Here is a 107,654-nt window from a genome sequence, read left to right as displayed (position 1 = left end):
CACTCACCTCAGCCTCCCAAAGGCGCGGGATTACAGGCTGAGCCACCGGGCCCGGCTAATGTCAATTTTTAAATGTCTTATTACTATCGTTTATTTTTTAAATAAATTTTAAAGTAGAGTAACATAGGAGACCTGTGTCCTGAAAGTTGTGTGGCCATAAGCAAGTCACTGAGCCCTTCTAGATCTCTTTTCCTCATTTGTAAACTGATACAGTTGTGCTGGGTAATCCATAATTTTGTGGATGCAGTGTTCGGTGACTTCTTCCAATTAAAGGGAGCACAGAAAAGAATAATTGCAAAAAGAGGTATGGATAAGACTAAAGTTTGGACATAAAATGAGTCTCAAAAGAATCTGCTTTTTGTGTTGGTGGTCTCTCTTCCCTCCTGTCTACTTTGTTGCCCTCCTTTGGCCCTTGGTCAATCTCATTTGACTTATTTACTGTTGTGAATTGTCCATCTTCTTCTTACTTTCCCCAGTTCCTTTTCTGGACTCTTTCAAACCATGAAACGTAATTTTTTTAGAATTAATGACTGATTTTTATGATACGTGCCTTTCCCCCAAAAATGCAGTGTCCTGTGCTTATTTTAAAATAATTAAGCCATGATTTATTTGTGTTAAGACTTTTTCTATAGTATTGATACAGAAAACTTAAGATACCTTCTGTAGCTAAGCCAAAGTTGGTCTCTTATAGAAAGATCCCATTTGGTCTCATGGTTTCACTCATTAATATTTTTTAATTCACTCAACGAATTTTTGAGTGCCTTCCATATGCCAAACTCTGTGCTGGGCCCTGCAGATTATGTTGAACAAGATAGGGGATCTCACCATGAGAGATGCAGATACATGGACAGATAATGATACTAAGTTATGGTAAGTACATTGAGTATCATTGTTAAGGAATTTTGCACAGAGGAAGAGGCCAGTAGATAATGTAGACTTCAAGTCAGTTGCAAACTTAAAAGCTTCCTTAGATGTTACTTCCTAAGTAACCCCTAAGCTGACTTTTAAAGAATAAATTTAAAAGGTAAACAAGTGAATAGTCAGAGACAAGTCAGAATAAATAGAAACCACTCTAAATATTTCAAACAAGTGGCAGAGCTCCTTTTCCGAAGGCCCTGTGTAAAGTGGGTGGAGAGACCAGGGCCCTAGTGGTTGAGTTTGCCTCAACCACTAATGCTGAAAAGGCTGAGACACCAAACTAAGCAAGATAACGCAATCCTTAGATTAGCAAAAGCAGGGAAGCTACTACCACCCTAGGGCTGAAAGGACAAAGGAAAGAAGTTCATTATCACCCACAAGTTAGGGCCTCCTAGCAAGACTAGGATGATGCAACAGCTGCCTTATAGGAACTGATGACATATTCCTATAAAAGACACTACCTGTGGCAGATTAAGAATGTGTTTATGTGTGTGCATGTGTGTATGTGTGTGTGGGTGGGAGAGAGACAGAGACGGAGACAGAGACTGTCTTCTCCATATCCATGCCCTTCGGTCTTCTGCCTGAGTCTGCTCTTGGCCAGATCTACCTGGAAGACAGTCAGTTGGCAATGGAGCTTAGGAAATATCGTTTCCTGAGAGAGGAGAGCTACAAATAAATAAGCAAAGGATTGCGCTATTTATTGGCAAGTGAAAAGCCAAAGGTCGGGGATTGGATGGCTGGTTGTAATCATGAAAAGAAGATGTATTCAGGGGTATCAACATAAGCCAAAACACCAGGACAGGAAACAGCAAGAAATATGCACAAAATCTCAGTCAGTGTCATAAAAGCTTCCACTGTGAGTCAGAGATTGATAAGGAGCTGAAAAATAGGCGGGTACCCAATGTGGGAGGTTTCAGCTGACTATGGAGTAGCTGGCCATCCTCCCTATCGACAGTGGGAAAATACTGAAGGGTTTTTAGTAGAGAAATAGCAAGGTCATATTTGTATCTTAGGTCACTTTAACAGTTGTGTAGGCTCAGAGAATGATTCCGAAAAAGCAAAAATCTACTAATGAATTTCTTTGCCTTTGGTGTTGTCCTCAGATTCATTCACGGAAGAAACAATGAGAAGCAGCAGTAAGAAAATGGTGGGAATGATAGAAAGAATAAAATTTTAATTGACAAGATGATTTAGCATGCAGGTGAGGGAGAGGGAGAGGGAAGGGTCAGAGATCGTATCCACATTTCTAACCTTAGCTGAGCAGAAGATAGTGATGTTGCCAGGTAAGGTTAGGCTGAGTTGGGGAGCCTATGGTACATCAAGTGGAGATAGCCAGAAACAGAATCTATATCACAACTGTCAGTGGTTGAATGAGAAGAGCAGTGGATCAACATTTTTGACCATAAAGAACAAAGAAAAATTTAGAGCCTTAAAGGAAAAAAGAGAAAAAATGTCAGGTCCAGTTGTGATTGGATTTAGTGGCAGGAGATTATCTTGTACTAGTTCATTTTCAGAGGAAAAAGTAGTAGGAACTAAATTGTGTTGGGTTAGAAAGTAAAAGGAGAACAAGAAATTGGCAATGGTAAATGTAGATGCCACTTTGAGAGTTTGCATGAGAGGAAAGAAAAGATGGGATGGAATCCAAAATGCGGGGGGGGGTTCATTCATAGGTTGGAAGTGCATGGTCAGGTGTGAAAAGCCAGAGATGAGTTTGGTTTTAGAAGACGGAGATAGAAACCAAGGGACTCGGGGCTGGAGTTAGGCCTGGAGAAGCTTAGGAGAATTTTCTGCAACTGATTGCCAAGGAATTGAGCTTATGCTGCAAACCCGGTGGATTCAGAATTCCAGTTTTTGGCAAAAAGCCCATGTAACACCTTTTGATTACAAATAGAAAGCACTTCTGTTACTGTGTGTGTGATTTTAGGAGATAAACAGTAGCAAAAACTAGCAATTATATAGCACTCTACAACCTTCAAAGTGGGTTGGTTCATTTGAGTCCCATGAACATCTCATAACTGTGTGTGTAACTATATACATATATAAACACACACACATATAAATACAGGTGTACACATATATACACATATGCCTATATATATTTTATTGTCTCTGAGAAACTCCTTATTAGAAACTTGAGACACAGAGCAGCTAGGACTCGCCAAACCTCTCACAATTCATTCATGATTTAACTCAGCTCTTCTGGCTTCATTTTAGGGCCATCCTTAACAGACTTTGTCATTCTGATAGATTGGGTATATAGACACTGTTTCCTCTACTTTAGTCCCTGGTTCATCAGGCCTTTTAGCCTCAGACAATCTGGGGGCCTCTTTCCCACATCTCTAGTATTCCAAGCAGTAAGTGATGTCAGGGGAGTACCATAGCATCAATCTGCTTATAGTCGAAGCTCCTCCCCTCCCAGTCTACTGTGTTCTGACACAAGTCTTCCCCGATTCGACCCACAAAGCTTTCCCTATCTGAGGCTCTTCATTTCTGATGCCTGGTGGAGGTGGGGTATAGTTGTACCAGGGGTGCTTGACTCAACCACAGAAATGAATTTCAGAGTGAGTCCAAAGTATCATTTAAGACAGAATTTATTCAAAAGAAAAAGATACACTCAAGAGAGAACATGAGTGCCTGAAGAAAAAGGACTCCTTTACCTGGGGTGCAGTGGCATGAATATGATTTACTGTAGCCTCTACCTCCTGAACTCAAGCAATCTTTCTGCCTCAGTCTCCCGAGTGGCTGGGACTACAGGTGTGCACCACCACGCCCAGCTAATATACATATTTTTATGTTTTTGAAGAGACACATTCTCGCTATATTATCTAGGCTGGTCTCAAACTCTTGGGTTCAAGCAATTCTCTTACCTCAGCCTCCATAAGTGCTGGGATTATAGGTATGAGCCACCACACCCAGTGAACTATTTCTTAAAGTAGGATTTGTGTGCAAAGTGGTGGGCCATAATCTGTTGATTACAAGTTCCTATCCTTGTCATCTACCTCTGAGTTTACTTGCATCCTGTGAAAAATCTCAAAATTTTAGTGAAAGTTACTGGTTTACTATTTTAATATATATTTTCTTCCTGAAACACCATCCCCCTGTTCCTCCAGTGCCTGGTTCAACACAGGTATTGTTCTAGGGAGTTATGTCCTGATGAGACGGTACCCAACTAGATGCTTGCCCATCTGGCTTTCTAATTATCTGAGCTATGCCTGCCTGCAAGAAACCCATCTATCTATAAGCTATGCTTGCTACCCTGCCTCACTTTTCACACACAAGGAAAAGTGCTTCTGGGGTCTTCATACTTGCAGAATGTTTCATCATGGCCTAGTTTTCAAATTCTCTCATCTTTCTCTGCTATCACATTTTTTAAAATCCAGCATATCCAGAAATCAACAAATTTTTCCCCACTTCTACTCAGGGCTCTGCCAAACACTGCTTTTTGGAGCCACACAAAGCTGATGGGACTCCAGACTCAGTCACGTACCAGTTGGAACTAACTTAGCAAGTTACTCAGCCTTATTGAATCTAATAATCCGTCGTAGAGTTATTGTAAGGATTTCAGGACATAATGTCTGTGAAGGATCCAGCTCAGTGCCAGGCTTAATAAATCTTAGCTCCCCTCTCCCATCAGAGTGGCCTGGAGCTCTTATCTACATTTTCCAGCACTTAGCACAGTAATGTAATTAGCAACATTAGTATATCTAAAAGGCAATTACCATTTAATTGCTCTGGCACCAGCCAGCCTGAAGTTACTCTCCATTCACTTCCAATTGGGGTTAGGGGTTTTTAGTCCTACCCTGGCTGGTCAAAACATCACTGCCTCAGAGAGAACTGAAAATAACTTTAGGCAGCCATTGATTACACAGTAAGAGATTCGGTAATTCCTTCCATTTTGTTCTATATAAAAATGCAGATATCAATTTGCTTCTGACCAGTGAACAAATCAATTTCAAGCAGCATCTTTCTGAGGGTTAGTGAATTATCCTTGTCGGTCAGACCAGCTCTGCTCCAAGAAGACAAGCGCTCTACAAATGCCTGATACTGATCTTCATTAAAATAAATCCATGCCTTGTATAGATTCAGACTCAGAATCAAGTTTCAGGCATCCCTTCTTAGAAGACATTTATTTATATTACATACTCAATTTAAAGGAGTAAATGCCCTTTCCTCAGCCTGCAAAGTTTGTTTATCTTAGCGCTACTGTGAGAACATAATGCCCAAATGAAGGCAGTGTGTTTTATTTCTCCTCCTCTGACCCAGGGTCGTGTAAAGTAACAGCAGTCTCTAATCAAGAGGAACCCCACGTACTATGAGATTTCCAATCGAAATCTTTAATATTCGAACTGCACATGTACATTTGAGGAACCCTAGATTGCCTTAAGCCACACGGAAAGCATTTACATCTGAACCACTTTACATGTGATTGTGAGTTAAAGTAAATTCTAAATAACTTTTAGCAGTTTGCGATTTGGAAAACAGCCTGGGTCATATAAATTCCCCCTTAGTTCTTTTTCTGTTAAATCTTGTGCCAGAGCAAATGGAAGCTGTAGAGAACCTTTGAACTCCTCAGTTCTCAAGGGACTTTGGTGAAGTTGGATTGGCAGAGCCAATGTTTGGCTTCCAAATGATTTTTTTTGGTTCCCCCTTGAAGTGCCCACATCACAGTCACCTTCCTTGGTGAAGACCGTTTTGCTTCCTGGGCCCTCCTGGCTCTGGCCATGTGTTTGCCTCTGAGAAAAGGGCTTTCTGCTATAATGAACTCATCAGCAGGGCTCTCCGGGATACTTGAGGTTGGCACCCAGCCTTCCTAGCACCTCTACTTCAGAATTTAATCAACTTTGCTTTTCCCTTCCCATTCCCTTTACAAAAGAGCTGTCTGGAGTTCAATGCCACCTCTTTCTGCTGATTAGGGCAGATGGTTTGACTCCTCTGAGCTTCAGTTTCCTTTTCTGTGAACTGGAAATTAATAATAGTACGGTGTCTCGAAATAGCTAGAAGATGAGAATTGTAATGTCCCCCAACACAAAGAAAAGAGGAATGTTTGCAGTGATGGACATCTCAGTTACCCTGATTTGATCATTATATAGTGTATACAGTATCAAAATATCACATGTACCCCCATAACACATACAACTGTTATATATCAATTTTAAAAACTATGTGCTTAAACAAAAAGTACAGCCTACATGGATCTTTCTTTTCTCTGAACATTTTGTTCTTGTAGTCATGACCATGCAGTTTATTACAGTGTATTATTTATTTTATTGATTATTAATAAATATTGTTAAGATATAAATTTCATATTATATTATACAAAATATATGTAATATGCAATATATATGATACATATACATTAGCATTTATTTTTATTTTTATTTTATTTTGGAATCAAGAGGTTCATGTGAAGACTTGTCATGTAAGAATATTGCATGAAGGTGAGGTTTGGGCTTCTGATGAGCCTGCCTCCCCCTCATCTCTGTGGTGAGATGGTACTGATGGGTGGTTTTACATCCCTTATCCCTCCTCCCTTCACCCTTTGGCAGTACCCCGTGTCTTTTGGCCCCATCCTTGTACCTGTGTGTGCCCCGTGTTTAGCTCCCACTTATGAATAAGAACATGCAACATTCGCTTTTCTGTTTCTGTGGTAATTCACTTAGAATGATGCCCTTCAGCTGTAGCCACATTGCTGCAAATGTCATAATTTTGTTCTTGTTTATGACTACATACTATTCCACAGTGTATGTGCATGTATACCATATATGTGTATGTATGTACCATATTTTCTTTATCCAGTCCACCTGCTGTCAATGGGTACATGGGTTCCATGTTTTTGCTATTGTGAATAGTGTTGCAATAAACATACAAGTGCAGGTGTCTTTTTGGTGGAATGATTTATGCTCCTTTGAATATATACCCAGAAGTGAGATTGCATCAGCATGTTCCTACTGTTAGATTGAATGCTTCTAGAAGGCCAGGACAGCATCTTATACCTCATGTACTATCCTTAAAGTCAAGGTCAGACTGAGCACACGATAGGTTCTCAGCAAACAATTAATTGAATGTAGTCTTTTGAGGGTATCACTTTATCCTACTGTCTCATAGTTAACAAAGGAAAGAATTATTCATCAGTCAAGCAAATATTGACAAAATTTAATTTTATTGTCCTTAATATGTGGTGTTTCTCTAGTATTAGTTATAACCCTGATGGGAAAAAACAGCCCATAATGTTTGCACTTTTGCCCTAATACAAAAGAACATATTACATGTTTGCTAATAATTTGAAAAACAAATGTTTGTATAAGTTTTTTTTTTATTATTATTTGGTTTTGCAAAATATGTCTTTACAATAGCCCTCCTATCGTGCAATTGAAAAGACAGTATTATTTGCCATAAGCTGTTACTGTTTGGGCATTTTTGAGAAATAGCATCACTTAGACAATTTCCCAATTTGTTATGCCAAAATTAAATCTCAAATTAAGGTGGACTGTATGTTGTCTGCTGTTTAGGATTGTTCATCACTGCTCTCCAGATTTACTTTAGGCAGTCATCATGCCTCTGCACAAACACTGCCAGTTCATGGGCTCACCACTACTAGAAACAGTCTTTTTCTCTTTCAAATGAGTCATCCTGAGCTGGTATACAGAATGCTTGAGATCTTTATGAGGTACAGAGATGTAAATACCCTTATCTATTACTATTACAGAAAGAGCAGGGAGAAGACTAATTGCCATTCAAAAATCTACTTGCCTTGTATATTATAAACTCAGGAAACTCTTCTCTAAAGAGTGAATTTTTAGGCTCCATATGTTGGATGTACCAGGTATAAATTCATTAGGGGGAGATAGAGAAAAATCAACAGAAAATCTACAATCTGACAATATAGAAGCAGTGACTAAAAATCAGTGGTTTTAGAATCAATCCTACCTGGCTTTGATTCTTGTCACCATTAGTCAGTAGCTTTGAGCAATTTACTTTACTCTCTGGTCTTCTGTTCCCTCATCAGTGAAATTAGAGTGATATTAAGGATTAAATCAGATTAAATTTATAAAGCAAAACACCAACACAGTGTCTGGCTCAAGCTGGTGTTAAATAGATAGTAGTCAACATGAGCATTATTATATCATTAGAAACACAGATGTGCCTACTTGACTGATAATGGATGTTTGTGAGAGAAGAAAACTTTGTAGGCCCTCTGAGTTGGCTAACTATCTTAGCATCCAATTAGGGAAAGGAGATTTAATGGGAACTGTTAGCTCCCAATCCCCACCTCTTTTTAGTGGAGGTATGGGTCCCAACTTTCCTGCCTGCTTGCACCATCCTAAGCTTCTTATCTAACATGCAGCACTAGGAATTTTCCATTCCCTTCCTAAAAGAGCTGACTGATACCAAATATTAACCTTATCTTTATCTAGATCATCCATCTGCTAATTTCTTATCACTCTAATCTGTATTTTCTGGTCATATTAATGTTGTGCTTGTAAAATATCTTTCCTCCAGAAAAGCCCTGATTTGTAGTATTTGCCTATTTCTATGGTGTAAATATACCCAGCATGGCCAATTGCAAGCTCTCAACGTGAAGTCACTGAACAGAGTTTGGAAGAGATTTACTCAGTTGCTGACGTCGGTGCAAGTTGGCTTCATTTCACCACTGGATCAACGAACTCATGTGCTTTGACAGTGTAGGATAGGATGATTGATGACAGCAAAACTTACAAGCAACTGCAGTAGAGGGAATGTCATTTGTCTCAGAGTGAATCATTATAATATACTTGGCAAACAGGACTCATCCAGAAAGCGAATTAATGCCAGGTTACTTGAGCAATATATTTCAGTGTCATCTTCCTTTCCTTGTTCTGTGCTCTCCAGTCATATTTGGAAGAGAAATGTTTTCTTAGACTCTTGTGCTCTAGGAGGGAAATCTTCCTAATCACTATCCAATTGTTAGAATAGTTCCTTAACCAGTAGTTCAGAGATTTGCTCATGGACATAGTGCCCATGTTTATAAAAGTATCTTATTTCTCTTTCTCCCTCTTTTCTGCCCTTCTTCTCTCTCTTCCTTTCCCTTTCCTTCTTTTTTCTCATCCCTACTTCCTTCATAAGTATCTTCTATCTTTTTTTTGTATTTCTAATAACCCATGAGATCATCAGAACAGGTAATAATATTTCAGCTTTACAAAAAGGGGAGAGAAACTAGAAAACCATTCCATTTGCATAAATCTGTCATGTTATGCCTTCATTATTAATTTGTCATTTTGTTACTTTGGAATCTCTATCTTTTTAATGCTCTTGACTCTGAATTCCAAGGAATCTTCATTGTTATTTAGTCATTCCATACTTCTTTAACTTATGTCCATGAGAGGAGTAGAGTTTCTTCAACCCCTGGCCACCTTTCTTTTGCTGTCATGAATGTAACTTTATTCTCCTCCTCATGGTTATTGAAAACTGTATCATGCTGTATCTAGGAAATTGTACTACAGTCCTATAAATATATTTCTGAGAACTTTTAATTAAGTGATGATACCTAGAACTTTCTCATCATAGTTAAGTCCCTGGAGATGACAAAACAGAATCCTCTTGGGAAGCAGTTCTGTTTTCAACTGCTAATTAGTTACTGGAACAAGTAGAATTCTGTTACAGACTTTGAACTGATAGCATGATACCACTTGATGATTTTGTCAATACTGTGGATTAAAAAAATACAACCCAGATATTCTCACCAAAGACCGCTTAAAAGTTTACTAAGAGCCTAAGGACTTACACTGAAGAGAAAAAGAATTTGAGATGATCGATTTGACATTTACCATGAAGCCCTCTGCAGATGTGCTTGAGATCATTGCTTGTACCATCCTAATCTTCGTGAGCGTTGTTGGAAACACTTGTTTGTTTTATTCTACAAAGTATATCACTGGACGTTTGCAGACATCCTTTCTTCTGATTTTCAGTATTATATTTGTCCACCTTATTAAAAATTTGGTGGTGAATGTTCTGAAAATTGTTTACTCTTCTGGTATCATGTTGGATTCAGCTGGCTGCAAAGCTGTGCACTTCACAGCAGCCCTGACAACCTCACTGACCATCTGGTTCATGTTACACTTTGCATTGCTCTACCACCGGAAGCTTTACCAAATTGTCCACCCTTTGGGTGAGGATCCGAGCCTGGACCAGGAGAAACATACCTTGAAGATAGTGTTTGCACTTTGGGTGGCTGGTGTGACTGCATACATCCCGGTTTTAATTTATACTAGAAAACCAGAACACCTGAGTGCACGAAATGATACAGACCCCTTGTCTACTAACAAGATTTATGTGAATTGCCTCATTGTCTTTGGAAACAAGCAGGTAGAGTTTTACTATGGGAAAATATTTCTAGTTCTGATTGATATTCTTCCTTTAGCCGTCTTAGTCTTTGTCTGTTTCTGGATGGCTTTCCTCCTTTCAGAGAAAAAGAAGATGACATATGGTGACATCTGGATTGGAGATGATGATTCAGAAATTGAAATCCTTAGAGGGGCCAAGTTCAGTATTTTATTAATGTGGATAATCACTCCACTTTGGATTTCTCACTTTATCTTAGTCTGTTTCTTGAAAGACTTGGCAGCCTATGTCTTTCTTCCAGCTGTTCTCACAGTCCTCTCTTCGAGCTTCTCTGCTTTCAGTCCTTTTCTCCTTATGTTGGTCAATTATAAAATGGAGTTGGTATCCTTCTGTGGTGACAAAGAGAAAGAACCCACACCACAGCCTACAAATGTGATTCTTTCTCCATACTCTTAATGGCAAAGAACTCCATTTTAATCTTTGGGACACAGATACTGTTATTGGAGGCTATGGCTAAAGTTTTGTAGACCTCATCAACAGTATCTGAAAGAGTGTCTAGAAAGTTGACTCGACTCCAAAAAGAGACTTCTGAGGAAACTGTACAAGAAGAGGATATATGAGCACTGTTACTATAAGTTGAAGAAAAATAGTCATGACACTTGTTATTTTGGACAATACCAAGATTTTTAAGGTAGAAAGTCTAAAGTGGCTCAACAGTGATCACAGTCTGGAAATGAACTCAATATAAGCAATATATTAACTATTTACTTTGTGCAAGATGTTGTGTTAAAAAACAACATATTGTTGAAACTGAAGATAATACTTCCTAGCTGAATTTTTAAAGGTACACATGAGTAATCTCATGTTTTCATCTTATGTTTGTCTTGAAATGTTTCCATACATATTGGAAGTGCATTGGGTAGGTGTGTAGTGTTCTGTTTTTGCACATCTAATAATAGTACCTCATCTAAAGTGGAAGCAGATTTTTACCCTAAGTGTCTTTAGTAAATTAAGGCTAGATAAAAGCATTGGGTTTAAGAATTAATACTTGCTAAGTCATACTCAGTTTGTATGTATAGATGTGCAAATATTGGTTGTTCAGACATTTAGCCCACTCTCCTTGCTTAATCATCTAAATATATATAATATACATATTCATTTTCTTTAGGAAAAGGACATTTATTTTATAGATAATTTATCTTCTCTTTGTTTATTAAATTGGTAAATTTACAAAATGGAAGAATTATAAAACCCTAATTCTGGATTTGGATTCAATAAACATAAGCACATTATAGTTCTAATTAAAAATACATTTCAGGTTTTTATTTTTCTTAGCCATTTCACCACTTGGACTTATTCTGGACTATTCTGATAGAATTAAAATTATTTTTAAAAATCTGAGCATGGATTTGCATAGGTATTGAATTTTAAGTTAATTCTGATTAGAGTCTTATATTTTGTCATTTTTATTCTGCATCAATAGACCTGAGATTTATTATATTGTAGTTCAAGTGAATTGATATCCCCAAATTGAGATTCCTGATATAAGAAAGCTGCATCAAAAATTATAAACCTGAATCTCATTAACAGAAGAGACTTAAAACATGAAGTGATATAGAGAAAGGAAATTTTAAAGTAACCAAGGCCCAAATTCTACAAAATAGTATGGGCCAATGTCTGTCCCTTGAATAGCAGAGGGAATTTTTAAAAAAGGAAAGGAAAAGAAAAAAACAGCCTAATACCTTCTGAGATTTCTGGGTGGTCTTCATGGGAAATGCTTAGTTGAGTCCACTGAGGCAGTTTAATCAGAAGGGCATTAGGCATGGATCCTGTATAATGAGGTTAACATCTGGGGAGATGGGGAATGTGGGGAAGAGGTCACCATTTTTTAATTAAGTGCAGATGTAGCCAGAGCTGGGAATAGCCATTGATTTCAGGTAGTGGTTCTCAAATGTAGTTCTGGAACCAGCAGAATCAGCATCACCTGGGAACTTGTTAGAAATGCAGATTCTTGGGCCCCACCCCAAACTTACTGAATCAGAAACTCTGGGAGTTGGACCTAGCAATCTGTTATTTAATAAGCCTTCTGGGTGACTCTCATGCAGGCTAAAGTTTGAGAACCACTCATCTAGGATTGCTCCAAAGTTTAATTCTCACAAATGGTCAGAATGAAGCCAAGATAACTGACTCAAGATGTAGTCTTCAGTGTTCCCATGCATGTTGCTATCATGTCTACTTCTTTCTAAAATTGTAATCAGAATTGTTAACTGTATTCCATACACTCTCAATAACAATTGCCAAACAAATCTACTATAGAAAATAAGTAATCTTTGCAAAAATGAAAAATAAAGCATGACCACTTCAGGTGCGCCAAGAATTTGGAACTTGGATCTGGATAGTTTCCTGTACATAACTGAGTAAGGGATCCAGTTCCCAGACTATTCCCTTAGTTCCTTTCCAGAAGCCGGTGTAAGACACGGTTGGCTTAAACCAATGCTTAACTTCCCAGTACTAGAAATGTTTTCTTTCTCTTCCCAGATACTTTCTTTTAGTTTGGACTTCATTAGGCCATAGTTTTGTCCTTGTGGAATCGATAAGTTTTCATCTACAACAAAGAATAAATCATATGTTCACTGAACGAACAACATTCAAGTTCTCTTTTTAAAATTATTTTTACTTTAACTCTCCTGCTGTCTCTTCTCTTTCCTCTCATTTAATCTCCATATTTCATTTGAGTTCCTGGTGGGATCAGGATGGCAGATGAATGAGGGTAAGGGAGGTTCGACTGAGATGTTCATGGCAGCACCCTAAAGAGGGGCAAAAGTTGCTCAGGACTGTCCCAAGGTCTTGGTTTGGTTTCAGAGGTGTTTCCCAGTGCCATCTCAGACCATACAGAATCTTTTGAGTTGGAAGGTCATCTATTCTTCCTTCACAAGACAGGATTCTTATCTTCTTGTCTCAGAGGATCCCTCCAAATTTCTGTTTGAACAATGTCTTGCTGGGGTGGTTGTCATCTCACATAGCAGCCCATTTCATCAAAGTCCATTCAAAATGCCATTAATAGGAAGTCTTTCCTGAGACTGATATCTCTGATACTTCCTCCAAGATTCCCCCTTGAAGTCAAGTCCTCCTTTTACCTGCTTAATCTTTAGATTCTTAGGGAAGAGAGTCTGCCAAATTAGATATTTCCTTATCTGTGCTGCAAAAGGCAGAGTGTGCCAACCACTGAACATCTTGGCTTCTTTACTCTGTCTTGGCACAATTCGGTTCACTTATGGCCTTTTTAAGAAGTGGTACCCAGAACTGAGCATAAAATGTTTTTTCTTTCTGTGTGTGTCTGTGTGCATTTTTTCTATTATGTGTTCTTTTATCTTCCTTTGTACAGCTGCTATGAGTGTGGATTCTTTCCTTCTTCCAAAAAGAATTTTAAATGTTAAAGTCATTTCAAATCACACACATGCACCCCCCACATGCATAGAGCTACAGATTTAAAATATATATAAAATATAAATACACATGCGCCCATGCGCACGCGCGCGCATACACACACACACACACACACACACACATTTATAACTTTAGAGCTTGGAGAAACCTTAGTTTTTAAGTCTAGGGTGTGTGTGTATACTAAGGTCTTTCCAAGCTCTAAAGTTCAAGTAGAACTTAGTTCATTCTCAGTATTCTGATTTCAGAAATCATGAAACTACCCTCAAATTATCTGCAAAAATTTTAAACTATAAATTAGGGTTCAAAACTGTAAAAAGACCAAGCCTTATTTTATTTGTCAGAGAGACCCTTATCTCTAGAATGAAGTATTCTAGAAAAGTGTCATCGTACTTGCCTTTTCAATAAGACATAACAGGATGGTTTCCAACCAATTTTCTTTGAAGATGAAATTTAAGTATTAAACCAACTGGCTATGGAATATAACATCTTATAATTAGGGATACTGTGGATACGGTATGTTAGGTATACAAAAGTCTCTATGTTTTTATTGATGATGATCATGTCTCCATTTCTACGTAGACTCTGCTGGAAAGAAAAGTAACTCATTTGGAGTTATGGCTCATGAACACCCAAGCTATACAATTCAGGGGTAAGGACATCTATGAAATTCTGACCTAAATGGTTTAAAGGCATGCCCATGATTCAGAGTGGGCTGGGACAAATAAGAGGAGCTCTAGACCCATTGGCAGAAAGTGACTTGTGTTAGCTGGCACTGCCTCTACTTAGTGCATAACCTTGGCCAGAATATTCCTGAGTTTTGCCATCTGTAAAATTTTTAAAAAGATCTGATTGCAAATCACAAATCATGATGCATGCCCTCTGCCTCCCTCACAGTTGTAATAAATAAAATTCAGATTTTAAAAAATTGACGGTGATTTTAAAAGATAAAATGTTTGTCACAGATGATGCAGTATTTTTTTACCGTTGCAGTTTTGGCGAATTGAAATAAGGGAGAAAAGAATACACTTAAAATCAGAAGCCCTGGCTGTGTGTCTATGAGGCAATTAAACAACCTTTCAGAGCCTTGGTTTCCCTATTTCTATAAAGGAGACTGTAAAGATGTTTGTCTCCCAACATCTTTGTGAGACAGAGTATGTGAGAGAGTATGTGTAATAGCACCCAGTTCTAAAACTGTGACGGAGTTTTCCTCACAGATTTTTCTGTGGGTATTGACCTCAGGACAGCAAGGAAGACATACAGGTTCCCCTGCAGGAACAGGCTCCGTATAGTACATCGAAGTCTCATTTGATATCAAACATTCACTAGTAGTTTACAAACATACCAAAAATTTGATATGCCAAGAGGTGCTCTGTTCACACTCTGGCTTTGGAAATACTCCCCTGACTACCTGTATCTGTCACCCCACCCTCTCCCTTTCCCTTTAAAACCTCATTCTAGAAGCACAACTACAAGGATAGATATTAAGTCAGTATTGCCCATCTTTCAGGACATGCTGCTTCAGAATTCCCACCCCTAGGCCTTTGCCCATGCCGAGAGCACTACTGGAGCTCTCCCACCTGCCCTTCAGCTTTCAGCTTCACCAGGCAGACTCCCCTCATCTCCAAGGTCTAGAGTAGGTGTCTCAGGCCACTATGTACTTGTTTGTCTCAGCCAGTATCACATATATTGTAATCACTTGCTTTCTTGCTCATCTCCCCTGTATTATATACTCCATCCTGGTGTGGAGAGTAGTGTAAGTCTTTTCCAGCTTGTACATCTAGAATATTTCACAAATGGAGACGTGGATAAAATCTACAAGGCTTGCAAGCTCCCTCTTTTTTCCCTCATGTGTACTTCTTGGCTCTCCCTCAGTTGCCTCTTTCCAGTAGAAATTTCTTGCCTCTATCATTTTTCTGCTTCAAGATTAGGCATTTAGCGACTGCCATGCTTCTGGCCACTGTTGAATCAGAGAGTGAAAGAAACTGAATCCAACATTTGGAATGAGTTGCTTCCTTGCCAGCCAAGCTACTGAGCCAACTGGGGACATTTCTACCCAGACCTTTCAGTACTTAGTTTGTGATTACTTTGAGCTCTTATATTGAAGAAAGTAAGCCCAATATCTATTGCAGACTTTCAAATTGAAAATGTATCCCAGTACAAATTTGGCAGGCATGCGTGTGTGTGTGTGTATGTGTGTGTGTGCGCGCGTGCATGTGTGTATAGGGGTGTAAGGAGCGGCTGTGTTTTCCCAAGTGCTGATGGATTAAAGAGTGAAGGAATAAGTTGCAATGCAAATCCATTGAAGTTACCTCATCACCGAATGCACTCTGCTCATTTATTTTGACAAGTCCATCTTATTTTTAATTACCAGACCTCATAGTATACTGGTAAATGTAGCAATAGTGACTTTGGCAGAAGAGGAGAAATCTGTGTAACATGAGCCTTCAGAATGAGTCCATGCTGACTCCTTGTAAAAGGGAGTGAGGCAATACATTTAAAAGAATTTTTTTCAGTAGAGCAATTTATGTGATATGTGACTATAGTCACAAATCAATGAGCCTTTATGAGTCAAGCACACCAGAATGTGTACATTAAAATGAGTGTAGTTTCTCAGAGAAATTTTGTTGGCCACTCCAAGCTTTTTCCAGTGATGATGCCATTACACAACAGATTTTTGGAAGTCTACATTTGGAATTATTTTCAAAGTCAGTTTTCAAGTCACAACAAAGAAATTTAAAACATCACCTGAAAAATCATAGTACTGGGGTGGAGAGAAGCTATTTTTAAAAATTGCTTGTCTACGTTTTATTATCCAATCTGACTCTCAGTTACTTTGAGCTATTTCCCAAGTTGAATCTCCCCTTGAAGGAAGCTTTGGACCATCACCGAGGTCACTCAAGAGAAGGTGACATGGTGTTGATAGACCCATTAGGGGCATAAGCCCCTCAAACACACTTTAATAGGCACTGGAGAGACTTCCGTTCTTGGCAGTTTATCAAAAACTCTGTGAGAATAGGAAAAGTCCTACAAACATTGCGGAGAGTGGATGTTGTTTATGTAGTTCTTTATTTCTGAAAGCTGGGCATTAGTTTGGAGTTTGAATAAGGTTTCTCCCAGTGGTACAGACGCATCCAGAGAAGAATGACAAGGTGCCATCTGAAGCTTCTGCACAGCACACAGGTCCCAGCAACCTGGCCCTGTGTCCTCGTATTCTAATATTTTTCTTTTTCCCCTCTCCATCAATTTTCCTACCCAATTGAGCTAGATATGAGCTGATTTCAATTAGTGGGTAGACAGACCTTGAGAGAGGTGTGCTGGAGGAAGAGGGACTTAAATACAAAAGAAAGTCCTCAGAAGACCTCCGAGAACCTGGGACAAGTGACTGCAGCTTTCAAGGTGAAGGCTAATGGCATGAGAGTGCAGTGCAGATTTACAAATGACTAGGTCCTGAGATCCAAAAGGGGCCCAGAGCCAACTATGATGCATCACAATAAAAATCACATGTAAAAGATTTTAAGCTGAAACTGACCTTTCTGGAGAACCTGAAAAATATTTTTCATTCAGGCGTAAATTCACTCTTGTTGGCCTGAGTAGGGTTGGCCCTCTTGCCTTCAAGCTGCTGGCCTGGGCCAGTTGGAGGATGGCTTCAGGTCTTTTTCTGGACTTGGACTTAGCACAGATTCCTCCCTTGTCCTGGAGTCACAGCAGAGAAGTGTCACCATGTAAATCCACACCAATCACAGCAAAGCAAAAACCTTTTCTTCCTCCTGTTGTAAAGTGAAGGAAACATAATCCCCACCTCGTAACACTTTATTATGTTTGTGAAGATTTTCTTTTTCTAGTACTAGAAAACGAAACGAAGACTCTCTGAAAGCACAAGTTGTGACATGCTGGTTGTTTATTTGTAAGAAATTTTATTTTGTTGCTGTTGTGGTATGAGAATTTAAAACAATCTTAGAATACAAATTTAATCTTAGAATACAAATGAAGTCAACATTTTTGGCAGGAGGCACCAATAAAAATGGGAGAGAGGTGGCACTTATTGTTTAATACCGATTCCTTTGAAGGGTCACACACTCACAATGCCCTCAAGCCACGTCCATGAGTAAAGCAGCCTGGAAGGGGTCCTGGGAGGTGGGGCTGGGGATCCCACGCCCCATGGACAAGCAGGAGCAGCTGTTGCTCAGTTCTAGCCTGTTGTTGCAATGGGGAATGTGAACTCATGTTGCCAGAGCTTCAGATATTTTTTCAGTGAAGCCAGAAAACCAGAATTTTATTTGAAATCGTTCAAGGTCTGCAAGTTGGCAACTGATTTTATTTTTTAAAACACTGCTAGAGCCAAACAAATCACATCTGTAGGCCAGATTCGGCTCACAGTCCTGCGATGTGTGCCCTCTGGTGTGTGCCCTCTATGGCTGTGTCTGCTAGAGCATGTGTGTCATCAGTCTGAAAGGGGACTTATCGGTTTATTGGTGTGTGGGGTGGGAGGTGGCAGAAGAGCCAGATGAGAAAAGCAGCCACAGTCCAGCTCAGTTTCCTTACCATGCTTGAGCACTTGCAGCAACAGCTCTAACCTGACCTTAGCACTTCCCATCTCCTCCCCAATCCTCAGAAGAGAGGGCCTGAGGGTACCAGATGCTCTGTGGAAGGGCAGAGGAGAGAGGAGGAGGCATTGTCTTGACCACTGGAACAACAGCGACCTACCATTGTTCATAAAGGAGCAGTTAATGTTGAGAATGTAGTGACCCATGGGAATTTCTGCACATGATAAGTGATAATGTAAATGCTCTCAAAGTGGCACCTTGAAAGAGAGAAGCATTGAAACAAGACAAAAGGAATTGGGTCACAGACAGAATAAGCCACCTTAAGCTGCATGTGGAGGCCTGCTAGGAAGTAAAGGCAAGCTCCAGATGGCTCCAAGCCCTTAGTCTAAGGCGAGGTCATCCAACCCACAGCAATAAACATGAGGCCTGACAATTAAGTTTGTGAACTCATCCTAGAAAATGTGTTACATGCTTCATTGCTGAATATCACTATGGTCACCCTCAAAGTACCCCCTTGGGAAGCTATGCACTGATACCAGTGCCTAGTTGATTCGTCAAAGCAATTTTGGAACTCTGTTTCTGAAATGGCCATCAGAGCTGTGGCCATATTACTCTCAATGTCATGAAGGTCATCAAAATGGTCTCCTTTTGTTATTTCCTTTATCTTTGGGTAAAGAAAAAAGTAGTTGAGGGCCAGATCATGTGAGTAGAGAGAGTGTTCCAATACAGTCATTTGTTTACTGACTTAAAAACTCCCTCACAGACAGTGCCGTGTGAGCTGGTGCATTGTCCTGATGCAAAAGCTCCTTTGGGACCGTTTTTGCACACACCTTTCTCATGACAAGATTTTTAGTTAAGATTTTCCTGACTGTCTCTCTTTCAGTGTTTATTTGGTCTGCTATGCTTCTCACAGTCCACCAATGATTTTGATGCACATTTCAGTGAATTTTTGCAGTGTTTTCATTAGTTCTGCTCATTACTGGCCATCCTGACCTCTCTTCATCAGTGATGCTTTCTGTCCTCTCAGAAAAATGTTTACTCCATCTGTACACTGCCATTTTCTTCATTATGGTATTATCCCCATAAACATGTCCCTGATTTCACTTCCAGTCTTGCCAAGTTTAACAAGAAATTTAATGCTTGTTCATTGCTATAATTCAAGCTCTGACATTCTCATAAGAGCACACAAAACATGCAACAACAATAATGAACACCACTCAGCAAGACACCACAACACTTGGACACGAATACAGCTTTGACACTCTGATATGCCAAGGTTATGAAACCTCATCAAGTTGTCTGTACAGTGCTGCCAATGTAAGTGCATGGTGGAGAGTTTGCAATCTTAATTATCAGACCACGTATGAGAAGTGGCCCATCTCTTCCTATAATGGGCTGCAACTGTTGTAACTTCTATGTTCTGGCCTGTAGAATCAAGAGTTTCACTACCATCCTCCTAGTGCTAATACAGAGGGTGCCAAAAAATGTATACACATTTTAAGAAAGGAAAAAACTGTATTAATAAATTATAATACTCAATATATGCCAATAACAAAAGATGAATGCAAGTCAACAATGCAGGACTTGTAGCTGTGTGAGGCCTCCCAGATCTTCCCTTGTGCACATCATACACAGTACCATGAGTCGCAAACTTACCACAGATGCATGCAATTGTTAGACATGTTGGAGGTTCTGTTGCATACTCATACCTCCATCTTTGTTGTACTTCCATAAAGTTCTTGAATTTCAAATATCACTTCAAAGTGGTCTTGTGCTCCTCCACAGACAACCGTGCTTCTGCCCCTTTGACTGTCCTTCCTGCCTCAAGATGACACTAGCATTCATTTAACTAATGCTATCTTTTGAGTGAACATCATACTACATATTGCTACTGTAAGTCAATTCAACCTCGAAAAGTAATACATAGATAACATCTCTTAAAATGTGTATACATTTTTGACACCCCCAGTGTAAATATTTTTCTGCTTTAATGTCATGATTTATATTATTCACTGATTATGTTCTATTAGAATGAATACACCCAACTGGATATTGCTCTCTGTAGAGTCAGAGCACCTCAAACAGGTGTTCAGTGATTATGTGCTACTTTGCTTAGTTAAGATGTGTTCACCCATATTTTGTATATTCCCTTGGGTCCCCAGCTCTGATGTATGTTTTTCTGCCTCATCTCCCCATATTTCCATGTTCCTGCTGATATTGTGTTTGTCAGTACCACATCCTGACACATGGCATCACCTTTTATTATTGACCAAGACCATGGGAATAGTTTGTAAATCAACAGTTCATTGTGAAGCACAGATTTAGTGAACAGAAAGTGAATTGGAAGTCTGTTAGCTGATGAGCTGGAATCCAAAAAGTCTGGATGATCTCAGAATCCATCAGAGTGGAAGAGCAGATTATTTGGAGTAATTTGCAAGTATGAGTATGTGTGTTTTCCTCTGAAAAGTTCTATGCAGATTAGAGGGAAAATGGCGTATTCTTATACCAAGAAATTTGAGTAAGAACCTATTTTTAGATCTCCATAAATAATAAGAGTCTTGGTTTTAATTTTTTTTACAAATACAAAATTGATTTTCCTTTTATTCAAAACCTTACTATGTTTTAGGAAAATTTTTAATGTTTATTGTAAGTGGATAATTGCATTTGAGCATGGAAGTAACATCCTAATCTCTTCTTGGATGGACTCTGTATCTGCTGTAATTAGCACTATAAAAATGATACATCCATATGGGAAAGGAAGGAGAGGAACCATGGAAAATTAAATCAGGTGGTGGTTTTAAGGTATGGGATGGCAAGTGATTTTTTTTTTTCCTGTTTATCATAAATATACCATTTGTGTGGCTTAAGAAAAAGGTAGGGGAGGTAGCTCAAAATGAGAAAACAGTGCCTTCAGAATAAGAGGGTTTTTTTAAAAAATAGTTCTTTTTACACTCTTGATCTTATAATGGGAAGCCCATTTTCATCAGCCTTGATGTATTTTCACTTTCCAGTAACGTGTCCCTAACTGTTCAGCAAGGCACACCTTGATTAGAGATGAAAGAGGGCAAAATGAATGATTTTAGCCATTCAAGTCTGGGTGCGTAAGACAATTTTTATGATAAGAAAGACAAGTTGCAGGAAACAGAATCTCATTTCGATATCTGAGAGTTGGCTCGGTGGAGGATAACTGTACACCAAGGCACTGTCAGGAGATCTATATTTCTGTTCTTGACATCTGTAGGTGCCGCTGTCACTGCCGATGGAGATGATGATAAGTGATGGGAAAATGAAGTGGGAGGCAATGTATCTTCCTTGACAGATTTAAAGGATTTCCCCAGGCAGCCCTGAGGCAATGCTGACTGAGGACGGTCTGGGACCCATGTCGGGTCACTCTGGCACAGTCAGGCAAAGCTGTTTGAAGCAGAGGGCAATGCAGTGACTCTGTGGTTTCAATCTGCACTTAGATTCTCTTTCTTTCTTTGTTGTTTTTTGTTTGTGTATTGGGCGGGAGGGTAAACTGGAGGTTGTGCAACAAATTCTAAAATATTCATTACTCTGGGTTAGCTGGAATCTGCCCCATACTTGTATTACTCCTATTAGAGTTCCAGTATTCATTGCTCCATGCACAGTATCTAAGGAAATGCCCACAGGAGACATTTGAATATGGTTTTCCTAAGATTTTCAGGCTAGCTCCCCATCCCCAAGGGTCCTACTTTCACTCAGGGTATGGTGAAAGTTGTGTCTGAATCCAAATATTGATCATAGGGGAAATTCTGACCCAAGTTACTACCCTGCCAAAGACCAATTGGCACAAATCACGGAAAGCAAAGGACTATGGGTACTCTCTGGAGAGCCATGCTGGAAACCATGGGGATGTTGTACTTGCTGTTCCTGGTACGCCAGGATGGGGACATCAGAAGGCAGGAAATGTGCTCTGAAACAACACTAGCACCTAATAACATCTCTCATTTTATTTGTTTAAATATAGATATTATTTCTGGTTATAAAACAGCTAATGGGTAACTTTCTTTTCTGCTTCTGTCTTGTCCAGGAATTTATAAGTATTTAACCTTGCTCAAAATGAGCAAAGAAGAATAATGGAAGCCCCTGAATACCTTGATTTGGATGAAATTGACTTTAGTGATGACATTTCTGTAAGTATTACTACTTGCAAGCAATGCTTTCAATATATTCTGCCTTCAGCTTCATGGGCTTTTCTCTCCATTATAGATTGTATAGCCTCAATGCTTCCAACTACATCTGGAAATTGACAGCAGAAATCCTGTGTGACAGACTAAGTGTGGCTTGGGGTTGTCTCTTGGACCAAGAAGTGAATCCCATCTAAGTGTGTGAATTTGGAAAGCAAGGCATTTAACCTCCCTGAACCTTTCATTCCTAATGTGTTCCAATGTTGTCAAAATTATTGACGGAGTTTACTTAGAAAGTGCCTGCACATAGTAGACCCTTTCATAGGGTTAATTCCCAATTCCCTTGTACAGCTGGCTGTTCCACTGCCAGCATTCTCTAGAGTTCACAAGGACACAGACCAAAGAGCAGCCAAGTTGGTGTTTATTCATGGATGAGTAATAAAGGGAATCCTTTCTATCACTGTAGGTATAAAAAGCACAGATTGGATGCCTATTGGGGTTATTGAGGAAGATTCATGCACTGATAAGGACTAGTCCAGCAGCTAACTTCTGAGGTCCTGCTTAATCCTGGAATGTTGTGGGCTGATGAGTCCCTTAGTCCCCATAACACCCACAAACTTCCTGTTGCCTAACTCAGGGCTGCTCTGAGTGGATTGTCTATGTACACCTTGCTTAGAGCTGCATGTAACCTCTCCTGGGCCACACATTCAATTCTACCACACCAGCAAACATGTTGGCCTCTATTGCCCCAGCAGAATTGGCCAAATCTCACCCTATGTGGTAAGAAGACTACTTTTTCTGAGCTAGTTGTATAACTTTCCTTCCCAGGACCTTCAAGCTCACAAGTTCTGACCTTACCCTCTAGAGTTGTGGGTCACAACTCAAAGTCATCACTTCAAAATTGGCTCAAAATGATGAGTCTACTTTAACATGTCTCTGGCAGCAGTTTTATTCCTCTACTCTACTCCTTCCTTGGAGCAAAATATATGTACTGTACACAAGAATTGGATTACTGGAACCAGTCTGATAAATCACCTGTTTTATACAACCTTAGGTGTATCTTTTGTACCAGAGAAAAGTGAACCCAACATTTCTCTATTTCTACTCGCAGAACACTTTTATTAGTCTTTGTTAAGACCAGTAGAAGTAAGCTTCTTCCTTTCCCATAATATATTCCTGTCGATTTCTTCCTTTCCCATAATATATTCCTGTCTATTTTCCCCCCTCCCCCCCATGTCTCTCTATTTCTTTCTAAATCACTATGCTTAACTTGAATGTGTTCAGAGTATGGTTCTTTTATGACCACTCCCTCAAGGTATTTTCAGTAAAGTGGAGAAAAGCAAAGAAAGTGATAGCGTGTGTGTGTGTGTGTGTGTGTGTGTGTGTGTGTGTGTGTGTGTGTGTATAGAATGGAAGGTGTTATAGAAAGGGAATCTGTGAGGCTGGGCATGGTGACTTACACCTATAATTCCAGCACTTTGGGAGACTGTGGCGGGAGGATCACTTGAGATCAGGAATTTAAGACCAGCCTGGGCAGCATAGTGAGATATTGTCTCTACAATCCATTCATCCATCCTTCCACCCAAAGCCAGGCATGGTAGTGGACACTTGTAGTCCCAGCTATTTGAGAGGTTGAGGTGGGAGGTAGGAGGATCACTTGAACCGAGAAGTTCAAGGCTGCAGTGAGCTATGATCATGCCACTGCACCTCAGCCTGGATGACAGAACAAGACACTGTATTTAAAAAATAAAATAAAATTATATATATATATATATATATATATATATATATAGAGAGAGAGAGAGAGAGAGAGAGAGAGAGAGAGAAAGGAAGAAAACTATGTTACAGTTAGGAGTTGGGAGGTAGCTCTCTGAGCTTTGATATTAAAGTTATGTTCTGAAAGCGTAAGCTTTTGAGGACAGCTAGCTTGGGCTCCTACCTTGTCCTGACCTTTGCTGACTGGATGGCACATTAATTTCGCCTCTCTGAGATACACATCTAACTTTTAAGACTGTTTTGAGGATTGAGTGAAATAATAATATATTTGAAGCACTTAGCTTGGCACATAGTAAGTTATTCTTAAAAATGGTAGCTTTTGTTATTATTTCAGTGAATAATACAATAATATTTATATAACCAATGGTGAAGAAAGAACTCTGGGGAAAAGACCAGGCCTGATGTCAAGATTTTTTTTTTTTAATACAACAGAGCAGTTGTATTTACAGAAGAATCATCTGGCAGCAACCCATAATTTTGATGAATTAGGAATCTCCACTTGAAAGATAATAAAATATGTTAAGCAATAACTGAAGCTGTTTAGCAAATTAGGGTACAGGATTATGCAATAGTTGAGCTGCTGTAGCTTGACCACTCTGAAACATAAATAAAAATATCCATCTGTAATTGCAGAACTGTACCCCAACGCCCCCTCAAAAGTGTCTATTTTTTTGGATTTTTAACCTACATTTAAACTTAAATCAGGCTTTGAAATTGCATGCAATTGAAATTCTATGAAATTGCATCGAACTGATGAAACAATAATAATAATGGCTTACATTTATCAAGAACTTACTATGGGTCAGGCATTATCTTGATTAATCCTCATAATAGTCTTACAAAGGTACTGTTATTATCTGCATTCTACAGATGAGGAAGCTGAAGCATGAAGATCTGACATAACTTGTCCAGAGTCACTCAGCTAGTTAGGAGCACTGTGTCTTTGGTATATCCACTTTTAGCTGCAACTCTTGACTGTCTCTCCACAATGAATATACCGTAGCTTATTGCAGTGGGTTCACATCAGGAGTGATTTTACCTGCCCCACCTCTACCCCAGACATTGAGTAAATACCTGGAGATTTTTTGTTGTTGTCACACTAGGGAGGTGCTACTAGCATCTAGTGGGTAGAGACCAGGGATGTTTCTAAACAACCTACAATGCACAGGACAGTTCCCTATGACAAAGAATTTTCTGACCCAGAATGTCAGTACTGAGGATGAGAAATCAATCCTGGTATACTTTAGTCTACTTGAAACTGAAGAAGATCTACTTTGACTGGCAACCCCTACAACACAGATTATTTTGTCATAATTCAGTATAACCCAAGTTTAATACTTTATGCCAGAGTCGTAGTGTTCTTAATGATTTCATAGAGAAAGAAGTGGAGATAACCTCTTAAATACTGAAGTGATTGTTCTCAGCCTGTTGAGGTAAATTAGGAGCAGTGAATGTTACAGCTGCTTTAGGGGCTAAATGGAGATTATTCAAATGCTAAAATTGAAAAAGGAAGATGTTTTCAATGTGCTGATTCACTGGTGTAAAAAGAAATGTAGTTTCCCATGAACATGTTTTTAAGATTCCCGTAAATCTTCATCTCTGGCAGCCCTTAAGCCTCTTTCCCAATTAAGTGGCAGGAGCGGGGAGAAAAGCTCACATTATAGCTGAAAAAGATGTTTACAAAAACCACGCCCGACTTTCAAACTCCTCTTCTTACTCTGCAGCCATAGCCCTATTACACAGTCTAGGCTTTCTGTTTCATGGTTTTTCCCTCTGGTCATGAGCCTGGTTCTTGTTTTAATTAAAACACAGACTGTAGATTGGTAGAAAAAAAGCAACTATAACTTTTTTGTCTTTATCTAATGTGACAAAACACGGCAACTAAATTATTTTGAGGTTTCCCAGGCTCGAAAATAATGCACACGCTTTGCAAAATGCAAAGTTTAAACCATACATTCTTGTAATCCTGCCATCTAGAAAGACAGAACTTTGTGCAAGACCTGCAGGTCTGCGAGGGAGAGATGACAACACACAAACACGAGAGTCCAAGCAGGGCTTTCTGTCACTGCAAATGGGTTTACAGGTTTCCCTCTTTATTCCTGTGGGAGCCAGAAGCCTCTATCTTAAGAACAAAACCCCAAATCCTCTGGAATTCTGAAGCGCTGTGGTGTATATATTTTATTAAGAGAGACCAATTTGTCGTTCTGAGAAACAGTATCTTATGCAGGACTGAATAAAACAAAGGCTGCTGTGCCCCACACTGAGCTGAACTCCTTAAGTCAGTTATCTTGTCCAAGCCTCGCATCAGCTCTACAAGGCAGCTCTATTTTTATTCCATTTGGCAGATGAGAAAATTGAGGCTTAGAGAGGTTGTGTGGCTTTCACAAGGTTGCAGATAGATAAGTGGCATGGTCAAGACTTCAATTCAGAGCAGTGTGACCACATTAGTTTTCCCTTTCTGAGCACATGAGTTGAGTAGAAGTGTCCCTAGACCAGTCACTGTACCCATCACCATCCCCAGTTGGCACTGAAGGGATTACAAATTGCTTTTTGGAAGTAAGGAAAGCTGGGCACAATAGCACATGCCTGTAATCCCAGCACTTTGGGAGACAGAAGCGAGAAGATTGCCTGAGCCCAGAGGTTCAAGACTAACCTGGGCAAATTGGAAGACCTTGTCTCTACAATTAAAAAAAAAATTAGCCCAGTGTAGTAGTGCATGCTTGTAATTCCAGCTCCTTGGAAAACTGAGGCGAAAGGATCCCCTGAGCCCAGCAGTTTGAGGCTGCAGTGGCCCTGAGCATGTCACTGCACTCCAGCCTGGGCGACAGAGTGAGACTCTGACTCAAAAAAAAAAGGAAGTTGGTATACATTATAGGATAAGACCAGCAAATGAAAATTTAAGAAAATCTCTTAATTTTACTTTACCTCAACTTTCCCATCTGTAAAATGATAATTATCTCTACTTATTACCATGGATTTTATGGAGAAAGCATGAAAATTTATACATGTATTGCATAAACACATATATACATAAACACATATGTCTACTTACATACAATACACATTCACATTTACACATGGCTACGTATATACATTTATACATATACATGTAAATATATATATATGTATACACACATGTGCACACACACATAAGTATAAGTGAAATATTCTATCCCTCTGCAGAGGAATTTTTCTTGCCTTTCTGTATCACTCTGATTGCAACTTTGATGAAAGTTGACCTTTTCTGGCAATTGCATAACCTATATTTTATCCATGTCAGATGAGATAAATAAGTGTCCCTCCATGTTACTATCCCCTTTGATCCAAACCCTTGCAACCCATAGTAATAGCATAGTAATTTTCCTAAGTTCTTAAACTACTGTCTGGTAGAACAAATTAATTCTTATGGCAAACTAATCACATTTTCAGTGAATGTTTCCATTTTTCCATCCCATAGACTATGCTTTCACTAAAATACCTGCCCCTCTTCTGTTTTGTGTGCACCACCTTTTACTCAATTCAGTCCACTGATGCTCCCCAAGATTTTGTTACATTTTGACAAAGACCCATTTCAGGTAGTAGGATACCTTGAGAAGGGAATGTTGAGCTTATCAGGTAGACTTAGGCAATGAGTCGAGAGGTGGGTAAAGAATACAGCTTTGCTCTGACTTTAGGTGAGAAAAAGGCTATAAAGATATTCAGGGCACAAAGATTCTGGCTTGGCCTTCCTCCCTAGCAAGGAATCCACCAGAGTAAGATGGACCTTATTACACTTTCTTCTGCTCCTCTTAGAAGGTGACCAAGATGTTTGCGTGGCTTCTGGGTACCTGTCAATCGCTTCTTCATTGTCCCTATCAACCCTGCCCTTACTAGCAGTTGCCCTATGCTTATCTATATTAAAACTTTTATTCAGTACTTCTCGATATGATCTAGTTTCAGCAACTGTTCATAATGCCCTACCTTTTTTGCAGTGTTCTGTTTTTAATATCCTGCATTTGAGTCTAAATGGCCTCTTATTCTTCCTTTTTCCAACTCTGCAATCTCAGAATCCTCATACCTTGTTCTAACATCATATGCTATATATGTTATCTTGTTTTCTTAACATCTGCCAAGTAACAAATTAAGAATCATCTAATCCAGAAAAGATGAATTATGTGTTGATGTCCCATAGCTAGTGTTAGACCTCAGGACTAGAACCCAGGTTCCCAGACTCAAAATTTCTCTGCCAGAAAAAGTAGAGAGCAGTCTTGTACATAGAGGAGTTTCCAAGAAGAATAAGCAACTGCCAGATTTTTTTTTTTAATTTACTCTTCTCTTACTCTTCAGATAGCCCTATGAAGTTCTTATCTTGCCTGATAATAAATAGGATTTATCAGTCTGACTTTGCACGTTATTTACACAAACTGTTTACCTTTTCATCACAATTATTTCTTGCGCCAGTTTACTCAAGAAGCACTTATTAGCCGGGCTCGGTGGCTCAGCCTGTAATCCCGCGCCTTGGGAGGCTGAGGTGAGTGAATTACCTGAGCCTGTGGGTTTGAGACCCGCCTGGGCAACTTGGTGAGACCTCATCTCCACAATAAATAAAAAAACTAGCCGGGTGTGGTAGTGCGTGCCTGTAGTTCCAGCTACTTGGAAAACCGAGGTGGAAGGATCGCCAGAGCCCAGCAGGTCGAGGCTTCGGTGGCCGGGAGTGACCACTGCACTCCAGTCTGGGCGACAGAGTGAGACTCCAAGTCAAAAAAAAAAAAAGAAGAAGCACTTATTAAACATTAGCAGAGCACCAGGCAAGGTTCCAGGCTTGGAGTGAATAACACAGGCTTGATCTGTGCTCTCATAGAGTTTATAGTATGCTGTATTAACAATTAAACACATTATGAAATGTCAGGTCAGCATGTTAGGTCACATTTACAATATCAAAGTCCATTCTTCACAGTCAGTACCCATATTTTGATGGTGATTGATTATTGGCTTATAATTAAAATTTGGCTGGGTGCAGTGGCTCACATCTATAATTCCAGCACTTTGGGAGGCCAAGGCAGAAGGATCTCTTGAACCCAGGAGTTTGAAACCAGCCTGGGCAACATAGCAAGACCCCATCTCTACCAAAAAATATTAGCCAGGCATAGTGGTGCACATCTGTAGTCTTAACTAGGGATGGTTTGAGCCCAAGAGTCCAAGTCTGCAGTAAGCTATAATCATGCCACTGTACTCTGGTTTGGGCAACATAGTGAGACCCTATCCCTACAAATAAAAAATAAATAAACCATGATTGAGGTTGAGCAAGTTTTATGACTGGCCAACTGTCTTGTAATTCTTTTGTAATTTGTAATTCTTGTTTCAATAGTTATTATTACTTTGGTTTCATTTTTCAGTGTTCATTTGGTATTTTTAAATGTAAATAATAATGTTTAACATTTATTGAACACTTACTGTGCCTCAGGTACTATTCCCTGTGTTTTATATTACTAGCTCATAATCATCACGGCCCCGCTCTGAGGTAGGTATAGTCATAACTCTACTTTGCCAATGAAGAAACTGATGTACAAAGGTTAAGTAAGTAAGATGAATTAGCTATCAAGTGTGAAGGTAGCATACAATGCAGGCAGTCTGGCTGTAGAATCCACATTTGTAATCACTGCATTGAAAATGATATATGCTGGGCTCCACAGTCGCCTCTGGCCTTCCCATTTCACCTCGGTCTCTTCCCCACCCCTTTCCACTTCTCACAGTAGAAGGAGGTCATTCAGTACTGTAATCTCACTACCTTTACAACACAGACCCTCATCTTTTGCCTGACTTCACATTGCATTGATTACATTAGCATTGTGATAGAGTAGTTCCTATTGCACTGTTAAAATGATTAAAAAGAGCTACTGAGTTTTCCCAAATACCAATCACAAACAATGTCTGAGCAAGAATAATTTTATGATTAATGTTTAAAAATCTATTGGAACATATGATTTAAAAACAGTGAACCAGGACAAAATTCAAATGCATTTGAAAATAGGACTAGCTATAATAATTTTCATCAGTGGAACCTAAATGTTGGAAGGAAATGTATACAAAGCAGAGTAAGCTAGACACAGGAAAGTGGGGCTCTTCGGTATCTGTGCTATGTAGAGATGGTGGTTGAAACTGTGGGGGTAGTTAAGGTCACCTGTGAACGCATGCAATGTAGAAAGAGAAGAACGTTTCAAAGAAGGAATATGCAGAAGTATAACCCATGTGGATGGGGATAGGGGAGGGAAAAGAATCCTACCACAGAGACTGGAAAGTTTTCAGACATATAGGAAGAAAACAGAGGGAGCTAAAAGGCAGTGAGGGGAGTTTAAGGAAATGGAAGAAGAGAATAATTAATTGTGCCATATAGGTCATTATAAAGATAAAGGTTGAAAAAAGTACCCACTCATCAAAGCTTTTGCAAAGTCAAAGAAACCATCAAGAGAGCAAGGAGACAGCGCACAGAATGGGAAAAATATTTGCCAACTGTATATCTGACAAGGGCCTAATATCCAGGATCTACAAGAAACTCAAACATGCCGAAAGGAAAAAAACAAGCAGCCCCATTAAAAGCGGGCAAAAAATATAATTAGATACTTCTGAAAAGAAGACATACGAGCAACCAACAGATACATGAAAAAATGCTCAGCCTCACTAGTCATCAAAGAAATGCAAATTAAAACCACACTGAGATACCACCTAACTCCAGTCAGAATGGCCATCATCAATAACTCAAAAAACACAGATGCTGGAGAGGATGTGGAGAAAAGAGAACGCTTCCACACTGGTGGGAGTGTAAACTAGTACAACCTCTGTGGAAAACAGTGTGGCGATTCCTAAAAAATCTAAAAATCAACCTTCCACACGACCCAGCAATGCCCCTTCTGGAAATACACCTGGAGGAACTCAAATCAGTCTATAAAAAAGATACCTGCACACACATGTTTTCTGCAGCACTATTCACAATAGCAAAAAACATGGAACCAACCATGCTGCCCATCAAGATATGGTACATATACATGATGGAATATTATGCAGCCATAAAAAGGGACAAAATTATGGACTTTGCAGCAACTTGAATGGATTTAGAGTCTACCATACTTAGTGAGCTATCACAGAAACAAAGAACTGAGTACCACATGTTCTCACTCATAAGCAGACACTGAACATTTATCATAATACTACATGAAAGGGGCTGGCATAAGGGGGACACTGCCTGGGAAGGGGGAGGACACAGAACATCAGTAAGAGTACCTGATATCAAACTAAGCAAAGCAGAGACCAGAGGGAGGCCCAAACTTGACCTGTACGATGACCACTGTGGTACCTAATCCTGAATTGTACCCCACATCTTTAAAATAAATAAATAAATAAATAAATAAGTAAGAAAAGTGCCCACTGGATTTTCTGGTAAAGACCCATTGGTGCCGTGATAAACATACTGCCTGTGGGGTGGTGGGCAGACCCACATCGGGAGGCTGGAGGAGCGAATACAGAGATGAGGGAATGGACCCAACAACAGAGACAATTCTTTCCGAAAAGATGACTGGTGAACCCAAGAGCAGGAAAGCTCACGCTCAGTGAGGGAGGGAGAGGGTCTTGAGGTGGTGGGGGTGCTTGTTTGTTTGTGTAGGATCAGAGGAGAAAGGCGATATCGAGAGGATGGATGAGGAGGAGGAGGGAGTAAAGAGTGATGGCAGGGCAGGAGTCCTGAGGAGAAGGGAAGGGAGGAAACCTGAGCACAAGGAAAGGGCTAGCACCACAGGGGTGTTGCCACATCCTCAAAGAAGGGCCAGTGGAACATGATTTGTTATGGAGGGCGTGAAGTTAGGACATCCCTTCCTGAATTGGAAGTGTAGGCCTTGGGACAGGAGTTAAAACTTGAAAAATATATATCCTGAAAATCCCTTCAGTTGTGTGTTTTAACTTCTGCTTTTGCTTGTACACATCCTTGTCATCATTTTTATTGTGTGCCTGTTGAGATACCTGCCTAAAATTAGGAAACGTATGTGAGAAATTGTGAATTTCATGATAGTTGCTGTTTTAATTGTTACTGTTGGAAACTTATTGAAACCTTAGTTGTGTACAAGTGTCTGACTTGAAAAGATGCTAGGGTGATAGTTCTTTCATTTTCTGTGGCTCATTACCATTTGAGTCATGTTTGCATGTTCATCTGATTGGCTTCAGTTTTCAGGAATAAGGGCCAAAGCTGTTCAGACCTGAACGATATCTAGGGCGGTCAGAGATCCCCACAGCCCAGTGTAGAAATCATGTACTGTCAGTATGAATCCCATGCATGTTCCAGCTGTGTTTCCTTGGCAGGGTAACAAAACTGGCTGGCATAAGTTGAGATGTGTAGGATGGTCTTGCACCATATCTGTGTAGTAAGGCGAAGCTAAGTGTTCAGTGTCAGCCCTTGGCCTCGGACTCTCCTGGGGGAGGAAAGAACAAAGAGAAGCCAAATAATATGCTGGGATAAGCTGAGCTATTTTCCTTTCTAGTCCCAGTTCCACTCCTCTCTTCCCACCTCATGCATTCTTATACCTTATATCTTTTATCTTCGTCTACTTAGCTTACAGTCATGGCAGGAATGAAGATGAAAAGGGAAGGGCTATGGGACATACATAGAAAACAGTTTCAAGAGAGGAGACAAAAACATTGACTAGCACTTTACAGTTCACAGAATTACTTCACCTATGTTATCTCTCATATAATTATCTGTGTTTTACACATAAGGAATCTGAGCCCTCAGAGACATGAAATGAATTATCTGTTTAGAACCACAGAGTTAATAAATGTCAGAGCTGGGACTTCAGATCTTCTGGCTCCAAATCCATTGTCCTTTATACAAAAGGCAAAGGATCAGCCAGTGCTCATACTATTAATATGTTAAGAATTTTTTTAATATACCATGATTGCATTGCTAGACTTATAATTATGAGTTTTCCTAAAAAGATTCATGCTATATAAATATTAACTGTTATTATTATTATTGTCACCAAAATCATGGACTACCTCCTAGAGGAATTCATTGAATTCAGTTCAATAAGTGCCTAGTGTCTTAGGTAAATAAAATATTTTTCACACCCTCTAGAAGCAGAGGAAGCAGTTATGTAAACATATAGATGAAACATCATGTGCTGGGCTCTATAATGGATGTGTGCCTAAGATCAAGAAATAACATAGAGCGGTTTTCCAGTTTCACTGAGCATCAGAGTCACCCATATGGCTTATAAAAAAAACCAGACTGTTTTTAACTCTGACCCCATGCTCAGAGTTCCTGCCTGCTTCAGTCAGTCTGGGATGGGACCCAAGAATTAGGACAAGTGCCTAGATGGTGCTGATGCTGCTGTTCCAGAGACCACACTTTGGAAACCAGTGTTTCTTCTGGGAGGATCAGAGAAAATATTGTAGACAGGATATTCCTGGCTCATGCCTGTAATTCCAATACTTTGAGAGGCCAAGGCAGGAGGATTACTTAAACCCAGGAGTTTATGACCAGCCTGGGCAACATAGCAAGACCTCGTCTCTACAAAAATAAAAAAAATAAGACAGGTGAGGTGGCACGCTCCTGTAGTACCTGCTACTCAGGAGACTGAGGCAGAAGGATCACCTGAGCCCAGGAGGTCAAACCTGTAGTGAGCTGTGATTGTGCCATTGCACTCCAGCTAGAGTAACAGAGTAAGACCCTGAATCAAAAAAAAAAAAAAAGAAAGAAGAGAAGAAAAAGAAATGATACCCAGACAAAGCTTGAAGAATTAAAAGGAGTTTGCCTCGTGAACAGAGTATTAATAGAATGGCATTTCAGCTAGATAGAATAGCATATGTAGAGGTATAGACAGGTAAAACAGCAGGTAGGGGAACCACAAGGCATTTATTATTACCACAATCAAAAAAGAAGTAGACAGTGGTGAGAGTTAAAGCTGAGCTCATGAGAGGCTTCATGTGCTGTGCTAGGGCACATGATTTTGCCCTACAGGTTGTGCAGAGTGACTGAAGGATTTGAAACAGAGACTCAGATAGTCAAATTTACATTTCAGAAAGCTAGTGAATTCTAGTGCCAGTGTGAACTCTTGGAGAAAAGTCCCACATACTACCTAAATATGAAAGAGCTCCTTTGAATGTCTATAATATTATGTCCAGGGATTAGTCAGATATGTGTACATCTTGGTTCACCCATCAAACAGTTTATCAGCCTCTGTGGGCCATATACATATACAAGACATCAGACATCATTCTTTCCCTCAAGTGCTTACGGGAGCCAACACTCACACATAGGCAACAACAGAGCACAAGACAAGGCAAAACTTTCCAAGGGAAGAAAAGATAAATGAGCTAGGGCCTCAGGGAGAAGACAGAACACAACTGGCCTTGCCTTGTGGGATGGTGGCATTTGCGTGACTAGAGGAGAATATTACAGACAAGGGAATTCCCATAATAAAGGAACAAAAGGCAAACTGAACTTTGTTTGCACAGGGACATTGAAGAAGCTGAGGTAGCTGGTCAACCTTTGGCAGGATCTCATCTTGAGACATGAAATGGAAAAGAAGCCTGGAAAAGAAATTTGGATCGAAAAGTCTAACCGGGAATAATCTCTGGGAGAATTTTAGAAAAGGAATAAATTAGGCAAAACAGCAGTAGGGAATATGATGTCTCTCAGCTAATTTGCAAGCCCTGTCTCCTCTCCAGTCATCCAAGAGAACATAGAAATCAAGGAAACAGGTTCCAAAAGCTTGGGTTGGAGGGCATGAGGCAGGGAAGATGCCTTGGACTTTGGTTCTGATTTGGTGAAAGTGACAGTAGTTGCTACCCTGGGAGCTGGCCATTGTCCTGAGAATGAGGTGCGTTGGCGATCTGACAGCTCCTTATAAAAGGCCATCTGTCCTGTGGAAGGCCTGAGAAGCCTCCCATTCCAGCTCCCAGATGGTATCACAATGCAGACTTGCAAGGGAGACTTCCCAGATCATTTGCTCATTCCCAAATTTGCAAATCTGAAAACATTTTTGCACGTTTATTTTGCAAGTTATGTGTTTCCTATGTATTTCTTCCCATCACAACTCAACTATCTTACAGCATTCCCTGAAGCATTCTCGTCCATCCCTTTGGCAGCGTCTGTACTTACTGAAACAAACTCACACATTGATTTTGTCTTATGTCTTTATAAAGAATGATGGATTTGTTCACTGTGCAGATTGGAGTCACTGCTGAATTTGACATTCCATGCACCCTTAAAAGTATCCGAACTTTATTTTTTCTGGCTAACACATTGTCCTTTTTTAGATTGCTGTACTTTTTATTCCTAGTTCAAGGAGCAGCACATGGCTTTTTCTTCCAAGTCATTATTCCCAAAGAATTAAAATGTATGCCTTCACAAAAGTGACTTCCTATATGACTGTGGTGGAGAGGCAAACCACACACGATGTAGGTTGAAGCAGTAGACATGGCTCCGCTAGGCTAGTCACTCTGCCTGTGACTTAGTTCCTATACCAGTCAGGCAGCTTGTGAAGGTGCCATTTAAATTGAAACCTTATCAAATTAAAACACTGCACACACTGGGCCTTTGAGGCCCAAGAGGAAGAATTGAAGCTCGAACAAATCAGAGATTCTGATTGTGTCTGACTTTGGGGTGGGAGGCAGTATCTAGGAAGCATGTGCCTGAAAATACAGACAGCAGGTCACCTATTTATTTATTTATTCATTCATTTATTTATTTATTTACTTATTTGAGTTGGGGTCTCACTCTATTGCCCAGGTTGGAGTGCAGTGGCACTATCAGGGCTCACTGCAGCCTCGACCTCCTATTTTCAGGGGATCCTCCTGGCTCAGCTTCTTGAGTGGCTGAGACTACTGGCAGGTGCCACCATGCCGGGCAATTTTTTGAATTTTTGTAGAGAGGAGGTCTCACTATGTTGCCCCGGCTGGTCTCGAACTCCTGGGCTCAAGCAATTCTCTCACCTTGGCCTTCCGAAGTGCTAGGATTACAGGCATGAGCCACCACTGCCAGTCAGGTCACTCGTTTTAATCTGACGTATATCATTAAGCCCTGTAAGCAAACCTTATTGAATTTTTCATTAATTATATTTAAACATAATCAACTTTAAATTTCCTTTTTTTCTGAAATTTTGCCTTGTAAGAAAAGTGGAGGGGAAAAAAAGAGAGTGAGAGGTTGTCAAGGGGTGTTTTATGGGGCAGAAGGCAACCAAACAAAAGGCCCAGTTTTAATTCAATTATAGGCTGTGTAATTATTTAACTTGTACCAGCTGATCTCAAGAAGCTACCAGATTCCTTAGAGAGCTTGTACTTGGCCAGAAACATAAGGTACCTTATTAGTTCCAAGACAAATGCCTTTTGTACCTGTGTTACCCCTGATCCCTAAAGAACATAATATAAAAGGAAAAAAATGCTTTGAGGTTCATTTTTGGTTTAAGAGTCAGTCACCCCTCTCTCTGTGTATGTGAGTGGATTTGCTAAAGTCTCTGAGGAATGGCTAATGTAAACAGGAGGTTATTGCATCAGACAGGTAAGAGTAATTTTTCTAATTAATTCTTTGAGATTTCCTTTTTCACTTGGGAATACTGGAAATTTAATTTGTGACATGCAGTCAGTACACTGACGGTATTTACAACTGTCTCTCTGTCTGTCTTGCTGTCCTGATATCCTGTGGAAAGCACGAGGGAGTCTCTGTGTAGACACTTTATTCATCTATCCACATCAAGCTAACTAAAGTGTCTTCTTATTGATAAATGTGTCCTAACTACACATTTTTCACTTGTAAAGCTAGAGTATTCCTAATGAGTTTCCTGTGATCATTTTTCTTTTAGATTAAATGTTTTTTTCTCAATTCATCAAAATTTTACAATGGTGAAGTAACTTATGATACATGCTCATTTACATAACGACATTGTTCTTAGAGGTAAAGAGTAAAATATTTTTAGGTAGCTGTATTTTATGAATTAAAGTATGAGCATGATTGAAGATAGTTCCTGACTCAGCCTTTGATTAAAGAAAGAGTTGATCCTATTTATTTTGTTTTAAAACACCCCTCTCTAAAGAAAGATTGATTGGCATCAGATATAGTCCCCATAAATCATACCTATTGATTTTGCATTTGTTTTAGCTCTTCCAATTTTATGCCCCCTTGTGTCATCATTTGTTTTCCTGATAGCCGGTCCCTGGGTGGGGTGCTGGGACCAAGCTGGGAGGTGGTTTCTTTCAATTCAAACTAATCTATACATGAAACAGACGAGCTTCTAAACACAGAACTACACTCCTCTCTCTTTTTATGACCTTACTCCGGTATTTCCCATGGAAATTACAGATGCTACACAGTAAAATCTGTGGCAAGTGGCAACATTAAGGGCTTTTGCATAGTCCAGTCAGTATCAGTACAGGTGTGTCTCCTGACTGTCCTGGATGTTGCGGGAAGCTGGGTGGTTTTCTGCTTGACTTTTCACACATAAGCTGACTCTTGGGATCCAGAATGCAAATATTAAGGTTATCTTCTGGTCACTCTCACAGTCAGACAATTCTTCCCTCTTCCACAAGTAGCAGAAGTAAGGGAGACAATATCTGCTGGCTACACCCCACCCCATCTTTTTTTGTAAAAGGACTACCCAGCCCTTTTTAAAATCTGCATATGCTTAGATACTTGTGTTTTATTTTTCTAGCCAATTTGAATAAATTCTCTCATTTTACATTGTTCTTTTATGTACTTTCTCCTCTGGTTTCCCATTCAGTATTCAGTCACATCACTCAAGACCATCCCAGAACTGTGCCGAAGATGTGATTCACAGAATGAAGACAGACCAGGTAGGATTTGCCTCTCACCTCTCCTCCGTATCCCAACAATGTTAAGGGCTCCTGGAAAGCTGTTTTCCCTCACATAAGTCACTCCTGCTTTCTGTTTTCCTTTCACTTTATGATTTCTCCACTCACACCACTACTCCCCACCCTGCACCCTCCTTTAACAAACAGATGTTAGGTCATTCGAAAAGGATCATAGGACAGGGAGGCTCCGATGAGGACTCAGCTGTCTACAAATAAATGTAGGAGATCATTCAGCATCTCCAAACCACAGCATATGCAGCAATTTACTGAAAACCTGAGAAACCATTGGTGACAAAACATAATGATGCCGGCGCCAATGAAGAAATGTGGGATGCATTTACTACCCATATGGCAAGGACCAGCTTGGGGGATGGTGCTTTGCCAAAGTCGGAAACCCTATCAGAGATGCGACATGATAGAATCTGCAATAAGGCATACTGTAACAGTTAAGATTAAAGCAAAGCTTTGGAGTTAATAGTGTAAACTAAACAGAGAATTATGGCATATAGATGAAAACCAGCTGCTTGACCTTTTCTCCCTACCCCACACCCCAACCCCGACAAAAAAAAAGTACATTCAGCGTTGTTTTTCCCTCTGTAAATCAAATTAAGCCTCTCTGTTTTTCTATGATGGGTAAAAATGAAAATTAAAAAAGGATATTGATGAGAATGATACCATAGTATGAAATGATGCTTACTATTTTTTTCAAGTAATTACTCTATGGCATCACCTTTAACCTTACCCAAACTGGACCTCTGCTGATAGCAACTAGAATTCTGAGAACTCTGGGTGATGGGAGGCTTAAGGTAATCTTCAAATTATGTGTATCATGTTTAAAAATACATAGATGTGCCTTACCTGTGCAGCTACTAGAATTCTAGGCCTTTCTAACTGAATTTAATTCGAAGAAAATTTAATTTTTCCCTGGACTGTTTGTTTTCTTTTGACATTTTGCTGAGAAGACACAGGGAAAATAATTAGTCTTTCCAGGTTTGTTTATCTCCATTGTGTGGTGTGTGTATGTGGAAGGGGGCTCTCACTCACTCTGTCATAAAAAAAAAAATTAGGTGAGGGATCTGGAGGTAATTTGCAGATACAAGATTTTATTTTTTCATTAATTGGAGATAAAGAATAAGAGAGAAGAAATAATAGCAAAACACTTAATTTGCGTGTAATATGCTGGGTACTCTGTAAGCACTCTACTTTCACGAACCCAATTAATTTTAAAATCCTGGTGACCTAAGTACTATTAGAATGTTTATATTAAGATGGGCCAACTGAGGAATAGAGATGAGCAGTTAAATGTCTTGCCTAGAGTTATACCGCAATTAAGTTACAGATCTGGGATTCAAACGCCAGGAAGTCTACCTCTAGAGTCTGTTACTTTATCCATTACTTGTCCTACCTCTCAGAGAGTTGAACTTAGTGGCAATAATTTAATTTTAAGATAGCATCCTTTTAAACCTTTTGAAAACAGCATTTTCCCTGATTGAATGGTGAATTTTTTTCTCTGGTAAATGGCTACTCTTACCAAGTTAAGTGAATAAACAGAAACATTTAACAATCATTGTTCCTGAGGCCAGTTCATTCCATTTTCTCCAGGTCTTGTAACTTCTAGCCACTTCCACAATTAGTGATGTTGCACTTTTCTTCTGTGGTTGAGGAGTTCAGTTTCAAGTTCGGAAGCTTTTGAGCTTTATCCAGAGTAGAGACCCAATGCTGAAGATAATCAACAATAATCAGACCTGACAGGAAATGGATTATGAGGGAAAGACAGGCCTCTTAATGGAATTGCGTGTACATTTCCAAGTTGGTATCATTTGAAAAACTCCATTCTCGGAAGCTATATTCTGATAGATGGATAGTGAGACTAGAAAAAAAGAAATGTGTGGAAAAATTAATCTGTTCACAGCATCACGGTAGAATTATCTGTGGGCGCCTTTGAAAAAAATGTCAACATGATCAAGTTTCTGCGAGAAATGAGGCATTTTCAATCAGTTCCGTGGGCACCTAGATGTAGAAATAACCCTCTTGCTCTGTCTTTCTTGTATCAACCACCTAGGAGGAGTTCGTGGCAGGAATGCTAGCAGATGTCAATCTTTTAGCAAACTGCTGGCAGCAGAATGCACTTTGGCTAACAAGAAAAGTCTACACCTTCTTTGGAATAAGGCATCCTCCAGGGAAACTTTTGCTCAAACCTTATGTCACCTAGAATATACCCCACCAGATAAAGACATTTCTCTTTACCTTTCTAGATTATGTTGAGCACTTTCTATTTTAGATCGATTGTTGAAAGTTAACATCCATCCCTGTATGTATTAACAAGTTTTTGACCAGCTGTTCTCATTTGTTCTCTTATGTATTTATTCAACAAATATTTGTTGTGCCTCTTCTGACCCAGGCACGGAGGACATGGTAAAGAACAAGACAGACAAGGCCTCTCTGCTCACAGAGCTTACATTCTTGTAGGGGTGACCGCCAAAAGGCAAGCAAACAAATAAATAAACAGGATCATGACAGATAGTGAGAAGAGGTGGCATGAGGGAATGTGGTAGGGTAACTTGTGAGAGCTGGGGAGGAAGGGAGAACTTAGGGGGTCAAGGAATGTTAGAAGGCCCCAGCCATGGGAAACCCAGAGAAGAGTGTTGAAAGTAGAGGAACTAGCAAATGCAAAGTCCCTGAGCCAGGAAAGAGCTTGAGGAAGAAAAAGAAAAGCAGTGTGGCTGCAGCCTGGAGATCAAAATGGGGAGCAGCAGGGGAGCAGGGCAGATAGATGATGGGGTCAGACTCCTCAGGGAGTTCAGATTTTACGCGAAGTACAGCAAAGAGCACAGCCAGCAGGACTCCAATTTTTCTAAGATCCTGTGACCTGGGAAGAGGCCTCAGCGTGTAGAAATCATAATTCTCAGTAGGAGAAGGGACCTGATAAATCATCTACTCTGAGACAAAAAGCAAGCGTGAGAGTACGGATAATAGAGCAGATGGGTAAAATGTTGACAACTGAGGAATGTGGATAAAGGGCCTACAGTTATTCTTTGAACTGTTTTCGTTCTTGCAACTGTTGTAGAAATTTATTTATAATACAAAGTTTTTTAAAAGGCAAAAAAATAAAAATTCATGTAGTCCACATCCTGTCATACCTTTGAAGGTGATTCTTAGGATCTTATGACAGGCTGGTGGGGTCATCGCTTTTGTGACAGGAGCACACAGTCTCATGAGGTGGCCCATCCACAGAGCTTTTTGTTGTTTTTCAGCCAAAATCAGTGTCCCTTGAGTATCCACTCACTGATCCTATTCTTCCTTTGGAGCCACTGAGAAGAACAGTGCCTCCCAGACAAGAGTACTACTAAGTGTGTGGAGATAGCAGCCACTTTTGGTCTTGTCTTCTCCAGGTTCACATTTTCTCCACAGTTTTAAGTGCGTCCTGCTCATTCTTTTGCTCTCATGGATGCATTGCAGTTTACCGGCATCCCTTTTAAAGTGGAGCATTCAGAACCCAACCTGAGGTTGCTAGTCGTATGCTCTGGTGGAAACCAGTTAGCCCCTGGGTTTACCACACACTTTTCCTGCTTTTCCAAGTGAGCCTGTTCCTTCTGCCCACTTTCTAAGTGACCTGAGAGGAGCAGGAGAAATGCACCCTCTCTGTGGCCTTTGGAAGCCCCTCTGTGAGACATACACCCCAGGGCTCACCTCACTTCATCCCTGCACCCTAGCCAGCTCCGGTGGTGGGTTCCAAGAACAGCAAATGGCAGGTATCAGAGGCCTGGGAGCCATCTCCCTGTCCCTTCCACTAGCTCACCAATACCCACAAATCCACCTCAGAGTGCCCTTTCTTTAGGCAAAGGCTTTGATTCATACTGAAGTCTATATTTTCCCTAACAGGAATAGTATTTTAAACTGTTCTCCACTAATTACACTACACTAGGACTGGGTTTCAATTTTTTGCGAGAAAAGTGGTTTTGAAAGAAAGGATGTATGACAGAATTGGAGATACCCACAAGAAGGTGGCAGGGAGGCCAGGAACTAGGAGTGAGAGGCCTGAGAACAAACTGCCTGTACTTGGAGCAGCTGCTCAGGTGTCATGGAGGTTTCTGGGTTATTTCCTAGGTGATCAGTGTACCAGGCATTGTGTCCTCTGTAAGTAGTTTACTTATCCTCTGTAATTCTCTGAGGGAGGACCATGATTGTGCCCATTTTATTGATGAGGAAACTGGCTCCCAGAGGGTAAATAATTTACCAAAAGTTCTAAAGCTAGCAAGTAATTTGAAATCAGCTCTGCTATGTCCAGAGCCCCTGTGACTACGTTGAGTCAACTGAGGAGTAATATAGTGCAGGGAACCACATGTAGTAACCGGTTTGGGGCAAGGATTAGCAGCAAAGGAAGTTATGTGTGAAAAACTGCACTTAAAAAAGGACATGATTTGTGAAACTTTTGCACACATCCTCTTCTTAATGTCTGCTACTTGTGTGGGAAGATAAGGCAGCACAAGGCAGTGAATATTAACTCTGCTCTGTGACTTTCTCCAAATGAGGACTAAACATGCATGATGGTGACATATGGTATTCAAATAAAAACATATTCAATTTCATTGACTTAGAGTTTTGTAAAATTAATTGGACATTCAAATACACATTTGTTTGAATTCATGGTACATTAAATGTCTTGTGATTCTTTCAAAATATGTATCTGCTAAGCTCATTGTATAATTTTCTTATGAAAGAAGGCAGATAAATATTAATGCAGCTTTGCCTCTGAAAACTTAGTTGCACTGAGATTAGAAAATTCTGTTACATAATGATAAAAATGACCCTGTGATGTATTTGAGAATAGATTTTTAAAAATATAAAACCGTGAAATAATATTAGATGTTATTTATAAGGTAATGAGTAAAGGAAAATATACTTTTTAAACTTAGCGGATGGAAGATATTTTGGATGTATATTTAGAAGCATTGCAAGTTTGCTATATTTTTAGACCCTTGCATGCAAGTTTTGTGACAAATCCAGAATTTATGAAAATAAAATATATGGTGTTCTAAGATTTAAAAGACTTCAGCCAGCACCCAGAATAAGTTGACATGAAATTTATCCTGTAGACAGTGGTGTGACATGGTTGGTGATGTTAAATATATAAACCTCCTGTTTCCAATTTGCATTAAAGTCTAATGCTAAAAGCACGAGAGTGAAGATTGGGATGGCAGTTTAAATTGTAAAGCTTGCTGATTAATCCATTTCATGCAATGTAATATAAACTGGACTCCAAAGAGTAAGGAAACACGTTTTCTAAGATCTCAATAAAGAAAATGGACACTTCAACCTGATGCAGCAAAGAATCTAACATTTATGACAAATAAATCTCAGTTTACTGAACTAGAGTAAATATTTACAAATAGTAAAGCCTCTAGATGAGAGTACTTATCAAGTAAAATGAATATTTTTATTTTTCTTTAACAAAATTATAGTTATAAAGATGATACAATCTATTATTTTAAAACTGCAGTTAACCTTGCCACAAAAAACATATTACTGCATTTCTTTCTAATAATATTTTTCCTGAAACTTTTTTTTTGGTATAGTTGTAATCACAATGTGAGGATAGTCTTGCCTGCGGCTTTGTCTGTTGCCACAGAGTGTGCACAGCCATTGTTGAGATTGGACCATAGGACTTACCCATGAAAGTAGAGCCACCCCCTCTGCCCCAAGGGAGAAACCATCTCTACCTTTAATTCATGAACACTTGGTTTGTGTTTCTAAGAGGAAGGATGTAAGACAATCTAGATATAGATAGGGGCATAGGATTATAGGAAAGTTGCAATAAAACTCTGGTGGTACTGAAAATAATAAAAGGGACTGAAAGTAGCACAACTTAAATACATTTTTTTAACTTGAGTACTTCTCTTTGTTTCACCATAAATATAAGCACCACAGCACAGTGATTTTTTTTTTTTTTTTTTGAGTTGGAGTCTCACTCTGTTGCCCAGACTGGAGTGCAGTGGCCACTCCCGGCCACCGCAGCCTCAACCTGCTGGACTCCAGCAATCCTTCCACCTCAGCCTTCCAAGTAGCTGGAACTACAGGCATGCGCTACCATGCCTGGCTAATTTTTTGATTTATTGTAGAGATGAGATCTCGCCAAGTTGCCCAGGCAGAAAGTCAGGAATAAAGCTGGGCTTGGTGGCTTATGCTTGTAATCTTTGTGCTTTGGGAGGCCAAGGCAGGAGGGTCACTTGAGACCAGGGATTCAAAATCAGCCTGGACAACATAGTGAGACCCCGCTCCACAAAAAAAAAAAAAATTTTTTTAATTGACTGGGAATGGTGGCACATGCCTGTAGTCCCAGCTACTCAGGAGGCTGAGGCAGGAGGATCGCTTGAGCCCAAGAGCTTGAGGCTGCAGTGAGCCATGATCATGTCACTGCACTCTACCTTGGGCAACAGAACAAAACTATGTCTCAAAAATGTAAAAATCTAAAAAGTCAGGAATAAGACAGTATTTGAAGGAAAGAAAAGTTAGGTGAAAGGACTTAGTCTCCTCTGCTGTGTTTTGGTTTCTTTTTATTGAACTTTAAGAAATGTATCTTCCACTCCCAAAGTGATAATTAGAGAAGCCTCCTAGAAATGAGTTCAAGGATATCTACTGTAAGGAAGAATCAGAAACAGGAAGTCAGAGAGAAGCATCACTTAGGCAGAGAGGGAAAAACTGAAACATAGGGACAAGAAAGAACAGATACAGAGCCAAGTACCTTTTACTTTGTGTGGCTTCGCAGTGACTTCCTTCTCAGAAGTCTCCATCCTGTCCTAAGAGAAGTGGGTTCCCCTGCCCCATCTTCCCAGTCCAAGGCAAAAGTATGAATGCGTGTTGGAGGATGTTTCTGGTTCCAGAGCTTCCATCATGGCATCTCTGATAGCAACCCCTTCTTGCTGAAAGCATCTCCTTTTTCTTGTGTCTCCCAACAGTAAATGGGCTCTGTCTTCGCATTTCAAATGACCACTCTTTTTCTACACATATTCTCCTTTACTCTGACTCTTCCCTTTAAAAAAAAAGTCATTAAGTAAACTCAAGTAATAGAAACAAAATCCTGGAATCTTGGAGTTGAAAGCTTGTCTGAGGGGGTGAAGAGGCCTCTATCAAAGTCCCGACCCATCTTTGGCATTTGCTTACTATGGCCCTTGCGTCTCACAGTATGACCCAGCACTGGAACCAACAGCATCACCTGAGAGGTCATGAGAAATGCAGACTTCCAGGCCTCATCTCAGACTTCTGAATTAGAACCTGCATTTTAACAAGCTCAATCCCCCGGCGATTCATTTATACATGTTCAAGCTTGAGAAGCACTGACCTAGGCTGCCTAGTTGCTAGCCTATTGTCCTTGATGAAGCATGGGGATCTTTTAAAAAACACAAATCTCATTTGTCATTTTCTGCTCGAAACCAGCAATAGTTTCCCAGGATGGTTCTCACGATACGCAAAGGGAAACATTCATGTGGCCTTGGTGGCCTGAGTGATCTCCTCCTGGGCCAGCATGCTTCCCTGCATGCCATTCTTCCTCTGCCTTCTGCCTGCCAGTCACATCAGGGAACCCCCTTCAGTTCTTTAAATGTGCATGGATGTTCTTCCTGCTCTTCTTCCACCTCCAAGGTCACCTCCTGAGGGCCCCTTTATCTGATTCCTTGGACCAGCACTGTCTGCTTGATGGACGGAGTATGGAATAATAGACGCTGGAGATTTGGAAGGGTGGGAAGAGAGTAAAGGATAAAAAATTACTTAATAGATACAATTTACATTATTCAGGTGAGGGTTCTCACTAAAAACCCAGACTTCACCACTAGGCAATATATCCCTGTAACAAAACTGCACTTGTACTCCCCCCTACCAAGGTATATAATACAGTAAAATAAAAAGCTAGAGGAAAAAACAAAAAAGAAATATGTGAGCCACATGCTATATATGTAACTTAAAATTTTTCTAGTAACTAAATTACAAGGTATAAGCAAGTTAATTTTATCATAGATTTCATTTAACCCAATAGTGAAAACAATTATCATTTTGACATGCACCACCAAACACATTTTAAGTGGTTAATGGCCACAGGTTTCTACTGGCTCCTAGATTGGACGTTGCTGGCCTAGATTGGATCAGCACCCCCTCAACTCATTTCCTAGCTCCCTGTACTTTTCCTGCTCATTAAATATCTATGTTTTTAAAATGGTTAATAATGTGATACTAGTTGAATATCAGTTTTCCCTGGCAAATTAAAAACTCATTCACATGATTTTGTTCACAATGGTATCTCCAATGGTTTGATGCTGCTGCTGACTGCATAATTGAGGTATAGAGGGACAAATGGACACGTGAAGAGGTGAAAGAAATCCCTGCTGCTTTGGGTTTTATATCATAACTGAAGTATGAGACAGCTGGTATTTTGCTTCTCTTCGTTTGGTTTAACACCCTGATCTTGCAGTTATCTCCTCTTTCATCTGCACCATTAATCTCTTTCTGTTTATGGGGCCATTACATTCATCATACAAACATTCTCTCCCTCCATCTTAGAAAACAAACAAGTTCCCTCTAGGAGCACCCATCCTGTTTCTCTGCTCCTCCTCCCACCCCCCATTTAGAGCCAGCCTGCTTTAAAGAGTCATAGCAAACTCCCTCCCAGCCCTTCACTCGCTAGTCACTTTAAATATCTCCAGTATGACTTCCACGTTGTCATACTGAATGTCTCATTCATTCTCAGGCCTTCAGACCCCATCTACATGCAGCTTGCTGATCCCCTCTGCACTTGAGGCTCTTATTTAATGGCCCACTTCTTACCTGCATTTAGCTATCTCATGAAATCCTAAGGAGGAATTCTTGAATCCTCCTCCCCAGCCTATTCCTCCTCAGACTCCCCCTCAACAAACAACAGAGCTTACTGAAACATCCACTCCATTGCTGAAGCCAGATTTCTCTCTCATGTTCCACATCAATCTATCACCAGGTCCTGAGGCTTCTGTGCTCAAAGTGTATCCCCATGACATAAACGGAATGTTTGTGTCCCTTCAAAATTCACATACTGCAATCTAACGCTCCAGGTGATGGTAGCCTCACAGAGGGACTCTATTTTAGTTAACATGAAAAACAAATTATTTGTTGTGGCCAATAAGACCTCTGGAGGGGTTCTTCCCTGATAACCTCCCCCAGCTGAATTCAACTTTGATCCCTTTCACTCTCACTACTCCTCTCTAGCAGGAAGAGCTATGGAACCTGCCAGATTCTCTTCTTTAGGCATTTGCAAATGTGCTTCCTCCCACCCAGATCTTCACAAACTTACCTTTTCTCTCATTTTATCCCCTAGATTCTCACAAAATTGGCTTATTCTCATCCTCCAGGTCTTAGCTTAACTGTCACCTCCTTGATGAGGTTTCTCAGCTGTTGTCTATTCTAATACCCTCCTTGTTTCCTTCAAAGCACTTTGCTTCTTGTAGTTTTTTTATCCTTACTATATTGTCTGGGCAGGATTGTTTCTGTTTTATTCACCCTGTACACCTAGAGCCATGTGCACAGAAGACATTCAACAAATGTTTGTTAAATGAATTAACCCATAAAAGTACTATATAGCATTCAGCCAATTACTAATTACTTTAACACTCTAACCATACTTTGTTATGTTCTTGCATTTCTTGCTCGCTTTAAAAAAAAAAAAAAAGATTGCCACCTTTAATCAGTGGACAGAATTGGCAGCAGGAAGAGCAGATTCTCAGTGATAACATGACTCTAAACTTAGGCTAATGCTACCAAAAAAAAGAGAGGAGGAAAATCCTTTTGCTCAATTCTTTTAAGGAAAGTTTTTTTTTTTTAATCAAAAATGATTTTTCTAACTGTTCCTACGTAGAAGGTTCACAGTAAATGGGTTACCAAAATGTAGGCAGAGAGCACAGTTTGCATTTAGATTAAAGTGAATCTGAAATGACTATGACCAGGTTTTGCAAATGGTTTCTGGGTTTCCATTGTATCTACATGTGACCCAAATATAGAAAATGTGAATTGCATCTTTAGGGAAGAATTTAATTGTGATAAGGTGTTTCTCCTGTGTTATGGAAAGAAAGTTTTGGTCAGGGACCCTCCAAGCTGGTTGAGCAGTCAGCACGTTATGCCGTTTTCCACATTACACTTAAGTTCCTGAGTTCTCATTTATTTTCAGATGAGAACACATAAGAACTGCCCACCCATCCTCCAGAGCTGTGGAAATCTCGAATAAAATCATACATTTGCCTTGTATTCAGAAACATAAAAAGCCCCTACACAAATATATGGTATGGGCAGTTTTAAAGTATGAAATGGAAGACATTTTAGGAAAATTCCAACTCAGAAATATCATTTTAGGAATTCCTAAAATGCATTTAAGTCTTTCTGTCACTCTTCATAGCAAATGCCTGTGAAGTATACACTGATCTGCATCTGAAGACGGAGGTGCAGTAGCTCTGCCATCCATGAATCCTGGGAAGAGCCACCATCTGCTCTTCCTCCCAGTTTGCTTTGAGCTGCTGCACCTGCCTGATCCCCGCCCCTCACTGCAGTCGTGTAACTGAGTCCTGTACCTGCAACGGGAGCTTGTGTGGACGGGCCCACGGGCAGCCAAGAGCACAGGTGGACTGCAGGCCAGTGCTAGGTACTCCCCTTCTCCTCCCCTCCAGATCTGAAAGTGTGTTCCTCTCAAAATCAGACCGATTTTCACAGACTCACTGTTTTGTTTCTCATGGGAAATAGAATGCATTTAATTTTTAGCAAAAAATAAAAAATGTAGGGAACACTCTTGGACCCTAAAGACATATCCCCTTTCTTTGTTTTCTTGTTGTCTAAAGCTAATTTTCTAATGTGGACACATACTCCATATTTAGATGTAAAATAAACAGGCATTTTGGGAGCCATTTGTTGGAGACAGAGTGAAGAGGGTAGGGATTTTTCAGCCTCCCACCCGCCTGCACTGTCTGCCTCTTGTTCTCTCTTACCAAGGAGCAGTACCACAGTGTTCTTTGTCCTTGAGCGTAGATCAGCACTGTAAAACATCGCCACCTTCAGTTAAAACTGGTTAAATGTGTGCCTGCACAGACGGCCAGAAACCACACTGTGCTCATCACAAGCTCTGCTGTGTTACAGTGCTTCTATGCTTGATGACTGTCTCTGACTGTCCCTTTTCACTGTCCCTTGCTGTATCTCTCCCTCCCTCCTTCTCTCCCTCCCTCTCTCCCTCTCTCTCTCTCCTTCTCTCTCTCTCTCTTTCTCTCTCTCTCTCCATTTCCACACGGAGAGAAGGAGAAGGAGGGAAAGACAGAAAGGAAACCTGGTAAATGGACCTGGAATGAACACAAAACTTAATCCACACACAAGGTTTTGTGAGTGTCAGAATGAAGGTCAGCATACTTTTTAGATGACAGAATTGCTCTGAAACTGTGTACTTTCGTCAGCCCCTCAAATCGCTATTCTATGGAAACTGTACTTTTTGAAGCCCAAAGGTTTAAAGTTGTCAAAATATTGAGTCTGATTTCATGATGGAATATGCCTTTTGGTGAAGAAGTATCTTTTCTATCCAGGATAATAGGACTTGAGTATTTCAATGAGTCTTCACAGACAAAGAAATGGGCACAGATGGGGTGCACAGTTATGTAAGTGGGTCTCAACAATTCTGGGCCAAACTGGGAGTAATAAAACATGAATCTGACACATTTGACAACAGCTGTTTGATATCAGTAGTCACTTAAAGACAGGACATTTAGAACCCAAATCAATGAAATTTTTTCTCACAGAATTTTAACGTCCTTATGTGAATAGATCATTGTTTTTGTAATAAGGAAGTCCTCTGTACTTCCTCTTCAACTTCAAAATACCCTCGGTAAAGGGTCTGTGACATCAATGAATGAGAAAGCAACCCCATGGGAATGTTCCAGAAACACGCATTCCTCATACACGTTTGCTCTTCCCAACATAATTCTCCAAATCCAGAGTTGAACATCCTTTTCTTGGATCAGGTTTTGGTCTAATATCTAAGGGCAATACAGAGGAGAAACGAGCAAGTCACCCTCACTCAGACTCCATACCCTTCTTTTCGTGTTGTCAAGAGATTTGAATGAGCTATCTGTCATCACTTCTCACAAAACCTGAAGCGTCTGCACTAAGTGGATCCACCACGGGTTTCAGGTTACATAGGATTAAGCAAACTCCTGACTCTAACATCGACACTCCTAATCTTTCATAACATCCCTCCCTTCAGTGTGAACGTGGAAAGAAATAGAACATTAGAGAACTTAGGCGGTGTATCCTTGAAGGTGCCTAGGTCTCCCATAGCCATAGATGAGGAGTGTACTATTATGTCCATGTTAAGGCAAATACAGCTAAAGTTGACCACTCTGTTTCTCATGGAAAATAAAATCCATGTAACTTTTAACAAAAAACAGCAGGGGAGCACTATTTCACCCTAAAGATACACCCCCTTTCTTTCTCTTCTTGATGTCTCAAGCTAATTTTCTATTATGGACATGTAATGCCATATTTAGAAGCAAAATAAATAGGCCAGCATTGGGAGCCAGCATTGACGTTTGGTCTTGAAAATTGGATCCACTATTGCAACAGCAAACTGTACATTATCTTCCTAAGAAAATACTAATTTATCAGTCCTAAGAGCCAAAGAGTTGTTCTGTGTCAGCAATCAGCTTAGCCTCATAATTATAAATTTGTGAGGATCTAGTGAAAGACACGGATCCAGGAGAATTATAGTGTTTCATAGTGAGTCACTCACAGTAAAGTGCCCTGTGATTTGTAGACATTCCGTATAGTCATAGAAATGCAGGAATGCGTCAGGTCTTAGCAATTGTATAGTTTAACCCCTTCATTCTACAGATGAGGAAACTGAGGCTTAGAACTTGTCATAGGAAATAGATGAAAATACTTCAATATGCAGCACAGTCTCTAAATGTCTGAACACCATCAATAGCTCACTAACGCTGTCTTTGAAGTATTTGTCACAGTTGGTGTGCCCGAAATATGGCAAGAGTGACTCATTGTGAGAAGACTCTTATTTATTTACTATACTTTGCAGTTTTGTTCTGGCATAGTCCCTTCCTTCCTTCCTTCCTTCCTTCCTTCCTTCCTTCCTTCCTTCCTTCCTTCCTTCCTTCCTCCTTCCTCTCTCCCTCTCTTTCTCTCTTCCTTCTTTTCTTTCTGCCTCCCTCCTCCCTTCCCTCCTCTCTTCAGTTATTCATTCTTTGAAAGATTAAGCTACTGATCCTCAATATCCTCAAGGTACTGTGCTAGACAAAGGCCTGGTTATAAACCCAAGGAGGTTCTCTGAGAGGAGAAGGTGAGACAGCTGCATGAGTGAACAGAACTTCAGAGATGTCCAGTTCTAGGTAGGTACAGGTATCGTCAGGGAGAGTCAGAGGATGTGAACTGAAACGTGACACCTGAATAGAATCTTGTGAGACGGGCATGAATCCCAGGCAGGGAAGACGGCAAGGGAAAGGGAGAACAAGTCCAAAGGCAGGAGCGATGAAGGGAGAACACAGTGAATTCACCCAGAAAGGGTGAATTTAACAGTGGAGATACGGGGGGAAACAGTGATTTGGGAATCATAAGTGCTGCGATGAGAAGTTAAATTAGAAAATGAGTAAAATAACTACTACATATGCTATAAAGAATTTAGCTATCATCCTGAAAGTCAGGTTTCCCAAATCTAGTAATTTAAGTATTATTTCCACAACATGTATTATCATATCCAAGGTCTACCTTTGTTATATTTTGCCTGTGTGCCTCTTGTACTATTGTTTATTTAATATATTTTTCTAAGACACCTTACTTTATTTTTTTATTTTTTATCTTTTTTGAGTTGGAGTCTCACTCTGTCACCCAGACTGAAATGCAGTGGCTGCTCCCGGCTACTGCAGCCTCGACCTGCTGGGCTCTGACGATCCTTCCGCCTCAGCCTTCCAAGTAGCTGGAACTACAGGCGCGCGCTACCACGCCTGGCTAGTTTTTGATTTATTGTAGAGATGAGGGCTCGCCAAGTTGCCCAGGCGGCTCTCGAACCCACGGGCTCAGGCAATCCACTCACCTCGGCCTCCCAAAGCACTGGGATTACAGGATGAGCCACCGAGCCCAGCTTGACACCTTACTTTTAAACATGTTTGTATTTAAAAGAAACTTGATGTCACTGTGGTTGTAAATAAAAAACCAATGTCACTTGCAATAAATTCAAGGTCATCATTAAAATGAATGTGATGAACATAAAACATTCCTGTTAATTCTTTGTTCATGAAAGGCTCTGAGCCTGGGCCCTGCGGTCCCATTATTCTAAAGAGGGATTGTAAGTTTTGGAGAGGAGTTAAATTCAATCTAGCATCAAAGTAAGACTCCTTAAGTGAATTAGGAGGGAGAAAGGGCTTGCCAGGTGAATAGCATTTATACTCCATAAATCAGGGATACCTAGCATGATTCCTGTATGCCATCTTAGATGCTGCAGGGATGTGCATTTACACATGTGGGGAAATATTGTTTCAGGACACCCTGAGGTATTAATATTTGAGTTAATTTTGAGTGACAAAATTAGACTTATTGAAGACAGGTAGCTCAGGACTGGAAAAAGAGACCAAGGGAAGCAGGGAAAACCTTGCAGAGACTGTGGGAGAGGGTCCTGGTATGGCCCAGTCGGTTTGGTAAGTCTGAAGAAGAGGGCCTGGATTTAAGAAGGATTAAGGATAAGGCCACAGCAGGACATGGTGCCTGAGAAACGAAGGGCAGGGGTCAAAGAAAGAGAAGGGTCAAGGATGCCTTGGAGATGAATTCCTTGGGAGACTGCACGAGTAGTGCTGCGGTTATTCAGGCCAGGGTCACCAGCAATAAGTTTATGGAAGAGGAGTAGAATATGGATGTGTAGGTGAAGATGGGAGAGGGAGGAAGTGGGCAAGGGTGGAGACAGATACAGCCCCTGGCTTGGAACATGCTGCCTAGTAGGAATCCATGCAGATGCTAGGCCTGAATTCAGTGCTTGTTGAATAAATAGCTAAGTGTGATGGTCAGCAGACAATTGAAAATAACCTTGCTGAAGCTCAGAGACATTCCAAATGCCAGCTAGATTGAAAGAGATAATTGTGGCCTATAAGTCAGCAACAAATGCATGTCCATTTACTTGCTGACCATTTTAGAAAATTTGTGACATAATCAGGTAGACAGGTTTAAAGCTTATTAGACATGTTTACTTTCTTCAGATGTTAAATATGAACCCATTCAACCAAAAAGTCATTAAGAACCTACTTATGTAAAGCAGTTTTCTGGATGCTTTGAGGGACAGAGAGATAAATTACACTCAGATCCTGTTCTCATGGAGTTTGTAAAGATCTAAAAAAAGATAAAATTTTCAGGGAGTTATATTTTGTTAACATATGAAGAATTTATTCATGATTTCCAGAAAGCAAATTTAGCCTCAAAAATCTTCCTAATAATTATAGTCTGCACTTTTCTTCTTTAATAAGAATGTGGAGTGATAAGATATGGTATGATAAGAAATTCATTATAGTATTGATCTAGAGTAACGATATGAGTGAAATTTTTGGTAGATGTGAAGAAGTGAAAATGAAAATCTTACCAGTCATCAATAGCCCTTTTTCTGTGTTGTTCTTAAAATGTGCATTTGCTTATCTTAAGAGCAATAAACTAATTGAATTTTGAGTTTTGTGTCTAGCATAAAATTGCTGCTCTTATCATCCAAGTATATGATATGGCAATAAATTGGAGCCTTTATGAAAAACTCATTAAATCATCTATTTTTCATGACTTCTTTTTTCTTGACAGTCAACATATAGACAAGAAAGCACAGATCTCACCCCCAACCTAAAAAAGAATCATAGGTTTGAGGAAGTAAAGGGACAACAAGCCTAATTATTGATACTCCTTCTTCAGTTTCTAGACTCTTCTGTGGAAAGAACTGTTTTCATAAGACTCAGACAGAATTCATTTTCATACAGTGTTCTTAATGGCTCCTGTCAGAACAAAACAGCTGGGAAACATATGTTATCCATTTCCCTGTATCACTTGGAAAAAATTTCACATGTAAATAAAACCAACATAAAAGAGTAGCCCTTTGAACCCACGACCTCATATAATAGATAAATATATTGGTACAATGCACTCGTTGTATCAACCTACTAAGTTATGTGGCTTTTAAAATTTTATTACATTCTGAGATGCACATTTTCTAGAAGATCCCAAAAAATAAAGGTAACTGGCAAAATATTAGCAAATATCATACCTAATACTATGTATCTCAGAAATGTCTATAAATATATTTGTTATTGCTGTTTTCTGTTGCTGTTCGTGATAAAAGTTTTTCAGAAAATCAATGAATAAAATTAAGGGCATATTTATATTTTATAAACTCTATGTCCACTATCTCTCTGCTGCTTTGAATAAGTGACCATGTGTTCTTGAAAGAAAGAGAAAAAATCTTGGCAGAAATTTCTGGCAGACATTAATTTTTCATGGCTTTACATTTTTAGAGAGAAAGGACATATAAAAGATAGAAGACTTTTAAATTTATAAAGGACCAACTGGAATTAGTCTTTGCCTTTGCATATTTACATTTCATAAATAACTTGAGAAAATCTAGCTCTTACTGGTGATTATCACTCCTCTGAGTTTATTAACAGGACTTTTTTATCCTGTGAAATTAAACTGTAAATCCCTCAGAAGGATGCACTTTGTGCATTTTAAAAGATTTAATGTGTTGTGCAAAGTGAGATTCAAATTCACATGCTAGCATTTGTTAATTGTCTGCTCTGTGCCAAACACTGTGTAACACTCTAAGACCTAGAGCCAACAAAAGGGAAGAAAAGCAGCATCCTCAGACCATCTAGACACCTTCCTTCCCTTCTGGAACATTCTCTGTTATACATTACTTACTGGAGAGAATCCAGCCCTTCCTCCACAGCTCATAGTACTCTTTTCTTAAATTCTAAAATGCCAGAGCCAGGAAGATCTGAGAGGTGAGCTGCATAGTGCAGACCCTCTGAAACCTCATGCAAAATTGTGGTCATTTTTGGGGAAAGAACTCGCTGACAGTTATATAGCATTTAGGCTCAGAACACTCACTCTCACCCCCTTAGCTTGGTTCCAGAACGACTCTGAATCCTTTTAGAACCAAACCCAGCAGGAAGAAGAAGAGTCAGTGGTTTAAATTTAGGGAAATTTAATAATGTGAATGCCCCTTTCACCCAAGAATCAGTCATAGCCAGGGGCTCTTGCAGAAGTTACAGACCTAAGCACACATCCATCTCATGCCCCCCCCCTTTGGTTGTGCCCAATAGCAAAGAACACACACACACCACACACACACACACACACACACACACACACACACACACACACTTTGGAGTTAAATACTTCCCACCTGTTGTTTCAGAAGAGCCAAGATAGATGGGAGGTCCCTATTTGGAGGGCATGCCCTGAAATCTCACACCTTTGATGGGGAGTAGTGAAACTAAATAACAAGGGATTAGGAACGCATAAATCAGTGGCCTGCAAATTTCCAAGGGTGCTGGGTCATCTGTTGTCTAGCAGAGGAGTGTCCCAAAGAGGAAGCCACATTGTCATGGCTGAGAAAACTGTTGTTGCTCCATCTGTTTGGCCCAGGAGGAGGTACCAGGTGGCCTCTCATGCGAAGCTAACTGGGAGGAGGTGGTTCTTCTGATCTTTCACCTCCAGATGTGTCTGGCTGTTTCACTTTTCACTCCACCTCAAGTAGACACTCCCTTAAATGCAAAGCAACACACAATCTTTATCTAAACTTTGCACAGAAATAAGAAGAAAAACCTACTACTCTGCCTACTTATTTCTCTCTTTACAACTTTCTTCTCCTGTTTGTTCTCAGCTTTCTCAACAAAGGAGGGCAGCATTCCATCTTTTTTAAAAACAAATACAAACAAACAAAAAACCTACTCTGGTGTGATGTGTTAGTATATTAGTTGCTGTGTCGTATGTCAGAAAACACCATGAAATGCCCCTGCATCATGATGGTTGACTAGGATGCTTTGTCCAAAGTGGGATTAACACAACCATGACTTATTTCCCATGATCCTTTCAACCCCTGACCACTAAATTCCTTTCTGTTCTTTCCCTGAGCCACTTAATGGGACACCTAGTGAGTCACTAAATAGGTTACAGTTTGAGTTTGCTCAATATGAAATAATTTACCCTTTCTATATATGGGACTTCTTAAGCACTAGGGGTGTGTGTATATAGGTACGTGCTTCTGTGTCTATATATATCTTTTCTCTTTAAATTAGTTTGGAAGTTCATTTAACACAGAAGATCTTATCTTCTATTCCTATTTTTCAGGGTGATCACAAATATAGAAATATTGCCAGAGAGGTTGATCTATTCAGGGAATAAACCTAAATATCTCTCTGGGTTTGTTTTTCTTAGCTGTCTGCTTTTTACTATTATTATTAATTTAATTAATTTTAAGTCAGTATGTCATAACTTTCTTTTATCATTCATAGTTTTCCAATAATAATTATGAATTGTTTGTTTTATGGATATGTATTTTCTCTATGTCATCCCCGTACACAGGGGCTGAATTTGAACGTAGCTTGATTGGACCATTTCTGCCTGTATAGCCAAGATATGTTCAGCCTTCCAATTTAATAGTCTTCTCTTAATTTTTTTAAAAACAGTTTCTAACTCTAGCTGGAATTGTGGCGTCTCAACTCTTATTACAAACACACAAAAGCCCACAGGAATTGCTGATGTGTACAGTAAGTTCCGCCCAGTGAAGCGGGTTTCCCCACTGAAACATCAGCCAGAGGCTCTGGAGAACAATGAAAGTGATGACCAAAAGAACCAGAAAGTGGAGTACCAGAAAGGGGGTGAGTCTGACCCGAGCCCCCAGCCTGAAGAGCTCAGCCCCGGAGACGGAGCGGGTGGCCCACCAGGTAAGAGCTCTGAACCCAGCACCTCACTGGGAGAACTGGAGCACTATGACCTCGACATGGATGAGATTCTGGATGTGCCTTACATTAAATCCAGTCAACAGCTTGCCTCCTTTACCAAGGTGACTTCAGAAAAAAGAATTTTGGGTTTATGCACAACCATCAATGGCCTTTCTGGTAAAGCTTGCTCTACAGGAAGTGCTGAGAACTTGCCATCCAACATGGCACCATTTTGTGTTCTTTCTCCCGTGAAAAGTCCTCACTTGAAAAAAGCATCAACTGTCATCCGGGACCAGCACAAGCTCTCCACTGAAGAACCTGAGAGCTCGCCTCCTCTGGCTAAATGTAGCTCTGCCTATGAGCCTGAAAACCAGAGTAAAGACTTCCTAAACAAGACCTTTAGTGATCCACATGGTCGAAAAGTTGAGAAAACAATGCCAGACTGCCAGCTCAGGGCCTTCAATCTGCAATCCTCAGCAGCAGAAACCAAACCAGAAGAGCAGGTCAGTGGCCTGAACTGGACTAGTTCCCAAGGCCCAGAAGAAAGGAGTGAGTATCTGAAAAAAGTAAAAAGCATCTTGAACATCGTTAAAGAAGGACAGATTTCGCTCCTGGTAGGTATAACCTAGTTCAGTATATATATAAATAATCTAGAGACTCCATTTTTATCAGCTCATTAGTAACAGAACGATGGTACATTTGTTTTGGTTCTTGTTTAATCTTTACTTATGGCTTAAGTTGGGAGATGTGACCTTTTGAGTTTTAAAATTAAAAGTTAGGAGGTTAATACAAGGAAAACAAATAGCTATAAAGGAAGTCTTATTTCATTTTAACTTTGCATGAATTCAACTGGAAAAAAGACTCTTAATCTGAAACAAAAACAAAACAAAGAGAGCCCAGCACTTTCTTTAACTTGAATCTTAATGTCTTTCTCTTTTTGCTTTTCAAATGGTTCCCAAAGCTCTCACTTAGTTATTTGTGAGGATGTCAGTTTCTTGCTGATGGTGGACCTGCCAGATATGTGAACAGAGGGTCTTCTGTTTTATCCTGATCATTATTCAGAAGAGTTGGACCAGGATGTTTGAAAAGCTTTTGCAGATAGACGCTTACTCAAGAGCTTGATTGCCCTCTGACCCACATGGAGTTTTTACTTAGTTCCAGCTCTGCATGTCTAGGGAGCATGAAGAAGCTTTTCCAAAGACTCCAGACACAGAGTAGCATGATGTAAGAAACGTCTGTTCTGCTTAGGCTTAGAAAGAGCTAAACTGAAATAGCACTCCATCTGCCCGCATTCTTCTTTTCTGACTTGCAGACTTGGATCAAACAGTAGCAAGTCTGGGCTCATACTAGGATGCTAATTAAAGTCTCATTCAAGAAAATCATGGCATCTTAGCAATGTGGTTTTACTTAATGTAAAGCCATAGATTGATAAGTACAGTGTATGTGGTCTATTGTCACAAGTATTGTTATAATAGCATGATATAATTGAGTAATTTGACCAAATAAAGTAGTAATTTTTTTTCTCCTGAAAATGTCTTTTCCATCTTCCTGGCTCTTCCCCTCTAATTATCTTTGGTACAAACCTTTCTGTCTTTCCTGTGTTTTTATGTTTCCCAAATGCTAACATCTCTCATTCACCCAACAGTCTCTATCAACCAGTTCTTAGTCAGGGAACTGAATTTCACGCAAATGAGAAAACCAAAAGTATGTAGCTCCAGATACCCCCAAGAGGTTGTTCGATGACAGTGACTAGAGATCCCTAGGAGAGAACTAGTAGCAGCAGGCATCATGTACTTTGCGGGCAAAGCAAGTTCTCTACAATTCAAGGCAACGAAAACAAGTGGAGACCAGCAGTCTGTTCATTCAGCGAACTTACAGTAGGGAATTAAAACCCAACCCCGGCCTTCAAGGACTTCACAGTCGAGTGGAGGAGACTGACAGGTTACCATACATGTCATTACAGTTGTTTAGAAAGCCAGCTAAAAGCCTCCACTGCTCACTGGCCCTAGCCCTGTTTCCATGTCTCATGTGAAGATCTGTCTCTTGAGAACTCATGTTCTAAAGCATATTATAACAAAAATTAGCGGCAAGGAGCTCTGGCTTATTCGATCCCCATGGCTGCCACCGGAGCTTCTGGAAGCTCATTTCTTCTTCCCAGTGCCCAGAGCAAAACCCCCACAGCATCTTGTTCTGATTTATTGACTTAGGTTTTCTAATCTATTTGTACAGCCACACCTAGCTGCAGACAATCTAGATAAAATTCATGACGAAAATGGGAACAATCTGTTGCACATTGCCGCATCACAGGGACACGCTGAATGTCTACAGCACCTCACTTCTTTGATGGGAGAAGATTGCCTCAATGAGCGCAACACCGAGAAGTTGACTCCAGCAGGCCTGGCCATCAAGGTGACTGGTTGGGGGCTGGGCCCTCCACAGCTAGAAGTTGGATTTCTATTTTAAAGTCTTTGTGAGCTAAAGTATTGGAAGGGAGAGAGAGGAGAATGATTTGTCAAGTACACAGCAAATGAACATATTGCATTTAGGAGATTAGTCATTTCAGTCACTAGCTTTGAGATTTGGAGACTACATTTTAAATTTTTTATCCAGTGAGGGTAAACTTCAAATAAGCTAACAAAGAGAAAATAAAATGATATGTTGTGGTTCTGAGAACTTTTGTTCTTCATGATGATTGCAATTCAGATTCATAACTACATCTGGATCTATCAGAGACTTTTTTTTTCAATGTGAGAATCATGAGCAGGACAAATGAGGAAAAGGTATGTTTTAAGAGATGCTTTCATCACATCTGAAGTTTAGATGTTTTCAGTATCGAGAGTTGTTTAGACTATGAGTGCCAAGTTCGAGTTTAGCTCTTACAAAGTGTAGTATACTCTCTGTTAAAAACTCCACAAATCAAGGTCAACTGGGAGAGAGTTAAAAGCTAGAAACTGTGATAATAGAGAATATGTACCTTTACAGCACTGCAGTAAGTGCCTCTGAAACATATAATACATCACTAGAAGATTAGCTGTTAAACTAAATTACTTTTGAGATCTTTACAAATAAATATAGAATTCAGTTATATTTATTAAAAAGCCAGAAGTGAAGTTCAGAGAAATGCAGTACATCTATGCTTCTGCCTATGAACTTTGATTTACCTAAGAGTTGTATTTTCTAAAAGTTGAATAATCCTAATTTTTTAAGATAAAATTGTGTTGAAATTGATGAGGGAAACTTGTTAAAGAAACCTACTTGTGAATTCCCTGAGGAATATGTTACATTTGAAAAACAATCAGTTGCTGTCCTACATCTAATATATTTTTTGTGCAAACCTGATTTTTTGCATTATTAATTTGTTGACCATTGAGCTCTTTTATATATTAAAAATATTTTCTGTTTTATTTAATTTTGCTTAATTAGGCAAAGTAACGACTAAGGGATGACTTCAAAAATATTATAGAAAATAATTTTTTCAAATAAAATAAGAAATCTGTGACCCTTGTGGATATCATTTTCCTTTGGTTGTGAATGATAGTATGTCAAATTAAGAGCTAAACTGTAGACAGCCATCATGAAGAAAGAAGTCAAATGTGAAGTTGAAGTTTAATACAATTTAGCTCAATGATGTATACCAAGTTTATCAAGCACTGTGTTAGGTGCTGGCAATGCAGATTTGAATAAATCATAGTCCCTGCTTTCAAGGAGCTGATAGCTGCTGGGTAAGACAGGTAAGTTTTCAGTAAGTACAGAATGGCAGATATAGTGCTATGACTGAGTCCTGTGGGAACACAGGGGTTGGGTATGGTCATTAATAGCCTTTGTTGATGATGAATAAAGTATCCTTGCAATGCCAATGAGTGTTGAGATTTGCCTTACTGTTTTAATGTTTAAAAATATACAGTTCCCATTAGCTCAGCCTATAATCCCAGCACTTTGGGAGGCCAAGGCCAGTGAATTGCCTGAGCCTGTGGGTTCAAGACCCGCCCGGGCAACTTGGCAAGACCTCGTCTCTACAATAAATCAAAAATTAGCCAGGCGTGGTAGCACACGCCTGTAGTTCCAGCTACTTGGAAGACTGAGGCATAAGCATCGCCTGAGCCCAACAGGTCGAGGCTGCAGTGGCCATGAGTGTGCCTGGGTGATGACAGAGTGAGACTCCTACTAAAAAAAAAAGTCTTCCTGACTAATGGTAAATTATTGAATATCTCCTATTAGTGGATGAAAACATCTTTTAAATTAATTTATGTGTCCTAGTGTTTGTTTTGATAGATTAAAAATCTCTGAGTAGGAGGGCATAAAAGAAACTTCGTGACCACTAAGTCAGCCTTCAGCATAAATGCCTTCTGTGGGAACCATATAAAGTGTTTATTCACTCTTCAGTTCCTCTAGTCAATATGATATCAAACAATCAGTGTGCAGACTTCAGCAATTTTTTAAAAATTTTATTTTCATTTGTTTAAATGGAAAAGATTTCAAGCCCATAAGACTCAAAAGCTTTTAGAGATTTAGTCTCAAGCTTTTCCTACTTTACTTCTAGATAGTGATTTGAGAAATGTAAGTTTTCTTCTATTTATTTAATCTAAAATTTACAAAAACAGTAAATTCAAATATTTGATAACAAGTGCCACCCTGTTTAGAATCTGTCCTGGTACATGTTCTACCTCAGTCCCTTCTGTATATTTTGATAAACATTGATGATATAAAGAGAGTTCTAAGAAGTCATCATTCTTCTGTTTTAGGACCTTGTTTTGAGTACCAGTAACCAACTGGTAGTGTTTTACCTCATTAAGCACGGTTTCAAGAGCCCTGCTGTCATTAAAGACAAACTTGGTATACATAGACAGAAGTTGCTCAGATAATATGACTTGGCTGACAGAAAGCAGAGTCAGAGATAAGGTATCAAATTTTAAAAATTACCTGAGAAAAAGGGCTTTGAAGTTATATGAGGACCTAAGAACTTCTCTCCCCTACTCTTAAACTCCTTAAATGGAACCTAATAAATTCTGCCAGCTACATACAGAATTTATTGAGTACTTGTGGGGGACCCAAGAGTAGATACTGTGGGAGTTCAGGGCATTATTGGATTTCCTTTAGAAATGATTAAGCAAAGTAATTGGAAAGAAAGATTTCTAAAAGGTGAGAACAGTCTGTTTTCTAAAATGAGGCCAGCAAAAGAAATTATTTTAGGAGCTAAACAGACTTGCAATAAAATAACCTTAATTTCCTTTTTATTTCTCATTCAATCCTTCTAATTAAGCCCAAAGGCAAAGTGTCAGGCTGGTGATAACATGACTTCAAACACATAACCTTAACTGACATTCCTTTTTAACATGCGAATGACTCCAGGCCCAGAGACTTTGGCAGACAAAAATCTCCTGCTAGAATTTAATAACATTTTTGTTTTCTAGGTATTTTTATTTATGGCAAGTGATACTGTTTTCAAACTCACAGTAGTGATATAATGTTTCCTTCTTCCTTTCTAACAGCATTTAATTTATTTTAAATGTTGCCTTCTTGAATAACTAAACCTAACAGACATCTAATAGAACCCTCTGCCCATCAATAGCAGAACACACATTTTTCTCAAGTGCACATGGAACATTCTCCAGGATAAAACACGTTAGGCTGTAGCACAATTCTCAATAAATTTAAAAGGACTGAAATATAAAGTTATGTCCTTCAAACATAAGAGAATGCAATTAGAAATCAATAACGTAAGGAAATCTGGATGTTCATAAATATGTGAGATTGTGCTCCAAAATCATCAATGTGTCAAAGAAGAAGTCGTAAAGGAAATTAGAAACTATCTGCAGATGGATGGAAAGTAGAATAGAACAAATAAAAACCTACAGGCTGCAGTGAAGTCAGTACTTAGAGGGAGATTTATAACTAGAAATGTCTATATTAAGAGGAGGAAGAGAAGGAAACAAGGAGGAGAAAAATTTCAAATCAATAGCCTACTTTTTCACCTTAGGATATTAGCAAAAGAAGAACAAACTAAATCCAAAGTAAGCTGAAGGAAGGAAATTTGTAAAAATAAATGAAATAGAGAATAGAAGAATAATAGAGAAAATCAACAACACAAAGTTTGGTTCTATGAAAATATTTTGAAAATTTGGTAAACCTTTAATTTAGTTAGCCTGACCAAAAGACAGAAAGAGAGAGAGAAAAGATTTACATTATTAAAATCAGAGGCCGGGCTCAGTAACTGAGCCTGGGATCCCAGCACTTTTGGAGGCCCAAGCGAGTGGATTGCCTGAGCCCATGAGTTTGAGACAAGCCCGGGCAACTTAGCAAGACCTCATCTCTACAATAAATTAAAAAATTAGCCAGGTGTGGTAGCACACGCCTGTAGTTCTGACTACTTGGAAGGCTGAAGTGGAAGGATCACCGGAGCCCAGCAAGTTGATGCTGGGGTGGTCGTGAGTGTGCCACTGCACTCCAGCCTGGGTGACAGAGTGACTCCAACTCAAAAAAAAAAAAAAAACAGAAATGGGCTGGACACAGTAGCTCACACCTGTAATCCCAGCACTTTAGGATGCCAAAGAAGGAGAAATGCTTGAGCCCAAGAGTTCAATACCAGCCCAGCCAACATAGCAAGACCTTGCCTCTTCAAAACAAAAAACAAAAAATTAGTCAGGCATGTGGCATACGTATAGTCCCAGCTATTCAGAAGGCCGAGGTGGAAGGATTGCCTGAGCCCAGAAGGTCAAGGCTGTGGTGAGAAATGATAGTGCCACTGCATTCCAACCTGGGCGACAGAGTTAAACCCCAACTCAAAAAAAAAAAAAAAATTGAAATATTACCTCACACTTCTGTTCTGTGTAAATACCCATTTATAGAAACCATCTTGCCTGTAGTTCCGGCTACTTGGAAGGCTGAGGCGGAAGGATCCCTGGAGCCCAGCAGGTCGAGGCTGCAGTGGCCAGGAGCGTGCCACTGCCCTCCAGCCTGGGTGACAGAGTGAGATTGCAACTCAAAAAAAAAAAAAAAAAAAGAAAGAAACCATCTTGCCTAGTAAATGATCATTATGGTTCTCATTCCTTTCTTCACTCAGAGAGAATAATGTGCATTGTATGAGTGTGTTGGGTTTTTTTAATCGTAGTAGGAAACACTTGGCATACACAAATTGTTACCACCCCAAAGCCTTAAGGGGCTGGGGAAAGAGTGGTTATAAGAACCTGAGATCAAGAAGACTGAACAGAAAGGGCTGGCTGACTTTTGAATTTTTGAGGGACTCAGCAGGCCTATGGCAACCCCATAGAGGGAGACCTCAAACTCATTCCTCTTTCCTGATATCCTGTGCCTGCTCTCCATCAGCAAAACCCAACCAGAAGCCAGGAGACCAGGGAGCCATCTTATACAGTCCAACATCCCAGGAAAAACACCTCAAGAGAATAGAATCTACATGTGAATAGTTGACAGTGCCATTATCCAAATAGGATAAGATAAAGAATGAGCTGATTACCTCCTTGTCTTGCTTTTAGAATAGACTTTTTCCCTTGGGAAGTTAAATTTTAGGATTGTAAAATGAAGAAAGAGAAAATAATTCTGTTTACTAGCTCAAATGCTACCCCCACTGAAGCTTTCCCTGGCTTTCTCCCCACTGTAGCTTTTTTCACCTGTGCTACAATTCCTCACTATGCAAACTAGGAAGGTAATTGAATGTCTCATTTGTCTGACAAAGTTATTGTGAAAATCTAATAGAGCATCTAATAGTAGAAGGTAACAAGTATTGTGTAATAAGTTTACATGCTTTATCTCATTTAATCATCGTAGTAACTTTATGAGGTAGTTACTATTATCCTTGCTAGTTCACAGATGAGGAAATTGAGGATCAGAGAGGGAAAGTCACTTGTCCAAGGTCTTGTAACTAAGTGGCAGATTAAGGATTTAAATCCATTCCAGAGTCAGGGTTTTAAATACTACACACACACACACACACACACACACACACATACACACACATACACATACATATATATATATCATATAGTTATATATATTGTTATAGATACATATGTGTGTGTATATAACTATGTATATATGTCCAACTATAAGTAGTAGAGAAAAATTTCTACAAATATGTATGGGCTGTATTGTAACTTTACATGTCTTGATGACTTTTTGAAACTCTCATGGTGCCTGACAGTCATAGTCCAATAAATGTTTGAAGATGAGAGAGAAGTTTAAGCTTTAAAAAATTTGATAGCTTTTTTAAAATTACGTTTACAAACCACCACAAAAACTCTGAGAAAATCCTACTCTCTTTTCTTTCTGTCTGCCTTTACTATACGCGCCTTCTTTATTTTAAAGATTTTAAAGAACAAGAGAGTTGGTTTTCTTAAAAATGCAAGAGTTGTGGATATTTTACCTTTTGTATCAATAGTTTCATCATTTGTAAGTGATACAAATATTTTTCTTTAAAAAATTTTTTTTGACCATTTTGTTGATTAAAAGATTCACCTAGGCTGGGCTCGGTGGCTCAGCACTTTGGGAGGCCGAAGTGAGTGGATTGCCTGAGCCCGCGGGTTCAAGTCCTACCCTAGGCAACTTGGCGAGACCTTGTCTCTACAATTAAAAAAAAAAAAATTAGCTGGGCATGGTAGCACGCACCTGTAGTTCTGGCTACTTGGAAGGTTAAGGTGGAAGGATTGCCAGAGCCCAGCAGGTCTAGGCTGCAGTGGCCAGAAGCATGCCACTGCACTCCAGGCTGGGTGACAGAGTGAGACTCTGACTCAAAAAAAAACCCCAAAAAACAAACGATTCACCTGGCCACATAGTTAATTGTTTTATTTCAAATAAAATATTTGTTAATTTTTCATTAGCAAATATGCTTTGGGCATTGGAAAATAGTCCCTCTATCTTGTGAACTTTCATTGAGGCATAACTGATTAACTGATAATACCGCATGTCAGCTTGGCTATGGAACAACTGGAATGTTCAGACATTGCTAGTGGTAGTGTAAAGTGGTTAACCACTTTGGAAACCAGTTTCACAGCTTTTCATTAAGTCAACTATATACCTATCATATGACCCAGAAATTTCAGTCCTAGATATTTACCCAGGAGAAATAAAAACATATCTTCACAAAGAAAATTTCTAGCAACTTTATTCATAATATTCCCCAAATGGAAACACTGGAAAATGGAAACAATGTCTATTAGTACCTTACTAGATAAACAAAGTGTGGGATATTGATACGAGGGACTACTTCTCAGCAATAAGAAAGGGATAAACCGGGCTTGGTGGCTCAGCCTGTAATCCCGCGCCTTTGGGAGGCTGAGGTGAGTGGATTGCCTGAGCCCATGGGTTCGAGACCTGCCTGGGTAACTTGGCGAGACCTCATCTCTACAATAAATCAAAAATTAGCCGGGTGTGGTAGCGCAAGCCTGTAGTTCCAGCTACTGGAAGGCTGAGGCGGAAGGATCGCCGGAGCCCAGCAGGTCGAGGCTGCGGTGGCTGGGAGCGGCCATTGCACTCCAGTCTGGGCGACAGAGTGAGACTCCCAACTCAAAAAAAAAGGGATCAATTACTGATACAAGCAGCAGTTTGGATGAATCTCAAAGGCATGCTAAATGAAAGAAGCCAGACAAAAGAGCACACACACTAATCTATTGGGACAGAAATCTTATCAGTGTTGCCTGGGACAAAGGTGAGGGGGAAGAGAGCCAAGGGTACTAGAAAACTTTTGGGGGTGATGGAAATGTTCTATATATCTTGATGGAAGTCGTAGTTATAGAAGTGTAGATATTTGTCAAAATTCACTAGCCAATACAGTTAAAAATGTACATTTTATAGTATGCAAAGTTTACCTACCAAAGTAATTTTAAAATAACTGATTAAAATTATGAAAATGTATTTAAGTAAAAATTATGCTATTAGCAAAGTCAAATCAGAAATATGGTGCATGAGGTGATATCTTTATATTATAAATAAGTTAAGCCAGATATAAAAGCCAAAATTGGTAAAATCACCAACTTTGAAGTATTTTTCAAACCTGAATTACTTTGAACCTTTCTTTCTTTCTTTTTTAAAATCTAGAATGGTCAGTTGGAGTGTGTACGCTGGATGGTGAGCGAAACAGAAGCCATTGCAGAACTGAGTTGTTCTAAGGATTTTCCAAGCCTTATTCATTACGCAGGCTGCTATGGTCAGGTATGAAGGCATTGTTAAGTATCTTTCTTTGTGTGCCATAGGATCCTCCTCCCTTTTTATGTTTAGTCCATCAAAATCCAAGCATAAGAAATCATCAAAAATTTATTCAAATATTTATAAGCAATGATATTCATTGTTGCATTCTTTTAATTTTTAAAAGCTTTAAACAACCTAAATATCCCCAGACAGAATATTGGATAAACAATGAAGCTGCATCTAATGGTGGAGTTTTATGAAAAAATGTTTATTACATAATATTAAATTAAAATATATGACACAAAACTGTTTCTATAATATATAGTACCAATTTTGAATCTTGAGGGGAGAGAAAAAGAAACAGAATGTAAGGTTAAAAAACACTGTTACTACATGCTATCACTCAGGGTGAAATTACAAGTGACTTATCTGTTTTTATTTTTCATTTTTTAGTATTTTCTGATTTTTTCTACAATAAACACATTCAACATTTATCAAAGGAAAAATTATTTTCTTGAGCCCCGTGTTAAAAAGAAAATCTTTGTAAGACATTAGTAAAGGCAGTCTCAATCGATTAAAGATGAGCAAGCACGCTAACCAGGTGGCTCTCAGTTATAATCAATTTCCACATCGGGATATCCCAACGTTAGTAATTGATGTACACAGATCATAGTCTGGTGTAAGCAATAAAAACAATTACTACCTCCCTTTGAGGGGTATGAGCATAAAAATTATCTTTTAAAAAAATTAGAACCACAAAAATACCAATCTCACTCTTAAAATATAATAAAGTCAGCACTGTATTAAAATAGATTTAATCACATTTGTTTGTGGCAAAGAAAATTCCTTCTCTTGCATATAACTGTATCCCTTTGGGCTTTATAAACTTTCCCAGTGGAAGTAACTTGCGGTATTGTCAACAGGAGATTATGCTTCTTCAAGTATGACAATCTCAAACTCAAAACATAGGCTTAAGAATATTACCACAGTCTTTCTTTAGTGGGAGTTATACTTAGCTGATGGTTTATTTTGTGCCATGGTAACTTTAATTCCTATATAAATCATACATAAAAATACATTTTATATATATTACATATACATACCAAAATATTTCTTACGTGTGCCAGGTATCATGCCATTGGACTTTGACTACATTATCTGATTGATTCCTCAAAACAACCCTATAAGATCTTGCTTTTTTATCCCCATTTTATAGATTAGGAGACTGGAGAAAAAAATTAAGTGGTCTAGTGGCTAGTGAGAGTGAAAACTAGATTTCAACTCAAGTCTTCAGGGCCAAATTCTGTTTTGTCTCCATCTGGATAAATAAGTTGCATAGGTTGTTTACTGAGGCATTGATAGAGCTGGAGAAGGCACTTTTATTTTTTTACAATTTTATCTAACAATACACAGCTCACTGAAAAGTGAGCAGCTGCACTAAATTTATAAGATGAAGAAAGGAGCAGACAGAACATTAAAAATTTGTAAAAAGCCTCTATTTTTGAAATATTGTAACTAGTTTGTTTTCTCTGAACAGACTAGTACTTACTAGTCCCATCCACAGTGTCCTAAAAACAACCAATTCTAGTTTATAGGCATTACATATGGGTATCATTTGTTGATTTACAGACACTACCCAACTTATATGATGGCTCAACTTATGATTTTTTGACCTTTTGATGGTGAGGAAGAAATATGTATTCAGTAAAGCCATACTTCAAAGTTTGAATTTTAATCATTTCCCAGGCTAGCAATATGCAGTAGGATATTCTCTCCTGATTCTGGGCAGTGGCCACAAGTCACAGTTCCCAGAGAGTCATGCAATCATGAGGGTGAACACTGATTCTCTGTAGCGTATTAATGCATTTTTTTACTTAATGGTATTTTCAACTTTTGATGGAATTATCGGACCATAACCCTCATGGAAATTAAGAAGTATCTGTACTGGCAAAGGGCAGTGTAGAATTTTAAATTACTAGGAATATTTGATCACTGCTAATCTCCACAAATCATTTTCAGGATAAAACAGAATTTTATTAAATTGTGTGAATAATTATTTCGTGTCCCTGATTTCATTTGCTCACATAAAGCCTATCAAGGAATTTTAGATACCAGCTGAAGGGCTGCCTGCTCTTTCAGTAGAACTTGCCAAAGAAAAGGAGGAAAGGCTGTTCTGAGATTCTAAGTAAATAACTAGACATTCGAGAGTCTTTGTCTTGGGGAAATGTTGCTTATATATGCCAGTTTCTTTATTCAACTCTCACAGCAGGTTTCTCATAATTTTGAAGCTGTTGAGATTGAACAAAAGAAAGTGCCCTTTTTGGGGGGACTAGTTGGGTGATTGTGTGACTTACTTGACTGGGCTAGAGGATAATATGGAAATTAGTGACCTATTTGAAGAGCTATGTCAAACATTTGCTTCATGTTAGTATCAATCTTCAGGTTGTTATTTCAAGCTGATAAGCATTTTTATGGCCTAGAATTCAGCTTTGAGGGGAGCATTCCAGCAGCACCCCTAGGAGAGCATTCCTACCCAAGTGGAAAATGCAGAAGGCCATTAGAACTGAGAATTCTGCCCAGCCATCCTGCATCCGCCGCAGCCACTTATGTAACAGATAACCTGCAGAGATGCTGAACTTGGAACCATTACAAGGCTAATATTTTCACAAGGAAGACTGTTATTGAACAGTTTTCTAATGGATTCTGCACATGCAAGTTTTTCTACATCAAGCAGGCTCTTGAGTGTGTTCTGGCTTTGTTTCTTCAGTAAATACCTCTGGAAAGGATAGTACAGAGGAAAATTCCTCTCTTGGTTTATTTTAGTTGCCCTCTGCCCCTCATATAGATTCTTAAACAATGGGCTCCATTTGACTCCCAATTTGGTCCTTTTTCTTGTAAAAATTACCTTTCAAGACGCCAGTACCACAGGATAGCCAGCAGTTTTTAGTGGTCTCCTGGAGTGATAGATCGTTGGGTGATAGGAATTGATTTTCTTCATCTTGACACATGAAGTCTCAGAGGGTGCAATTATTTCATTGCCTGATTGTACCTAGCAGAACTAGCCATGGGGAGTGTGAAGGTGGATGCCTCAGGGAGACCAGAGGAACAAGCAGGGTGTGTCTTCACATCGGCTTGCTCTGCTGTCCCTTGAGAAAGATGTTGCTAGCAAAACAACTGAGACAGAAGTATCTCAATTCAAAGCTACCGCCTGTGTAACTTGGGCTGTCTTATTCAAACATGAAGGTTCAGATTATTTCATTCAGGCTCACCCTGCATGACTTCCTGCCCTCTGCTGCTTCCAGGCTTCCTCCTGCTCTGCTCTGGTCATTGTTCCGGTGGGCTCCATGATACTTTCAACATCAAACCTATGATTCCTTTTGTTTCTGTATCATTCGTGTGACTTTTGTTAAAGAGAATATTTGCAAAACAATGTGCATCATGGCATTGCTCATTTACAAACAGAACCTTTGCCGACACCGTGTTTATTCTCCTCTTTAAATGTTCAGCCTGATACATATTTTTTAAAGAGCACTTTTTGAAAACATAAAAGGTTCAGCAATTGTTCCAAATGGTCACGAGTGGCAATAGGCATGCTGGTGAGAGGCATGCTTCCACAGGCTGTGGTGGTGGTGGTGTTTTTCCACAATTTACTTTAAAAAGGAGAAATTTTCCCTTGACTTTATGGTTTGACTGTCATGAGGCAGAAATAAGTAGACAGTGCTGAAAGTGCTGCGATTTCAAATGAAAGCAAAATAGAAAAATCTGATTTGCATGCACATCCATCTTTTCTCCAAGTCCTGATCTTGAAAAAGCATAACTGACACAGAGCTCCTCAAACCCACAGACGAACGGACAGTTACCTGTAATTTCTTTGACCCAAGGGGCACAAAGGGAACATTCCCTTTTCAGAAAGCCAGGGGTCATGGAGGAATGGAGCAGTTGTGGACAGTCATACTCAGAAAACAGAAAATACAGTTATGAATTTTCTAAGACAAGCTGTCTTATTTTTAATCCTAGCTCTACTAGCTCCATGGCCTAGGATATTTTTATTTTTAAAAAATGAGAAAATAAGCCGGGATCGGTGGCTCATCGTGTAATCCCGTGCTTTGGAAGGCTGAGGTGAGTGGATTGCCTGAGCCCGCGGGTTCAAGACCCGCCTGGCAACTTGACGAGACCTCATCTCTACAATAAATCAAAAATTAGCCAGGCGTGGTAGTGTGCGCCTGTAGTTCCAGCTACTTGGAAGGCTGAGGCAGAAGGATTGCCGGAGCCCAGCAGATCGAGGCTACGGTGGTTGGGAGTGGCCACTGCACTTCAGTCTGGGTGACAGAGTGAGACTTCAACTCAAAAAAAAAAAAAGAGAAAATAAAATAAAAGGTCTCCTTGGGCCTCTGTTTTTTCATCTGTAAAATGAAGATAATAGAACCTTCCTCATGGGGTTGTTCTGAACACTGAAAAAGCTATATTACCCAGCACATAGTAGGCACTAAATAAATGTTGGCTAATGTGATTGTTGTATCTCATCCAATTTATTGTTCTTTTTGCTATCAGTTTTATTCAATTTATTTATTTTACTATAAGTAAAGTATAAGAGAAACTTGCCAAGGAATTATTTAAGCCATAACTTATTTAATCAATTCCTAGATGCACTTAAAAAAAAAAATGTTACCATCTTTGGCTTTTACATGTATCTTATAACAAATGACATTATGAAATTATTGCTGGCCATTTTTCTTTATATTTTAAGATGTCAGAAACTGGAATGAATCCTGTAATTGATGGCATGTTAGATTTGATGTTCTATGATTGCAGACAAAGCCGACTCCTCTAGAACTTATGATTGTACTACAAACTATGGAGATTTTATTAGTACCAGCAATAATCCTGTGGCATACTTTTCAGTTATGTTTTTTGTTAGACTTTGTCCAGAAAAATCTCATAAATTACATGAATTAATTGCCTCTTTAAACAACTTGTATTGCCCTTGTGAGCACATAAAACACAATGTTAAACCAGGTTACAAAAAACAACAGAAAATCCTCAGAAGAGGAAACTTCTGAGAGAAACCACATGAAGGAAGTTTTTAGTTAGTAGATGAAGACTGAATGGCGTGAGGGAGGTGTGGGTGGATGGATGAAATGCAAGTTGGAGAGGCATTTTGTAAAACAAATAATACAAAGGGTGCCAAGTGTGATGGCTCATGCCTGAAATCCCAACGCTTTGGGAGACCAAGGCTGGAGGACAGTTTGAGGTCAGAAGTTCAAGACCAACTCGAGCAGCATAGCAAGACTCCCATCTCTACAAAAAGTAAAAAAATAAAATAAAAATTTAACTGGGTGAGGTGGTGTGTGCCTGTAGTCCTAGCTACTTTGGAGGATGAGGCATGAGAATCGCTGGAGCCCAGGAGTTCAGACTGCAGTGAGTTATGGTCATGCCACTGCACTCCACTCTAGCCTGAGCAACAGAGTGAGACCCTGTCTCAAAAAAAGGAAGGAAGAACGGAAGGAAGGAAGGAAACCAGAAAAGAAAAGAAGAGTATAAAACAGAAGGGTTTCTTCAACCATGTCCCTGTATTGGATATTCTCTGAAAGTGATACTTATGAGGAAATGAAGATCTGAAGTTACATTTTTCCTTTAACATCTCTTGTCTGTAGACACACACACACACACACACACACACACACACACACACACACACACACATACACAGAGTAGAGGAAATACCCACTAGAGAGCTAAGAGGGAAGGTAGATTCCATTGCATATATATCGAATACACATTTACATTAAAGAGGGCATTCTGAATTGGCGAAAACAACTATACTTGTTTTGACCTCCTTATGAGATATTTGTCAGTTAAGTCACATTTTGAATTGTAGGACTGTGCATCTCCACAGACTTGGAGAATCAGAATCAGAGCAGAATTTCTCTGAGAGCAGATGTTAAATATGCTTTTACCAAAAACCAGGAACTCTAGTCATCTCCATGTCCATCCCAGAAACCCTAAATGTTGGTTCTTAGAAGTCCGGTGTATAGTCAGCCAGTCACTTTGGCGGTACTTCCCTGCACAGCATGACAGAGGAGAGCTCAATGGACAGGCAAATTGCATATCTTCTTATTTTAAATTATTGTACTTATTTTTAAACTGTCCTACACAGAACACAAAACTAGATTTGAGTCCAGAACAAGGCAAAACCTGTCTTGTTCTGAACAAGCAAATAATGGTTCTTTCTTTCTTTAAGTCTTGCATATTGAACTTGGCAGAATCTTTAATTGTAAGGAAGAGTTGTCCATGTCATCATGAGAAAAGAAGGCATGTTATTGTGACAGTACGGATTGACCCTGACTTGGGGAGTCCTCAGGAGCCAGGGCAACCCTTGCCACACACAGACCGTGTATATCTTGTCCTCCTGATTATCAAGCCCCTGCAAAGTCCAAGGCCCTAGATTGTTCCCCAGATTTCTACAAGGGGAAAATCGCTAGTCATATTAAATGCAGTATTCCATTGCCAACAATCTCATTACTAAAGTTAAAACACTGTGATTTCAGTAAACAACATTTTTTTGTGCATGTGGAAAAGACATCCACTGCAATATTTAGTTGGACCTGACAAGAAGCTAGCTATAAAACATAACCAAGTATCTTGAACTCCTCTGAGCTTTACTTGCAGTATCAGAGAATACAGCAGGTCTTTGAATTAACATGGTTTCATTCAATGTCATCTCATTATAACACGATGAGAAGAAAAAAATTGACTCCTGGCCACCGCCACTGGCTGTGTGGAACATACTCGTTTTCCCCATGCCTGGTGGATTTTCTCCAGGTACTCTGGTTTCCTCCTACAACCCAAACAGGTTCACAGGTGGTGAATTGGGGTGTGTGAATTGTCCCATTGAGTGAGTGTGGGGATGTGTGTGAGCACGCCCTGTGATGGGATGGTGTCTTGTCCAGGGCTGGTTCCAGATTTGTGCCCTGAGCTGCTGGCATAGGCTTTGGCCACCCACGAGGAATAATTGGGTAAATAATGACTCACATGTTTTTATTCATCTTTCTTAAATGGATGTATAACTCACATTTACGTCAATGTTTAACATTAGCAGTATTTGTTCTTTTTTTGTGGGGGAGGGGAGCTGTTGGGTGAATTTTTTGTGACCAGAAATATGTCATAGGAACTTAACTCTTGTTTATATCAATGGGCCTACGGTAAAATTGGTTTCATTATGCTTTGTTTTACTTCAAGTCGCAGTTTCCAAGAACCTGTCGACGGCGTTAAGTGAGGACTTATTGTAAAGCATTGTCCTCTCCTTCAGTTTTCTAATTTATAAAATATGGCTGTTTGAATTGGATGACTCCCTAAAATCTCTCCCCTGGTCAGTTTTAAGAGTCCATGATTTAATATCATGGAGCAAACCAAATCACCACAAACTTGAGAATGACCCATTGAAGAGGATTTGTTCCACTTGGGTTAGGGCCATCTTTTTCACTGGTAGAGGCACGACAACCTGCTCTTTTTGCTGTCTCCTTACATCCCAGCCATTGACCTCAAATATGTTCGTTGTGTCTTTTATCCTGAGACACTTCTCATTCAGATTTTTAATGGTTAAGATCATATGATATAATCATCTGTCTCCAAATAAAACTAGCCCAGAATTTTCCCACTACCTAGTTAGGAAAAACAAAGGTAGAGATTTTAACCTCATGCATGTGAAAACATTACCTGCCCTGGCCCGCATATCCACTCCAACTTACTCCAGGTTTTCCTCTAAAGAAGAGAGCTAAGTATATCAGCATATCCTTATCCAGCTTCTAACTTCCAGCCCTAGCCTCCAGACTCTGTTCTGCCTGATTCTCTAGGGACCTTTGAGAGTTCCACTTTCTGGAAGGTCTGTCTGCTTTTGCAGCTAACACTCATCCTGCTTTTCCAGGTACAGTCTTGGTAGTTTGTAGACATTGGTTACTTTTTTCTCTTTTTTCTCTTTAGGGGTCTTATCTCCTGCTTGCTCATTTGGAAAAAGTGTGGAACAAATATTCCTTCTGTCTCTGATGTCTCAGATACCTTCATAAACAGCACCCTGTTCCCCAGCATAAGGGGCGAAACATTAAAGGAGCTGGCTGTTTTTAATCCAACATTCCTTTAGCAGATTAGTTGGCATGTTCAGAAGATGAAGGCAAATTTAATCCAGAAAAGTATAAAAGTTCATGACCAGTCCGAGCAAATAACTGGAAAAAAGAAATCCTTTAAAAGGCTAAGAAAGAAGTTCAAGGCTATTTCAAACACATGATCATCTTTTAAAATGTCAAATTCCACCCACTAAACTTCATGTTGTTGTTTTTACCACTCTCATATTTTTTTAACTTTATATTTAATTCTCCTATTTTAAAACAGTGAAATCCCATCCCCCTGCTTTCTCCAAAGGCCAAACATAACATGAAAATACCACAAAACACTCAGAGGGTAAAATGCAAACAGATTATGACAAAACATTCTGACTGTTCTATGTCTTTGCTTTTGAAAATTTTGAGTTCAGAGCTTTGGGTGCCCTTCCTTTAGGGAAGAGAAAGCTCTACTTTTAAAACACTACCAGCCAGGCTCAGTGGCTCAGCCTATAATCCTGCGCCTTTGGGAGACTGAGGTGAGTGGATTGCCTGAGCCCACGGGTTCAAGACCCGCCTGGGCAGCGAGACCTCATCTCTACAATAAATCAAAAAATCAGCCGGGCGTGGTAGCGCATGCCTGTAATTCCGGCTACTTGGAAGGCTGAGGTGGAAGGATCGCCGGAGCCCAACAGGTCGAGGCTGCGGTGGCTGGGGGTGGCCACTGTACTCCAGTCTGGGTGACAGAGTGAGACTCCAACTCAAAAAATAAATAAAAAAATAAACACTACCAACATTTGGTCAGAACAATCAAGAGGGTTCTGGTTTTATTTCAGTAGGTTATCATATACTTGGCAACTTAAGGTATCGACTCTGTTTGATGGCAGGAGGGGTATGGGAACAGGAAAGCATGGGTAAAGAATTATAAACAGGCCAGGCTTGGTATCTCAGCCTGTTATCCCAGATTTTTGGGAGGCCAAGATGAGTGGATTGTCAGAGCCCACAGGTTCAAGGCCAGCCCAGGCAACTTGATGAGACCTCATTTCTACAATAAATAAAAAATTAGCTGGGCTTGGTAGCGCACACCTGTATTACAGCTACTTGGAAGGCTGAGGCAGAACGATTGCCAGAGCCCAGCAAGTCGACACTGGAGTGGCCACTGCACTCCAGCCTGGGCAACAGAGTGAGACTCCAACTAAAAAAAAAAAAAGAATTATAAACAAATGGTAAGTTAAAAATAGAAGCTAGTTATCTCAATAATCCAAGGTTGTATGATAATATTCTCGAAGCCGACAGACACTGTAACACAGTAGCAGAAGCATTGCTTTGGGAGCCTTGGAATCAAAATACCAGGATCCTACTTCCAACTTTGAATCTGTCTGGCTGTGTGACTTTGAAGAGGTGCTCAAAATTTCTGCAAATATATTTTCCAATATGTAGAATAAATAATTAAAGCGAGCATTTCCAAGTTGTAACTTCCTGCTCTTAAAATTTTCTGTGTGATCAATTCATACTGAATGGGAATTTTTTTTTTTGCTATGATAAGCTCGGTTTTATCTAAGCTTCACAAATTAGAGTATCATTTTCCTCTGTCTTTATATCTGATTCCTCTGCATGATATTTCATTAATTCCAACTGCCTTTGTATTCCTAGGAAAAGATTCTTCTCTGGCTTCTTCAGTTTATGCAAGAACAGGGCATCTCATTGGATGAAGTGGACCAAGATGGCAACAGCGCCGTTCATGTTGCCTCACAGCATGGCTTCCTTGGGTGCATACAGGTACACAGGCCATGCTACATTGCAGAGACGAATGTATCAAGTAATTAAAGTTTTAAATTGTATTCTAAATATTATCATGTCCAGAGAATGTCTGGATTAAATCATCTTTTGATTATAGTAGACAGTAAGGAATTATATTGCTATATTTGTATTTCCAGAAATCCACACAAATGTAGGCATAAATAGACCTAAAAGTTTCTCCTTGGGTGTCACAGGGTTTTAAAGGGGAGTGTTCCTGCTCCCTTAACACTGATCTAAAGCCCCAGTGTTGAGGATGTTAACCATTAAGTATATACCCTCATGTTTTCAAGATACCAAGGAAACCACTACCAGATAGATATCACTTGGTTTCTCAAGTGGCAGACCATTCCTGCCTTGATTAGCATGTCTCTTTTTTTCCAGGTATATGAAAAACAGGACAGATTTTTCAGAATGGATTAAAAGAATTCATAGTAGGGAGTTGTGGGCTAGAGAGAGAATGCTGTGGTTTTCTGCTATAGTAGGGCTGAGTTTCTCAAATGCATTCAAAAAGGCACAGAATTGGTAAGGTAGGATATTGATCCTCTCATCCCTTGGATGGTCCAGCCAAGGCCTTGGTTAAGCCAACCACTTCACCGAACTACTTCCAGTAGCCTCATCTTTTTTACTGCAACTTGCCTTCTAAATATTATCATGTTCAGTATGTGCAATGATGTCAAGAAGTTGGGGAGTAGAGCCACGGAAGACGGGAGGGGGGCTTGATCCCTGCCCCAAGCCACATGATGGGCGCTCCAAGAAGGATCCTCAGAGAGTGTAGTGCTCCTGTGGGAAGAGGAGATGATATCTAATCTCTCAGCTGAAAGCAGAGTTGCAAAAAGCTGAGCCAAACCCAGTACCACCATCAGAACAGCACATGATGTGAGAGCCCAACAGGGGTCTTCAGGAGTCTGGAGTATGTGTGAGCACAAAAATCCAGTAGACCCTTTTACATGGGAAATGTTGAAGGCTATTGATAACAGAACAAAGAGGGAGGGTAGCCGAAGGAGGAGGAGCAGGCAGGAGAGACCTGGCAGTGAGGAGAGGAAAGACTTTGAATTGGAAATGAAGTTTAGATTTGGCCTGGAATCTTTTTTTTGTTTGTTTGTTTGTTTTGGCCTGGAATCTTATTGACAATCATAATTACCAGAATCAGACTGTTCTTATCATTGAAAATGGCCCAACATCTATGGATTTCTTCCCATATGAACCTGAGATGTGTCAAAAGGAAATCGACAATGTATGGTTGAAGGTCATAATTAGAGAAAATACTTTTGCCTCAACAAGTCTATACAGTTCAAAATATGTATATTCGACGTCTACACTTTCCACCTCTAAGAAAGCAGCCCTCTTTTTTGCCTTATATATGTGTTGTTTTCCTATATCACAAGCTCAATGTGTTCATTTATTCATCAGGAACTTACTGAGGTCCTACTGTGTCCAGGATAGACCAAATCTGACACTGAATACTGGACAGGGAATGCGAGTTGCTTAGGAAGGTAGAGCGCACTCGGGAAATGACAGATACTTGGGGAGACTGCAAATATAAAAGTCAGGAGATTAATAAAAACAAAAAGCAGAGGCAACAGCAGAAAGTTTTCTAGAGTGCCTACTCACATGAAGCTGCTCTTTGGGGAGCTAACTTGGAAGGAAATATACCAAATATCTGAAGGTTTTCCTATTAGTATTAGCAAAGCATGCATCTTCTAATTTAAGGCACCAAGTTTTAAAAGAAGTGATAAGAAATCAGAGAGTAATATAGAAAAGAGAAAAATATTGAATCTTACCAGGACGTGAAGAAAGATGAAAGGAGTAGCATTATTTTTTGTGAAAAAAGATAGTTGAATACATACTAAAAACTTCATTATTCCATTGAACAAAATATGCTAATATTTAATAATCTTGAAATAAACTTTTTATTGACTAGTGACTGAAAACCAAAGAAAACCAGCTAAAGTCACTGACTGTTTGAGATTTTAGCTATTTTTCTTTTTAATATGTGAAGAGAGACTGTCTATCTTTTCAGAGCATTCATCACTCCATTCAACATGAATGATATTTTTGGCACTAGATGTCATGGATGTGAAAACTTAGATAACCTTGGAAAAGGGTCTTTCCATTGGGTGTGAGATTTAAAGAAAAAAAAGATAAAGAGACTGAGAGTGAGCTAGGAACCTTATGAGGAGAGGAGGGAACTGAAAAAGAAAAACAATGGAAAGAAAACTTGCAGAGGTCAAAGTCAAAGGGAAGTAAAAACAGTGTGTGTTTTTACTGAGTCTCTCTGAGAGCTCTGAGAGCTCACTACTGACATGGTCTTTGTGACATTCCTGTGAAGTAGGTGGCAATGGTTTTATGGCGAATTGACCTTTCATGGTGAGTGATCATAAACCAAAAGAAAAATGAAGTTCCTTAATGACCGCTGAGTTTAAGTAGTCTAAGAATTTAAATACTACAAATATTGCTTGTGGAAAAATCCTACCCACTACCAAAAAAAATCCAGAGGTTTACAATCTCATCATGATATTGTCATCAGATTGTGGTGGTTGATTAATACTGAACTTTTTGTGGAATCTAATGATATCACAGTATAAACACAAAACAGGTTATGGTTTTGGATTTGTTTTTGTTTTTGTTTTTGTTTTAATTACTGATTTCAACCATACTCCATCAAATCTCTCTCTCCTCCACTAATGATACCTTGGCCAGATTCCATAACTTTCTCCTTTCTTATGACTATTAAAATTTACTGCAAGCTAGTTTAAACTATCAATCTTATTTCTGATTCAAAGCAGTCTCCTTCCAAATTCCTTGAACCTGATGAGACTCAAGGTTCAAGGGACTTGGAATGGAGAGTAGGGCATGCCTGGCTTTTTACATGTCACTTTAGCTCCTATTCTGCTTTGTCTTCTAGGCTGCAGCACTGGGGACAAAGGATAAAAATCAAATGTCTCTTTGCTCACCTGAGAAAGGCATGGCATCTCCCTGAATGTGATCACTTCTTCTCTGGCTGACTGTGTTCACTGATGCCTCTGTGGCAACCTTCAGATGCTGACTCTTGGGGCGGGGGGGGGTGCCATGAGTGGTGTCTTCAGAGGACTCCTTGGGACCTGACGTGGGAGATCTGGTCCAACTTTACCTCCCCTTTCCCTACAGTTTCCTTCACCTGTGGGGGACCCCCTGACGACTGCTGCTGGTGAACCCTCTCTTTCTTAGTGAGGTGATAACAAGCACACACCAAGCTCCCTTCTACACAGTCTGTTCAGTACATGGACATATCCTCACCATGGCATGTGGTGGGATCATGGAATACTCTCTGCCTCCCCACTGTCTGCCATGGGATTTTTCTCCAGTTCTTTCTATTCCTGGCCAGGTAGGCTTGGCAATAGATCAGCAAGTGTATTCCTAAAACCAGTTACCAGAGATCAAAGCCCAAGCAAATAAGAGCAGGTAAAATTCCACTCTCCCCATCTTACAGGCTTCCCGACTTTATGAGTAAGTCTCTTGGAGTCCAACCATCAAAGGGACAAAACACCTCATCACAAGACTGCAGTGCATATCCCTTAAGGGAAAGTATCACATGACAGCAGCAACCACCTCCCCTTCCCAGCCTTCTCCCTCTAAGGGTTGCAGGTGGGCATTGGTAGTAGTAGGATTAGTTCTGCTATGTCTTTGTAGGCTCTGAAGGGAGGTGTGTGATAATCAACTGTGGAAAAATCACTGGGGCCCTCTTTTGTATGTGCTGATACTCCACCCCCCTCCTTCAAGGCCATGGGCATTGGTTTGAGAATAACAGCAACAGCAACAAAAGTTCTATTCAGTATGCTGTCACAGTCATTTAAAAATAATATTTAGAGAGAAGTTCAGATACAATCACATTTCTGCATTTTCTGACAGACCTTGGTTGAATATGGAGCAAATGTCACCATGCAGAACCACGCCGGGGAGAAGCCCTCCCAGAGCGCCGAGCGGCAGGGGCACACCCTGTGTTCTAGGTACCTGGTGGTGGTGGAGACCTGCATGTCACTGGCCTCTCAGGTGGTGAAGTTAACCAAGCAGCTAAAGGAGTAAGTGGCCAATTGGTTCCATGAGAACAAAGTCTGACTCATTACAGTTGGACTTAGATCTCAGCCAAGTGCTGTGGGTAAGCTCCCTTCTTTCCAATCTTGCAGGGAATTCCTAGCGTTCTGTTCATCTTCTCTTCTTCCTCCATCCCAAGTCCTCATAGCCAGGGTTCATGCTGAAGATGCCATCTCTGTGGAGGCAAAATGACACTTAAACAACAAAGTGCAGAGCAGGTATTCTAAGCAGGGAATTTAAGTGGACAGTGGACGAGGAGAGGGAACTCTGTGTTCACGTCTCAGAGTCAGATTATACAGCAGGACGCTGAAAGCACATAGAGGCATCATCTCCAGACTTCTGTCCTTAATATTCTAGGAAATCATAAAGAGCATGAGAGAGAGAGAAAAGGGCTAAAGATAAGCCAGTTTCTCTGTTTTCTCAAGAAGAAAAATGTGTTGGAGAAATTATAGATGAATAACCTGATGACCATCACCAGAAAATTTATTATAAAACTTAAACAGATGATTCATAAATCCTCAGAATATAAAATAGTGTTCAATCAGTATGAAGTTACTTAAAACACTCTATGATTGACTAAAGTCTGTTCTTTCCTTGATAAGATTTTTTAACTGGTACACAGTGCATATCTGGATGTTAGGAAAGTGTTTCAGGGAGGTTGTCATGATCTGCTTACAGAAAGAGGCCCAGATGAGAGTTCATCAGGTAGGTCTCTAGCAAGCTGAAGAATTAAGGTGCTAACTCCCACCTAAGGGCACCATGGTCAGTCCTTCAAAGGCATACTGACCAAATTACAGTGGCCATGTTGGGGAGGTTTCCCTGAAAACTGGAATCAGTATTCAAAGTAATGTTGACAGGTGGACAGATAAGGGGGATAAACCTTAAAAATTAAATTTTAGAGGGAAAATATAAAGGCTTAACTTTAAGTTATAAATATGTGTGTCTGTCCAGCTATTGACCACAGCCCATTTTTTTTAAAAGCTCTTCATTGTGGGTAAAAGACCTTCATAGATTATAATTTATGCAGCAGTGTGAAGGCCTTGGATACTCTGACTTTTCTCAAGCTTACAGAAACCTCCCTTATCTCTCTTCTTCCACACTTTTTTCTTAGAGCTATAGGTCTCTGTGTTCCTCCACCTCTCCCCTTGCCAATACCTAGAATAATCTCTTTAATGAGTTTAGACTTTTACCAGAAAAAAATGAAATAAAATTTAAAACTCAAAAAATAAAAGTGTTACTGCCAACCATCCTCTACCCAGTTATGCAAAACTTCCTTGGGCCAGGTAAGCTAGGTGTACTTAAAGGTCTCAGTGTAATTGAAGTGAAAATTTGCACAAATTAGCAACTCAATAAGTTATCTTCCCACAATGAACATACTTGGTCATATGCCTTTATGTACATGTATAGATATTTCTAAAAATAATTTCCTAGAAAAGGGATTGCTAAAACAAAAAGCATACATTTTTAAAATGTGGGTATTTGTTAACTAATACCTTTGCAAAAATGCTGTACCAGTGTCTACTCCCTCTAGTAATATATGGATGTATCCATAAAGAAGAACTTTATAATGATCTATTAGAATGTTTTCCCTAAAAGTTCATATTCAGAGAAAAGATTACAAAACCTTCTCAGTCTCTTCTCTCTCTTTAGCATGGAATCTAAAGTTTTCATGAACTACAATAGCTGTGTTATTGGTGAGCTGCTCAAGGTCAGGGTCTTGGCTACTCACTCTGCTGATGATCCTGAGATAAAATACACATCTATGCTAATAGACAACAGTCCTTCAGTTGTCTTCAAAGCAGAATGCTGTACACAGCTGTAGTTGGGCCAATGACAATATAAAATATGGGGGGTTATGTTGAATACTCTGGTCTTTTACTTACTGTGTGTCTCAGTGAAGTTGGCAAATCTAGAAAGAAATGGAGAAATCCACTTGATACAGCCAGAGTACACTGTGCCTTCAGACTCCCAAGTACCAAACCATAGACAAGGACAGGAGAGAGAATGGAAAACACTGGTTTCTTTGGTCCAAAATTCTGAGGGGAGACAGTCTAGCATTCCTTTTTCAACTTTCACCAACTCTTCAGAGTTAATAAACATAGTTATTATTTAGAAATAGCAACTTTCATCTCTACCGAAGTCCTAATCAACAAGCCTAGATATTATGGGTTAAATTGTGTCCCACAAAAAGAAAGATAGGTTGAAATTCTAACTCATAGTGCCTCAGAATGTGATCTAATTTGGAAACAGGGTCTTTACAGAGGTAATCAAGTTAAAATGAGGTTATGAGGGTAGTTCTTAATCCAAGATGACCAGTGTCCTTATAAGAGGAGAAAATTTAGACACAGACATGTATACAAGGAGAACACCATGTGGATGTGAAGGTAGAGGTCAAGATGATGCATCTGCAAACCAAGGACTGTAAAAGACTGCCAATAAGCCACCAGAAACTAGGAGAGAGGCACAGAACAGATTCTTCCTTACAGACCTCAGAAGGAACCAACCTTGCTGGCACCCTAATCTCAGACTTCTAGCTTCCAGAATAAGAATAAATTTCTGTTATTTTAAGCAACTCAGTCTGTGATACTTTGGTATGACATCCCTAGCAAACTAATATGGTAGGCATATGCTCATATATTTTCTTTCTATTATTAAATGATTAGTCCTTTCTACGAGCTTCTTTAGAATCTAGAGAATGGAGCCTTTCTTCTCCATTCATACCTGAGATTCCAGTCATCAGTCAACCCATGTGCCCCAAATACTTTTTTTGACTGTCATAAGTAACTTTAAGATATCTAATTAACCCTTTAAAAGTGAGTTATAACCTTTGTTCATCTGTTTTGAACCTCAATAAATATTTTTTTTTCTTTTAAATACCAACTGGCAAAGTGGGAAACATAATGTTCTAATGTAGTTTTGGTTTTTATTCTATCATTAGACTCAGATTGGCAAATTATAGATTTTGGGCCAAATTCAACCCACCACCTGATTTTTGTATATAAAGTTTTATTGGAACACAGCCACACACTTTCATTTATGTAGTGCATAGGGCTGATTTTATGCTGCAAAAGCAGAGTCATAATGAAAGAAATTGTATGGCTCATAGCCTAAATTATTTACTGTCAAGCCCTTTAAAAACAAGTTTGCTGGTTCCTGCTTTAGATAATAAAATTTTAATAGGTGAGTCTGGCAGAATGAGTGAGATAAAATGAGATCACAGACTTCTCTGGTCTTAGGGATGAAATGTTAGGGAAAAAAACTGACTATTCTTAAGAAAAACAAAGAGAGTGCTTGGGACTTATGGAAGGGCATTATCAGAATCTGCTCTCACAGAGTTAGATTGAGGCAGCCAACAATTTTTGAGTATATGCAGTGACACTCAGCAAGGAGTGTCAAGCCAGAAACTAAAGTATGGTGGTCATTTTAAGAAAACTTATGACACTTTTTCAGTTCCTTGTCCTGGCTCATGAGAACTGCTATCATTTTTATTTATCATTTTTTTTTTGCTAATTGTATTAGTTTTCTATTTCTCTGAACAAACTACCACAAAACTAGTGGCTTAAAACAACACAAGTTTATCTTACAATTCTGTGGGTCAAGCCAGCCAGAATTGTCCCAGCTACTCAGGAGGCTAAGTGGGGAAGAGCCCTTGAGCCAAGGAATTCAGGTTCAGTCAGGACAATGTAGCAAGACCCTGTATCTAAAAAATTAATTATTATTTTTTTTAAATTCAAACAATGTAGAAACAATACATAACATGTTGGAGTATATCATTCCAGTTTTTTTCTATTGTTTTTTTCCTGTGTGTGTATGTATGTACACATAGATATATATACAAAGAGAGGGAGGGAGGGAAAGGAGAGAGTTTTCTTAAAAACGAGCTTAAAGATGTTCCTCAATTTGTGATAGGGTTACATCCCAATAGACCTATCAGAAGTTGAAAATGTAGTAAATCAAAAATACATTTAATGCCCCTAACCTACCAAACTTTATAGCTTAGCCTAGCCTACCTTAAACGTACTCAGAACACTTACATTAGCCTACAGTTAGGAAAATCATCTAACATAAAGCGTATTTTATAATAGTGTTGAATATCTCATGTAATGTATTCAGCACTGTACAGAAAGTGAAACACAGATGGTTGTTTGAGTACTCAAGGTAACCGTTCTATTGAATGTGTATCTCTTTCACCTTATCGTAAAGTTGAAAAACTGTTAAGTTGAACCATAGCAAGTTGGAGACTGTCTGTATATTGCACATAGTATTTTGTAGTTTCCTTTTTTATTTAAGGAAAGTATACTTTATATATACACCCTACATATATACTTCTATATGCAAACATATACTTCATATATATCTTATATATATACTTATATAGAAAAGTATACTTCATACATATGTGTTTATATGGAAATACATATATATATATAATACACATATATTAGGGAAACCTTTTCTGTCTATATTTAAGTATGTTGTCATATTTACTATCTGCCATTATAGAAATAATTATAATTTGTTTACTCTTACTTATTGATAAAAAGATTAAATTAAGATTATTGATTAAGTTTCTTACAGTTTATTTTTAACTAATATTAATAATAAACATATTTTGGAGTACTTTTGATTATTTCCTCAGGAAAACGCCTGAATGGTAAGGATGAAGATTATGCATTTTTTTAAGATTTTTGAATTTATTGCACCTTACTACAAATTACTATGAAAAAATTTATACTGCCTAATTTATAGCAGTAGCCATGTGTCAGAGAACTTATGTGTTTTTCTTGTTTTCTCCAGACAGACAGTGGAACGTGTCACATTGCAGAACCAACTCCAACAACTTCTAGAGGCCCAGAAATCAGAGGGCAAGTCACTCCCTTCTTCACCCAGGTAATACAAGGCACGCTGGTGTTTAGAGTTCCTAAGTATCTTAAATTTCTGAGCTTTCTTTTGGCCTTCCTTTAATATCTTTTAAAAAGATGAGAACAAAACACATCTAATTCTTATAAAGATGAATAAAATGAAAAGAGTGGAAAAAGGCACTCGATCTAGGATCTGAAAGCCTGGGCTCATCTCTGGTTCTGCCATTTCTTCATTCCACAATAATAAACAAGTCACTTGCTCTTTTGTTACAACTGAGTCTTCCAATTATTCACCTGTGAAGCGGAAATAAAGCTATATAGCTTGATAATGTTGTTGAAAATAGGACTAACTAAGAAAAGGTATGCAAAGTGAATGTGTAAACAGTAGAATGATAAACAGATTTAGTAATCAAAGTATTTATAGCATAACATATGAAGTATGCTATACTTTGGTTATGGCTGCTACTGTGGAGTATTGGCATATGGTTGAAAAGGCAGTAAGTGATAATTCTTACTCCATTCTTACTTATGTGAAAGTTATTAGTGGCAGCAAAGGTCATGCAGTGACTTGTGGCTGAGTCATTTTAACCCAGTAAGAAATCATCTCATCTGTCCTTCATCCTCTTTCCAGTTCACCATCCTCACCCGCTTCCAGAAAGTCCCAATGGAAATCTCCAGAAGCAGATGATGAGTCTGTAGCCAAAAGCAAATCAGGAGTCCAAGAGGGGATTCAGGTTCTTGGAAGCCTGTCAGCCACCAGCCGGGCTAGAACCAAAGCAAAAGATGAAGATTCTGATAAAATTCTACGCCAGCTATTGGGAAAAGAAATCTCAGAGAATGTCTGCACCCAGGAAAAGCTGTCCTTGGAATTCCAGGATGCTCAGTCTTCCTCAAGAAATTCAAAAAAGATCCCTCTGGAAAAGAGAGAACTGAAGTTAGCCAGGCTAAGGCAGCTGATGCAGAGATCACTAAGTGAGTCCGACACAGACTCCAATAACTCTGAGGACCCTAAAAACACCCCCGTGAGAAAGGTTGACAGGCCCAGGCCACAGCCCATTGTAGAAAGCGTGGAGAGTATGGACAGCGCAGAAAGCTTACACTTGATGATAAAGAAACATACTTTGGCATCAGGAGGACGTAGATTTCCTTTTAGCATCAAGGCCTCCAAACCTCTGGATGGCCATAGCCCATCCCCCACCTCAGAGAGCAGCGAACCAGACTTGGAATCCCAGTATCCAGGCCCAGGGAATAGTCCTCCAAGCCAGCCCTCGGGAGATACCACTCAGCCCAGCCCTGACAGTACTGCTGCTCAGAAAGTTGCCACAAGTCCCAAGAGTGCCCTCAAATCTCCATCCTCCAAGCGCCGGACATCTCAAAACTCAAAACTCAGAGTTACTTTTGAGGAGCCTGTGGTGCAAATGGAGCAACCTAGCCCTGAACTAAACGGAGAAAAAGACAAAGATAAGGGCAGGACTCTCCAGCGGACCTCCACAAGTAGCGAATCAGGGGATCAATTGAAAAGGCCTTTTGGAACCTTTCGATCCATCATGGAGACACTAAGTGGCAACCAGAACAATAATAATAACTATCAGGGAGCCAACCAGCTGAAGACCTCTACATTACCCTTAACCTCACTTGGAAGGAAAACAACAGATGCCAAGGGAAACCCTGCGAGCTCTACTAGCAAAGGAAAGAATAAGGCAGTGAGTGCTGTTTGGTTCCTTCCCTTGATTGATTATGTTGTTCCTAACACTACAGATTGTTGATCTATGCCATCTTGAGGGAAGCCCCAGAAAAATTCCAAAGGGATGCATGAAAAGCCAAATTCGTGTTTCTAATGAGACATGTCATGTTATCGTGCATACCTCTTGGTATTCCCTCGGAAAAAATACTCTAGCATAGAAGAGTAAATAAGTCACAAGAGATTATATTCTGCTTTCTCAATTTCCATAATCTCTGGGTATTACGGGTCCTAGAGTTGTAGGCATTTCTACAAGATGAAATCATCAACCCATGCAGAATCAACTCCTTCACTGGCTCTGATTTGGTCTCAAGGAAGAGTTTATTCTTTTCATGTGACTGGATAGTTTATTCTTAGGCCCAATTAAAGAGCACATAAATCTAATATTACTAAGAATTTAACTTCTCAACTTTGAGATGACCTTTGAAATGAATACACCACAGGGACTGCCACATAAGCATTTTACAACACAGACCCCTAAATGTTGATTGGTGCCTATAGGAGTCTGAAGTGCTTGCCAGTCCACAGGGGATGGCAGAGTGTACCATGAACTGCATTTTATAATTACATTTATTGGAAACCCATGCTCTATAATCTGTGGTTTATATCCAGTGAATAGGAGATATGAACATCTCTTTAGGCAATGTTTCCTGCGTGCTCTGTGCTTCCCATGCCATCAAAAAACAGCATCACAGCCAAAAAGCAAAACTCTTTGTGAAATGGAATTACCCAGATCATCCACTATGCAGTCTAGATAAGACACCCTGTGAGTGTCAGAATCTTCATAACTTATTATTTGCTATAACATTAAAATCCCATTACAGTGAGGTCAAAGAATTGCCCAAATTCAAAGAACTTTCCCAAATCAAGTTTTAGTTAGTATTTCTCTAATTAATAAACACCAATTTTAAAATTGCATATCAATTTCCTCTGTAAATTGTCATTGTTATAAAGGACCTTATCATATATTCATTTCAGCTAGAAAAGGCACACTTTTTCCCATGGCACCAGACCTTCTGGATTAAATATGTCAAAACTTAAATTGCTCCAATAAAACTTTTCCAAGTAAGTTAATGGGTTCTGTCACTCCATAGTGAAAGAATCACCATCTCAATAGTTGCCCGTGTTCCTTATACTAAGCTACTGTCCTCTAATCTATTAATATCTCCCGCATGCTCTGTGTGTATTGGATCTTGTGCGTGTGCCAAGCTTGTTGCATGTTTTCAAATGATTTTTAATTGCACCTCTCTAGGGGATGTACAGCAGCTGCATCAATCTTTCCTCTAATACCCTGGCTGAAGAGCATCTGCGTAACTATGCACGGTACGTTGTGCTAAGAGGTGCATTGTGGGGCATTGCCATGCCTTTGCTTTGAATTGCATGAGCTTTTAAATCATGGATCTGGGGTACATTTCAGCAGGGGATGATGCCAAGGGAGAAGAAAATTACAACTCTTCCCCCAGATAAAAGCAGGCACAGACAAAATAGTAACTAGATCTTAGAAAGATAGCCGATTCTCCCGTGAAGGACTTTATTCCAGCATCTGCCAGAAGAATCTACTCAGTTCACAAACTTGCTGTGTTTCCTAACTGACTTTGGCTTTCATTCTTTGTTTTAATGGAGTCAAATACCAAGTAAGTATTGAAATTAAATTTCCTGTCATGATAGAATGAGTCAGCCTTCCGATCAGAATCAGAGCTTTGAAACAGAGCTGGAGTTTTATTTTGGTGCTGATCATCGACTGAAAGCTCCTTTCGTCACCACTCTGCTGATCTCAGGAGAAGCCAGGCCTTACTGTTTTAAAATCTGTCTAGCTTAGCATGAACCATGATTCCAGCCCATGAGCCAGTCTTATGACCACCAGTAAAACAAGGGTTTTTCGCAAACGTAATGTTTGCAGTTCAAAATGCACAAACTGTGTAACAGAAGGGGGAAGATCAGGTCTCCAGTGACTAGGGCACCTCCTTGGACAAAATCCTTCTGCAGCACAACTTTCTTTCCCCCATAGGAATATGCTCAACTTCCTGACAAGGCAGGAAATAACAGAAGAAAACAGAGAGCAGCGGAAGCAGAGTTAAAATCAATGTCCCTTAAGTGATTTATTTCAGAAGAGTTAAACCCCCAAGCCCATTTTAAAAGATGATCGCTTTTGAGTCATTTAAATTCACTGAAAAATTACAACATGTCATTCAGCACTTTTCCAAAATCTTTCAAGGAAAGTGTGTGTGACAGGGTGGGAGAGGGAGAAGTCGGTGTGATATGGGTGTGTGTATATGTATTGTAGTATAAATTTTAGTTCAGAACAATAAGGTGTAAGAAAGTCACTCTCTTTTGTTCCTCTTCCAAATCAGATTTAATCTGCTCTAGGTCTTTGTACAAGCTGTAGGGAAATTAAATCTCAGTCATTTAAGGGAATGCCCCTTGGGGTCTCATTAATTCAGTATGTTAAAGGAAGAGCCTTAAAGCTTCAATACTTACTGATCACCAGTGGTCTGCTTAGGTAAGGCTCATATGTTGCCCGAAACCAGGAGTCTGGACTGCTTCCGGCCACACTGGCCAGTGCTGAGAGCCCAGTGCCTGGGAAGGGAAGGGAACCAGGAAAAAACCCTTGGCATTAGCCCACCTCTGTTTCTCCGAACCTAGGTTCTCTGCCCCTATATCCCTCTCTGTCCTCATCTCAGGATGGATGTGTCTTCTGGGGTCTGAAAAATTCTTGTTTTTCTCCTTAAACAGAAGTTTCCAGCAATACCCCGAGGCAGGGGAGCACGGAGACTTGGCAAACTCCTTGAGAGGGGAAAGGAGAATACTTCTCCTTTCTTCCAGGCTCCCACAGCAACTGGGAACAAGACAATTAGTGTCATAGTAGATTCTTATGCCAGAAATAGTTCATTCTCTCTTTTCCCAAGCAAGAGAAAAAAGCTGAGCAACCTGCAATAATAGGATTACAAAAATCTGAGCACACAATGAGGTTATAGGACTACTCAGTTATCTGCTGCTAGGTTAATGCTTTCTCATGCAATTCTTGCCTGTAATCCCAGCACTTTGAGAGGCCGAGACAGGAGGATCACTTGAGACCAGGAGTTCGAGACCAACCTAGGCAACAAAGCAAGATCCCCGTCTCTACAAAAAAAGAAAAATGAGCCAGATCTTGTGGTGCATGCCTGTAGTCCCAACTACTTGGGATGCTGAAGCAGAAGGCTGTGATAAGCCATTATCATGCCACTACACTCCAGCTTGGGCATCAGAGAGAGACCCTGTCCAAAAAAACAAGTTCTTCTGAAAGCTCAGTTTCTCAGTTTTGAATCCATCAGATATAATGGCTTTATTTATTAACAGAGTTTATTTTCAACAATAAACACTTAGAAACTCAAAAATATAAAGATTCAGTGTATTTAAATAAGCACTTTGACTCCTTCCTCTCACTGCCCCATAAATTACCCTACATTTTATCATGATTTTAGTTTGGCATGTGTTTCCATAGAAAGTAGAAATCCTAGTTCTTACATGCTAGAGAGGAGAGGTTTCTCTGATTCACTCATAATCACACAGAGGCAGAGAGAATTGGCCTGGTTCTCTCCTTAGATAACACAAGGATGCATCGCTCTAGCTGAGATAAAGATTCCACTGAGAAATGAAGACTGTAGTGTGAATGTGGGCCTGAAAAACACCTAGTGCCTGCCTCATTCTGCCTATGGGACTTCTCTGCAAGAAGGAAAGAAACCCAAGTATTCATCTATCAGCAGTGACTTCAAATCTTGGGCCAAGAATTTTCTTGAAGGCCTAATGGCCCCTCAGTGGTAGCAAGGATTTCCCAGGATCGTATGCTTGTGGAAACCAATGGCAGTCATTAGGTTTGAGTTGGCGTCAAACATTATTGCCACTAAATGACCCTAACATACATTTCCATCCTTACTGAAAAAGTGGGCAGTGAATCCCATTTCCAGGGATACACTGGAATTCCACTTTAGTTCCTAAAAAATTTTTATTTTTCCTGGTAAAGGAAAAACCAGGACAATAAATATAACATTTTAAAGAATGTCAGCTCTGTTAGGGATTCTGTTTGCTATTTGTTTTTCCAAATTGGTCACAGCTTGATAGCAAAGAATCTAAATTCCTTTTCAATGCCCTTTAAAAATAGACTCAACTCTATTACTTTGAGCAGCTTTCCCAGTGTGATTCAACTACAGAGAATAACTTGCTTAATAACAAGCAGATTTATCTTTATCTTACAAAAGACAATAGTTGTTTTTAAGTTTTTACAACTCCAAGAAAATTTTTGCAATTATGTGTCTTAAAATGCCAATGAAACATCCATTTCCCAGAATTTAAGTCCATTTGAGATCTATAACACATCAAGTGAGCATTGATTCTAGTTACAGATAGGCAGAAGGCATTAACCCCTGGCCATCACCAGTAACACCCTCTCTGACCACGGTTGCCTGAGGATTTAGCATCAGGGAACCCCTAATCCTAGCACCTGCATTGGCGTAGACTCCTTAAAAAGACATGAAGCAATAAACACCATCAGTGTGGGTTTTACTGCCAAGGAATTAGCCACACTGGGAACTGTATATCTGGAGCCAAGAGCAAGCATCAAATATTTTGCATAGATCTCTGGGTTGTTCAACAGCCTTCAAAAATAGCGATCTGTTTAGCTCATGGTGAGGTGATATCTGCTATGGCAGTGATTACTTACTGTGCTCAGTGGAGGGTCAGAGTTTAGGGTACCATTCCCCCACCTCCAGCACACACAAACATACATTTCCATCCTGACTGACAGGATGTCATACTAAACAGAAAAGGGAGCAAAGAGATGGGAGACATGAAGGTAAGGCCCTGGCTAAAATCTACCCCCAACCATAGTATTATCTTCAGCCCTATTGAATAGCATTTCCAGAATCATGATGGAAAAATGTAGTCAGGCACAAAAAGGAGTCCCTGATGCTGCTGAACAAATGTGTCCTTGCCACAATTTCTCTGTATATAATCAAATAACCACATATTCATCTTGCCTTAATTTTTTGGCCTTCACATTATTTGTAACCACATGCTTCATTCTTAAGGGGATAATAATATAATTGCTCAGTCACGTAGGTGTGTTACCAAGCTATCTGGGTATATATTGAGTACATCATTCTAGAGACAGATGGACTCTTACCAATGTAACAATCCAAAAGAGTTAAAATCCTGATGTTAAAAAGGAATTTAGTAAAGTAGTTGACACTGTAGACATTCGAGTTTCTGCTTAGAAACCGTAGTTTCAATTTTAAGCCCTGACTTGAAGTATATTTTTCTGTTTCCGTTTCTAACCTACCAGCACTGGGCTCCAGGGCAAACCAGCAGGAGTTGAAAGGCAACAGCAAGGTACCTGAGGTGGGTGATGGCCTCTGCTCCAGAAACTCCTAGAACTGTGCTGCCCCTCCCCACGCCCCATGCTTCCCCAGGTTCTCTCTCTCCCCTACTCCCCATGCATCCTCAGGTGTTCTGTGCTCCCTGAACAACTCCTGTCCTGCTCACCCCTACTTCAACCTCCCCTAGGGTTCAAATTAGTTTCAGAAAGAAAACCCTTATTTCATACTAAAGCTTTATGCCTATAACTTGGAAGAGAGAAGGAAACTCTAATCTTGAACCATTTCTCCACATGAATTAAGTGACAGTTTGGGGCCACATTTTGGGGTTGTCACTGACCTCAATGCATAGGATAATGATAGGGAATTATCTGTTAATAAGGTAGATTCTTTTGAATAAAGAGAAATGCCCATGTTGTGGGAAATAGTTAAAAAGATTGTATCTTTCCAGTATCTAAGCACAACTCTTTATAAAGGCTGGCAGAATTCCCAAGATTAATACAAGTATGATTAATAAATGAGGTTTCTTTTCATAAACTCCTTACTTACTCTGGGAAAAGGAAAAAACAGACTACACCACAAAAAGACAGAGAAAGTTTAGTATCAAAGTATGAGCAACTGATACATTTAGTATCAAAGTATGATGAAATAGAAAAAAACTATTGCAAAGATATCTTACAAAGATGTAATAAATTGCTGCCCTAGGAAAGCCGGCAAAGAACATGTAGAACTTGTGAACACTCACAAACCAACAGAAAGAGGGTACAGAGAAGAGACCTGCCTTAGAAACCAAAATCATACCACTGGACATATTCTTTTCAGCAAACTAATCCTGGTTTGAGGGGAGTCAGAACAAACAACTGAATTCTCCACCTCCACACTCCTTTCCTCATTCCCAAAAGTCCAGTTTTGAATTGTGTGACCTCAAGACAAATACATGTTCTATTAGTGTCATATTTGCACCACCTGTCTGCCGCCTACTGGATGTATTATAGTATATTAAAAGTAGAACCTAGACTGGATGCAGTGGCACACACCCAATCCCAGCCCTTTGGAAGGCCAAGGCAGGAGGATTGTTTCGCTCCAAAAATTCGAGACCAGGCTAGGCATTATAACAAGACCTCTTCTCTACACAAAATCCAAAAATTATTTGGGCATGGTGGCAGGTGCCTGTAGTCCCAGCTACTTGGGAGGCTGAGACAAAAGGATTGCCTGAGCCCAGAAGGTCAAGGCTACAGTGAGCTTTGATTGTGCCACTGCACTGCAGTCTGGGTGACAGAATGAGACCCTGTCTCAAAAACAAATCAAAACAAAAAAAGCAGAGCCTATCTTTAAACTCTCTTAAGACTGGAATTTGTTTGTTTTCAATAGGTTTAGGGTTTCAAATAGTTTGGGTTACATTGCATAGTGGTAAAGAACTTAGTAAAGTAGTCGGCACTGTAAACATTCAAGTTTCTGCTTAGAAACCATAGTTTCAATTTTAAGTCCTGATCTGAAGTATATTTTTCTGTGTTTCCCTTTCTCACCTACTGTCACTGGGCTCCAGGGCAAACCAGCAGGAGTTGAAAGGCTCAGCAAGGTACCTGAGCTTTAAGTGTACCCACCACTCCCACCTGTGCACATTGTACCCGACAGATGATTTTTCATCCACCTTCTCCTTCCTACCCTCCCCTTTCTGAGTCTCCAGTGTCCATTATGCTATTCTATGTGTCTTTACCAGATCCTTAGTTTAGCTCCCACTTATAAGTGAGAACATGTGATGTTTAGTTTTTCATTCCTGTTAGTTCACATATGATAGTGTTCTCAAATTCCATCCAAGTTGCTGCAAAAGACATTCTTTCATTCCTTTTTATGGCTGAATAGTATTCCATGGTATGTATCTGTTGATTGTTTCTTTTGCTATTCAGAAACTTTTTAGTTTAACTAAGTTCTACTTGCTTATTTTTGGGTTTTTTTGCATTTGCTTTTGGGGTTTTAGCCATAAATTATTTGCCAAGGCCAATGTCCAGAGCAGTTTTTCCTAGGTTTTCTTCTAGGATTTGTATGGTTCCAAGTCTGATATTTAAGTCTTTAATTCATCTTGAGTTAATTTTTGTATATGGTGAGAGATAGGGATCAAGTTTCATTTTTCTTACATAGCTATCCAGTTTTCCTAGCAACGTTATAGCATATTCCTTCCTACTGTATGTTTTTATCTTCTTTGTCAGAGATCAGTTGGTTATAGATATTGGGTTTATTTCTGAATTCTCTTTTGTTCCACTGGTCTTTGTTTCTCTTCTTGTACCATGCTGTTTTTGAGTTATTATAGCCATGTAGTATAATTTGAAGTCAGGTTATATGCCTCCAGTTTTGTTCTTTTCACTGAAGATTGCTTTGGCTCCATATGAACTTAGGATTGTTTTTTCTAACCGTGAAAAATAACATTGATAGTCTGATAGGGTTGCATTGAATCTGTAGATTGCTTTGGGTAATATGGTCATTTTAACAATGCTGAATCTTTCAGTCCATTAGCATGGACTGTTTTTCCATTTGTGTGTGTCCTGTACATTTCTTTCATCAGTGTTTTATAGTTCTCCTTGTAGAGATGTTCCACCTCCTTGGCTAAATATATTCCTAGATATTTTAGCTCTTTGGCTGCTATTGTAAATGAAATTGAATTTTTTATTTTATTCTCAGCTTGGTCACTATTGGTGTATAGCAGTGCTACTGATTTGTGTGTGTTGATTTTGTATCCTGAAACTTTACTGAATTCATTTATCAAGTCTGGGAGTCTTTTAGAGAGGAGTCTTTTAGGATTCTCTAGGTATAAGATCATATCATCGGCATGCAAAGATAATTTGATCTCTTCTTTTCCAATTTAGATTCACTTTATTTCTTTCTCTTGCCTGATTGCTCTGGCTAGGACTTCCAGTACTATGATAAATAGAAATGGTGAAAGTGAGCATCTTGTCTTGTTCCAGATCTGAGGGAGAATGCATTCAGTTTTTCTCTGTTCAGGATGACATTGACTGTGAGAAATTGTCCTTCTGTGCCTACTTTGTTGATCATTTTTATCATCAAGGTTGCTGGAGTTTATCAGTGCTTTTTGTGCATCTATTGAAATGATCACGTGATTTTTGTTTTTAATTCTGTGTATGTGGTGGATCATGTTTATTGACTTGCATATGTTGAACCATCCTTACATCCTTGGGATAAAGCCTACTTGATCGTGGTGGATAATTTTTTTTTTTTTAATGGGTTGTTGAATTCAGCTTGCAGTGTTTTGTTAAGGATTTTTGCATCTCTGTTCATCAGGGATATTGGTCTGTGATTTTCTTTTTGTGTGTGTATCTTTTCCTGACTTTGGGATTAGGGTGATGCTGGCTTCATAGAATGAGTTAGGGAGAATGCTCTCCTTTCAATCTTATGGAAGAGCTTTAGTAAAATCAGTACCAGTTCTTTGAGAGTCTGGTAGAATTTGGCTATGAGTCCATTATGTCCTGGATGGTTTTTGTTGGGAGACTTTCAATTACTGATTCAATATTGCAACTTGTTATTGGTCTATTTAGGGTTCCTATTTCTTCCTGATTCAAGGTTGGGGGATTATATTTTTCTAAGAATTTATCCATTTCCTCTAGATTGTCTACTTTGTTTGCATAGAGGTGTTCGTAATAATCTCAGATGACCTCTTATATTTCCATGGTATAAGTTGTAATGTCTCCATTTTCATTTCTGATTAAGCTAATTTGAATCTTCTGTCTTTGTTTCTTAATTCATCTAGCTAGTGATCTATCAATTTTGTTTATCTTTTCAGAGAACCAATTTTTGTTTCATTGATCCTTTGTATTTTTTTGTTTCAATTTTGTTTTGTTCTGCTCTGATGGTCATTATTTTTTCTTTCTTCTGCTAGTTTTGGGGTTGGTTTTTTAGTGTTTTGTTTTTTTTTTTTAGTTCCTTGAGGTGTGATGTTAGGTTGTCAATATGTGATCTTTCAGTCATTTTAGTGTAGGCCTTAGATGTTGTAAACGTTCCTGTGAGTACAGCTTTGGCTGTGTCTCAGAGGCTTTGATAACATGTGTCATTGTTATCATTTATTTCAAGGAATTTTAAAATTTCCATTTTGATTTCATTGTTAACACAAAGATAATTCAGGAGCAGATTATTTAATTTCCATATATTTGTTTGGATTTGAAAATTATTCTTAGAGTTAATTTCTAGTCTTATTCCACTGAGGTCTGAGAAGGTGCTTGATATAATTTCGATTTTTTTGAATTTTTTGAGACTCAATTTGTGGTCGATCATATGGTCTGTCTTGGAGAATGTTTCATGTGCTGATGAGAAAAGTGTATATTCTATAGTTTGGGGGTATAGAATGTAGATGTCCGTTAGATTCTTTGCTCTAGGATCCAGTTTAACTCCAATGTTTCTTTGTTGACTTTCTGCCTTGATAATCTGTCTTTGCTGTCAGTGGAGAGCTGAAGTCTCCATTATTGCTGTATTACTGTCTATCTCTTTTCTTAAGTCTAATAGAATTTGTTTTATAAAGCTAGGAGCTCTAGTGTTAGCTGCATATATATTTTAAGATGCTATGTCATCTTGCTCTCTTTATCATTATATAATAGCCTTCTCTGTCTTTTTTTACTGTTTTTAATTTAATGTTTATTTTATCTGATATGAGAATGGCTACTCTTGCTTCTTTTGAGTTTTTATTTTTGTAGAATATTTTCCCCACCCCTTTACCTTGAGTCTATAGGAATCTTTGTGTGCTAAGTGGATCTCTTAGTGGTACCAGATATTTGGATTGTGTGTTTTTTTTTTAATCAATTCTGCCAGTCTATATATTTTAAGTGGGGTATTGTAACCATTTACATTAAGGGCCAATAATGATATGTAAGGTACTATTCCACTCATCACATCATGTTGGTTGTTATTGGTTACCTTATTTTCTATTATGTTGGTGTTCTACAAGGCCTATGAGCTTTATGATTTCCAGCATTTGGCTTTTTTTTTTTTTTTGAGTTGGGGTCTCATTGTGTCACCCATACTGGAGTGCATTGGCACTCAATTCATGGTAGCCTCAATTCTTGGACTCAAGCAATCCTACCACCTCAACTGAATAGCTGGGACTACAAGCATGTGCCACTATGCCAGGCCAATTTTTTTTTTTTTAAGAAATGAGGTCTTGCTATGTTACCTAGGCTAATCTCGAACTCCTGGCCTCAAGCAATCCTCCTGCCTCGGCCTCACAAAGTGCTGGGATTACAGGCATGAGCCACCACACTTGGTGGTTTCCAGTGTTTTTCTACTGGTGCATTTTGACCTTTTGTTTCAATATTTAGAACTTGTTTGAGTATTTCTTGAAGAGCTGGTCTAATGCTGACAAATTTGCTCAGCAATTGTCTGAGAAAGACTTTATTTCTCCTTCACTTATAAAACTTATTTTGTGAGATACATAATCCCTGACTGACTGTTATTCTGTTTGAGAAGATTGAAGATAGGAAAGGCTGGAGTTTTAAAGAATCAATAGGCTGACTGAGGCTTAAAAAATACCAAATAGAAACTTTACCCAGTCACTTTTCAGTACTTACACCAAAAATCACTGCTGCAGCCAGTCCTTGGTGCTCTTCCATGCTGCAATGAGAACAGCACAGATCTATCATGCTACCTCCTTGAGTGCCACATCCCTGGATTGCCAGGCCTTCGATGCAATGTCATTTTTAGCTCTAAGCCAAGTATTTTGCTGTGCCAGCATAAAGCATGTCCTCTTCATTCAGGAAAACCAAAGTCAAGAGAGAATGAAAAGAAGATACGATTTAAACACGGCAAACCCTGTGAAAGGTATAATAAGAGCTTCATGAGAGCAGTGATCCCCAGTAGCATTCTTGTATCCCCCTTGTACCCCTATTTATAGCTTGGTGCCTGGTATGTGATAGAGACTTCACAAATATTTGGAGAGGCAAAGCTAGAAGAAAAGGAGGAAGAGGAGAAAAAAAGAAATAAGAAAACAAAAAGGGACTAAGTCTGTCAACCCACAGGAAAAGAAATGGTGTATTCTTTATCAATCTCAGCCTTTGGTTACAAGTCTACCTACTTACAGTGAGTCTCAGTTTGGATACTTCAAGTACAAGTTTTCATACTTTGAACCAGAATCCCATTATTTATTAGATGGGATTTATAGCTGTGCTCTCAGTAAAGCTCACTTTTTTGGTTATCCGTGGGAACAAGGTCTCCTTGTTTTTGGTTATCAGTGGAAATGTAGTGCATGCTGGGGACCATTTTACACTGAAGCTGTAAGTTGCTGTCTATTCACTATGGACTATGGAAATATGGAATTCATGCCTAGATGAGTCAGCAAGTTAGATTACTTGAAAAACTGTTATTTAAATTTAAGCCTTTTCTCTTTCCCAATTTTGGTCACTCAGAATGTGATTTCATATCCAAAAATGAAATTGAGGAGTAGCCAATTATCTGAATAATTCATGCCAGAATTACCCAAACACTTTTTGTTCTTTGAATACTGGTAATTCAGGACTAAGTAATTGAAGGGTTTAGGGAGGATTGAATTATCCTGATATTTTTCAGATAAATGCCTCAAGTTAACATTTTACTTGCTATAGACTCAGCTCTAATCATACTGGGTTTTGTCCTGCAGAAAAAGTGCTCATTTTAGTGTTCTTGACCACAGCACCCCTCATACTAAAGCAGAAGTGCCCTCATCAAAGTATAAACTATATTATCCTTAGACTACAATCTGAACATTCTTTTTAATTTTTTATTTTAATTTAATTTTTTTCAAAGTGATATACTTATTATTATTATTTTTTGAGTTGGAGTCTCACTCTGTCGCCCAGACTGGAGTACAGTGGCCGCTCCTGGCCACCGTAGCCTCGACCTGCTAGGCTCTGGCGATCCTTCCACCTCAGCCTTCTAGGTAGCTGGAATTACAGGCGTGCACAACCACATCCGGCTAATTTTTTGATTTATTGTAGAGATGAGGGCTCACCAAGTTGCCCAGGCAGATGTCGAACCCACAGGCTCAGGCAATCCACTCACCTCAGCCTCCCAAGGCGCGGGACTACAGGCTGAGCCACCGAGCCTGGCTGTGATATACTTATAATAATGATACTAGCATTATAACAAAAACTGTCTGTCCCTTCTGCCAAATTCACCCCCTTCCCTATTCTCACTCTCCCGAATCAACCACTTGGCTTTCTTCAGATGTCTTCTCTGGTACTCTCTATTTCTAAATAATGTACTCTCACAGTTTTCAGTTTTGGATATTATCCCTAGTGGCTATTAGCATCTTACTATAGACTAAAAATAATTTTGACACTTATAAACATTTGTAAGGCACTTACAATGTCCCAGAGAATATTTCAGGTACTTTGCACATATTTGCTGTTGTAATCTTCACAATGACACCATATGGCAGATACTATTATTGTCCAAATTTTACATATTGAAAACAGAGGCATAGAATAACAGTGTATATTGCCCAAGGTTACATAGTAATGATGGTAATAAATTGTGGAGCCAGGATTTGAATTCATTCTGGCTCCTAAGTTCATATTTATAACAACGAACCAGATTTGTCAAGCTCTATTTTAGCATACACACACACACACACGCACACACACACACACGCACGCACACGCACACACACACACACTTCCTCCCCATTCTTTAGGGCTAAATTAACATTCAGTTGAGTCCACGTGTTGTATTACGTTATGATGCATTTTCCAAACACTCTGCTGAAGACAAAAACAATCTTTCAGCATACTTGGACAACTCAGATTTTTCTCAGTTTCTCTGTGTTCATGGAGACCTTTTTCCCCTTGCCCCTATCTGCATGCTGCCATCAGACACTGCTTCACAATCGTTATACCAGACAGTTGTCTTTCATCTGCATCATCCTGGGAATGCCTTTTGCTTTCCTCCTGTTTAGACTCAGCCCTTATTTAGACTATTTCCTAAACCTGTCTTTTCCTTTTTTTTTTTTTTTTTTTGGTCTATTCTCATGCTTCAATAAGTGTATCTTTCTACCCAAAAAAAGTGAGTAGGTGCCAACATTTTTGAGGCCTTGCGTGTTCAAAAATATCTTCAATTTACTGGATTATGAGTGTTTGGCATGTGCAGAATTCTAGGTGGGAAATAATCATCTCTCTGACTCTTGAACACATTTCATTTTCTTTTGCTCCCAGTGTATCTGTTGAGAAGCCCCATTCTTCCCTTTTAATCCCTTAGGAGTTTTTATGATCTTTCTCTTTATCCCCAGTATTTTGGTTTCTTGATGCTTTGCCATGGTGTGGGTCTGTTTTCATTCCTGGACTGTTTTCAATCTGGAGCCCTAAATGCTTCCATTCTGGGAAATGTTTTGTACAATTTCTTTGAAAATATCCTCTCCTTCATTTTCTCTATTCACTCTTTCTGGAAATTCTCTTATTCTCATGTTGGTCTGGGTCTCAGATTTTCTAACTATTCTTCCCTCTTAATCTATACTTTGGCTTTTTCTAGTTTGACTCTCTAGGACTTGTTTTTTACTGAAATTTACCTTTTAATCTTGCTATTTAATTTTTTAATTTCTGCTATAATAGCATTAATTTTCAATAGCACCTTATTTGTTTTCTCTTGGTTCTTTTTTATAGCATTTTATTTGCAAATCTTATTTAAATTTCCATCTGGTAGAAGAACTGAAACTCACCATAATTTTTGAGTGATGATGACCACAATTGACTTTTTGAGACACCTGCAAAATCTAGAACTTCAAATGAAAATGCCTGTGATTTCTGTTGGTGACAGAGGCACAAGTACCTTTAATATTGCTGTGGGTTTTTGCCTTCATTCACAACTTAATAAAATGTTAAATTTCAGTTAGAAAAAAATTACAATCTAATGTTAATGCATATCTTTATTTTTACTTCCTTTTTATAAAAAGGTGCATACCAGGAGCACAGTTTTGCTACTTGCATTTTGTACCTAACATGTTGTAGGTCTTTATGTATTAGTGTATAGAGACCTTCTTCATTCTTTAACATAGTTACTGTCATCTTCAGAAGTACATGATACTCCTGGTTCCTGCATCTTGCAGTTTCAATCAGTTTGTTGAGTTCTCTGACTTCGGTTTCTGCTTTTTCTGGTGTGTTAATTCGATTCTAAATGTTCCTCCACTTTCTTGTTTCTGAAATATTATTGGCATTTTGTATGTTACCAACTTCCTTATTTGTACAGGTTTATGCTTTTTTTATTTCTTTATTTTCATTTTAGTGTTGTTTTCACAAGAAAGGGGTGATGTGTATATTCATTGTATCATGTTTAGTTAGTATCCCTAGAACACCGTTTGACCAGCTGGATTTTTCTTTCACCTTCTTCTCTTTCCCTTTCTTGTCAACGATCAACTCTCTAAATTTCTTTTCAGAGAAAATATAAAAATGAGAGTTTTAACTTTCAGATAATGATGATGATAAAATATATACTAGCACACTGAGAATAGGCTACTTGGTCTTTGTGAGCAAGCACAGTTTTGAGACCATAAAACTATACTTGGGGTTTTCCTGCACCAAAACGTGGCCTTATGTTATTGAATACCATTGCCAGAAACTGTTTGGTTTTGTCTGGTACAGCAACAAAAAGTAATTTAGTAATATGTAGGATTGCCCAACCTCAGGAGATACTTCTTCTCAGGAAGATTTTATACCCAGTATGGGACTAAAATCTCATAAAAAATGAATGCACCTACTCTGAGGAAAATTTATTTGAAAAGTGAAGCAGTCCCATGGCTTGAGTTTGTACTCTTTTTCCAGAGACTTACTAGGTCTCAAATTTTGAGGGAAAAACAACATTATTGTTCCCTAGCTTCTTCTTTTTCTCATAGATTTACCTGCTTATGATCTTTCAACATGCTACTATTCAGTAATCACACACCCAAAGAAAAAACAGTCTTCTTTAAACTTCTGAAGATTCAACCTTGTTGAAAAATTTAAAATGTCACTAATAAATCCATGTCAATGAAATATAATTATCTCTTATTTATGCTCAACCAACAATACTATACTTCCCATCTTGCTTGACTCTGATAAAATTCCCTTGTCTGTAGAATGCATGTACTTCAGTGTGTATGACTGAGATACTACTTCCATAGCTGGATTAAAAAAGCATTCAGTAAGTGTACGTTGTTATATGACTATTGCTTTTATTGTTTAAAGAGTGGTTTATAAGAAAACAGAATAAATTGCCTATTGGAATGAAGTGTTCCTCAGTGTGGTTAGTGTGAGGATAATTTCCATTTTTGGTGAGCTGTTTAGTGGTATTGTCTTGTAACTTGACCATAGTTTTATCTAATTTTGGCCTGTGGTTTCTCTTCTGCTTAGGCATGATGACATCAATAGAAAAATGAAGAAATCCTACAGCATTAAGCACATTGCTGAGCCAGAGTCAAAAGAACTCTTCTTGTAAATCAATTTTTTTAATTATCTCTCAATGATACCCTTTGGAAACCATTGGAAATTTCTGGACTATTCTCTATGGAAATAGAACCATAAGAACAATGCCTCACCAGCAGAAGAACAGAATATCAGGATGCCTTAAATTTATAACAGTAGACTATATAAGGTGCATTTTTTGGGTGGTACCTGTAAATATAACTTGTTTTTTAAAGAGATGTTGTTTAAAAGCATGATTGGGAAAATGTATGTTTTTTAAGATTAGATTGATTCAACCTACCCACAGGACATTCAGCAAGCCACTGATGCCATTTTGTATTTCTTCAATTGCATGAGTATTTGCTAATGTTGGTTGAACTTCCCTTTCACTATAATATGGGCAGATTTGGCTCAGCAACTCAATGAGACCAGGTCAGTGGTATTGTTTTCTGTCAAGAGTGTTTTTTCTGTCGTTTCTACTTTTTGTATAAAGGAAATAAAACAATGTTAACAGCCACCTATAAGCTTGGGGCACCTACTTTCTAACAAATCTGTGATGTTCTAATGTCTAAGGGACTTTCCAAGTATTTTGATTGCCGATATTTGATTTCAGGAGCAAACTGCCCCGTTTAGCTGTTTTCCCATAGGGGTCAAATAAAACATTCTATATTTCATTAAGTACTAAGGGATCAGACAAGTATATAAAGTAAGTCAATTCCTTCTGCCGTCTCAAATCTCAGCGTTGACATGGGAAAATGCTAAGGACAACTAAGGATTTAGCCCCTTCTTGGGTCACTTTTTTTTCTGCCTTTAACACATTACGAGGCCTGTCTAATCCCTTTAGGAGACAGTGTGGAGCCTGAGTTCATAACAGCCCTATTGTTGATGCAGCTCTTTCAATCCATGTAAGCAGTAAGTTCCAGAAGGTTTCCTTCTATCATGTAAAAATATATTTCTGTTGAAACTTCAAGAGTTTTATTTTCAAAGTCTTGGCATGGCCTATAAGAGGCCTGTCAAGTTTCAGTTTGAAAGTAGAATGTGTTCTTACCAGTAGGAGGGAGCACTGTATGCTATTACAGTTATAGCAATGTTACTGCAGTTAGATCAGTCAAATGCGAACCATTCTGTATCCTGGTGCACAAAGCAGACCAGATTACTGAATTAGGAAATAACTTTGCATATGTAGGTCTGACAAGCTTGGGTTTGATGAAATGCCATTAGATATCGAAGAATGAGCTCATATCTGAATGTCTTTTATGTACCAGAAGCTATTATATGGTCATGTTACTGCCCCCCTTTTATAGATTAGAACATTAAACTTTGGAAAGCTTAAGTCCTGTGTCCAAGGTAACACTACTAGTAAATGGTATACCTAGGCTTTGGTACAAGTTTTCCCATTATCCCCATTCCACTAGGAAGCTTACACTATATGATCTCCTTAATGCATTGGCCGCTGGGCTAGCACACAGGAAGCATGAGTTCTGGTGTTGGCTCTTCTTCTGACAACTCTTTGATCTTGGGCAGAGGACATTACCTCCTTGACAAATCTGAAGAAGGACAAGACTGACCTACATACACATCTAGGAGGTGGGTTATTTTCAATATACAGAGCAACGTACCTGTGAATTTCAGTTTATGGGCTCTGTCCTTTTTGGGGGTTCTGTGAGTTGTTACTGTTAGAGCCTGGTGCCATGGATGGTTCTACATTTCTCATATAGTCTTTTCCCCAAATGCAATTGCCCTCTCTCTAATTTTTGGTCTCTTGGCCCTTTCTGCCCTCTTTGATTGCGATCTCATATTTCACTGCTCTGTCCTATCGCTTGAAATATATTCTCTAATAGAGATTGTATGGCAAGAATATGTGAAATGTAGATTCCCTTGTTTTCTACTTGGTGCAGAGGAGGTGACACTGGAGTCACACAGTAAGCCAACCTTTGAGACTTGGCTTAAAATGAGGCCTCAAAGAATTAGCACCTAGATTGTGCTCTCTCTGTGTCCCAGAGGCCCCACTATCATTCTTAGACTGTGTTTTTAAATGTGAAAGATAAAGGGGGCCAGTATTCCACAGAAATTTCATAAGCAGATAGATTTCTCAATTAAACATAGCAAAGTAAATTTCAAGAGTTTGAAAGAAAAAGATGCTACTGTGACTTAGAAAAACTCTGGCAATTCAATTGTCTAGTGACACTAGCATTTTAAATCCCACAGTACTAAGTACAGAAGAACAAATAATAAAAGAGTTAAAACAGAAAAAGTTGAGCAGATTCCGATCAACCAGAGTGTGGGATAATGCATTCTATGTTGAATAATGTTGCTAAGATACTAAAAATGCTGACCTTTATATCATTCGAGTACGTATATTTACTGTTCAAGTTTCTTATGAGATGGATAAATTGTGGTTACTTGAAATTAGTAGAAATGATGTTTTCCTCAGCACAAACATTGTTTTTTGCAGCATTTTAAAAAATGAAAACACAAACTTTAATTTTTCTGTAGAAGCTGAGACACATTTCCATGTTAAAGAAAGACAGTGTGTGTTTCCTTTTAATAAGCGGAGCTTTGGGGCCCCTGCCCCAGCTCCCTCCCATTGGGCTAGTAAAATGAGAGAAGCTCTATCTGCATGCCTAATTACATGCAGCAAAGGAGGAAACTCAGCTCCATTGTAAAAAACAATCACATCTGTCAGCATCTTTTAAAGACTGGCTTCTTTTATGTCACTAAAGGGACTTGTATTGCCAAAGTTCAACACAGCAAATTAAGAATGTTTCTCATAAAAGATAACAAGATGCCAAGCTGTCACCACTTTGCATGGGTTGAATTCCCGTTATTTGCTCTCATAAAACGGTATCAAGAATGCAACCCAAATAAGAGAGTTCTAGATGTGTGTCACAGGGTTGATAGTGGGGATGAAACTTTCAAAAGACACCTTCAAGTAAGATTTTGAGAGTCAATTTTTTTCTCAAAATGAATAATCATAAGCAACATGATGATATAGGCTAGAGGAAGTAACTATAAATATCTAAACCATTCCCTAAAAGTTGTCTTGATACAAACTGGATTAAATGTTTTTTTTTTTAGTGGCCACCTGTATGCTTAATGTTGAGTTAGCAGAGCTAAGTAAGCATAAGGAATTATTGCAACAATGTTGATACCATGAGGCCCCTATAAAAATGGAGTTCACACTGTCTGTAGCCCATAACTCTCATTTGTTGATAGGTCTATCATTTTGGCCTGTGTTGTCTCTGGCATTATTTCCCTTTATTCTTTAACTATTGCACAGTTTTATATATCTTTTCAAGCACTTGATTCCTGTCTCCTAATGAGACCATAAATTTGTTGATTTCAACAGAATATTTGTATCACCTCTCATAGATGGCAGATAATAAGTACTAACAATTTCTTTCAACACCCTTATAGTCATCTTTCTTTTCCTTTCATTTATTCCCCATTCTTCTTCTTCCATCCCTTCCTCATTCTCCTTCTCTTTCTTTCTCCCTCTTTCCTTCCCTCCCTCACTCTCTCACTTCCCTCATTGCTGTCATCTTCCTTCTCTTTTATTTCTCTCTTCTTTGCCCTCTGTGCACATGATCTCTAAACCCTCTATGCAGGATCTTCCTTGGAAAAGACCTGGCAGAGGAACTGCAGTAAGTGGAAATGTGCTGAACACAGGTTTACACAGAAAAGAGATCACCTTTCCAGAGCAAGTAAGTAGGACAAGCGTCTTTCCATATGCTGATATACTCAACAAATTATGATTGAGCCCATGCCAAAAATGAGGCCCTGTGCTATACACTGTACTTAAACAACAACAAAAAAAGATATGTGAGTTGGTGTCAACTATAGTGGAGGTATACAAGGCTAGACAAGTCTACCAAATTGTGCATTTAGAGAGACTTGGTAAAAAGACTATTCCAATCAGTTTATAGCAGTGGTTCTCAAACTTCGCTGCACATTATTATCACCTGGGAACTTTAAAAATGTCGGATGCCCAAGCTGAATCCCAAACAAATAAATCGTCTCTCTGGGGTGGAACCCAGAAATCAGTATTTGTAAAAAAAAAGAGAGAAACAGGATTTAAATGTGCAACCAAGTTTTATTTTTTCAATTGACAAATAAGAATTGTACATAAGCCGGGCTCGGTGGCTCAGCTTGTAATCCCGCACCTTGGGAGGCTGAGGTGAGTGGATTGCCTGAGCCCGCGGGTTCGAGACCTGCCTGGGCAATTTGGTGAGACCTCATTTCTACAATAAATTAAAAAAAAAAAA

At 39.2% G+C, this 107,654-nt stretch overlaps 1 protein-coding gene across 8 annotated transcripts; it reads left to right on the top strand.

Moving 5' to 3' along the window:
* The first annotated feature begins 22,273 nt into the window (after nt 1-22,273).
* Nucleotides 22,274-103,906, top strand: SNCAIP (synuclein alpha interacting protein). 8 transcript variants are annotated; one of them, XM_008073178.2, is made up of 11 exons: nt 22,274-22,381; nt 37,891-37,963; nt 56,683-57,551; nt 59,167-59,346; nt 66,985-67,098; nt 76,821-76,946; nt 80,856-81,025; nt 85,836-85,928; nt 86,532-87,603; nt 88,894-88,964; nt 103,339-103,906. In XM_008073178.2, exons 1-11 carry the CDS (start codon nt 22,325-22,327, stop codon nt 103,421-103,423), a joined length of 2,910 nt encoding a protein of 969 aa, XP_008071369.1. In that variant the 5' UTR covers nt 22,274-22,324; the 3' UTR covers nt 103,424-103,906. The 8 variants fall into 8 exon arrangements, with proteins under 8 accessions (XP_008071369.1, XP_008071370.1, XP_021562201.1 ...); XM_008073179.2 differs by lacking the exon at nt 88,894-88,964; XM_021706526.1 differs by lacking the exons at nt 59,167-59,346; nt 88,894-88,964.
* The last annotated feature ends 3,748 nt before the right edge of the window (nt 103,907-107,654 follow it).

Source organism: Carlito syrichta, unplaced genomic scaffold, assembly GCF_000164805.1.
Source record: "Carlito syrichta isolate Samal-C Ts95f unplaced genomic scaffold, Tarsius_syrichta-2.0.1 Scaffold315711, whole genome shotgun sequence".
Lineage (NCBI taxonomy): Eukaryota > Metazoa > Chordata > Mammalia > Primates > Tarsiidae > Carlito > Carlito syrichta.
Note: the sequence above shows the minus strand (reverse complement) of the source record. Positions and strands in the feature narration are given on the sequence as shown.

Excerpts from the sequence above, each read along its gene's own strand:
- SNCAIP (XM_008073178.2), top strand. The coding sequence starts at position 22,325 with ATGGAAGCCCCTGAATACCTTGATTTGGATGAAATTGACTTTAGTGAT. Across the intron at positions 67,099-76,820 it reads ACGCAGGCTGCTATGGTCAG|GAAAAGATTCTTCTCTGGCT; the intron begins GTATGAAGGCAT and ends TTGTATTCCTAG. Across the intron at positions 85,929-86,531 it reads TCACTCCCTTCTTCACCCAG|TTCACCATCCTCACCCGCTT; the intron begins GTAATACAAGGC and ends TCCTCTTTCCAG.